Here is a 144,179-nt window from a genome sequence, read left to right as displayed (position 1 = left end):
CCGATCATGGCTTATCTAGGCTGACCCTCCTGTAGCACACTGGTTCATGCCCTTCCATAAGTTCTTCACAAGTTGTTTATGCAGCATGCGAAAAGACGTAACTCACTTTTTCTGTACATTTTTTTTGGGGGGATGAGGCAATTGGGGTTCAGTGACTTGCCCCAGGGTCACACAGCCAGTAAGTGTCAAGCATCTGGTCTGAGGCCAAATTTGAACTCAGGTCCTCCTGACTCCAAGGCAGGTGCTCTATCCACTGTGCCACCTAGCTGCCCCTCTCTGTACATTTTGAGGGCACCATTGGAATACTCTGTATATCCACCTGTCATCCCTTGACTAGGGACTAGATGATCTTCTCTCTCCTTTGATGACATGTTTACTTGTGTTCTTTAGAGTTCCTCATTGGCTACATGTTGTAGTCTACCATATGCTTCTCCATTTACCTCTGTGTGATATTTGTTTTTAATTATTTGGAGGCTTGTGTTCCATATCTTGCTGCTCTACAGCAAAATAGTTAGAATGTTGGTATTAAAGAGACAAGTCTTTGTTTTTGTAGGAAACTAGGAGTGGGTAAACGAGCTTTGTAATTTCTCGAAGGCACTGAAATTCACTTTCCTCTTCTTGTTCAACTCCAGGCCCACTTGTTGCCCAGCTGTGCTGTTAGTCCCAGTACATATTTATAGATATTATAATCTGTGCAGCAGACTTTTTGGACTAATTGAAAAATGGATGGTCAGGTCTGTTCTCTTTGTGGATCAGTCAGGCCAAATGTTTTCAAATGATCACTAAATTACTAAATATTACTCAAAAAAGGAAGGCGCCCCCCCCCCCAGGAGACTCTGCAGTGATTATCAGTGGCTTGATGAAATCGATTCAGTGTCTTCCACAAACAGGAATGTCTGGAGGGAGCTCACCATTCATAGATAGAGTCTGTGCTGGCTCTCTTCTGTAAGTTCAGTGAACATACAGTGAACAACATAAAACAGTGCCTGTTTTATGCTTTACCTGATGGTATTTCTGTTCATTATTTCCAGGAATCTTGAATGGTTTTGAGGTATTGATGGGAGACATCTTGTTGAAGAAGAGCTTCTAATAAGGTGGCATTTTGTTCCACTGAATCAAATACTTTTTTATGATTAACAAATAGCAAGCACAATGGGATCGTCTATGCTCTACTCTCAGTCAGTTTCGAAATGGTTAAGATGTGGTCCATTGTTGGATATCATTCTTCCTAGGGGCAGCAAGGTGGCACAGTGGATAGAGCACCAGCCCTGGATTCAGGAGGACCTGAGTTCAAATCCAGCCTCAGACACATAACACTTACTAGCTGTGTGACCCTGGGCAAGTCACTTAACCCCATTGCCTAGCCAAAAAACCCCCCGCCAAAAACCCCAACCTTCTTCCTAATATCTTTTGTGAGGATACTTTGATTTGTATGTAAGTGCCTCTCACAAAGATTTTGTATAGGTGGAATAGGCTTATAGGTTGGTAGTTTTTGATGTCTTCTTGGTCACTTAAAAAAAAAAAGAGCCCATGTCTTTTTTCCTCCACTGTGCTTCAGTCCCTGTCCAGTTCCTCAGTTCTTTTGGAATGTAAAAGTCTTACTTAAGTCATTCCAAGGACTAGAGTCCTGTCCTGAATACCAGGTCCTAGAGCTGTATCCCAACTACCTGCTCCTGAATTTTTCTGATGTTGAGTGCTTCTCCCCTACTTGACTCTCATTCCAGTATAGTTCTCTTTGGATGTTTCTGACCAAACCCTATTCATCATAGGCTTTGACCTGTTTATTCTCAATTTTATTTTACTTTTTGGATGAGGGAGGGTTTTGCTACAGTATTGAAGGCTTTAAATGATTTTTCTGATTGAATTGAATCATTGAATTTTAGAGTTGGAAGAGACTTCAAGTCAAGTCCAGCACCTTAATTTTAGTCATGAGAAAATGTAGGCCCAGCTAGGGTAAAAAACTTGTCCAGTGCCTCTTAACTAGTTAATGGAAGGACTGGAATTAGAACTCTAGAGTCAGGAAGACCTGAATTCAAATAGAACTTCAGCACTTAGTAGCTGTATGGCCCAGGTCAAATCACTTAACCTCTGTCTGTTTCAGATTGCTCCACTGTAAAATGAGGATTACAATATCATTTGACTCCCCAGGGTTGTTGTGAGGATCAAATGAGACAGTATCTATAAGGGTCTTAGCACAGAACCTAGCACACAGTAGGTGTTTAGTCAATGCTGGTTTCTATGGTTCCAGTTCAGTATTTTATTTCTCTATACCTTGCTTCCTCCCTATTGGTCATATTGATTAGAAATTAGAACTGAGTCAAATGCTTAGCAGGCATAAACATAGATCATAGGATCATACATTTAGAGCTGGGAGGACCTCATACTTCATCCAGTTCAATTGTCTAAATTTACAGAAAAAGAAACTGAGGCCCAGATTGTTTAGGGAACTTTCCCAGGGTTATACATATAATAGTAAATGTCAAAGATAGAATTCAGACCCTGTTCATCTGATTCCACTTTCCAGAGTACCATGATGGCATCCCACATGGTACTCTACTTCATTAGCATCATGGTCAGGAGTAGATATGGGGTAGGGGTAGAAGGAGAAAGAATTTATCTTTGATACATAAATTGGAGGGTGATTTAAATGAAATAGGAACATGTAAGGGCTAGTTTCTCTCCTGGGACTTCCTACTCTGCCCAAACTTCTTTATTACTGCCATCATTTAGTCGTCTCTAGGGGATAGTCTCCTCTTCTAAACTAATGTCACGGGGAACACACAGTCTCACCTCTTTGCTTTACTGCTTCTTTCCTATCAGCTCAAGGTGTTCAGCCTATTTCAGTCAGTTGGTTTCACAGTTGAATTATAGTATATTGTTGAGGGGTTCCAGGTATAAAAATTTAGAAAGTATTTAACACCAAGTCATTTCCCCTTCTTTGAATTTTCAAACACATTAAAGATACACGATGTCCAATAATAATACAAGGTGGTTTGATAATGTTCTGAAATTCAAGGGAGAAGGACAAGGTTGGTGCTGTCTGGAATGATCAAAAATATTCCTTCTAGGATGTAGGTTTTGAGCTAGACCCTAAAGCATAGGTCACATCCTTTAAAAAAGAAGAGAAGAAAAGACATACTAAATAGCAGAATAGAATATACAATTCTTTGTCTTTTGGGAGTATATGAGAAACTTTTTATGGGCAGCTAGGTGGCACAGTAGATAGAGAGACAGAGCTGGAGCCAGGAAGACCTGGGTTCAAGTCTACCGTCAGACACTCACTAGCTCTGTGATCCTGGGTAAGTAACTTAGTCCTATTTGCCTCAGTTTCCTCATCTGTAAAATGAGCTGGAGAAGGAAATAGCAAACCATTTCCAGTATCTTTACCAAGAAAACCCCAAATTCAGTCCTGAAGAATTGGACACAACTGAGCAACGACAAAAAGCAACGTTTATAGGGCGGTCTCCACTTTCGTTTCCTAGAACCATTGGGCTTTAATCTAGTATTTTGGAGAAGCAGCACAACACAGTAGAAAGAGCTTTTAGATTTGAAGTCAGGAAAGATCTGGATTTAATTCCCACCTCCAGGGATGACTAGCTTATGACTATGGACAAGTTCCAACCTCTGACTGACCCTCCATTTATTACCTCAGTTCTGTAATAGAGATAATAACACAGTGTCTCTCTTAGAGCATTGTTGAGAGACTCCAATGGGATGATATATATCAAGTGCCTTATAAGCTTTTTCACGCCTGTTTAAGTGTCTGCTGCTGTTATTCTCTTGCTTGCTCGGGCTGTTGCCTTCTGCTCCTGAGGTTTTGCCTCCTTCCTGGAGGACCATTCTGCTCCCTGGAGCCTTCTTTGCCCCACCTTTGTTTCTCTTTCAATTGTCACTGTCCTCTGGAGGCTCATCAGCCGCATCTGGACTCTTAGAGAAACATCCTACCTTTTTTCCCACCATGGAGTTTTTCAGGTCTCAGGTGCAAGTCATCTTTACCCTTTGTTGCCCATTAGCTTCTGCACCTTGGAAGCAATTCTTGTTCTACTTAGAGCCACAGAATCATAGAATCTTCCAGCTTGCAACCCCTTATTGGAAACAAGAATTCTTACTAACAAATCCCAAACAAATGGTTGTCCAGTTGTAGCTTAAAGACTTCCGGTCTTTAAGACTGTGAAAGATGTGTCTTCCCATTATGTTTTGGGCCAGTTCTAATTATGAAGTTCTTTCTTTTATTGAGCCTAAGTCTATCTCATTGCAACTTCCATTCATTGGTCTTAGATTTCTCATATGTGGGCTACATTCTGCTTTGTGCCCCCTAGCCCTGCCTGGGGCTGTTGAGCTGTGGCAATACTAGGAATCTTGCATAATATTGATGGGGAGCTCTTGAGGTTGTGTTATGTAGTAATGCATAGGAGAGCTACTTGATAGTAAGGGGACTTGCCATGTCAACAAGATTGAACTTCTGGAGATGTTTAGCGTAGAGAAGAAAAGAATTGGAGACAATATAACTGTTAAATACTTGAATTGTCTGTCTTCTATAGGGACTCTGCTCCCTGGTTTCTTCCAAGGATGCATGATCTGGCCCCCAGATGAGAAAAATGGACATTTATTTGATACCATCTTACTTTGCTTAAAAATATTTTTGCAATAAATATATTTTATTTTTCTTTTGAATATTCTTAGGTTTTTAAAAATTCCAAACTTAAAACACCAAGTGAGATGATCATTGCCATATACCAAGTAGAATAGAAAAAGAGGATTGTACACAGTGCTGCAAATCCATATTATAGACAGTTCACTTTTTTAAAGAATGTAATAAATTCAGCATGTTATTTTAAAAGTCTTCCTGAATATTGGTTTGCTACTGACCTTCCTTCTGTTCTCTTTTCTGCATTTAAAATGCTTCAATAATCCTTTATTTCTTTTATTTTTTTTTCTCTTTTTGGTAACCGTATTATTAGCTCTCTTCCATTTTTACCCCTCTAAAATGGAGAGAAAAATAAAACTCTTATATCAAATATACTTAGTCAAGCAAAACAAAACCCCTACATTGACAATATCCAAAAATGTATGCTTCATTCTGAACCTAGAGTTCATCACCAATCTGTTGGGAAGGAATGTTTCATTGTTGGTACTCTAGATCATGGCTGGTCACTGCCATTGATCAGAGTTTTTAAGTCTTTCTTAGTTCTTTTGACCTATGTTGTTGTCATTGTAGGCATCTTCTTCCATTTCTGTTCATTTTACTTTGCGCTAGTTAATACAAGAGTTCTCAGATTTGTCTGAAGCCATCTCAAAGGTACATTTTCTAATTCTTTCAGTTCCTAAGTGTCTCAGTTCCTTGAATCAGGGCCTGTTTCTTTTTTTTTTTCCTTTGAATCCCTGGCAGTGTCCTGCTCATAGTAGGCCCTTAATAAATGCTTGTTGAATTAGTTGTGTAAGAATCCTTATTCAATCCATGTAACCCAGAAAACCTTCTTATATAAGAGTTTTGAATGAGAGAAGAGAGATGAATTGATTCATAAGAGTGAGAGGTAGAAGATGCACACATGTGCATTTAGCACGAAAAGATGTAGGAAAATTGTTTCATTGAATGAGAGGGAAAAAAAGGATGAGTAGGTGATCAGGCTTAATACAATGGACTGGTTTTGAGGTGTTTCCATTGTTCATATTCTAGTGCTATCTCAAAATTCACTAATATCATGAATTTAAACTTTCCTTTGATCCAAAAGGGAATTTTTTACTGACAATCTTTGGTGTAGAGAGATGCAGTATGGCATAGTGGATAGAGAGCCAGCTTCAGAGCCAGGAAGACCTGGATTCAAGTCCTATCTCTGACACATAACAGACTATGTGACTATGGACAAATCAATTTACCTCTTAGTGTTGTAGGCTACTCTTTAAGGCTATAAGTTTCAGAAAAGGTACCAACATGCCCTGGTGGAGAAAGTTCCTTATTGGTCTCTTCCTTCTCCAGTGAAGATCACCACTCCTCTTCCTATCTCTTTGTAGAAGTGAGAACTGACAATCTATGTCTTGAGTTTTGACATAGCAGTGAAGAGACCTCCCTCCCAATAAAAGCAAAGATTATAAATGGAAAGAATTATTAATTCCTTAAAGATTTTATTTATGAGGGGCAGTTTGGTGACACAGTGGATAGAGCAGTGGCCCTGAAGTCAGGAGGACCTGAGTTCAAATTCGGCCTCAGACCAAACACATGACACTTACTAGCTATGTGACCCTGGGCAAGTCACTTAACCCAATTGCCTTAAAAAAAGATTTTATTCATGAGGCAAGGTAAGGCAATGTAACAGGCATTTATTAGGAAACTTAGAAATACAAGGAAAATGAAAGGCAGACCCTGCCCTTAAGGAGCTGACAATATATTGGGGGAAAACTACACACAAAAGCAAAGGGTGGGTAAAGGAAAGGGAGAGGGAAGGTTCTTGGTTTGGGGCATGGTGTTAAAGTCCAGAAAGTCAGAAGCACAGTTGAGAGGAGAATGAAGGTGGGCCAGCCTGGGCCTTCCCACAAAATGGAGGCCACAGGAAGAAGTCACCAGTTGGAGAAGGGAACCAGTATAGCAGAGGGATGTTCCAGGGTGACCAGTTTCCAGGTATCAGGGGCTTATGGATTTTCTAAGGTATAGCAATTATTATAAAAGTACTATAAAAATGCTAAGAATTTGAACTTAAGTATAGAGGCAGTGTGATATATTACATAGTTCATGTAAGCTCTGAGAATCCTTATCTCTATTTGTACCCTCACAGATAAATCTCTCCTTCAAGATTCTAGAGATACCCTAAAAAGTCAGGGGTGGTTCTCTAATGCCATTGACTCAGCCCCTCCCGTGGTGTGCTTTACCCCTAGATTAACATTTGAGAATCAGTTCTGTCAGGTAGCTTTAAGTTGCTTTGAGAAGGGAGCCATAGTAAGAACAGTGGATGCAAAACCTTGCCCTAAAACTCTGTGCTATACTTTCCCACAAGCACCTGGAGGGTCCAAGGAAGGTGGGGCTCGAGCTGAGGGAGCTTATTTGACAAAGGGGTAACTGGCAGCTCCTGGTTGCTGAAATTTGTTTTCTGCCATTTGTAGAGTGCTCAAGAAGTTCCTTTTAAGCATGATGAATATGCATCCAGTTTGTCCTTGGTTCTTAATGTAGATGCTGCCAATCACTTGATCCAGGGATGCTCATGGGAGGATGGGAAGTTCAACATTCTCCAGACCCTTTGAAACATATAAATTTTTTCTCTGTCCCGAAGTCTGTCCAAGGCTGAAGGTGAGAAAGTGAGAAGTCTCTTCCCCACCACTCTCTCTCCTCCCTCTCCCAAAGGCTCTTCCTCAGTGCTTTGCTAGAAAGTGATACTTGTTTCAAAAGTGATTCCCTTCCCAATTCACTTGATAATTTGTAGATAATCCCAAGGGAATTTTATAGATAATACCAAGGAGGTTTCCTTGACCAGTTGGAACTGATTTCCTAAATGGTTTCGTTTCACTTCATCAAATGGCTTTCAGAGACTCTCCCCATTTGGTCTAAAGCCTGTGATTGATTGAGATGTTTCATCTAGTGAAAGTATGAAAGGCTAGAAAGAGAACTGGACAAAGGCAGAAGGCCTGGTTTCCATCCCAGTCTCTGATACATAATGGCTATGTGACCATGGCCAAGTTATATGACCTCTCTGAACCTCCGTTTCTTCATTTGTAAAGTGTGCTGTTGTCTCCTTTACTTTTGTACCTCAAGAACCATCAGACCTTTCCATATGATTTGCAGCTTAAATCTTCATGTGTTGTATGGCCTTAGAATTCGAGCTCCTTGAGAACTTTTTTTTTTGCATCCCCAGTACTTTGCTGTAAAAACAGACATGTTTCCTTCCTTTGTTCCTTCCTTCCTTCTCCTTCTGCCACTTACCTTATATGGTTGGGGTGGGGGAAGTGCTTTATAAACTCTAAGTTACTATAGAACTGTAAGTTGTTCTATGGAGAATGAAACTATAAAATGATGTGCTGTAAAAGGTAAAATATGACAAGATTTTTTGAGCAAGCCTACCAAGAAAACAGTTATAATGGTACATTTTGTTTCAACAAAATGCTTTAAGAAAGGCAGAGAGGCTCATCACTTAAAAATAATTTCATTCTAGGATAAACAAAATCGATTTCTGTATTAAGATAAATTATCATTGATCTTTTAATTGCGTTAATCTCAATATGAGCCAGTGTCATTAATCCACTAAATTTGGCTGATCATTTGAAACAAATCAAAAAACAGTTACATTTTCCTCATGTTTCAAATGCATCTACTGAGTATGGGATTTGGAGACACTGAATTTGTGTTGAGATCTTAGTTCTGCTTCTTCATAGCTGTGTGACCATGGGCAGCTCTGTGAACTGTTTGCTCATCTATTAAGTGGGCATAGCAACTGTAGGACCTCACTCTCAGAATTCTTTTAAGGATTAAATGAGATAATAAAATATGTAAAATGATCTCCAAACATTAAAGTGCTTTAAAGGATAAATGTTATTATATTGTATATTAAAACAATAAAGCATAAATGTCAGTTACTGTTGTTGTCACTTTACCTTTCTAGGTCTCAGTTTTCTTATTTTCAAAATGAGGGGGTTGGCCTAGATGAGGGGTTCTTACATGGGACCCTTTTAGTAGTGTGGTCAAGACTATAGAACCCTTCTCAAAATCATTAAAGAAAATGAATAAGATAGAAAACATAAATTTACAAAGGAAACCAATTATATATTGAATACAGTAATCAAAATGTATAAAAAAACAAGTTTATAAACCCTGGGTTAGGAAACCCTGGTCTTGATGATCTCTACATCCCTTGCAGTTTTAAGTACTATGATCCTATTTCCAGAACTACCATAGCTAGTGATATGTAGTGTGTTCTTATTGTGAAAAAGTATGACAGTATAACTATCTTAAAGCAAAAACCTTGCCACAAGTGTGACACCTATAACCACCTCTTAAGTAAAGATATAAAGCAGGAATTACATCCTGAGGACAAACTTATTTGGAATCAGGGACTCAATATGTTAATTAATTACAGTAATCTAGGGAGGTGATGGGCGGTTAGGTCACTTAGTAAATAGAGTGCTGAAGTCAGGAAGACTCATCTTCCGGAGTTCAAATCCTTCCTCAGACACTTACTAGCTGCATGACCCTGGGCAAGTCACTTAACCCTGTTTGCTTCAGTTTCCTCATGTGTAAAATGAGCTGGAGAAGGAAATGGCAAACCACTACAGTATCTTTGCCAATAAAACCCCAAATGGGGTCACAAAGAGTTGGACACAATTCAAACACTGAATAACAACTGAAAGGTGGTAGAAAAGATAAATATATTTATCTGGAGAGGAAGAAAAGTCACATACTAGCTAATGAACCCCTGAAAATTTGGAAGTTTTATCTCAGAGATATATGAGGACTTAGTTTATTAATACTCAATTTTTTTTAAGGTTTAAATAAAGATTGTAATCTTTTTTATTTTAGGCTGTATTCCAAATATTTGATTTTACTAGGTAATTGGGAAATTATACTCACACAGAAATAGTATTTTAAGATGTAAGTGAGAGATTTAAGATCAGATGATCTATGTTTTGATGCATGTCAACGCCTGTTCTCTTAGGAATTAAATACACAACTGATCAGAAAAATAAACTTAATAGTTTTGTAGAACAGTTTTCTAAACAAAGTTGTGTTTAATGGTTTGGTTTTTTTTGGTAAGGCAATTGGGGTTAAGTGACTCACAGCTAGTAAATGTCAAGTGTCTGAGCTGAGATTTGAACTCAGGTCCTTATGATTCCAAAGCTGGAGCTCTATCCACTGTGCCACCTAACTGCCCCGTTTAATGGTTTTTATCAGTAGTTTCAGAGTCAAGGAGGCAAGATACAGGCAACTTCTGATTATACATAGGCAGATTATGCATATGCATTCTGAGCCATGCCCTGGTACTAAGCTACCGGATTATCAGCCTGTTATCAGATTTTTGGCATCTTTGCCCAGTTTTGACTCATCTAGGTAGAAGGTATCTCTGCCATGATGCCTCATCTCTGTAGGGGTTTTTACTGCCTTGGCCCCAATTTACATTGCTTCCACCCCAGGTGGTCAGAATGGCAGCAGTATCAGGGCAATGGCTTAGCTCTCTGCAGGAAATTGGTGGGTATAGAGAAGGGGGTCAATAAGGAATTCAGTTCTAGGTCATAGGATTTGCTGTTTAACCTCTGGGCCAGAATAAATCTCTGGGATTACATTGAGAAGGCTCTTTTGAGGGAGGGGGCTTTCTTGTAAGTTATTTGTTCTCTTGTAAAGAAAGAGAAAATTGTCAAAATTCTCTAAATCCTCCTGTCAAAAATGTGTGTGTACATGCAGAGACTGCTTGCTACAAGCTAACTCTGAGTACTCTCCTTCCCTGTCCCCACCCCAATCTCCTTCTTCAGAGGATTTCCCCTGAGAACATCATAATATAGCTTGTGTATTGGTCTATGGAAAATGTTGGCAAAAAGGCCTCCATCTTCCATGCAAGCACTCATACTAACATAGCATCAATATAGGACAGGCTTTATTTCACCCGACAGAAAACACAGCCTGTAAAGTACTTGCATCCAAGCTCATGCAAAACACAAAACCCCTTCATGGTAGGTTTCCATCTTACTCAGGGGCCTTTAAAATCCTCCAGATTTCTAGTAGTTTGGTAGTAGTCCTAATCTTGTTGGTATTCTTTTGAAAGGGAAAGAAATTGGGGGAAAGACAGTCTGCCTAGGTCACAGCACTGGTGGCAGGATCTGGATTTGCTTTTCCTTGTCATAGCTCTTCCTGTTGTACTTCCTTACCTTCATCTCCTACTTGGTCCAGGTGTTGTGCAGGAACATCCGTAAAGGAGGCTTGGTCCCCAAATTCTTCCACTTGTTCCGGGAATTCCCCTGTTGCTCATTGTTGCCAAATCTTTGGCTGTGTGGTTTCTTTTTTCTTAGGATCAGGAGGAGCTGTGGTAACTACATAGGCTATCCCTTCTAGGATTATCCTGTATCCTTTTTCCTCTCTACTTCTCTTGGTTTTGTGTATATTTTCCCTTTTTCAAGGCCAGTCTCAGGTGTATGACTAAATACAACTCACTAAGTCATCCTCAAATATGATATTAGTAATGAAGTTTCCCGTGTGTGTGTGTGTGTGTGTGTGTGTGTGTGTATTTATGAGTAATGGGGAAGAATGGAGAATAATGTCTCTGTTCAAATTAAGTTTTCTTGTAACTCAACAAAAACCTGAAATTCTTCCATTAGTAGAAGTATAAATCTCTGGCTACTGGACGAAGGTGACAGGCTCAGGTTTAGTCATGTTCCTCTTGGCCTTCAAAAAGCAGTTGAACTATGAAGTCAGGCAAGAGAAGAGTCATCCATGAAGGAAGAGTGCCTCTTTTGAGGACCTGATTGTCTCTTATATAGTGCAGCAAGTACAGAGGGGATTTCTCTTGTCTCTACTCTCCCTTCTCCTCCTTACTCCCCCTAGTAATGAATCTGGATGCAGAAGCATATAGAAGTGTCCAGTGGAGTGTGGTCCAGCTTCATAGAGTGAGCCTGGTGTTTGGGGCTCTCCCTGGAAGATAGGAGGCTGCCAAATTGAGACTCCAAGGAAGCAAATCAAGGGAAGCTTCTGCTGGTTCCTGGGAAAGGATTCTGGCACCTTTTAGAAAAAAATCATCCCAAAACTCTAGGTCAGGATTTCAGCTGAGTTAGAAGCTGAAGGCAGTAATGACTATCAGTCAAACAGTAACCATTTATTAAGCACCAACTATGTGAGATACTGGGCGCTGGGGATACGATTACAAAGAATAAAACAATCCCTACTCACAATGAGCTTGTATTACAGCAAGTTCAAATATAAGTATGCATACAATAAATATAAAGAGGATAAATACAAATAAATGCAAGGTAATTTGGGAAAGAGGGTAATTTCATTTGGGGGGGATCAAGAAAAACTTCATGTAGAAGATGGTGCTTTAGCTGACCTTGGAGGAAGAGAGGTAGCATGGTAGATGGCCAGTGTAAAGGGTTTAGGAGATAGTGTCATATGCAGAGAACAAAGAAAATGCCAGTTTGTCTGAATCACAGAGCATGGAAGGGGAGGCAGTGTTCAATAATGCTGGGGAAATAGGCTGGGGACAGGTTATAATGGGCTTTAAAATCACATAGAGTTCATATTTGATCTTCCGGGCCATGAGAGTTTATTGGTTAGATGATTAGATCTGTGCTTATGGAAAATCACTTTGGCAGCAGTTTAGAGAATGGATTGGAATAGGGGAAGATGAAGCAGGATACTAATTATGAGGTCGAGGTCAATGCAAATAATCTAGTCTAAAGATGACAAAAGACTGAATTAAAGTGGTGACTGTGAGTAGAGAGAAGGCGTCAGATGTAAGACTGTGGAGGTAAAGATGGAAAATTTGGCAACTGATTGGCTAGGTGGCATGATGTAGAATAAGGAATTAAGGATAACACTGAAATTATAACCTGCAAGACTGAAGAATGGTGGTTCCTTCCATAGAAATAGTAAAGTTTGAAAGAGAGATGGACTTGGGGATAATGTTAATAAGTTCTGTTTTGAGTATGAGATGTCTCTGGGATACCCAGTTTGAAATGTCCGCTAAGTAATTGGTGATGTGTGACTGAAGCTGGGAATTGAGGCCAGAGCTGTAGATCATAAAGATGACAAACCCATGGAAAATGATGAGGTTATTAAGTGAGAATGTATAGAGAAGTGAAGAGGGCCCAGGACAGAACCTTAGGGAGCATCTATATTAGGGGACATGATATTGATGAGTCAGCAAAGGAGATAGAGAAGCAGCAGGGAGACAGGGAGGAGGAGAACCAGGAAGGAATCGCATCATGAAACACCAGAGAGAAGAGAGTAGTTGGCCATCAGCTGTGTCAACTGCAGTAGATGGAAGAGAGGATGAAGTGTGAAGAGAAAGATGAAAACTGAGAAAAGACCATCAGATTAGGCTGTCAAGAAATTTTGAAAGAGCCATTTCAGTTGAGTGATAAAGTTGGAGGCCAGATTGCAAAGGATAGAAGAAAGAGTGAGAGGAGAAGAACTTTTTCCAGGAGTTCAGGTGAGAAGGGGAAAAGATACATAGAATGTTAGTTTGAAGGCATTGCAGGATTTAGTGAAGGTATTTTAAGAATGGGGGAAATTTGGATATGTTTGAATGAAGTAGGGAAGGATTGAGTCAATAGGGTATGGTTGAAATTTTAAGGGAGGGGCGATTGAAGATGTGATCTGCTGGAAAAGATGGGAGGGGTGAGAAAGACTGTCAGAGATTAGAGGAAAGGAGGAGAGAATGAGAGATGATTTCAAGGAGTTTTAAGATGAAGAGAATGACACAAGAGGGATCTCACATTGAATGGCCTCAGTTTTCTCAGGAAAGTAAGAGGTAAAGGCCTTAGCTGAAAGATCAGACAGAAAGGTGTGGGAGGATTACAGAAAGAAGAGCAGGTTTGGAATAGCTTCTGTGGGGGTGAGTTAGAGAATCAATTAGTGAGAAGTAAAAGGATTGCCTTGCTACAATGAGGGCCCAGATGAAGTTGCATAGCATGAATTTATACTGTACATAGTTGGCACGGTTATGTAACTTCCTCCAGCTCTGCCAAGCAGAACGTGAGTAGGAGTGGAGGAGGTAGATGGTGGGAATAATTCAAGGCTGAAATTTAGCAAGAGCAAGTGGTGATAGGACAAGGGGGTAAGGGATTTGAGAGCAGACTATGTGCCCCTGGATTGGCCACATGCAAACAGTGAATCGGCACCTAGTGGAAACTGTGAGGCCGTGGTCAGCAGAAACAGCGTCAAGACATCGAACTGTCCTGTAGCACCAGAAACAGGTATGGGTTGCACCCTCTTTGTACATGCCTTGGACACATGGTTTCCTTCCTTGCATGCCTCTCTGCCTGTGAAGCAAATGGGTTCTCTCTCTCCTCCTGACATGGTATGTATTTGTGGGAACATGTGCGGTAGGTTTATGGAGATTTTCTTTTTTATTTTACTGTTTTTAGTATTCTGTTTTTTAAGCAAATGATCTAATGAGCTAATTGTGTTATCTGCTTGACTAAAGATAAGACAAAACACACCAGTGGGGACTCACAAGTTATAGTTTCAGACATGGAGACTCAAAACTTTAACCTGTGAGAGTCATCCCCAGGAGGCACAGTTGTGGGGGCAGCCTGAGAGTGTTGCATATACTTATGCACAGGGTGTCCTGAAAGTCTGAAGATCTTTGGGACGCTGCTCTTAGGTAGTAATCCCGGTACCAGGATGGTTCTTGCTTGTCTGCCTCCAGCAGCTGAAGAACGTCAACTGGCCAGGCCAGCTCCTCTTCTTAGAAGTCTAGGGTATCTCTAAGCCCATCGGTTTTACCATTCAATATTTTCTAAACCTTTAATGACCACTGATCCTTCAACTCAAGTCACATTGATTTCCGACTTTCCATTGTCCCTGCAGTTTAGATATCCCTGACATATCTATGTCTTTAATTACCTACCACCCTTTTCTGTACCACAACTTTCATAACTAGACTTTTGGTCTGGTTTCCATTGTCACCTCCCTTCTCCCCACCCCCTTTATACCAAGTGACAAGACTATTTTGCAGGGCTTAATTGGAAAGGAAAATGTTCATATTTAGAAATAAATATGCCTGGGCAAGGTAAATGTAATTATAGATAGAAGAAAACTACTCAGTTCTAGCTTGGTGGCAAGAAAGCTTCCTAACAAATCCTTAACTGAAGTACTCTAGGCTTACCTTGGCTTTTGATGAAAGTCCCACCTCTCTTTATCAGGTTCCCTCCCAGCCCTAGAAGAGAACTACCTTCCTTAGATTGATCTTCAAGAATGTTATTGTCCTGTTCTTTAATGGTCATCTTTCTCTTTTATGATTTTAGGCTCACTCTCAGCCACTGGGGCTATCAAAGAATATGTGCTATGATTATGCTCCTGCCATATTCCTCTTGTTATCTAAACTAACTCTGACCCTTCCACATTCCCCAAAGGAGGGGGCACAACTTTGTAATTCAACCAGACACACAGGTGGCCTCCAAAGGTCACAAATGAAAAACCCTTTCCTTAGAGAGTCAAAGCTCTTATCCTTGCTAGATAGTTGTTAATGATATATTCCAGTACTTTCTTTCATGGGTATGGGTGATTTAAAAAATTAGCTAACATTTATACAAGGCTTTATCATATCTGATCCTCCCAACAACCCTGTGAGATAGGTGCTCTTTGTATTATCCTCATTTTGCAGAAGAGGAAACCAGGGGTCACAGAGTTATTAAGTGATTCACTCAGGATCACACAACTAAGGGTCTGAGGTGGGATTTGAATTCAGGTCTTCCTGACTCCAGGACCCATTCTCTATCGACTGTACCACCTAACTGCCCTGAAATATCTAACTCTTTGTGACCCCATTTGGGGTTTTCTTGGCAGTAACACTGGAGTGATTTGCTATTTCTTTCTCCAGTTCATTTTATAGATGAGGAAAGTGAGGTAGACAGGGTTAAGTGGCTTGCGTAGTGCCACACAGCTTTAGTAAGTGTCTCAGGTCAGATTTAAACTCAGGAAGATGAGTCTTCTGACTCCAGGCCCAGCCCTCTATCCACTGCACTCCCCAGCTGCCCCTGATATATAATATACAGATACTGGACTTTGATTATAATGCTGTTCTTTTGAATGGAATTTCAGTATGCTCAGGGTTCTCTTTCAGTCTACATAGAAAAAACAAAGGACCTTGTAGTAAGCTAATTTTAACCTTCAGGATGGCTATATGGCAGGAGTCCCCAGGATAGCACAATATGAAAAATCCTAATTTTTTGGTGTTCATAGAGGTAAGATTTCCTTTCTAGTGAAATAGATCCTACTTAACCTTTCAGAAGGAAGGAAAAAACGTGGAAAGAGATGAGGCAGGAGGAAAAGATATTTTCCTTCAGGTCTTTTTCTAATCCCCAACAATTCCTACCATTTTTGTTAGTTTCCTAAAATATTTTCTTTCTGTTACTAAGTCTCAAAGGTTTTCTCTTAGCTGGTAAATGAAGATCCTAGATTTTATCTTTTGGAGAATAATGAGTAATAGAGTTGTTGACTTAGAGTTTGATACTCACCCAGAGGCTAGTATGAAAAATGCTTATTGTTCACATGGATTTTTAAGGTTTTTAAATTGAATTAATTTTCATCTCAGCCTGTAAATTTAATTTAGTGCATGTTTTAAAACAGTGTGTAGTCTTTCTGATCCATAACATAATTATATTTCCAGAAATTTTTACATCTTAGCAAACCGATTGACTTATAGAACTGAATTTAGTATGTACTCCATTTTTTAAAACAAATTTTATTTTCAGTTCTGAATTTTCTTCCCTCCCTCCATTGCCTCCCCCACCCATTTAGAAGGCAAGGAATATGGTACCCATTATATATATGAGGTCATACTAAACATATTTCCATATTAGTCATGTTGTGAAAGGAAGCAGAGACCAAAAAATAAAAAATCCTCAAAAAAAATAAAGGAAGTGAAAAATGTTGTTCTTCGATCTGCATTCAGATTCCTTCAGTTCTTTTTCTGGAGGTGAATAGCATTTCTCATCATGAGTCCCTTTGGAATTGTCTTAGGTCATGGTATTGCTGAGAATAGGTAAATCATTCATAGTTGATCATCATATAATATTGCTGTTATTGTGTACACTGTTCTCCTGATTCTGCTCACTTTATTTTGCATCAATTCATGTAAATCTTTCCAAGTTTTTCTGAAATCATCCTGCTCGTCATTTCTTATATATGGCACAATAGTATTCCATCACAATCATATACCATGACTTGTTCAGTCTTCCCAACATTTTCCAATTATTGGCTGCCAAAAAAAGAGCTGCTAAATATTTTTGTACAAATAGGTCCTTCCCCTCCTTTTTAAAAAATCTGTTTGGCATACAGATTTAGTAGTGGTAGTGCTGGATCAAAGGGGATGCATAGTTTTATAGCCTTTTGGGTGTAGTTCTAAATTGTTCTCCAGAATAGTTGGATCCATTGACAATTCCACCATCAATGCCCTAGTGTCTCAGTTTTCCCACATCTCTTCCAACATTTATTGTTTTCCTTTTCTGTCATATTGGCCACTCTGATAGGTGTGAAGTGGTGCCTCAGACTTGTTTTAATTTGCATTTCTGTATTAGTGATTTAGAGATAGCTTTGATTTCTTCATCTGAAAACTGCCAGTTAATATCCTTTGACCATTTGTCAACTGGGAAACAATTTGTATTCTTATAAATTTGACTCAGTTCTCTATATATTTGAGAAATACTGTGAAATTTCTGCCCCAGCTTTCTGCTTTCCTTTAATATATGAAAATTAGCCTGCTATTTTTCATCTCATAATGCTTTCTATCTCTTGTTTGGTAATAAATTCTTCCCTTCTCCATAATTCTGAGAGGTAAATTATTCCTTGATTTCCTAATTTGTTTATGGTATCATCCTTTATGTCCAAATCATGTAGCCACATGCTTGTAATTTCTTACAGCACAATAATATTCCATCATAATCATACCACAACTTGTTTGACCGTTCTCCTGCTGATGGCTATCCCTTCAGTTTCCAGTTCTTTTCCACCACAAAAAGAGTTACTAAAATATTTTTTGTACATATTGTTTCTTTTCTTTTCTCTTCGGTCTCTTTGGGGGGTATTGACTAAGTGGTACTATTGCTGGGTCAAAGGATATACATAATTTTGTAGCCTTTTGGGTGTAATTCCAAATTCTTCTCCGAAATGGTTGGACCAGTTCACAAGTCCACCACCAGTACTCTAGTGTCCCAGTTTTCCCACAATGCTTCCAACATTTATCATTTTCCTTTTCTGTCATGTTAGCCAATCTAATGGGTATGAGGTGGTACCTCAGAGCTATTTTAATTTGCATTTCTCTCTAATCAGTAGTGATTTAGAGCATTTTTTCATATGACTATATCCTTTGACCAATTTATCAATTGGCAAATGGCTCTCATATTGTTTATATATGTGTGTCTGTGTGCATGTATGCATGCACTTGTGCATGAATGTATAATAAAAAAAATCTCAGAGAAAGATAAAGAGCTAGCATTTATTGGCATGATCTGGGTTTTAGTCTTACTGCCTGTATGTGACTTAGCTTCTCTATGATTCTGGCTCCTTATTTTTAAGACATCAAATGGAATAATATATGCAAAATGCACTATGACTATAAACTTTTATACTTGGCTGGATCCATGATGTCACAAAGGTGGGCACACCCACCATCCTTACATATTGTGCTTCCTCAGAGTCAGATGGCCAGAATGTGTCAGAGCTGGAGCTTGAACAACTAGAGTTTCCTGATTCTGGATGTCAGAATCAGGGAATAAGCATTCATGGCAGAGGCAGCATGTGACTGAACCTTGAAGGAAAAGGAGGAAAAGGGAGTACATTCTGGGCATGCAGCCTGTGTGAATTCCCAGGGGATATAATGGAGGCAGGGAGACTAGCTATGATGCTTTCACAGTGGTCCAGATGAGAGGTGGCAATGAAAGGATGGATATGAAAGATATTGTCAATATAAAATCAGCAGGACTTGGCAAATGATTTAATGTGAGTGATGAGTGAGAGAGAAAACTCAAATGATGTTTTGAGCCTGAGTGACTGAGAAAAAGAGTGGTGCTATCAACAGAAATAGGGAAATCTGAGGATAAGGCAGTGAAGTGAACTCATTTTTGGAGTTGCTGCGTTTGAGCTACTAGAGGAATTCTACTAGAAGAGGATTTTTCAGGTTTGTAGGGGCAAGAGGGAGTTAAAGAAGGGATAGCACCTCCTCCCCTACTCCCCCCATCCATATTATATAAATAAGTTAGAACTTTACAACTCTTACTTTATGTGTGTGTGTGTGTGTGTGTGTGTGTGTGTTTTCTATAAAGGAGAATGATCCTCAGAATGAGAAAGAGAACAAAAATAGGTAATGGTTAGCTAAAACCTAAGATAACTGAGGTAAGAGAGCATCTAACCTCTTCAATGAGTTCAACTCATCAAAGCCACATTAATTTCCATTTAAAGTACTGAGCAAACTAGTAAATGTAATTGCCAAACTTGTTAGTGACTTGGAAAAGTCATAGAGAACATAAAAGAAAGATGCTTTTGGAAAAAGGCAGCTCTCCTAGTTGAAAAAGAAATGATGTCTTTAAACTTTGTAGGTCAATAAGCTTGATTTTAGTTGTGGCAGTTTATAGAACACATTTTTAAAGAGAAAGGCTGTGAACATTAGAAAGGGAGACAGTAAATCACTAAGCATCTACGTGATTTTAATGAAGACCCATGCCAGATTAAAACTCATTTCCTTTTTTTTTTTATGACAAGATTTTTAGATTGGTAGATCAGGGAAATCCTGTAGATTTCAAGGGTTCAGAGAATCATTTGAAAAAATCTCCTATTTTCTCCTTAGGAACAAGATGGAGATATTTGGGCCAGATGATTAGTTGGATTTGGAACTGGTTAAATGTCTCAATCTAAAGAGTAGTCTTTATTGATGTCAACTTGGTAAAGGTCTCCAGTACAGTGTCCCAGGGAACTAACTGTGCTTGACATTTGTATCAGTGATTTGGATGAAGTGCAGGTGGCACACACATCTATCCATTGTGACAATGACATGAAGTTCAGAGAGTTAACATATATTGAAATGACAGAGTGAGGATCCACAAAGTTTGCAGCCTTAAAATTATGGCTCTTCTCTATATTTATCTGTGTTAAATTCCATTCTATTATATCATTAGTTTTCCCAGTGCTAAGTGAGTGGATGTTGTTTACTCTTTCTAGAATTTAGTGAAGAGACGATTAGATATAGCATAATAGACTGAGGAATTAGCAGAGTCAAATGAATTTTTTTTCAGAATAGAAGCAGCCTGATATTGTTTGTGGGTGGCACAGAAAGAGCAAGAAGAGTGGAACTGACTAAAAAGCTGAAGGTAGTGGAAATGGGCTGCTAGGTGGTGCAGTGGATAGAGTGCTGGGGCTAGAGTCAGGAAGACTCATCTTCCTGAGTTTAGAGCTGGCCTCAGACACTAGCTGTCACTAAACCCTGTTTGCCTCAGTTTCCACATCTGTAAAATGAGCTGGAGAAGGAAATGGCAAACCTGTTTAGTATCTTTGTCAAGAAAACCCCAAAAATGGGGTCATGAAGAGTCAACATAACTGAAATGACTAAACAACAACAGTGAACAGGGAATAATTGATGAAATAAACCCTGAGTATAGAGAAAAGGGTATTTGATCGTAGTATCAGGTACGCTCAGTCTCACTCTCTCTGAGCAAGGCCCACTATACCCTTCAGGCAAAGGAATATTTACTTCAAATATATAGCAAGAACAAGGTATAAACATTTTCCCCAGTATGGGGACTTATTCTCTTCCATACTACTTTGGTTTCTGGAAAGAATAGGCTCAACAACTCATTTATGATATAGTGTGGTCTCAACAAGTTCGTATCCAAAGGCAATCCATCTCCCTGCTAGATGAGTCCTTGTTCTGGGCTAGGGTTTTCAGGCTATTGATGCTAGGCTAACTGCAGCCCTGTATTGTAGAAGGTCAGGATGCTGAGGGAGGCTCCATTCCCTCATGTCTTGGGAGCATTAATGAGGCACTGTCTGCAGACCTGGACCAGAATGCTGGGATGCTGAGGGGCTCTCCAGATCTTTTGAACTCATGGGGTCATAGGATTCACTGGTTACTGTGAGCTCTCCCAAGAACATTGAAGCAAAGAACAAATAGCCAAAAGGGCAGGGCCCAGGCTGAGGCTGATAGGCTATTTTGATTGCCTCCACACCAGAGTCTCATCTTCGACTAATGATTAGCCAGCCAGAGCCAGTCACAGAATGTCTATGCATGCTCCACTCTCTCTCCAAGGTAGTCATCCTGATTTTCCCAGAAGCCAAATCTCTAGCTTCTTCCATATTGAAAGGCACTATCTGAGGCGCTCTGCTTATGTGCTATATCCTCATAACATAAATACAGTAATCAGCCTTGGCACCTCATCTTCTGAGACTGGAAAAAAGGACTTGAGAAAAGGTTTTGAGGAATGGAAGAAGGAGCTCTTGATTTATGGTCCTAATCTGAGCAATGTCATGATATAGTGGAAAGACTACTGGGCTCTGGAGGCAAGAAGACCTGGGTTCATATCCTGCCCTTTGATGTTGGGCATCACTTAACCTCTCTGGCCTTAGAGTCTTCATTTGTAAGATGGAGGACTGGACTAGATGACCTTCTGAAGTCTCTTCTAGCTTTGTCTATGACCCTTTTGATTATTGAAGGTATCTATCACGTACCTTCTCATTTCCATGCTAAACCTTCCCAGTTCCTGTGATCTTCTGACCTGATTTCAAATCCAGGATCTGCCATTTGATATTAATGCTGATTAGTGTGACCTTAGACAAGTCTTCTCACCTCTTTCTGCCTTAGTTACCTCAACTGTAAAATTAGGGTGTCTAGAATCAAGGGTCTTCAAGGTCCTTTTCATTTTTGAATCTATTATTTTAGGATTATCAGTAAAATAGGAGTTAAGGTTGTTTATTGAGGATAGTGGGTGATTGTTGTGTAACTGGGGACTTGAGCAGAAAGGAGGTTGGGAATAGCCACTTTGAGAGTCAATCAGAGATAATTACACTTGTTCTAGAGCTACTATCCCAACTCCCACTTCCGCTGCTGCTGAAATAAGTCAGGTACTCAGAGCAAGGCTGACTTTTGTGTCTCCCCTTAGGGTTGGAGGGGTTACCTCTAAGAGGTTTGGAGGTGGTAGTGTATTTTCTAGTACATAGAGCTCCTGAGTCTCCACTGGTGTGCTTCCTGCCTTGATTCTGGGTTGATTATCAATTAACCAGACCTAATTACCTTTTAGAAAGGGATATTATATCTCTTTCTGAAAGGTAATTAGGTTTGGTTAATTGATAATATTTGGTATATTTGTACAATGTATTTGGTACAACATATCCCCCCAAAAGTTTGTGATAGTGTGATATATGAGGGTAACTCATAACTCCTGGAAATCCTTTTGCTAGTCTTCAAGAGGCTTCCTTTTAGATATGGGGTAGCCTCTCTCTCAGGCTCTTGATAGAGTCTTGAATTTGCATTGTCTGTGCTTGTTTCTTAATTGAAACATTGCTGGAAATTGATCCAGGGATACAGCTAGAAGATGGGAAAATTTTTTGGGACTCAAGTTCATGAGGTCCCCTTCTTGTCAGGGTTGGGGAGGGGGTTGGACAATGAGCCCGAAGCCTGAGGCTCTGTCCTGCCCTCCCCCCACATTCTTTCTTTGGAGTTTAGCCAGAATGTTCCCCTTTGTTCCAATTTCTCCTGGGTTCTGAACTAGCTCCTAATTTTATTCAGGCCCCATATGGAGTTATTGAGCTTCTTCATCAATTAGAAACAGTTTGCACTTAGTCTAGAGCTGATGATTGATTTTTACCTGGTAAAGGTATGAAGGCACAGCATTTTATTACTTCCTTTAGATGAGCTGGGAGTAATTTGAATGCTTTATTTAATTGACATCTAGTCTTATATTAAGATTTGGAAGGCGCCTCAAACCTGGTTAGTCCCCTCCTAGCTTTTCTGACTTTTTGGGCTTCTCTGTTGTGCCTCAGAAGTTGTCTCACCCTGAAACATCACTTAGCCAAGCTGGCCCCCTTCTTCCATTGGGGAATTTCTCCTGAGGGCTCAGTTTGGGGGAGGGGCCCAAGCCAGACAACGTTAATTCTCCTCCTGGCTCTGCTTCTGATTTTCTAGAATCATTGTGCCTCCCTTCCCCTTTCTCCTCTCCACTTCTGCTCCCTTTTGTGTACTGCCTTCCCTCATTAGGATGTAAGCTCCTTAAAGGAGATTGCCTTTTCACTTGTATTCGTATCCCCACTTGGCACTTAGCTCTGTGCTTGGCATATAGTAAGCCTTAATAAATGCTTTCAACTCATACCCAACCAACAGTTCCATATACTATGTTGCTGACAAGGAGCCATTCATTATATACTTTGAGATCTCCTGTAAAGGAGATCCTACTACCCCTAGAGCAGGAGTTCACTTTGATCTCCAGGTCCCCAACAAGTTCATGGATGGATTTCAGAGAAATCTGTGACCTTGGATGGGGAAAAATATGCATCTTTATTTTCATTGTTAATTTAGCATTTCTTTCAATAATTAAATAACATGATTCTGAGAATAGATTCATAGGTTTCACCAGACTGCCCGAAGGGGTGGATGACACAAAAGATGTTAAGAACTTCTGCTGGTCTAGAGGATAGCTTTTGGATAGCTCTATTTAGGAAGTTTTTCTTCACCTCACACCAAAATTACCTCTTTGCAACTTCTATCCATTGCTTTTAGTCATTCTGTCTTGGGTCAAAGAGAACACTTGTCTTTCCTATGTCTTTCTCTTCACATACTCAAAGGCAGCTGTTATGTACCCTCTGTACCTTTCTGTACCTATAGTCCTCTTCTCCATATTAAACTTCCCTCCCTGTTCTTTTTGCTAATCCTTATATGATATGTTTTTTAGTCTTATCCTTATTCTGTTTTCTGTCATGCTCCAGCTTGTCTGTCTCCTTCTTGAAACAGAATGCCCAGAACCCAACACAGTATTCCAGATGTGGTATGACAAGTTTCTCAACCCAGTGTCCTCCCTCCTGTTCAATTAGGGGCCCATAATAAAATACCCTGGTTTTCCATCTGCCTTGTCTGTCTAAGATGCTACTGTTTAGTGGATTATTGGACAATGTTCTCTTCATTGTACTTTTTTTTTTGGTGGGGCAGTTGAGGTTAAGTGACTTGCCCAGGGTCACACAGCTAATTAAGTGTCAAGTGTCTGGTCTGAGACTGGATTTGAACTCAGGTCCTCCTGACTCCAGGGCCAGTGCTCTATCCACTGTCCCTGTTCTCTTCATTGTACCATCTGCTATAAGAATTTTTCTAATATTAATGTATGGAACGTGTGGAAGACATTTTAAAAAATAATTTATTTTGATTTATCAACAATCACTTCCATATGCTTTTGAGTTTAAAATTTTTCTCCCCCTCCTTCCCACCACCCTCCAAAAGACAGGCGCATAATCTGATATAGGCTATATGTATACATTCCTGTTAAACATATTTTCACATTAGTGAGGTTATAAGTAAGAGTTAGAACTGATAGGAGGGACCAACCAGAAAGAGGAAGCAAAACACAACAGAAGAAAAAAAATAGCAAATAGTGTGCTTTGATCTGCATTCAAACTCTTTTTTCCATCACTAGGCCTTTGGAGATGTCTTAGATCCTTGGATTGCTGAGAAGGGTTAAGTCTATCAATATTAATCATTGCACAACATGGCTGTTATTGTGTACAACGTTCTCCTGGTTCTGCTCACTTCACTCAGCCTCAGACCATACAAGTCTGGGACACTTTTAAGGAAAACCTTTAAGGTTGCATTTTGTTCTGTTGAGTCAGTTAAAAAAATCAGCAAATAAACACAGTTGGATATTGTATAAGGTCTTCCATAAGTTTTAGTGTTGGTTTAAGCTGTTAAAGCTTGGGCACTGTGCATAGCCAGTCTGAAGATATCTGTATCTGTCTGTGAAGATGTGGTCTGCTGTAGAGATTGTCTACAAAAGCCTTCTTGCTGAAACTTTTGGTATATCCATAGACCTTCTCATAAGTCTTTACTAAGATGAGAAAGAAGGTAAATGGGTTGGTAGACTTTTTCTACACTGTTTTTCATATGTGAACATAAAACACCAAGTATAATTTGCACAGAACTGGAAGAGATCTTCGTTTAGATTTCATCCCATTTGTGTCTGTATATCTGTATAGGTATTCCACAGATACATATCTCGGGCTTTTTTGTTTTTCTGCACTGATAGTGAATGTAGGTGTAGTGGATAGAGAGAGGGCAGGCTCAGCTGCAGAAGTGCTGGGGTTCAGGGCCCTGTGGATGCATAAAACTGCTTGTGTTTCCTTGGGCAAATCACTAGTCCTCTCAATTCTCTGAAGTTTCGTAGTTGATGCTGATCTGCAATTGTAGATGGAGTTTGAATGAGTTTTTCAAACTGAGAATACTTTTTGATTACTACTAGTTTTTAGTGTTGTCACTGTAAATTCATTCACCTTGCTTCTCCTAATTCAGACCTTTAATATAACTCCTTGTTTAGTCCCTCCAAAATACATTGTTTTGTGAAAGCCAGGTTCTAGGATAACATAGTGAGGAAGGGAGGGAAGAAATTTGTGGTTTCTCCCATAGAGCTCTCCCTTTATTTAATAAGTATAATTAAGCAAAACAAATCCCCACATTATCCAAACCTGAAAATGAAACTCATTCTGTCTAGCTAGTTCACCACCTCTGTGAGAAGTAGGTAGTGATGCTTCATCATCACTTTTCCTGAAGTCATTATTGATTGGATTGCTAAAGTCTTTAAAAAACTTACATTGTTTAATTTCAATTAAGCTCTTATTTTTCTCCCACCTCTCCTTCCTTTCTGCCTCCCCCAAGTCTTTTGATGTTGTTTTCTTTTAAGTTGTTCCTGTCATCATGTAAATTGTTCTCTTGGTTTTACATATTTCCCTCTTAGTTGAGTGAAACTAATTCTTCTCAAGTTATCTCTGAATTGTTCATATTTGTCATTTCCTAACTGTATAATACTATTATAATACTTCCACATGCAACAAATTTATGCATCCATTCCCCAAATTGGTGGGAAATTGCTTGCTTTATTTCTATTTGTTATTATGAACATGCTGCTATTAATATTTTTACATATATAGGACCCTTTGTCTTTGACCTCCTTGGGTACATACATGCCTTGTAGTGCTGTCTCTGGGTCAAGGGCTATGTACAGTTTAGTGATACTTTTTGGTATAATTCCCAATGATTTTCTGAAATAGGCCAATTCACAGCTCAACCAACAGTGCATTAATATGCCTGTCTTTGGACAGCTTTTTCAACATTTACTATTTTTGTCTTTTGTCATCACTACCAATCTAAAGAGTATAAAGTGAAACTTCAGATTTGTTTTATTTTGCATTTTTCATTTTAGTGACTTGGAACATATTTTCATATATTTGATATCTTGTTTATAATATGTTTTTAAAAGTGAATGTTGAATTATTTTTACATGTAATTGGGAAATATTTGACAAAATAAGTAAAAATTTATTAAGAAAAAAAGAAAACTGTTCATATCCTTTGGCCCCTTATCAATTGAGAATGACTCTTGGTCTTACATGTTTGTATCGATTCTCCATGTGTCTTAGATATTGGACCTTTATCAAATATATATGTTGTGAAGTTTTTTCCCCTCACTTAACTGCTTCTCTTCTAATTTTAGCTTTTCAATTTCATGTAATCAGTATTGCCCATTTTGATTTCTGTGATCTCTTCTCTCCATTTAGTGAATAATTCCCCATAGCCATAGTGGAACCAAAGTACTTCCATTTTTCGTTAATTTTTTATAATGTGACTTTTCTTACTTAGATCTATCCATTTGTAGCTTATTGTGCAATGTGGATTAAGATGTTGGTCTGAACCTAATTTGACAGTATGCTTTTCCTCGCAGTTTTTGAGAAGGTTTGTTTAAAGGGAAAATGCGTTAGAGAAATAGTTTAGATTATCTTCTTATTTTGTGGTGTTTGTGCCTTTTTTTTTTTGAATCAGATGTATGGAAATACGCCTCCAGTCTCTATTCCCCTTTAACTGATCTTTGTTCTGCCAGGTATTCCTTATGTATGGATCTAATCATCCTTGGGAAGGAATAAGGATACATTGGAGAGCTTTTAGTAACTAACGGTCAGACTGGACTGCACAATCTGACATCTAATGACCCTTCTCATCTTACTTCATACTATTTCACAGCCCTCACTTTTCTAGTCCTTTACTCTCTTGTTTTTATGTCTTCCTCCAATCTTTTGTCTGTTTTAGCCCCATCTTTAACTTCAGTGCCACCTTCTCTATGAAGACTCCACTGACTGCCTCATACCCACTGTGGTAGATGAAAGTGCTATGTCTCTCTGAAATCTTTCCTAGCAGTTTGCTTGGACCTCCCATTTATCCTTGCCATATTGTTCCTTATGTAATCTATGGCCTAGTTCCACCCATTCTAAACTTATGTGGACTGAATTCATTCTCTGGGGCTGCCTACATAGATCTTTGGCTTCTGCTCTCGCACGGTATCTCCCCTGGCAACCTCAGAATTTGGTTCATTTTGTTTCCACTGTCTCCCTAGGGAACAGCAGCTGCAGCTCTGTAAGGTGTGTGTCCATATGAGTCTGTCTAGATGTAGCTTGCAAGGAGGCCTGAATAGATAGCTTTAGAGTCTCCTCTGCCTACTCGTCTCCAAAGAAGACTGTTCACTGCCAGGCTTAGGAGCAGGAGATTGAGACCTCAAGGCTGGCTACTTTGCTGTTTCCAGAGAGGAAGTACCAGGCTAGAATTATATCTCTTTGACTCCATAAATATTATTAGTCTAGGGGAAATAATGTATAGCGTTAAACCATTCTTCTGATTTGCTCTCCCAACAGGAAAGGAGGGCCTCATGCTAAATCCAAAGGTTTGACTCCCTACCAAATACCAGTTACACAAAGACTATCACACATAATGAATAGAGAATAAACACAGTTATTCAAGCTGATAGCAAATAGAAATCCAGAGAAGCTATGTCCAGATATATCAGATAACATAGTGCATAAGCTTTCCCATCAGGAGCAAGACATCTCAACCAAAACAGAGAGAATTCCCAGTCTCACCCATGGGGAAATTCCCCAAAATCTCTATTGTGGCAAAATGGAAATAGGGACAGCTCTTCCACCTTATCGCTTCTTCCTGGAGTCTCTTTATCTCTCTAGGGACCTCGAAGTCAATAAACATTTATTAAGTACCTATTATGTGCCAGCCACTGGACAGCTAGATGGAACAGTGGACAGAGGGCCTTGAGTCAGGAAGACTACTCTTTCTGGGTTTAAATCTGACTTCAGACACATACTGGCTGTGTGACCCTGGGCAAGTCACTTCACTCTGTTTGCTTCAGTTTCCTCATCTGTCAAATGAACTGGAGAAGGAAATATGCAAACCATGCTAGTATATTTGCCAAGAAAACCCCAAATGAGGTCATGAAGAGCCAGACACAACTGAAAAACAACACTCTTAAGGAGTTTACAATTTGATAGATTTCTCTCTTGAAACTTTGTGTGTTTTTTCTTTTTCTTTTTTTGAGGCAGTAGGGGTTAGGTGACTTAAGTGACTCAGTGTTACACAGCTAGCTAGTAAGTGCCTGAGGTCACATTTGAACTCAGGTCCTCCTGACTCCAGGGCTCTCGAGGGCTAGTGTTCTATCCACTGCACCACTTAGCTGCCCCATGAGTGTTCTCTTTCAAAGGTGAAAACCTGAAGCCCAAAGATCTGTCCTCTTAGCAACTGCCCCTTAGGAAAATGAGGAGTGTTAAATAATTATTCTCCACCAGGGAGATACAAATAGCTCACAGCTCACATCTAGATCTCTACAGAAGTAAAAAGGGCTTGGCTAACAATATATTATTTGATATAGGACAACACTGATTTTACTTCATAGAAAGAATGTAGAAATAGGACCCACAGTAGCCCATAAATAGTTAAGGAAGCTCTCATTCCCCCTTTGGTTCTTCTCACCTTCCTCACAGGAACCACCTATAGACAGTAATCCAGACTCCTAATTAGTATCATATTGTGATTGAGACTCCTTCAGAAGGGAAATGATCTCACTTTGTGCCATGAACCCATATTCCCTTAGAGATCTGTAGAGTTCTTTAAATTGACTGCTACCTGAAGGTTTTCATGACTGTTGTTTTTCACTCCGAGATGTTTGACATTTGATGTTGCTACTATCAGCTCTTATTTCCGCTATACTTATAGAGAACTGCATAGTTCATGATCCTAAGTGCAGGCCATGATTCATGTACCTAGTAGGCACTTAAAAAATGCTTGTTGATTGATTCTTTCCCTTAATGTCTGAGGCCCTTGGTGCTCTCTTGAGCTGTGTTCTTGCCTCTCTTCTCTTTTGGATACATGGAACTTTTACATTGTCCAGAAAATCCCCTCTCCTCTCTTTGACTGGCTGTTCCAGAACCCCATTGCTGCTGTGGGCTGCTTCTGTGTCTAAGGCCATGTGGATCCTCATAGATCCAGGAGCTCCTTTGCCATTTTTCCACTGTTCTCTACTACTGCTGTCTCTGAAGCTGGGATATTCCCTGGGGGCTTCAAACTTTAGGAACCAGAGCATACAGTGTACATTCATTTACTACTGTTTGCTTCCTTCTGTTCTTTGGTTCTCTTCCTTTTATAGACCCAAGTCCAAAGATTCCCCTCATATCTTCAGTGTCTGAAATTCCATTACATATCATAATCCAGTCAATGCCAGAGGAAATCAGGAGGTTTCTTCAAAGGCAGAAGAATAAGCCACCCTTCAACTTTGTCAGATGGACCAAATTCCTTCATCAGGGTGTCCTCAGTCATATAGTGCATAGTGAGAAGCCCTCAGTCACGTTGCCTATCTATATCTTGTATTGTGAGGTGTCTAAGGGCTATCCCTGGTCATGCCATACACATATATAAACATACATGTACATACATACATGTTGGCGTATGTGTTCCTATCCCATGAGATTGCACATTCTTTCACAGCAAGGTGTTTGTCAGTCAATTGATAAATATTTATTAAGTACCTACTATATACCAGGTATTGTGCAAATACAAAGAATGAAACATTTCTACTTAGAGCTAGCTAGAATCATCTAGGTGGTTCAGTAGATAGAGTGAGGGACCTGGAGTCAGGAAGATCTGAGTTCAAATTCTGCTTTAGATGATAGCTGTGTGAATCTGATCAAGTTAGCCTCTATCTTACTCAGTTTCCCCATCTCTAAATTGGGGATAATAACAGGGTAGTTGTGGGGATGAAATGAGATATTTGTAAAGTGCTTTGCAAGCCTTAACATGCTATGTAAATGCTATTAGCTGTTACTTCAATGAACTTACATTCTAATGGAAGAGACGAGTACATATAAAATACATACAGTATAGATGAAATTAATACATATGAACACACAAAGTAGTCAAATACAAGATATAGTGGGAGGAAGGGCACTAGTATTTGGGGTGATTAGGGAAGGCTTCATGCAGAAAATGGTGCCTGAACTGCAAATTAAAAGAAGAGAGAGACTCTGAGGGGGGGGAAGTAAGAAGGGAGTGCCTTACCAGCTAGGGAGGGCAACCAGTGCAGAGGTAGAGGGGCAGGGGGATAGGGTGTTGTGATCAAGGAACAGAGAGAAAAAAGCTAATTTTACCAGATATTAAGAGTGTGGGAAGGGGAAGCAGTCCTCACTGAGGTTAGAAAGATTTGTTAGGGTAAGGTTTTGTAGGATTTTAAATGCTGAACAGAAAAGTTTATATACTTGATCTAGAGAAATAGTAAGTCATTTGGAGCTGAGAAAAAAGAGTATATGGTCAGATTTGGGTTTAAGGAAAAAAATTACTTTTCATATCGAGTTTTGCATCCCTAATCCATAGCCCAACATCTTGCATGCGGTAAATGCTTAATGTTTGTTGGCAGAACATGATTACTTTTAATGACTGAAAATTTTTGTGGGGTTTTCTCTTTTTATCCTAGATTGGGTAAATTTTCTAGTCTCTTCTTTATTGGGTCCAAGTCCATGTATTGGTTTCCTAGTGATGCATTCTTAGGGAATTAGGTGAAATATTATTCTCACTTACTTATGAATCACTGAACACTCACTTATGAATTATAGGAATGCTGTGTGCTGCTGCAGAGTCTCCTTATTTCTGCTTTTCAAAGTTTTAATTTTGACTTTGAAAGTTAAATATGGTTTAGGTTCTATCTGTAATATTTTAGAAATTGTTTCTTTCAAACACCATCAAGGCAATTCTGAAAAGCAGGTGAGCTCTTGGTTTCCAAAAGATTAAGCTTTTCAATATCATTAGTGTAGTTGGAAGACAGTTCCTTTAGTCACATGTTTCAAGTATACATACCTTTGGTGCATGGCACAAAATTTCCTTGTGGTATTGAGCATTTCATTTTCTTTTTTTAAAATAAGTAGTGTTTTATTTTTTTCCAGTTACATGTAAAGATAATTTTCGACATTCATTTTTTATAAGTTCTTGAATTCTAAATTTTTCTCCCTCCCTCCCTGTCCTCGCCCCTCTCCATGACAGCAAGCAGTCTGATACAGGTTATATATATGCAGTTGTGCTAAATATCCACATCAGTCATGTTGTAAAAGAAGAAAAAGAATAAAAGGGAACCCTCCCCCCAAAAAAAACCCCAGAGAAAGTGAAAATAGTATGCTTCTATCTGTATTCAGACTCCATCAGTCCTTTCTCTGGGTGTGCATAGCATTTTCCAACATGAGTCTTTTGGAATTGTCTTAGATCATTGCATTGCTGAGAAGAGCTGTATCTGTCATAGTTGATCATTGCACAATGTTGCTATTACCGAGTATAGTGTTCTGGTTCTGCTCACTTCACTCAGCATCAGTTCATGTGTCTTTGCAATTTTTTTCTGAAATCTACCCAGCATTTCATTTTCAAATTATGTGTGTGTGTGTGTGTGTGTGTGTGTGTATGTATATATATGTATATATGTAACATACAAAAGTTTAATTTTAATGGGAAAATATGAAATGAAGATTTTGAAAAAGCATAATAAGCACTACTAACTTCCAGTTTCTGTGATTTTTCTGTATCATAGGTATAGCACTTGGTATGCTCTTGTAAATACTCCTTTAGTGATGGGCTCATATAAAATTTAAAGTAACTAAATTCAATATTCAGCATTATATGAAAACATTCTTCTTTCTTTGTGGGGAGGGGGGAAACATTTTTCTAGGTTTCCTGATGCCATGTCTGCTTTCAGGATTATGTAAAAGGTATTCATGGGCAAATAGAACTGGACCTTATGTCCTTTGTCCTTTTCAAGTCAAATAGTATATTATTTCCTTTTACTTTTCCAGTCTTGGACTGTGGTAAGGAAGCCTGAGAAGGAGAGAAGTAAAAGAGAGCTTTAAATTACATGCTTAAAAGCCAGCAGCATATGGTAGCTGACTCTAAGATACCTATTCAGATCTTTGAGAAACTCAATTCCAAATGCTTTCTTATCAGAGACTCTCTCACTCTAAATTCAGTGGATTGCTGACTATTACCAACTAAGGATGGTGTCATTTTCTACACTCATTATAATACTGGTTCAACTTTTGCTTAATTTATTTATTTACTTCAAGTAATGAGGTTAGGGGTGGGGAAGGGAACTTTAATGGTGATTGGTGACATTAGGTTTATCAGAACAGAAGTGCAGAAAGTATATCAGTTTCAATAACATGGTATTGAAAGAATTATAAGCTTGAATGCAACCATGGAATAAAATCATCTTTAAAAAGAATCCTGTTGAGAATAGTGCTATGAACTATTAGTAAAGGTCTATTTTGATAATTCAGTTAAATTCATTACACATTTATTAAGCACTTCCTGTGTGCCAGGCACAGTGCTAAATGCTAGGGATGAAAAAAAGAAGCAAAAAACAGTCCTTGCCTTCAAGGAGCTTACAATCTAATGGTGGGTGGTGATGGTGGAACAACAGGCAAACAAATCAAGAAGGCTTTACTCTAGGAAGTGGCATTTTAGTTGGGACTTAAAGGAAGCTAGGGAAGGTGGTAGAGCAGAGGAGAGAGCATTCCAGACACGGGGGATAGCCAGAGATGTAGATCATAGCCAAGAGATGAAGAGTCTTGGTGGTGGAACAGCCCAGGAGGCCAGTGTCCCTGGATTGAAGAGTATACTTTAGAGAAGTAAGGTGTAAGAAGAGTGGAAAGGTAGGAGGGGACTGAGTTATGTAGGGCTCTGATAACAGCTTATAATAAGATTAATAACATTTATATAGGCTTAGGGTTTGCAAAGTTCTTTTACAAAATGTTAGCTCATTTGATCCCCCTAAAGTGAGTACAGTTATACCTCTTTTACAGGTGAGGAAATGGAGGTTGAGAAAAGTGACTTGCCCAGGGTCACACAAGTGGTGCTTATTTTATTAAAAAAAAAAAGGTTCACACTTAAGACCTTAAATCCCAGGTAGAAGGACTTGCTCATTTTTTTTTCCAATATGACTAACCAGCCCAGTATAATTTAATATAAGAAATTTTCAATTTCTACCAAATTACTCTCTAAATTTAATCTATTAGGAAGGCTTATGCATCAGTCTTGCAGCGCCCTTCAAGGATGATTAACTTCATTAAAAACTTCGTGCTCGCCCGGCCTCGAGTCGGGGCGTTCAGTCGCGGGGGCGCTTTGGCACCCGCGATTAGACAGACAATGCTAAGCTTGCAGGCGGGCGAGCGGCCTCCTCGGCCTCTCCTCGCCCGCCCAGCCTTCATTTCCAGCCCCCGGGCTCCTGCTCGGGCCGGGCTGCGGCGCCCTCGCGAGCGCTCCTCTCGCAGAGCACGCCGGAGCCTCGGAAATGGAGCACCACCATTCCGCCGGCATCAGACGGATACCGGGCGCGGAACTCGTGGGGCCTCCGGTTGCCCTAGGCCCGGGGGCGGGCAGGGAGGGGCAGAGGGGGCCCCCGGAGCATTGGTCGTGCCCAGGGGACCTGGTGGCCGCCCCGCCTCCGGCCATGGAGGAGCATGGAGGCTGGAGCTGTAGCCAACCTTGGACGACTAGAAGTGGTGGAAGGCTGTTGAGACGGCCGCCTGAGGATGGGGGAGGCGGAGGAGGCGAGGAGGCGAGGAGGCTGCAGGGGCGGAGGGAGCGGCACCGTCTTGTGACAGACCGAGGGGAAAGCTCCTGCCCCTCCAACAAGCGGGAGTCCAGGCTCTAGGGGAGTCCGTAGCTTCCTCCATTTTGGTTGATGGAGGCGGGGAGGAGCGACTTGATCTCTCACCTCCTTCTCCAGCCCCTCTTGCTTCCTCTAGCCTTTCACCTCCACATGCTCGAGGCAGAGGATGCCCCCATGGTCGAACGACCGGTCCAGGCTGGGGCTTAGCAGGGGGAAGTGGCTTTAGCCCCACTGGGTTTGGTTTTGAATTGGTCCCAAGTTCCCACAGCAGCTTCCGACAAAATGGAGGACGGCGTCTCCTCCTCCTGCAGCCATAACAAGGGGGGGAGGTAAGGGGGGTATTCCCCAGGGGGGTGGGGTGGAGAGAAGAGGGTTAGAGTGAGCGAGCCTCTCCTTCCCTCAAGAGGCTTTAAGAGTTTTACCCCATCCCTGCCCTTTAGCCTGGCACCCCAATGTCACCTCTTGTCCACTTCTTGCCCCTTCTCCGGGGGCGTGAGGGATACTGGAGTGGGGGTGGGGAAGAGGGTTTGGGGGCATCTGGGCTGTTGGTGTCTTTCCCCAGTTATTCCTGTAGGGAGAGTTCTTTAGCTGCTGCAGTTGCTGCACAACATTGAGTGCCCAGGCCTGGGTAAAGAGAGAATGGCCCCTTAGCCCCATTCCCATTTGCTATAGCTTCTACTTTCACCTCCTGTGCCCGTAGGTAGCAACCACTGGCTGGTGGTAGTGGGCAACCAAATTCACATTTGCCATAACCAGAAAGATCCAGCGGGGGGTTGGGGTGGGGAGGGAATGAGGTTGGGGGTGGGGGTTTGGGGGAGAGGGACTGGAGTGGAAGGGGGGCTGTGGGTGTGGCCAAAGTTTGATGGACGACCTTTTAGACCACCCTGCGAAGGCGGGACGGTGAAAGATAATCCTGCTGGCCAATCGACGCGTTCTAAACACCCCCGCCCGTGCCTCCCGGCAGCCAGTCCGCGTTCGAGTAGGCGGAGCCTCGTGGGGCTCGGTTGTGCCGCCGCCGCCTCCTCCTCGCCAGCGCTTAGCCCGGGACTGGACCGAGTGGAGTTGTGCGTGTTACCGAAGGGGGGGTGGGGCGCGGGGGAGGGGAGGTTCGTTCCGGGGAGCCGCAGCCAGAACCGGGTGAGGATTATCCCCCAGTTTCCCCATCTCGGTACGCTGATGGTGGGGGTGGCTGGGGGCAGCACTGCCTCCGGAGGAGGCGACTGGGGAGGCGGAGACGGGTGAGCCACCGAAGGAGCCTCCCACCTCCTCGGGCTTGTTACCCCGTAGTGCGGCGCAGCGGCCGCGCAGGGCCTGGGGGGCTGCCCCGGGCTCCCTCCTTCCCCTCGGGTCCGAGGCCCTTTTCGGCGCAGCACGGCCCGGCTCGACTGGCCGTGAGGTGGAGCAAGGGGCAGGGCCGGGGCGCCGGCGGGGAGACGAGGCCGCGGAGGGGGCAGCCCCGCGGGCTTGGCAGTCGGGGAGTTCGGAGGCCGGGGTATTTTTCTTTTCCGTCTCTGTTTCTGAGGGGGGGAGGCGCCGCTGGGGGAGCTGGAGGGGGGCGGCGGCGGTGAAGATTCGGAGTGCCCCCCCGCCTTGGGCGGGCTATCACCGCCGCTGTTTTTCCCGAGTTATTGGGGGCTGCCCCCTCTGCCCCCGGAGAGCCAGCCCGGTCGTCGGCCCCCCGCCGTCCCAGGCGCTGCCCTGCGACGCTCCTGCGTCTCCCGTATTGTTTGCCTGGGTCTCTAATGGCGGACGGGGAGGCAGCGCTGCCGGCCGCTGACTGCAGGGGGGGGCCAACCCCGGGCCCGGGGCAACTGCTGGGGGCAGATGGGGAGATCGCGGCCCGGCGTTGACGTGATCTGTCCGGGAGTGCGGTGCGGACGTCTGAATTCGTGGAAGAGGAGGCCGGCCGGGCCCCCTTCAGAAGGAACGTCCTGTTCCTCCTGGCGTCGAGGCTCTCTTTTCCCCCTCCCTGAGGAGAGGGCGCGGATGCGTGCTGGCCGACGTCGCCTCTCTAGACACGGTCCTGGTGCAACGCTGTGAGGGGAAGAAATAAGGCCCGATCTCCTCCACCCCCTTCTCCGGGGCTGGGGGACGCGGGCCTGGGACGCGGCCTCATTGGGTCCACTTGATTCTCGTTCAAATCTTTTCTCTATTTTCCTAGGACCAAGAATCCTTTCCAGCCCCATCTGGTGCAGCATTGGCCGAAACTACGGAGGAGAGTCCCCCATTGTGAGTCCTTTTCTCATTATTTGTCTCCTTTAGCGGGCCTAGCCTCGGGGTGAGGGGGGGGGAGTGTTAAACCTCTGGGATTCGCCGCGGGCCTCTGTTGTCTTGAGGAGGAGGAGCCATTGCTCGGGTGGCAGCTGCCCCCGGGGCGAAGACCCAGGGACTGGCTGGGAGGGCGGCGGGGGTGGGCGCTGTGCCGCGGCCGCAGGAGACGCGGCTCCTGCCGCGATCGCAGCCCGAGCTCCCCGACGACGGGCTGCAGCTGCTCACGTTACCGGGGGGGGGGGGGGGGGGGGGGGCGCCGGGAGGGCACTTTGCTGGTGCCCCCTAGAGTCTGCGAGTGGGAGCCCGAGCCGGCCGAAGATGCGATGCGGAGATGTCCGAGGCATCCCTCCCGCCCGCTTCTGGCGGAGGCGGCACGGAGAGACGGGAAAATTGAAAACTATTCTTTTATCTGGTGTCCAGTTTATTTAAAAAATGGATGTCTTATCGTCCAGTGGGTGGTGGGATGCTTCGTAAAGCTTTGAGATTGGGTACCGAGAGCTTAACTGTTGTTTCAGTCCTAGTGCGTTTAAATGCTGAACAGACTAATGACCCTTATTTGCCTTGATTTCCAAAGTCTTCGGGATTTGATGTTAGATATTTTTTTGGTATTGATTCTTAGTTAAATGAGAATTAGAATTTAATGGTTGTAATTTGTCGTTGCAAATGAAACTTTTCTTTTCCTTAAAATTAAGATTTGCAGATTATGAAGTAGTTGAGTGACAAAAGTTAATATTGTACCTCACGATAATGTATTTTGGGAACCCGTGGAATTTTGTTTAATCGGGCTTTATAGGACTCTCGCTAGGGGCGCTGCATCAGTTTTGCAGGTTATTGCATAAATATGCAGTAAACACCAAATGCTCAAGAAAAGTTGATCACATCCAATCCAAAGCCATGGAATTTCATATTAAAGTGTAGTATTTCTGAGAATGGAGGGATGTATAATTGCATTAAAATGGAAAAAACAGGCTTGTTGAAATATAGCTTCCAAAGTCATTTAAGCCATTTTTAAAGAAGGTAAGGCTAATAACTTGTTTGATTTTCTTGTCCTTTCTTTGAAATGAAAAGGCACATAAATACTTCTTAAAATATTAGATTTAATAATAAACTCTTCTCAGTAGGTGAACCTGTTAATATAAAAATTATAGATACAGAACTATGCTTCACACCTTGTTCCTTTTCAGCACCTTTTTTTGATGTAACACTGGATCATAACTACTTCAAAGTGGGTAGTGTTCAGATATTTTCCCCATGTGTTTTTCATCTTATAGTTGCTTAAAAACTTAGGGGAAGGGAAGGACAGATGGACATTATTTGTGACACTGAACACAAATGAATAGCTATCTAGTAGATCTTTGAAAGAGGGATGGAAGTTTATTTTTATTTTAGTGCCTTTTCTATGATCAGCTTTATCTTATTGATGGTGGTGGTGGCATCGATATACAGAAATATTAATTATAGTAACTAACATTTAAGATTTGCGTAGTGCTTTATATAGGGTGTCTCATTTGAACTTCACAAGAACCCTGTGAAATAGGGTTGTTGATATTCCTGTTTTACAGATGAAGAAACTGAGCTTCCGAGGTTGTGACTTGCCCATCAAATAGCTATTTTCTGAAGTGAGATTTAAAACCAGGTCTTCCTGACTCCCAAGTCTCTCTGTCTTGCACTATGCCACCCAGCTCAGTTTCCCAAACTTATTTGGCTTACTGCCTCCTTTTTAAAAAAAAGTTTCTCAACCTCCCTGGAATTCTTCTTTCTTTAACTATTTAACAGTTTTTATTGAAATATATATTTCAAAAAAATTTTTTTAAAAAGATGCATCTTAAATTTAATAATTTATTGTAAATTTGTGGATTTTTTCCTTCATTGAAATTTTGATGACACAATATTGCTTTCTATAGCATCATATTGTAAACAAGTCATTACACACACATATTCCTTCTTACGCATGCTAAACTTACTGACAGTGCCCCTCAGGCTGGCCTGCCAATACTTGCTTGTTAAGATCTGTCAGCCATGGACTTGACCACTGATCAGTTACAAACTTGCATTTTGTGTGGTTTTTTGGAAAATAATGTAATCACTACAAATTCAATTCTGTTACACAACAGATGAAACATATACAAACAGTTTTTCAAAATTTTCTTCTCTTTCCTTAATGCTTTACCTACCCACTTATTTTTATTCCCCCCATTGCATCCATGGCTAATGCCTCCTCCTGAATTGTACCAGTGCCCGCCTATGGAGGACTGTATCACCCATTTTGGGAATCTCTGAGCCTAGCTGTTTATTTGGAATGAATAATTTTTTTTGTAGTAGATTTGCCTTTATGGTTTTACTTATGTCAATATGAAATTTTTATTTCTTCAACCATTTTAAAATTTCAGGTTAATTGCTTTGAATGATCAACAAAATAATTGGCTTTATTATAAAATTGTAATAACTTTTAATAAATGGTTCTTTTTTGTATTTTTTTTTTTTTGCTTGGCAGTTGGGGTTAAGTGACTTGCCCAGGGTCAGACAGCTAGTAGGTGGTTCTGTGTTGTGTGTCTGAGACCAGATATGAACTCAGGTCCTCCTGACTTCAGGGCTGTAGCTCTATCCACTGTGCAACCTAGCTGCCCCTCTTTTTTGTGTTCTTTAGAGAGAGTTGGGAAACATTCTGATTTACATAGAAGAGTGGGTATACACATAAATAACATGAAGTTAGTGAATTTGAGCACAATGAGCAAACAGCAAATGATGTAACTTGGGACTTTGGGGTATTCCTGGTCTGGCTTGCCTTGGTTTGTCCTGCCTGCCCATTCTTAAAGGAATTTTCCCTGATGGGATTAGCTGGAAGTCATTTCTATCTCATTTGATCCTCTAGCTTTTTGCAGTTTTCATTAGGTTACTTTAAAGCATTCGAATTTGTATTAAAATTTTTGGTGTATATTTTTCTTAGAGCCCCTACTAATCAGCACCTTCAGGGCAGAGATTATGTCTCTTGTTGTTCCCTCAAATCATGAGTCATTTAATAAATGTTGAATGTTATCAGAAAGCTAGATAATTTAAACTAATGTACTAATGTAAAGCACTTCAGTTTAAACTAGAATTACTTTATAATTATTGTCTTTAATTTTTACGTTCTTTTACTCAGGTTGATGTGTTTTCTTATAGTCCTATGTGGGCATGGAATCCTAGGAGTTAAGAGCTTCAAGAGACATTTGAGAGTTAGGGTAACCCCCTCTGTTTGCAGAGAAGGAAACAGGCTCAGGTCAGTAAAATAGCACTCATGGACATTTAATTGTAGAGTTGACTAACCTAGATCGCCTGATGATCAGTCCACACCTGTTCTACTAACTGTGCTGGCCCCCATAACAAATGTCTTAATTAATAAAATAAACAGAACCTCTAGTTGTCTCCATGAAATGGCCATTCAGTGAAAATTGAAAGTAAAGCTCTTAAGAATATAGAGATTTGAATTTAAATTTCAATTAATGAAAGGTACAAAAAGAATCTTTGTACTGGAATAGAATGCAATAGAAAGCAAATTCTTAAGACATATGAATGGCTTGATTTTTCCAAGACTGGGTTCATTACTAATGATAGTGGAAGGTTGAGATTGTTGGGAATCTGTTTTTGTGGATTGGTTAAAGTTCCTTATGTGAGTGTTTATGTGAAAATATTCCTAAAAATAATTTTAAGTTATTTAAGCTGTTGGGGTGATCTGTTATATATCAACATACCACCTTATATTTATATACTGAGGTTTCTTTCCCCGAAGATCTGTGAAGGTTTGCCAAAATGTTAAAGAATTTAGTTCATTCCATTTCAGATATTAACTGGAATGACTTTCTTTAGAGCAAGGATTTTTTAACCATTTTTGTATTATTGATTTCTTTGGCAGACTAGTGAAGCCTATAGATTCCTTATAATAGTGAATGCAAATAAAGTAGAAAGATGGGACTACAAAGGAAACTATATTGAAACGTTATAAAAATATTGTTTAAAAAGTTAATGGCCCACAGATTAAGAACCCTTTTTAAGGAGGTCTAGATTTTGTCTTTGTTTCCTTAATTGACTCCAGGTATAAGTTTGTCTGTGAAATTTAAAGTTGTGCTAGTTGAAAAATGTTTATGCTTGAAGTTTTTTGTGTTCCATAAAAATAGGAAATTGTAAAACAAATATTTCAAGTAAGTTCTGCAATAGTGACTGAATGTAAATGAATGCCAATAATATAATCTTACTGGATAGGGTAGGTTGAGTTAATTTAGTTTTTCTCTTTTTAGCAGGTGGAAGAGGTATTAGTATATCCACTAGTCCCAGTGGTTAATAAAGTATTCTCTAATCATATTTGGATTGGTTAGGAAAAATATTTTAAGTATTTGGGTCAGGTACCAGGTATCTTGATTAGAGACCGTGGAGCTACTGATCTAAGATAGATTTTTTTTTCTTTTCTGTGGGCCAGTTAACTTATTAGAGAAAAGTTTAAAGAACTACAAAGTGAGACTGATTTATATGTGTGGCTGTGGAAATTCTTCTCATTATTTTATATCCTCATGAGGCTTCTCTGTCTTGGTTGTCCACTAGCTTATCTTCCTTTAAATGTATTCTGTTCTGTAAGTGGTAGATTCACTGTTGTATTTCTGTCCTTTCATGACAAAATACATGCATTTGTGAGATGCCTGGGCAGAGTGGTAGAGTAGAATAGTTTTCTTTTCATACTCTCAGAGATGGAAGAGGCAGTTAATCTAGTCTGACCACACATTAGCTAATGTATGAACCCCTTCAACATCCATAAGTAGTGGCTTTGTTTCTAGCCTGGAAATATTTAATACTAAGGAACTCTTCCTTAAAGGCTACCTATAATGTTTTCAGATACCTCTTTATCAATTAGGAAAGTCTGAAATTGAGCTCAGAGCTGCTAGTCACTCCTAGAAGTAAAGGGAAATAATCAGTTTGTATTCTTTGTTAGACTGCATCAGGAATATTGTGCTCAATTTGACACCTATATTTTTTAGGAGATAGTAACCTAGAGTACTTCCAGAGGACAGTAGAAATAGGCAAGAAGTTAACAGATTTGGACCTCATAGTGTGATATTGGAGGTGTTAAGGAAAAGGCTGTGTTATACCTAACCACTTGGTGGTGATAAAGGAAGGGATATGCATTTCAGATTGGGCCAGATGGCCTACAAGGTCATTTTAACTCTGGGAGTTTGACCTTTGTAAGGGCTGATCAGTCTTTTAACTGTGCTGCTGAACTTAGGTCTTTACTCAGCCATTTCACAAATAACATTACTTTCTTCTCATTTGGGGATTGGGCAAGTGTCTGTGGCTTAGTTCAACTAGTCACTATTATGTAAAACAACTCTTATGTATTTTTTATTTTAATGTCATCTGGCCCAAAATAGCACATGTATATTGGCCTACTCTCTAGCTCTTTAACATTTATTATCCTTTAGCATTTTTAATGAACATTTTAACTCACTGGTACAGGGGTAGGATGTGTGATTTTAAAAATTAAGATTTCTCTAAAAAAAATTTCATTTGTATCTTTTACATTGCCAAAATTTCTCCTAATATCCCTTCTTTCCCCCTCCCAGAGAACCAACATTCTATATAATATTTTTTTAAAGAAAAGAAGGGAGAAAAAATAAATCAGCAAAATTTATCTATTCATTGAAAAAATCTGAAAACATATATAATATACCACAGCTATGGACCTTCTACCTCTTCAGAGTAGTAGGGCAGGGATATTCTCTCATATCTCTATTTTGGGGAATGCTTCTTTGTAATTTTGAAACATTCCTCAAAATTTAAAAATTTTTATTATTTTTTAACATTTATTTTAAAAATCAAGTTTAGAATTCCCTCCCTCCAACCCTTCCCTCACCCATTATGAAGACAAGAAATGTGTGATTCAATTATACGTGCAACATTCATTTTTGATTTGTGGTAGTTCTTCCTGTTTACATCGATATGTATTACATTGACATTGTGTGTATTGCTTTCTTGGCTCTGCTTATTTCAGTCTGCATCAGTTTTTTCCATGCTTCTCTGTATTCTTCATATTCCTCATTTCATATCTCATAATCATTAAATTCATGTACCATAAATTATTTAGCTATTCCCCAATCGGTATCTGCTTTGCTTCCAATTCTTTGCTACCACAAAAAAAATGTTGCTTAGAAATACTTTGTTGGATGTGATGATTTTGTTCCCAATGACCTCCTTGGCGTTTAAGCTTAGTAGTGGAATCTCAGTCTGTCAGTAAGCATTTATTAAGCTCCTGCTATGTGCCAAGTACTGTGTTAAGTTATGGGTATATGAAGAAAGGCAAAAGAAGATAATCCCAGCTATGAAGAAGCTCACACAATCTGTTGGGGGAGGCAACAAGCATACAGATACTTAAAAACAAGGTATATGCAGAATAAATAGGAAATAATCAACAGAGTGAAGATATTAGAATTAAGGGGTATTAGAAAAGGTTTCCTGTAGAAAATGGGATTTTAGTTGGGTCAAAGAATATAGGCACTTGAGTAACTTTTTGTTATCCAAAAGCTGATTCCCAGTTTCCCCCAACAATGCATTCATGTGCTGTTTTTCTATGATTCTGGCAATAGTGATTATTCCAGTATTTTATCTCTTGGCCAATTTGCTGGGTATGCGATAAAACCTTAGCATTGTTTTGATTAGCATTTTTCTCTTGATTGATTTGGAGCCTTGTTAAGTCATTTGAAATTTCTTTTGAAAACTTCATATTCTTGGGTCATTCATCTATTGGGGAATGTGTTTTGCTAGTAGGTGTACCTTGTCTATAATAGTGTCTCAGACTTTATTTAAAGCTTTATTTTAAGGTTTATTTGCATAAAGCTGCACTAAGACTCATGAGACACATATCTTAGTTCTACCAAAACTGCTCTCTGAGAAATTTGATAACAAAAGAATTTTTTCATATGCTACCTACAAAATTAATATCAATTTTGCTACATGTTCTAAAGAATAATTTTAATTCTATTTAGATGAGAGGAGGAGGTTAGTTGAAACTAATGTCTAAAATGAAGATTTGTTTTAAAATTTTGATTCTGGATACCTGTCAATAATTGAGAGTTGGATATATTAATATTTTGTGTTTTTATTCTCAAGTGGAATGTGTATCATGTCTTGCTATTTTAAGTTATTTCAGACCAGACCTACCTATAACTTAGTTTTTACTATCTTATCAAATGATCTCATCTTCTATCTTGCTAGAAGAGATCGAGGGCATCTGATATGAGTTCCTTCATCTCTGAAACTTTAAAATACATGCCAAACTTCTTCCTTCAGGTTTAAAAATGAAATGATAGATTTTTGCCCCTTTGGGGATCTAATTCCATTACTCATCTCTACTCTTACATTCATTTTTGCACCTAATTTTCCGCACGTACTTGCAAACTTGTACATGTCTACCTTATTTTTAAAAAAAGTTTTCTTTTGATACTTATTCTCTACAGCTGTCATCTCATATTCCCTCTTTTAGTGATAAACTCTGATTTATAAATTGATAAACTGAGAAATTTATAGTTTGTATTTTCTTCCTAATTGTCAAATTACTTCTCAACTACATGCATTCTGGCACTTGTCTTTTACAAAGTGCTTTTGCCAAATCACTAGTAATCTAATAGCTAAATCCCACATTTTCTTATTCTTATCCTTAACCTTTTTTCAGCATTGTGACACTACCACTTTGAAATCCTTACCTTCCGTAGCTTCTAGAGCATGACCTCCTCGCCTGAGTTTCCTTACCCTTTGTGGTTTCTTGGAGAATGTGTTTCCCAAATGCGCTGATCTTGGAACTTTTCTTTATCTTTTCTCCATAGGTGATACTGTCCTATTTATTTATCATTTATCATCATTTATCCTTTAGCCTCATTTATCATCTGTGCAAGTGACTTCTAAAGTAAGTGTCTTTATTCCCAACTTTGCCTCCTGGATAGTTGTAGTACTGAGTGCCCTGGATTTAGAAGACCCAAGTTCATATCTGGGCATTACCTACTGCCTTTTTGACTTTGGGCAAGTCTTTTAAACAAACTCAATGATCTTCAGTTTCTTTTTCTCTGAAATGAGAAGTTTTGGCATTGGATGTCCTTTAAAGTCTCTTCTAACTTTAAATCTATGGTCCTGTAATCTATGCATATGAAATAACTAGAACATACATCTTGACATTACTCCTAAAACTTAGCTAGTGGCAGCTAGGTGGTGCATCAGATGGAGTGCTGGGCCTGAAGTCAGGAAGGCCTTAATTCAAATCCAGCATCAGATAACTGTGTGGTTGTGTGACCCTGGGCAGGTTACTTAACTTGTGTCTGCTTTAATTTCCTCACCTGTAACATGGGGATAATTATAGCACCCACTTCACTTGCTGGTTCCAAGATTAGCATATTACCTGGCATATAGTAGGTGCTTAAAAATGCCTATATGCTTTCCTTTCTTATTTTTCCAGTGGCCTAAGCTTAGTTGTCTTTGATTCTTCCTTCTCCCTTACCCTTCTAATCAGTCATACGATCTAATTAATCAAGTTCTCAGACATTAAACACTTAATTCTTTGCACACAGTTCTGCTAAGGGAGAAAAATTAGATTGCCTAGGAGGCTGAACTAGGAGCAGTGAATAGTTGGAAGGTGTAAAGAGGTAGCAAATTTAGGCTTGATTTATGCCAGAACTTTTTTACCAGCTTAAAGCAATCAAAAAAAAGGTGAATGGGCTGCTTTGTTGAGGTAGTGGATTCTGTTTCACTGGAGCTCTTAAAGCAAACTCAGGATGGATCCTGTGTGGAATTTTGTGAAGTGGATGTTATTTTTCAGAGGATCCTAGATTTATGTTCCTACAGGCAGCCAGGTGACTTCACGTATAGATTGCTAGACCTGGAGTTAGGAAGACCAGAGGTCAAATGTGGCCTCAAACACTGTGTTAACTATAGGCTTGAACGTCACTTGAACATCTCTCTGACTTAGTTACCTGTTCTGTAAAATGGAGTAATCATAGCACTACCCATCAAGATTGTTCTGAGGATCTATTGACGATATTTGTAAACTGCTTTGAAAACCTTATAAGTACTATATAAATGCTAGTTATTAAAATTATTGTTTAGATAGGGAATGCACTGGAAAATTGAAGATTAGAAGTAAAGTGACATATTCAGAGTAAAATAGTGCCTTGCCATATCTGGTGTCTTATGATAATTTTGAGGTTAAAGGCATGAGAAGCAAGGACAGAAGCATTGCCAGGATGGGGTAGAGAGAACAACTTTAGGGGATATGCCATAGTTATTGGTGGTAAATGGCAATGATACGACAAAAACATTCTTTTAACGGCATTTTTTAGTTTTGTTTGAAATATGAGGCTAGGGAGTAGATTATTGCTATTGCTGACTTGTGGTTGTGATTTGGAGTGGTTGTAGTAAGAGTCTGAAAAATGTTCCTCTAATATAAAATTGAGATTAGTAGTTACGTAATGAAATGAGAGTTAAGTCAAGGGAAGATTGTAAGCCAAACTGTTATTTAGATGGTGCAAAATTGTTATGGTCGTAATTTCTACTTAAAGTTAATACCTTTTTAACCTTAATAACATTTTAAAATTACGTAGTTAAATTCTATTTACAAGTATATTTAAATTGATTGTGGAATTTGAACTGCTATTGCTAAGATTTATACTTTGTGTATTAAAGGTTTTCTTGACAAGTTTGTGAAAATGGAATTTTCATAAATCTTATGTTTAAAAAATTCAGAAAGGTTTCATAGCGATTGCTTTGTAAAACAATCTCCTAGTTCATCAGTTTTAAATGTTTCTGGATTTTCGTTTCCATTTAAGCTTTTCAGGGACAAAAAGACATAACTTTCTATCATTCAGCATACATGTTAAATCTTCAAATCAGTGTAATTTACCTTTTCAATTCTGTGTGGTTCCTTAAGTGGTAAAAGTTTGTCATTAATACTGATCCAAATGTTTATAAAACTGAACTTTCATAGTTTATTATTTTAGATTAAATTGAACATTTTAGAAACAAAATTGCCATGCTTTTCTATCAACTTATGAATTTTATCGTAAATCTTGTATGTATTTTAAAGTATTTTTATTAACAGCAATTTCATCCTCCTTTCTCCCCTAAAAGAAGTCCTCCTTTGTACAAATAAGTATAGTTAAGCAAAATAATCAATACTTCGGATGTGCCTGAAAATGTCTTGTCCATCATCCCTTTACCAGTAGATGGGAAGTATGCCTCATCATTAGTCTTTTAAAGTCATGATTGGTAGTTACTTTGATAAGTTCTCATGTCTTACAAAGTTGCATTTCTTTACCTCATTGTGGTCATATATTCTTCTATATCTGAACATTTCTTTCTGCATCAGTTCATATAAATCTTGCTAAATTTCCCCAAGTCTTGTCATATTCAGCATTCCCCAATTGATGGCAAGCCTCTTATTTCTCAATTTTTTTGCTACAACAAAAAGTACTACTATCAGCATCTTTTTGAAGCTTCGGAGTTCTCTGATTTCAATTCTATTATTGTTAGTGATTTGGAGCATTTTTTCCCATATAGTTGTTAATAGCTTGGCTCTTCCAATTCTTTTTTCATTTATCTCCTTAGGAATGGCTCTTGTTCTTGTATTTGTGTCAGTTCCAAATGCATTTAGATACCATATTTTTATAAGAGAAATGTGTTGCAAAAGTTTTTTTCCCCAGTTCATTATTTGCTTTTTAATTATCACTTCATTGACTTTGTGAATGCAAAAGATTTTCAGTTTAATCAGAAATTGCTCATTTTATCTCCAGTGATCATCTATCTCTGTCCTTGATTTAGTCCCATCATAATTAAGAAAGTTCTCTCTTCCCTACTCTTTTAATGTTTAGGGTAATATATCCATTTGAAGTTTGTTGTGGCATAGGATATATGTAATTTGGTCTAAACCTGTTTCCTGTTAGACTGCTTTTCAACTTTCGCAGTATATTTCGTCAAATGAGTCATACAACCAATAGTTGTGTTCTTAGGTTTGTTGAATGCTCTTCCACTACATTTGATTACTTCTGGGTATTGTGTACCTGATTTGTTGTATTGATTCACTTTTCTATTTTTTAACCAGTTCTGAACAATTTTGATAATGATATTGGGTTTTGTAGTATAGTATTAGATCCTAGGACCCTTCCCTTTCCCTTTTGTTTTCAATATGTCCCTTGAGTTTTTTGACCTGTACTTCCTCCAAATGAATTTTATAATTTTGTCTAGGTCCATAAAATAGTTTGGTATGGCATTAATGTGTAGATTAATTTAGCTAGTATTGTAATTTTTATTATGTTGGCAAGGTCACCTATTAGCAATTGACATCTCTCCAATTAAAGACAGTTTCTTCTCTATCTTGTTGGTAATGTTCTGAAAGGCTGATGATTTTCCTGAGTTTATTTTAGATTTTGTTACTTTACTGAATTTATTAATAGTTAATTTTTTAATTCTTTAAATTTCTATAAGCCAATATGTCATCTGTCAATATTGAAAATTTTGCTTCTTTGTGTATTATATCAATTATTTTATTTTTTGTTATTATGGTAGTTACCATTTGTAGAACTATATCAGATAATAGTAGTGAAAAATAAGTTTTACTTAAGTGTAGATCTGACCATATGACTTTATTCCTCAACCAACATCAGTGGCTTCCTAATTCCTGTAGAATAAGATATAAACTCTCTTTAGCTTCCCAACCTATCTTTGAAGGTTCACAGGTCATTACTTCCCCTCCTGAGCTCTTCAGTCTGTACCATTTGGCCTTTTTATTTTCTGCCCTCTATGCCTGGAATGAATTTCACCTTACGTTTTCTTCCTTTAAGATGTGGCTTAGCTACTGTCTTCTTTCTGAACGCTTTACTGATGCTCCCGTCTGTTAGTCTTAGTTCCCTTCTACACTACCCTGTAGTTAATTTCTGTGCTTGTAGATATGTGTATGTATGTATGAGCTTACTGTTAATGATGTGCATATTTTTATATGTACTCGAACATGAGCGTATTTTAAGTAGGAATTACTATTTTCTGCTTGTATCATTAGGGCCTCGTCCTGTGCCTGAAAAAGAAGGAGGAGCTTATAAATACTTGATTGATTGTTTGAAAATGGAATATCCTTGCTTTATTCTTTACAAAAATGATACCTTTTGTTTTTATATAAGTTATTTTTGGAGATACTCTCTTGGTCATGTAACAGAGTTAGAGATTGTGGTAACTTAAGACAGACGCTAAGAAAAATGGCAGTGACAATGTATGCAAAAGCATTTGGAAGTCTGTATTACATGTATTTCAAACTTAAAATTTTTGTTTTGAAATTCTGACTTGAAACATCATAAAAGGGAGCATTTCTGTACAGCAGAACACGAAAAGAAGATTCCCTGTGAAACTAAATCTTCCATTTTTATAATTATATAATAAATTCTACGTGTTGCTTTTAAAATTGTCCTAATTGTCTCTTCTGTCTTCTGAATTTGCTTTGGTTATATTCTGTGCATTTTTAAGTGTAAAAATGACTCTTTTTTCCCCTTTAAACATCATTATTGCTAAGCCCTTGATACTCTCTCACACTATCCCTCCTTTCTCCATTAACTAAGAGAAATGGATGAACAAATCTCCTTGTAATAAATGAGCTTAGTCAAGCAAAATGAATCCATATATATAGTGGCCATGGCCAAAAATGTATGTCTGCCATCTTGGCTGGTCACCTGTTGCATGACGTGTTTCATCATAGGTCTTTCAGGCAATGAATGATTGGTTATTGTCTTGTGTGTGTGGGTAGGTGGGTGAGTGGCAATTGGGGTTGAGTGACTTGCCCAGAATCACACAGCTAGTGAGTGTTACGTGTCTGGGGCCGGATTTGAACTCAGGTCCTCTTGACTTCAGGGCTGATGCTCTATCCATTGCACCACCTAGCTGCCCCTGGTTATTGTCTTGATCAGAGTTCTTAGTCCTTTCTTTTATTTTTCTTTAAAATGTTGTCCTTGTATAAATTTTCTTCTGGTTTTATTTCACTTTGCATTGCTTCATACTACCCAGGATTCTTTTGTCATAATATTCTCTTATGTTTATATACCATATGTTCCCTAATTGACTAAACCACAATCTAAGGCACTTCCTTATATTCTGTCTAGTTATTTGCTTTTTTCCATTTTATCCCTTTTTTTAGTCCCTCTCATCTGAATCAGGAGAGTTGTTTTGCTTGTGACTGCTACCTCCCTGATCTTCCCTCTTAATACCTTCCCCCAGTCTCTCTCTTGCGATGTTGTTTCCCTTTTGAAATGTTATTTCTGTACCAAACTTTGTCGTTTATGTGTTTGTTCATTTCTCCTTTGTCTGTTTTGGGTTCCTCTGGTGTCTATTTTATCCCTCTGTGATCTCCATGTTTGTATATTATCATGTACCCTCAATTGTGGAAAAACCCCCAGCATATTCCATCCTTTTTTTCTCCACTAGTATATTCCTGCTATTTATTCAGTTTCTTTTAGTAAGAACTTAAGGGTTTTACCTTGACCCCAAGGTAGTGGGAATTGTGTGGCTTGACTGTCCTGAGAAGTTAGGTCACCATCTTGCCCAAACTATTTATAACAGCATTCTTTGTAGTATTAAAAGGCTAGAAAAAATGTGGGTGCCCATTTAGTGGGAAAAAGTTACACAAATTATGGCATATTAATGAAGTGGAATATTGTGCTGTAAAGAGCAATAAACAGAACATGGAAAGATACATGAATAAATGCAGAATGAAGTAAGCAAAACAAGTAAAAAAATTAATAGGCATTTAAAAAAATTCATACCAAGAACTATGTTGGTCACTGGGAATATAAAGATAGAGAATGAAAGAATACCTTCTTTCAGGAAACTTACATTCTGTCAGGGGATTGTGTGTGTATGTTATATACTTGGTTGCTTGTGGACACACACCTACAATAATTTAAATGAGGGAAAAAAAGCTTGGAAAGAAAGTAAAATGCTAAATAATGATGATGACCAAATTTTGGACCTGAAGATAAATGCAGCTTTAATCTTTGAAGTAGAAAAATGTTGGGGGGGGGAGGCTAAAGGTGCATAATATTTCATCAAATATGGTCAGATTTTGTTGTATCCATTAATTTTGCAGGGAGCTAGCATAGTAAAGTAGAAAGAATCTTTAACTATTGTAGCTTTATTTCTGGTATTATTTTTAGTGTTTCAGCAATACTTTTTAATGGTGGCATTTTTGCCTCTATTTTTAATACGTTAATTTTTTTGAGTAGGAAATCTTGTGTTGATAAAGTTTTACTTGTTTTGGAAGGTAAGGATAAGGTCTCACGTTTTACACATTGTAGATCAGTTAACAATGAATGAACACATTTTTAATAATAAATTTATTTATTTATTTTTAGTTTTCAACATTCACTTCCATAAGATTTTGTGTTCTAAATTTTCTTCCCATCTCTCCCCACACCCCACCCCAAGACAGCATGTTAATTGATACAGTCTCAACATATATATTCATATTAAACCTATTTTCACATTAGTCATTGAACACATTTTTGGATCTTAACTTTTTATATTAGGGGTAAATATAGTTTTCTTAGATACTTCTTATATTTAGATAATGGAATATGTCTTGCAAAGGATTACTTGAACCATCAAAGGCATCAAATGAAAGATATGTCCCAATAAGCTATTACTGTGTACTTCATAGTTACATAATCCTTATCTAATTTAAACTTTTAAGGTAGGGGGAACCCTGTTCTGTACCTTTAATACTTTATTTATGATCTGTAAACATTTGAGTGTCATGGTCATTCAAGTTTTTTTTGTATTCCTTCTTAAAGTTGATTCACATTTTTGTATGTATGGAATGATCGATTTAGTTTTTTGCTTCCGCTTGAGAAATACTTATGATGTACTAGTATGAACTATTGAGAATTTAATTTGGGGAAGTGAACTAGTATTTAATTAGAATAAACAAACTCCTTGCTTTCAGATATTATTTGAAACTTAAACTTTCTCTTTCTAAATGTTATGTTTTCTTGCTTGAATTTCCTTTTACAGAAATGACAGCTTATACAAATTTTGGCCAGTTTATACATCTGACAAGTGAAGAAACTAAGACACTGATTTTGCCTTAGACTGCTGTTGTGGTGCTAAACAAGATAGGTAGTTTTCCTTGCTTTGGGATTCCAGTGGAGGTCAGAACTCAACATCTAGTATATATTTTATTTATGATTAAAAATGTTTTTTTGGAGGCGGTATTAGGTATGTGGAGGACGGAGAAAGATGTAATTGAGGTGACTGAGTAGTAGGTTGTAAGGAATTTTAAGACCTAATTAATTAGTAACTCCTGGTTTGGCTTTGGGCCACATAAATTATGATTATTTAGACATGATGGTGTTAGGTGATTTGTTGATTTAAAAACCTTCAGAGGTAGAATATTTGTTAAGGTGAGCTTTTGTGACTGAGCAGAATTGACATTTAAAAGCCCTGTGTGTTTTCCTAAATCTGACAGGGCCTAACTGTTGTTGCTTTTTTAGTTCTTGCCCATGGCTATCCATCCGTAATGACTGCCCAAGATACAGGAGGCAATATATAAAGTGCATTGCAAATCGTAAACTGCTATATAAATGCTTGCTATTATTGTTATAATGACTGACAGCAAAATGTGCTTTTCATCAATGTTTTTCTCAACTTTGGGTGGTTAGAATAGTGTCTTTCAAATAACTGTGCATTTAATTGGGGCCTTTTATTGTCCTTGACTTGATACAATTAGTATCATATGCAAATAGGCATTTGAACAATCTTTGTATTCTTATGGAATCTTGGTTTTTAAAGTCTTTGTATCTAAATTGTTTTAGCTTGCGTGGGAGACAGTTTGTGATGAATCTTGAAGAAAAAAAATCACCATCCAATGAACACAACCATATCTTTTTTTTAAATTTTAATTTTGGATCCTAATATAACTATGAACATGTGACTCATGGTAGAAGATTGCAAAAACTGGTTTGTTTCTCTTATTTCCTTATGTGTGTATAGATAACCTTTAAAAATACTTTTTAGTGATGAAAAAAGATGTGATTTCTAGTGTTTCTTTTCAAGTCTTAATTTTGATCCTTTTCATTCTTTTGGAACCTTGGCTTCTATGTCTTCAGCATAGATTCCTCATGAATATATGTGGTCAGGTCCACCAGCTCTTCTGATCTTCATCTTAGGGATCATAGTTACTTTCCATAGTAGTGCATTGGGCCCTGATTCTATGACCCTTTCTTATAAGAATATACCTCTATTGAAGTGGAGGTGTCTTGTTTCACATTTGCTTGTTCTTCCCAGTTTCACTTGCTTTTGCATCTGTCTGACTTATATAGGCCTCAGACCAATCTATTTGCAGGCTTATTTTCCCCTTCTACTTTCTCCCTCCTGTTCAGAAGTGGCATTGCTTTTGAATCTTCTGATCTATGCTTTCATGATTTAAAAAAAAAAGAAAAAGACTTGTATTGGAGATAGATGTTATCTCTGGCTGCTTTCTGAGGTATTTGTTTTGGTCTTAGCTCTGGCAACTTTTTTTGCGTTGTTTAAACTTCTCTCAGAAATGGTGATCTTTTGGAGCAAATACCTTGTTTATTCCAATTAGAGCACTTGTAAAGGTACAGGATATCTTTTCTTTAGACTTCTAATATTTTGACCTTTTCTCTAATTAGTTGATTTGACTATACAGAGGCAGCTGATTCTAAAGTGACTACTATCTTAGTAATCAATTTTCTTGTTGTTATTCACTCTTTGCTGTTTCCAGTGTGTTTTTGAGGCTCTTTTGTAAAAGAACAGGTTGAAGCTTTTGAGGAGACTTAAGGGTTTGGTCTCTTTCATTTCTTGATCATAAACCAATTTCTATATGTAACTGTTTGTTGTGAACCTTGATTCCAAGGTGAGATAACCAAGTATTTAATGATATAATAATATAATATTACTTGTAGTCTTTGTATGATAAAATCAACTCTGATCTCCACTATTCATCCTTTTTTAAGGGTAAACTGAACTGTTATTCCTTTTAACTACAAATTCCTTTTTTGTTTCTAATCTAGAATGAGTGTTGCTATAGATTTTTCACTTGTTATTAACTTGAAGGTTTGACAAAGATTAAACATTTTATTTTCCAGTGGTAAAGTATGTTTATTTTGAATAAAAGTGTTATTTTTTTTCTGCTACTGTAACTGAGGAAGCTGATAGGGGACATATCAGAATGATGGCCATTTCATATTTTTATCAGTTTAATGAATTGATATGACCAAAAAGTTTCACTTAATGGCCAACCTTTGGGTGATGAATCAGACTGTATATTTAGATAAGCTGGTCTTACCTTTTCAAACGTTCTGTCAGGATGTCTTAAAGATTTTCGTGCTTGGTAGATAACTTGAAAGCCTCTGATCACCTGGGGTCACTTTCATGCCATGATGAGACATTTGAACAGGACTTTTGTAAAGGATTGTTATAATAATTAATCATCAGCTTTATTGTTGTTGTTTAAATATGCAACAGTTAAATCAGCAAACTGCTAGATTAGTACCTGTGTGTCAATAGGTGATGTATTTATGCATTTTGATAGACTTTACAGAATGGTACACCTAATTGCTTGGTGATCTTGGAAATCTCACTCTTAAAGTTCTCTGAGACTCATTTCTCTTAATTATTCCTGACATGAGGATTATTAAACTTGCTTTGTTTACTTCACATAAAGAGTTATATACATTTTATTATGTAAGAATGTACAGAACTGGTGGCAAATTTTAAAAATCAGTGTAGTATGACTGATGAATCAGTGGGTGGCAAACTTACTTTCTTAATATCTGGGCAAATGATAGGCAACTAAAACATAATTTGTGAAAACCTAAATTAATTTGCAAGTCAGTAATACCTTTTTTCTTTATGAACGGGTTAATATTGTCTTGCTCTGTCATTTTCATCTATTGAACAGTTTGCATCAGTGCATCAAATAAAGTAGAACTAATATCAAATGATGGCATTTTGTTTCCAGTGGTGAAGCCTGTGAGTATACTAATTGATTCCCAGTGGGTTGATCATGGCTTTTAAAGTAATTATGGTAGTTGTGCAGAACCAATAAGGAAAATTCAGGGTGTTTATACAGTTACAAAACAGCCTAACATGATCAGCTGAAGCGTTTTGGCAATTTGAATTTCAGTTCTGTAAAGGAGGAGTTTCTGTTTTTATGAAATTTATAGTTGATTTCTCAAATATTTTGCAAAAAATAGTATTAAGTACTGACTGAATATGGAATCAGCAAATCTAAAATTATGCAACATTATTTTTATTCTAAACTTGAACACCAAATAGAATTGTATTACATAGTAGGCTAGAAATCAAGAATTAGACATGAAACTGCAATTCTCTTTTTTATAGCTAGTTCTTTTTAAACGTTTAAGATTCACCAATTGTTTTCAAAGCTGTTGTGTTTGGCATTCCTTCTGTTCTCTAAATTTAGTTAAAAAATGTTTTTGGTGTCCCTCTTTGTCTTCTCTCCTCCACATCCCCTCTTTTCCTTTCCTTCCTTTCTTCCATAGTCTTCTCCTTCTTTTCCTCCATCTTCCCCTTGCCCTGGAAAAAAAGAAAACAAAGCCCTGGTAACAAACATAATTAAGCAAAAGGACAGAATTAATAGACAGCTGTGAGTTACTAGCAGGAACTTAAATGATCAATACATAGAAAACAGTAAAGTGGCAGAAGAGGTGTTACAAGTACTGCCAAAGTTTTTACCACTCTTTGATTTTTAGTATTATATCATATCTATTTAAAATGAGCATTAATAAATATCTTCAAGTACGTGAACATTACTTTTGGACTGCTGTTTTTTTATCCATGAACTATGTCTTTTAAACATTGGGTCAGTGTTTAAAAACATGATTTTATATCACGTTGTCTCAGTGAATTAAAAAAGGTGTCATTAAAAGTAACATGAATGCTGCCAAGCACTTTCTAAAGTTGTGGGGAATTGTAAAGTCAAACATGATGATATGGTATTGTTGCTCCAGGAAGCTTAAAAATCATGGTCTTATATCAATTCTGGTAGTAGTTACAATATATGTACAAATAAAATAGATCTAAAATTAGAAAATTATATCTGAGGAGTAATCGAATGAAGTGGTGCTTGGACTTTTTTTGTTTTTTATGTGATAGCTAAATTAGAACTTTGGATGTAAGGAGACCTAGTACTTTCTAGTAAATGTTAACTAGGGAGAGAAGAGAAGACTCAGAATGATACCATATTCGATGTGGATAGGTTAACTTCATAGTGCAAATCACAATTCATTTATTCCTCATCTAGTAGGAACTTACTTATGACCTTTCATAGATTAAGGGCCCAGTATTGTACATCAGCATTTAAAGCATATGTATGCTTGCTGAAAAATCTTCCATGTAGGGGATCCACTCAATATGTTGGGGACCTTCTGGATCTCTTGGCATAGAAACAGCCTACTCACACCCACATATGTATCTATTTTTGCTGTCCTTTAGGTTTTCTGCAACTTCAGTTCTTTGGAGATTGTGGTATTCCAAGGTATGTAGCTATGGTGAATCACTGGAAGATGAGCCTTTGCTTTAGGGAGAATCTTGGTGCTGTATCTTTTTCCCCAAATGAAAATCTAGTCTTCTCTCCTATTCAATTTTGGTCCCATTTAATTGTTCAGTTGAAGTGTCTCTTTAGGTTTTATGTACACTGATGGGCCAGCTCTATGGGCTGTACTCTTTTAGTCTTAACATAAGACCTTCATCTGCTTAATTTTTTTCTAGGTGGATAGGGCACAGTATTATATGTGGTTCTGCAATGTTCTGGGTGCTTGATGCATTCAGCATAATGTCATCTACGGTCAGCAACATCTGGAAGACCCCAGTATTTATGGGGAATCTCTGTCTGGTAGGGCCTTTATACTGGATATCCTGAATGATAGTGGCAAACATCTTTGGCAAGCATATGGCTCTTTGTATTATTACTAGCTTGATACTAATAATAAGAGTATTGTTGAGTTAATGTTAATCTATGATGGAATCTTGTTGTAAAGTTTTTGCCATATATGATTACAATCTTGTTGGAGCGGAACCTTTAAAAGGTGGCATTTTGCTCTACTCCCAGAATGAAATGGTTGTTTTTGTTTGTTTGTTTTGTGTTAGGCAATGGGGTTAAATCACTTAACCTTGGTCACACAGCTAGCAAGTGTCAAGTGTCTGAGACTGGATTTGAACTCAGGTCCTCCTGCCAGGGCCAGTGCTCTATCCTCTACGCCACCTAGCTGCCCCATGAAATGCTTTTTTATAGTTTATCAATTAAACAGTGCTATCTTACATTCCCCACTATAAGATGTCTTCTAAAGCTATTAGCTTGCTGCATACCATTCTCATACTTTCATCAAAGATGTCCTCAAAATATGTGTACAATAATCTCAAAGGGATTTTGTAGACATAGGAAAGTCTTAGTTGCATTTTTTTGAGGGTCAGTAATGAAGGTCAGTGGTTTTTTCCAAACAGTTTAGTACCTTCTCATCTTCATATAGCTTAAAAAGTGTTATAACAAAATTGAATGTTATCAAAATTGTCCCTTTTATATAGACTAATTTTCTGCAGTTGATCTTCCTATCCTCCTTATTTGACACATTGGAGATTGGGAGGGGTGATGACTACCGTGTCCAAGTGCAGTGGTTTAGGTATGTGATGAAGAAATAAGGTTGTTGCAGAAATGTTGATAGCTTTATATTCTTCAATGTGCTTGGCATACTTTCTCTTACTTGGTCCTTTTGCTAAGCTTTCTTCTGTGAACTCACTTTTTCTCTTACTCTTTTTGCTGTTGTATGCCGTGGTGCTATTTAAAATCTTTTTACCCTCTAATCTTTAAGATTTCCTTCCTTCCTCTCTCCTTCCCTTCCTCTCTTCTTTCTTTCAGTGGTTGCCTTATCTCCTTGTCAAGGAAGTCAAGTGTTTGTTGGCTGAATTTTTTAGTCATTGTAGTGATTGATTCAAAACTTACTTTTGTGTGTTCTAACCATTTCCCATTTTTCATTGTCAGGAGTTTATTTAAATACATTAGGTTCCAGCTCTTTTAATTATATACCATAGTTATTTAAAATATTTATTGCTATATTTTTTATCATCTTTATTTCCCATTATCTCTCTCCATGCCCACCCATGCCTTATAACAAAGAATACAAAGGGGAAAAATATTCTCATCAAAATTAAACATGTCAATATCCATAGTGTTCTCACATGTATTATTCCTTCTGCAAAGAACAGAAGGAAGCATCTTCTCATGTTCATATTTTTTCTTGGGGAGAAGGGGTAGTTTGGACACGATCCATTTATGTTGTTGTCATGTATTCACGATATTTTTTCTTAACTTTGTATTCTTGCAAGTCTTTCTATCCTTCTCTGTAGTAATGATATTCAGCATAGTAATTCTCTTACTGTTGTTACATTAATTTTGTTCTGCAAAAGCTTTTCAGTTTCATGTAATTGAAATGATCTTTTTGTTAAAAATTGATGCCAGTCCTCCCTGTTTCATCCATCCCTCATTGTATCCCCCATGCCAAAGCTGTGAAAGGTATATATTAACTGCTTTTTTTCCCTCTTAAAAGAGATAAAGAAGAAAATAACTCGATGAGGGTATTCAATGAGTGCTTCATGACTGGGCAATGCCAAGATAATGAAAATGACAATACTAATGGAAATTAATTTCTACATTTTAGTGCTATACAAACCAAGCGACCAGAGTAATTCTTTTATCAGCTGGACAAAATTTTAAGAGTTTGTTTGGAGAAACAAAAGGTCTAGAACATGTGGCCCTCTAGGTCCTCAAGTGTGGCCCTTTTTACTGAATCCAAACTTCACAGAAAAAAATCACAGATTCCCCCCTCCTGGTCTAGAACATCAGGGGAAATTAGTGAAAATATTTGAGAATGAAGAGCACTGTACACCCTAGTAGTCATCCAGAATATTCGGTAATTTAACTATTTAGATAAAAAAGTAGATCAATTGGATAGACTAGACAAAGAAGAATTAGGGATAATGTAACTCAATCCAGTGTTCAGTAAATGAGAGAATGTAAATTAGGGAGGAAAAAAGCCTATTTGATAAGAATTGCTAGAAAAATTATTAAGCATTCTGGCAGAATTAAGTTCTGACCAATGTCTTCATATACTATTTATGCATTTTATTGAGGTAGTTTTGAGAATTAAAAAGTGAAATTCATTGAACTTTAGTGATCTGAAGGAATGAAGTCTGTTTAGTCCTATCAAGGGACTTTATTGTTGTTAAGTCATTTCAATCACGTCAGACTTTCTGTGACCCCATTTGGGATTTTCTTTGCAAAGATACAGGAGTGGCCTCTCTAGCACATTTTTACAGTTGAGGAGATGGAGGCAAACAGGGTTAAGTGATTTGCCCAAGGTCACACAGCTAGTAAGTGTCTGAGGCCAGATTTGAACCCAGGAAGATGTGTCTTCCTGATGCCAGGTCCAACATAGGATCCACTGTGCCACCTAGCTGCCTCTAGACTTCCCTGATAGGAAATTATTTGTTTGAAGAAGGTGGTATTTTTAAAAGCAGGAAATACATTCCTCATTTTCTTTATTAAAAATTAATTTTTATTCTGATCTTATCAAATCAAATATTCATTTCCATAAAATGTAAAGAAGAAAAAGAGGTTTGAACCTAAAACTCTGAATCTCCCGTAACATACACCTTGCTTTTCTTTTAAAATACAGGATAAATTCAACATACAACTTTCAGAACTGCCCTGCTTGTCTGTGATCCTTTCTGGGTTTCTGTTCTGTTCTTTGTATTTTCAAAACATGATTCATTGTCCTTTTTCTTAATTTTTGGCTACACAGTTGTGAAGGCCAAAACAATGAATGTGTAAGTATATGTATGTGCCTGTCTATATAAGTTTGTGTATGTATGTGTATACACATATCTGATGGGATTTGATGAGTTTGCTAAGAGAGAACATGGAGAAGAGAAGGGGGCAGGACTTTGTACACCCAAAGTATACCCATACACAGTGCAGGATATGATGTGAATGTTGAGAAAGCAAAAGAGACTGAGGATGAATTTGACAGAACTAGGATAGCATTGTGTCAGAAAAGAATCCAGAGAAGAGAGAGAATATCCAGGAAAAGAAGGTAGTCTACAGTATCAAAATGTCGTAAATAAGTTGAGAAGGATTAGGACTGAGAAAAGGCCATTAGATTTGGCAACTAAGAGATCATTCATAACTTTGTAGAGGTAGTTTCAGTTGATTGATGAGGTAGAAAGCCAGATTGAAAAGGATTGTGGTAGTGAGTGAGGGGAGAGGATGTAGAGGCAGCAAGCGTAGACATCTTTTTGAAGGAGTCTGACTGGGAATGGAGAAGAGATAAGAGGAAGTTAACTTGAAGAAATAGTAGGGTCTAGTGAAGTTTTAATTTTTTTTTTTAAAGGGATGGAGGAGGCTTGAGTATATTTGAAAGAAATAGTAGGGAGAGGTTGAAGATTAGGGAGGGAAGATTATTGAAGATCCAGTCTACTGGCAAAGATGAGAGGGGATCGATCATGTTTTTCAAATTGGCCATAGTACACAGAATGAGGTTAGATTAGGGGAAAGAATGGAGAGAATGTGGGAGATGATTTTAAAGGGGTTTTGAGATGAAGAGAAGAGAGAATGAGCTCACTGACATGATGTTTCATTGATTAGTTGTGTCCAACTCTTTGTGACCTGATTGTGATTTTTCTTGGCAGGGATACCATTCCAGAATGGTTTGCCATTTTCTTCATTTCATTTTACAAATGAAGAAATAGAGGCAAACAGACTTGCCCAGGGCAACACAGCTAGTAAATGTCTGAGGCTGGATTTGAACTCAGGTCTTCCTGACACTAGGGCCGACACTCTATCCACTCTGCCACCTAGCTTGAGCTCATGGATATTGAGTGGGTAAACTGCATTTAGCAACGTAGAAGACAAGGTCCTCAACTGAGAGGAGAAGTTGTAAGGGGATTGAGGAGGGAAGAGAAGGTTTTAGAATAAATTTTTGTGGAGAGTGAGGTACGGAGTCAATTACAGAGGAAAAAAGGATTGCCTTGCTGTAGTGTGGCCCAGTGGATGTTTGATTACAGGATTTGTAATGAACCCACTCATCATGATTATAGTGAATAGGAGGAGTCACAGCTGAGGTTTGGTAAGAGAGGAATGGAGATAAAATAAGGGGGCAAGAGATTCAAGAGCAGAGAATGGTGTAGAATTGAAATGGTTAAGTATTAGGTTGAAATTGGAGAGAGAATGGATGTCTCCATGAGGTGGAAGGACAGGTGTAGGAGGGAAGAGTAGAACATAGAGATCAATGGAATGATAGAAAGTTATGTTGAGGTAGAAGAATGTCAGTTTCTAATTAGAGAATTGCTACACTTGTGAGTGATGACCAGATGTAATGAGTTAGAGTGAAAGAATAGGCCTTAGAACTTAAAAGTAGTTAAAGAAGTAGTAAAATAGAGAATTTAATGGAGCATCTGGATGTTTAACATAGATGTAAAAGTCTCTTAGGTCTAGGGGCACAAGGTGGAGAGCAGAAAATGATGGTGAGCCCAGTGCTAAGCTTCTTGAGAAAATGGAGAGTGAACTGAGGAACTTAGTGTACTCCCAACTACCAAAATTTTTATTGGGTGGAAAATGTTAATTGAATGGACTTCAAAGGAGGAAAGGTTACACAGTGAAGAAGGTAAAGGGAGAGTCTGGAAGTGATATGGGGGAGCAAGGAATATTCTGGGGATTGAGATGCTAACTTCCTGATAGCTTATACAGATTTTAATATAAATCTCCCTCTACAGAAAAGAAGCAAAAACCCCAAAAGGCGAAACTTCTTAGATTGGCATTTGATATGCTTTATAGTCAGCTTCCAAACCTAACTTCAGTTTGACCGTCCTGTTCTCCCTTATTAGAACCACATCCTCGAGCTGAGCCAGATTACGTCCTACAAAAGGCCTAGTGTTCCCCTGTCTGTGTGCCTGGAAAACCTTCAGCATAGCACTTAGTTTAAAACACCTATCCAGCCTTCAAGGCCCAGCTACCTCCATGAATCCACAAGCATATACGAAGTCTCTACTGTATACCAGGCAACGTGCTCAGTGTTGGCAATGTAAAGACAAAAAATGACAGAGACAACCTAGATGAGCATATTCAGAATAAAGTATAATTTCTTATCTCCTTGATATTTTTGTCCTCTGAATTTTCATAGCTTGTATCTAAATCTCAACTCCTTTACTACATGGTTAGTTCCTTATAAATTATTCCTACTTCTGCTGCTCCTTTGAACGATGAAAAGTGGCAGTTACAAAAACAAAATTTTACATTGTAATCCCTACCAATATCAGTTTTAAACACTGCTTTGTAAAAATAGGTTTTTATTGATGTTTTTGGATTTTTTGGCTTACATTTCTTTTTATACCCCTATTCTTCATACCCCATCCTTCTCAGAGAGCCACCCCTTATGAGAGAATTTTTTAGAAAAAAAATGAAGAGAAAAAAAATTCAGCAAACTCATCTGTTTGTGGGGGAAAAAATCTGACATATTCTGTGTTCTAAACCCACCTCCACACATAAGTTGGGTGGTGGTAGTGGGGGTATGTTTGTGACTTCTTTTCTTTGGCATTCAAGCTTGATTATTATAATTTGAAAATATTCATTTCCTTTTTAAAAAAAGCATTTTGGTTGATACCTGTTGTTATTACATTAAGGAGCAAAATACATAACTCTCAGCCTGCAAACCTTTTCCCAAAGTGATTGGGCAACTTCATAACAAACAAAGGTAGACTTTTAGCATCAGAAAACCAGGTCATTCTCAACCATCTTATCAGGTACTCTGACACTGTATTCTTCCTCCCCACCTGGAAGTTGTGTACTTCTCAGCCTGTCCTATGAGCTGATTGACCTTTATTGACCAGAAGCCATCCACTCTCTATCAGCTAAGATACAGTTTTGCTAAATTAATTGCAACTAACACTTTTGTATGCATGGCATTGAAAAGTGATTATTATGATTTAGTAAGCTTAGCCAACTATGTATTTCTTCTGTTTGGATTTGTATAACTTTATGAATTACCTTATTCAGCACTGCCAGCCATTAACACCAACACCCAGCATTAGGTTTTTGTTTCAAAAATTTTCCCAATGGGGTATCTGGGGGCAGCTAGGTGGTGCAGTGGATAGAGCACCGGCCCTGGATTCAGGAGGACCTGAGTTCAAATCCGGCCTCAGACATATAACAGTTACTAGCTGTGTGACCCTGGGCAAGTCACTTAATAACCCCATTGCCTAGCCAAAAAAAAAAACAAAACCCAAAACCCAATGGGGTATATGATCAAAAAAGTTTGGAGACTATTTAGATATAGCAGTGGTTCTCATTGAATGTTTTGTGAATCCCCTGGAGGTTCTTGACTATGATCCAAGGAGTTTAGGCTTAAAATATATTAAGACAGCATAAGGAGTTAATAATTGTCCAATCATGTTTAAGATGTTTTTCCTCTGTGATGATAAAATGTGTGCATGTTTGAAGCATTATTGAAGTAAATTTTAATTCTAACCTTTTGGGAGCAGAAGTTATCGTTGTAGGTATTGTAAGCACTTAATAAATCTAAAAGAATATTAGAAGTAGCATATTGAAGCCTGGGGGGATCACAACACATTTTCTTGTTGATATTGAAAGTGGTTTATGGAACAAAAAATGTAGTGATCCTCTCATATAGAGAAGATAGGGAGGGAGCTAGCTCACCTCAGAAGACCTTTGCTTGTGTCGTGCCCCTGATCTGCAGTGGCTGTGGAACTCTGGAGAAACTAAGTCCCAAGCTGTTTTCTAAGGTTCTAGAAATTGCTTATTTGCATTCAGCAGTAAAATCACAGGCCCAAGTTTTTTACTGTTACAAGAAGCTTGATATTTTGTTACAGCAAATATCTCTTTTTCTATCTTAATATAAATTTATTTATTTTTAGTTTTCAACATTTACTTCCACAAGATTATGAATTCCATATTTTCACCCCATCTTGCCCCTCCCCCCACTCCAAGATGGCATGTATTCTGAATACCCTTTCCCCTAGTCTGCCCCTCCCTTCTCTCTCCACCCACCTTTCTCTTATCCCCTTCCCCTTCTGTTTTCCTGTAGGGCAGGATAGATTTCTGTACCTCATTTCCTGTATTTCTTATTTCCCAGTTGCATGTGGAAACTTTTTTTTTAAGCATGTGTTTTTAAAACTTTGGGTTCCAAATTTTCTCCCTTCCTCCCACCCCACCCACCCTCATTGAAAAGGCAGGCAAGTCAATACAGGCCATACATGTGCAGTTATGCAAAACACTTCCATAGTAGACATGTTGTGAAAAACGAACTCTATTTCCCTTAATCCTATCCTGCCCCCCCCCATTTATTCTATTCTTTCTTTTGACCCTGTCCCTCCTCAGAAGTACTTCCTTCTGATTACCCCTTTCCCAATCTGCCCTTCTCTCTATCATCCCCCTGCTCTCTTGTCAACCCTTCCTCTCCCCTATTTTCCTGTAGGGTAAGACAGTTCTCCATACCCAATTGAGTGTGTATGTTATTCCCTCATTTCCTCTCACCTTCCTCTGTTTCCCCTCCACTGTAAGAACCTTTTCTTGTCTGTTTTGTGCAAGATAATGTACCCCATTCTACCTCTCCCTTTCTCCTTCTCCTGGTATTATAATCCTCTCTCACCACTTAATTTTATTCTCCAGATATCACCCTTTCGTCTTCAATTCACCCTGTGCCGTCTGTCTATCTATCTATCTGTCTGTCTGTCTATCTATCTATCTATCTATCTATCTATCTATCTATCTGCCTATCTACTATCTATACATACATACATACATACAACTTTTCCCCTCCCACTACCCTAATACTGACAAAGGTCTCATGAGTTATAAATATCATCTTTCCATGTAGGAATGTAAACAGTTCAGCCTTAATAAGTCTCTTATGATTTCTCTTTCCTGTTTACCTCTTCATGTTCCACTTGAGTCTTGTATTTGAAAGTCAAATTTTCTATTCAGCTCTGGTCTTTTCACCAAGAATGCTTGAAAGTCCTCTATTTCACTGAATGACCATTTTTTCCCCTGAAGGATTATACTCAGTTTTTCTGGGTAGGTGATTCTTAGTTGTAATCCTATCTCCTTTGCTCTCCGGAATATTATATTCCATGCCCTGCGGTCCTTAATAGAAGCTGCTAAATCTTGTGTTATCCTGATTGTGTTTCCACCATACTTGAATTGTTTCTTTCTGGCTGCTTGCAATATTTTCTCCTTGACCTGGAACTCTGGAATTTGGCTACAATATTCCTAGGAGTTTTCCTTTGGGGATCTCTTTCAGAGGGATCAGTGGATTCTTTCAATTTCTATTTTGCCCTCTGGTTCTAAATATCAGGGCAGTTTTCCTTGATAATTTCTTGAAAGATGATGTCTAGGCTCTTTTTTTGATCATGGCTTTCAGATAGTCCAATAATTTTTAAGTTCTGTCTCCTGGATCTATTTTCCAGGTCAGTTGTTTTCCCAATGAGATATTTTACATTATTTTCTAATTTTTCATTCTTTTGGATTTGTTTTACAGTACCTTGATTTCTCATAAAGTCACTGTCTTCCAATTGCTCTATTCTAATTTTTAAGGAAGTATTTTCTTCAGTAAGTTTTGGACTTCCTTTTCCATTTGGCCAATTTTCTTTTTAGGGCATTTTCTCCTCATTGGCTTTTTGGACCTCTTTTGCCATTTGGGTTAGGCTGTTTTAAAGGTATTATTTTCTTCAGTATTTTTTTGGGTCTCCTTTAGCAAGCTGTTGACTTGTTTTTCATGATTTTCTTGCATCACTCTCATTTCTCTTCCCAGTTTTTCCTCTACTTCTCTTACTTGCTTCTCAAAATCCCTTTTGAGCTCTTCCAAGGCCTGGGACTAACTCATGTTTTTCTTGGAGGCTTTGGATGTGGGAGCTTTGACTTTGTTGTCTTTTAGTTTTATGTTTTGATCTTCTTTGTCACCAAAGTAAGATAATATAGTCTGACTCTTTTTGCGAGGTTTGCTCATGATCCCAGCCAACTAGTTGAGTTTTAAACTCTTTTTTAAGGTAGAAGTCTGCTTCCAGTGTGGAGAATATACTGTCCCAAGCTTCAGGGATTTGTATAGCTGTTTTCAGAGATACTTGTAGGGACCTGTAAATTTTCAGTTCTTCCAAGGTGGTATGATAAGGGTCGAGATATTTTACTCTTTTCCTGGCCTGTGCTCTGGTCTGTAAGTGACAGGTCACAAGCAGTCTTTTCTCTCTTGGAACTGTGAGGTGGGTTTCCTCTCCACCGCCACTACAAGCTCCACCACACCAGCGTTCCACCTCACCCCAGGTCCTGTTACCCAGATCCAAGCACAGGCAAAGCAAGAGATTCCTGCCTCAGCACTGGCAAAGAGATCCCTGCAGTCCCCCTCTGATCAGCCATTTGATTCCCCATCAGTCTGTGGGCGGGAAGTTCAGGACGCAGCCACGCCCAGGCACCTGCTCTCTCTGCTCTGGAACTGGTTCTGACCTAGCTCTTCTCTCACTGGAAAAACAGACTTTCCCCACTGACCTTCTAAGTTGTCTTTGGCGTTTGTGGATTGAGGAGTCTGGAAGCCGCCACTGGAGGCCTGCTCCAGGTTCGCTGCAGCCCACGCAGAACTGTACTCCTCTCCCTGCATGGCGCGATATGCCTTTCCGATCAACCATCCAGGCTGTCTTGGGCTGGAAATTTGTTTTACTCTGTCTTTTTGTGGGTTCTGCTGCTTTAGAATTTGTTTAGAGCCTTTTTATTTTATGGGTATTTGGAGGGGTTTGGAGGAGAGCTTTAAGCAAGTCACTGCTTTCATGCTGCCATCGTGGCTCCAACCCCCGCAAATATCTCTTAATAGTTGATGTTTATGTTGAGCTGTATAAGTCACATAATTTATGCACATTCTTGGAAAAAAGTACTTATTTTGTTAAGTGCAATTGTGATTTTTTTTATATAAATACAATATGTTGTTAGACCAGGTTACTTAATAGAAAATTCATTTTTAAAAATTATCACTTTATTTATGTTTCTTTATGACTTCCTAAGATGAATTTATCTTGATACAGTTTTGCCAAATTTTTTATTGTGGAAAGTTACATAAAATTATACTAATAGTGAATTGGTTAACTTCATAGTAAATATCTGTTTATGTCTTTTGGAATCATTGGTTTTTAAGAACACAGGCACTATTTTAATTATATATTGAGTCCATAAATCAAAGGTTTGTTTATTATATGAATGAGTATTTAGAATTTGAAGATGGGAGATATAAATTCAGATGGCCAAAAATTGATATTCAGGGTAAGGAAAAAACATACTGGGAAAGTATTGGGAAAGCAGAAAATACAGTTGAAAAGTATTTGCAGTGCCACAAAAATTGGGGGTTAGTGTCATATATATAGGCCATCTCATCTTCCTGATTACATTAAATAAAAGTAATTGGATGTCTTGATCCTTTATCTTCTAAGATTATTTCATAGCTAATTTTCATTTCTAAGATTTAAAAAACAAAATAAGCCCTTAAACCTCTGTTTTCCTTTTATTTCCATTATCTGGCAAATGTTCTGTCTTATGTTTCCACAAATACATTTCACTCTTTTGGTTCTTAGTACAGTCAGCCACAATTATGTTTTAAGGTGATGGGTGCATGGATATTATTATTCAGTTTGTATTATAGAGAAGTGAACAGGTGAATTTTACATAGAAGAGCCTAAGATAATACTATAGGGAATTTGTGTGAAATATTGGACTGTAACTTCTTTGGATCAACCAAATTGAAGAAAAAACTCAGTTTAGTTCTCATTGTTTGCTTTTGTTTTAAAAAAAAAAGTGGTGCTTTACTGAAGTATACTATCTTTTTCTCCTTCCCTACTCTTTCCAACAGGTCGTCTGGAATGGACACAAGTTCTGTGGGAGGATTAGAATTGACGGAACAGACTCCTGTTTTATTGGGGACGACAGCCATGGCAACTAGTCTCACAAATGTAGGAAATTCATTTGGAGGTCCAACTAATTCTTTAGTTTCTAGATCTAATAAGTTTCAGAACACATCAGTAGAAGATGATGATGATGTTGTTTTTATTGAACCTATACAACCCCCACCAACTGCTGCCCCAGTGGTATCTGATCAAAGAAACATCACTTTTCCATCATCAAAAAATGAAGAGCAACAAGGAAATGATTCTAAACTTTCTTCCTCAAAAGATTTGACTTCTCAAAAGGGAAGTATAAGTGAGACAATTATCATTGATGATGAAGAGGACATTGAAACTAATCAAGGCCAAGAGAAAAATGCTTCCAGTTTTATTGAACGGAGACTTCCTGAGACTAAAAACAGAACCAATGATTTGGATTTCTCAGCTTCCAGTTTTTCAAGAAGTAAGGTAAATGCAGGAATGGGTAGTAGTGGTATCACCACAGAACCAGACTCTGAAATTCAGATTGCTAATGTTACTACATTAGAAACAGGTGTAAGCTCAGTGAATGATGGCCAATTAGAAAATACTGATGGGCGTGATATGAACTTAATGATTACACATGTAACATCACTGCAGAATACCAACTTGGGAGATGTCTCTAACGGACTGCAGTCAAGTAATTTTGGTGTTAATATACAAACATACACCCCATCTTTAACTTCACAGACCAAGACTGGAGTAGGACCTTTTAATCCTGGTAGAATGAATGTGGCAGGAGACGTTTTTCAGAATGGAGAATCTGCAACTCATCATAATCCTGGTAAGTGTTAACTTTAATATGCATTTGTAGTTTCTTATATATAATTATATTATTTGGCTTTCTCCTCTCTTAGTTTTGTACGTTCTTTACTTTTAGATTAATACTGTTTTTGCATTTACCAAAATTAGTGCTTTTTCTTTTCAGAGTATGAAACACATTTGAACTTTTTGGTGACTTTCTTAAAATTCCGTTTTAGTCAACAAGAATAAATACAATATTAGCTGTTCTTCAAAAGTTTTGTCAACTGTGTGTGTCAAAAAACATGTATATCTAAAGTGTTTCACTTTAGAAATTGTAGATATATGTTGATATTTGTCAATATTTTTGTTTTCATGTCCAAATAAAACAATGATTGGATTAGAAATCTTGAAGGAAAAAGTACTTATTTTTGGCTATTGTGTTTATATTTAGCTCTTTGTTTTTACTAATAGACTGAAAATTTAGTTTCTCCTTAATGTTTTATTGTTGCTGCTTTTTGAAAGAGAGCAAATAATTTTTTTTTGAAAGTTTGCTTCCAAATCAAATAGCTCCAAGTTTATATTGGAGGAAAATATAAGAAGAAAACTAATGATCATCTTTTGTAGATTTTAGGAGTGAAAGAAGAGAGTAGTAACTAAGTCAGTGTTGATACTTTTTAGGTATCTTTGGTAGTTTTTATGAATGATTACAATGAGGATTATCAGCATGGATAACAATATTGTATTTAAGATGGTTGGTTAGTATTTTGCTAATTTTTTTGTTTTCCGTTGCTTGAACCTTATTCTTAGCAAAGGCAATATTCAATTATTTTTACTAAGGAAGAATTTAAAGGAAGTGTGCTTAGTTTGGAACTTAGTGTTAACTAAGAGATGGACTGGCCTGCCCTGACCATTGAATATAAATCAGATAAATAAAATGGAAGTGAAATAGGAGGAATTAAACAAGTAGTGAAGTCTGAGTGAAGAATCAGAATAATTGCACCATCTTTCTGAATTTCTAAACCATTGGACATACTCATGTTAACATTAGGATAGAAAATTTCCTTATATTAAAATATAAGTCTCAAATCTGTGTCTCATTAATATGGATAATTGAGGGGGGGAAAGTGGTGTTTTATAAAAATTATCTTGTCCTATGTGAATCTTGGTATAGGAAGATGGTTTCATGTTTGATATTTCACTAACCAAATTTGTGTACTTTAAAGTTGTTATATCATTTCTACTGTAAAAAAGGAAACAACTTAAGAAAACATTTTTATTAAACAGGAGAAGAAATTTTTACTGACAGCTCAATTATATTTTTGAAATGTAGCTACTTTTTTTGGGGTTGAGTGGGTCATTGCTTTATAGTCATACACATTAATTATTGTTATGTGTAAAACTATTTTTTCCCTTTTGGTCAGTTGGTCATGGACAGTAATAAGCAACTTAGCTCCACTTTCTGATGAGATAGAAAGGAAAGTGCAGACTTAATAATTTTCTTTTTTTGTGTTACCTACATTTCCTATTCTGTCCCTTTCCCTGTTCTAGAAGCTCTAACTTATATTGGAGAATGAAAAAGAAGAAAAAAAGTTCCTTAAAAATGACTAACTCATTAGCCAAGTCTTATGTGTAGTATTCCTTTCCCATACTTCCTCTTCAAGGAGCAGAAGGATTCTGAAGTTTCTTTTCTAAGTCACACTTGGTCATAATTTCACAGTATTCAGTTTTGATTCACTTGTTCTTTCCATTTACATTATTGTACTGTTACGTATTGTTTTCCTGGTTCTGTTAACTTTTGCATCATTTCATAAAATAAATGACTATGTTGAATAATTAAAGCATGAAAATACTTTTTTGAAAAGTGCTAATAAAAATAATATCCTGTTAATGATAGAACTGTAAAAAACTTACCCAATTTTCAAGTAAAGCAAAATTTTCAAGTGAAGTAAAGGAGTAGTAATATGAACCTGGATTTATTTATTTTTCATCACGATGAAATACAGAGAATCAACCTCCCATGCAGGAAGACAAGGGTTCAAGCGTTTCCTCTGTCATAAATTGGATGTGTAATCCTGGACTTTCAGGACCCTAAGCAACTCTTCAAGAACAAATTTTGCAGAGAGGTGCTAACTTGTGTTAGTAGAGATGTTTTCTTATTTGAAAATTTATTATCTTGATGAAATCACAGGGCAGCTAGCCATCTTTAAAAAAAGCATAATTTTGTTCAGTTTAAAGAGTAGCAAAATCTATTTTAAGATTTAACCAAGAATTAAATTTTGGTTTTATGAGTTGTTAGCATTATGTATTACTAACATTTTTTTAATATGTTGAGTTTAAATAATATTGTGGGTACCTTTAGGTAATCACTTCTGTAGTGATTGCATGATATTTGCCATGAACCTTTTTTGGGTGCTATAATGTAAAGGTTCTCTGAGACCTTACTGATGAAGAAAGTTATAAGAAGTTCATTTCAGAAGGTATGTTAATATAGGCAGCACTCAAGTAATATATTGAAGTTTTTATGTCTTGAATTGTCCTATGTATACAAAGAAAGAACATATTACACCTTATGCACAGAAAATAGTTTATGGAATCCTAGGTTTTAGGACAAGACCTTGAGGTTACCTTTTCCTTGTGTTACCAGTAGTATTAAAACTAAGCTATATATTAACAGATTTTCATTGCTACTCCTTTCTCCAGAAAGTACAATAAAGAACCATCTCTAGAAAGCCATTGCATTGTTTTAAGATTTTGATTTTCTGAGTCAGTAACATTGCTGCATAGTAGAATGAGTAACTGGAGTCAGCTAGGAGATTTGAGTGTAATCTTATTTTTAATACTTTAAAAAAGCCAACTAGTTAAACAAATCTTTTAAATTTATAGACTCAGGATTAGAGCTGTGAAGAGCCTTGGAAATCATTAAGCATGGGTCCTTCACCTTATAGCTGAGGAAACTCAGCCAAAAAGCTAAATATGCCAAACATCACACAAATATTTTATAGAGTATAAAATTTTGTTTTGGTGAGGCAAATTCTGACCTCAGTTACTCAAAATAGGATATGTACAGAGAATGAGCGGCTGAATTTAGTTGAAAAGAATAAATACTTCTGTTTAGTGTCTGGTATTGTAATTATTTTTATGAATTACTATAAATACATTTTATTAAAAAAGTGAATTCCTAGGAGCTTTTAGATCTTTGTAGCATATTAAATTAGTTACAAACTTTTTCTGAAAGGCTTATCTACTTCTCTTCTCCATAAAACTATAATAACACTTTTAATAGCTTTTTTGTTGTTGAATGAAAAATTATTTTAGTAGTATGGGAAGAATTTAATTTTAATCCTAGATTATATGCTATTTTTACATTACAGATAGTGTTTATAATTTTTGTTCTTGAAGTACTAGTAAATATTTGTCAGTTGTTGATGAGTCAGCTTTCTAGGTCCTTGGACCTCCAGAATGTCCTGGAACTCAGAAGCTACCAACGTTTTCTTTTCCCCTGACCTACTTGGAATCTTCCCTTTCTCCCCTATCCCTCAACCTTGTATGTGACACGTGCACGCATGCATGTGTGTAAAATAAAGAAGCAACTTTTGAGCGCCTATCAGTGATACAACCAAGAAGATGAGAAGGCTGCATCTAAGAAGCTGTGATTAGTCAGTTTGCCTGCTAGAAAGGAGTCTTCTTGTTGGCTGGTGGTAATTGTAAAAAGACAAATCTTTAAAAAAAAAAAGACCAGAAAACCCAAACTTAGATGTACTGGAGAATCTATTGGTGAAAAAAGTGTTGACACCAAATAAGAAGAAGAAGAGGAGGGACACAGTAGTGTTCCTGGCAGACAGGTCATGGATGTATTGGCAGTAACAACAGCCAGTGGTCATTAGATTTAAAGAGGGATGGAGAGAGTAAGCTGCTAGTAAGTCTTAACATTGGTGGGAGCTAATGAGTGAGGTGAAAGATAGAACAATTCTACACTTTAGGGGGGAGCCAAGGCAAGGAGGACACCCACTGTAATGCAGTACTGTAGTCATAGTGCTCCTTGTTGAAGGCACTCTATTATAGTTAAAATGTTTTTTGGTTTGTAACAGTAGAGGGAGCATTTATTGACGCTAGCATGGTCACAGATTAAGTCATTTAATACCGTGTTTCACATTATATACTTTGGTGATAAAACAGAATAACTTTAGAAGTCAGGAAAGTATATTTTCTAAAGATTTTCATGGGGAAGAAACCCCAGAAGATCCCTCTAAGCCCTCATTTCCTAAGTTGTAACATGACGGGTTTGGATTAGATGATTCCTCAGATCTCTTTCAGTTCTGATTTCTATTATTGTTATTATCTTATTGTAGTGTGAACCCTCAGTTAAATACCTAAATCTTGATTATGCACAGAAAGCATTGTTTGAGGATTTATATCATTCTTTATTAACATGCATATATATTCTCAGTTTAAACTATCCAGAAAAGAATAATTTTATGAAATAGAAATTTTTTTCCTTCACCTAAATCTTGCAATTTGGTGAGAGCTTACAAATATTTTTGTGGTATTAGAATTTGATTGAAAATTATTTTAGTTTTTCTTTTATGTGTATTATGTCTTTAAGATTCCTGGATCTCCCAGTCAGCTTCATTTCCCCGAAATCAGAAGCAGCCTGGGGTGGATTCTTTGTCACCAGTGGCCTCACTTCCTAAGCAGATTTTCCAGCCTCCTTCACAACAGCAACCTACTAAACCAGTTAAAGTTACTTGTGCAAACTGCAAAAAACCTTTGCAGAAGGGACAAACTGCCTATCAACGAAAAGGATCTGCTCACCTGTTTTGTTCTACTTCTTGTCTTTCCTCCTTCTCACACAAGCCTGCTCCAAAGAAACTCTGCGTCATGTGCAAAAAGTAAGGGATATCTTTGGTTTTGTATTTTTTTATTGTACATATAGGTGAGTAGGGTATATTTTTTTGGGGGGAGGGGAGCAAGCTATGTTAGAGAAATGAAGTGCATAATTGCATATATGTGTCTATTTGCTGGCCAATTTCTGCCTCCCCAAATCTTTTTTTTAAATTTAATTTAATTTTTTTTGTTACATTTTAAGTTCCAAACTGTCTTCCTCCTTCCTGCCCTACCCTGTGCTAGAGAAGACCATCATTTGGCACAGATGGATATGCTATGCATACTTTTATTTATCAATTCTTTCTCTGGAGGTAGATAACATTTTTCTTCATAGGTCTTTTTGTCATTGATTTGAATATTTATAATACTCAAAATAGCTCAGTTCAGTTATTTTTTGAACAATATTAATGTTACTGTATCTAATGTTCTCTTGGTTCTATTCATTTCACTCTTATTTCATGCAAGTCTTTACATGTTTTTTCTAAAGTCACTGCTCATCATTTCATATAGCACAGTAGTATTCCATCACAATCATATACCATAACTTGTTTAGCCATTCCCCAATTGATGGACATTCCCTCGGTTTTCCAGTTCTTTGCCCCCAGAAAAAGCTGCTATAAATATTTTAGGACATAGGGGTTATTTTTCTTTATTCTTGATCACATTGGGAAACAGACCTGATAGTGGTATTGCTGGGTCAAAGGGTATATAAACAGTTTTGTGACTCTGGACATAATTCCAGATTGCTCTCCAGAATGGTTGTATCAGTTCAAAGTTCCATCTAGAGTATATTACTGTCCCAATTTTTCCACATCCCCTCCAACATTTATCGTTTTCACCTTCTACTATTTTAGCCACCCTGATTGATAGGTGTGAGATGATATCCCAGAGTTGCTTTAATTTGCATTTCTCTGATAAATAATGATTTAGAGCAATTTTTCATGATACATGTAGCTTTCATTTCTTCATTGAAAAACTTCATATGCTTTGATCAGTTATCAATTGGAGAATGATTCATTCTTATAAATTTGACAAAATTCTCTGTATGTTTGAGATATAAGACCTTTATCCGAGAAACTATCTGTAAAAATTTTTTTCCTTATTTTCTGCTTTCTTTCTAATCTTGGCAACATTGGTTTTATATGTACAAAAGCTTTTCATTTAATGTAATCAAAATTACACATTTTGTATCTCACAGTGCTCTCTATCTCTTTTATTGTTGCCAAAAGTCTTGCACAGGGGATGTTTGGAGAGTAATGGTCAGAAAGGCTTCAGGGGAATTTGGTGATTTAAGCTACTTTAAACAGAGAGGTCTTTGGCATTTGGTTAGATGATGGTATGGGTAGCCCTTTTATGATAATTGGAGGTTTCTGTGTTTTTAGTTGAGTGAAGTGAATTCTTAATGGCAAGTGAGATTTTATAGCTTTCTAGGATATACATTTTTATAGATGATAAAATTTTGGTCTGGTATATTTAAAAAACCAGATTAGAGGAATGTACTTAGATATTATTTATTTTTATATTTATATAATATCTTTATAATTTATATATTTATAAATTTATAATAAAATGATATATACATTATATATTTATTTTATATTTTGTTTATTTTAAAACATTAAGCCATATTAATACAATTTAGTTTTCTTTTGAGAACCATTTGCCTTAAATGATCACTTTCTATTCATGTAAGTTTTCTTCTGAGTTGGGATCTATCTTGCCCTGCCATTTTAATTCAACTCAGAAGTTAAATGTAGCTTAGGTAGAAAAGAGTATATAATCAGTCAGGTCAGGGTGGGGATCTTCCTGTCCATTTCGAGATGAGTAGAGTTATTTTTAGCCCTGCATAATTTAGAAAAAATTTGATAGCTGATTTCTGTAAGGATCTATTGATTAATAAATTGTGTTAGAAAGGGGATATGATGTAGCAGAAAGAACATGGTATCTGTTGTTGGAAAATCTGGTTACAGAATCTGCTGGTTACTATCTTTGTGATCTTAGGCAAACCAGCTAACCTGGAGGTTCAATTTCCTCACCTGTAAAATGAGGGAGGTTGGACTCAAAGTTCTCTTCTGGCCATAAATCTCGTAATTTACAGCAGCTTTTGGTTTCATCACAATATGAGGCAGCTAGCTGGTACAAGAGATAGAATGTGCCAGGCTTGGGGTTAGGAAGATCAAATTTGATCTCTAACACTTCATATCTATATTTCCATGGGTAAGTGACTTAATCTTTGTTTGCCTCAGTTTCCTCACCTGTAAAATGGGGATAATAACACCTGTGTCCCAAGGTTATTATGAGGATCAAATGAGATAATAATTGTAAAGCATTTAGCACAGTGCCTGGCACATAGTATGCTTTATATAAATTTTTACTATTATTATTTGCAACTTGAATACTATAATTTTGTATTATTTTGTACCTACAATTGAGGTCAAACGTTAAAATGAATGGTTTTTTGGATATATTCCTATATAATTTTCTGATTCTAGCCAGGGGTTTATTGATTTGTATTTGCTTTTTGGAATTTTTAAACACTTGAACATACTGGCTGTAATTCATAAACTCTTTCTTGTCTTCAATCATATTGTCTTTCAGGACCAGATGTGTTAGCCACCAATAGACATTTCGTTCACATATATTTGTAGTTGACTTAGTCTCTTTTCTTAGTACCATAAACCTCTTAAAGTTGTCTTTTGACTGCATCCTACTGGGACTCCCATCTGGTAGAGTTTAGTTGATTTTGTATGACTATACATTTGAGGTAGTAAGGATTTAATAATTTCTAAAAATAATGATCTGTTATTAAAATGTGATGTACACTTTTTCTTTTAGAGATATAACAACAATGAAAGGTACCATTGTTGCCCAGGTTGATTCAAGTGAATCCTTCCAAGAATTCTGTAGTACTTCATGCTTATCACTCTATGAAGACAAACAGAATCCTTCAAAAGGACTTTTAAATAAATCAAGATGCACTATCTGTGGCAAACTAACGGAGGTTTGTATTCTGTATGTTTAAAATAGTTTTCATGATAAAAATTTTCTAAGCTATATTATTTTTTTAAGCTTTATTTTTTACATCATAATATATTATGTACATTTTGAAAAATTTGGTTAGCAAGGTTCTGTACTAGTAGAGTCTGATGGAAGAATTGCAGATAGATTTATCAATACTGTGTAATTATCTTCTTGGCTGAAATGAGTAACTTTTTTCTAGTTAAATATATGAATTTTACATTTTTTATTTGGGTAATTTTTTTGTAGGGGTGGATTCATTAATATCTATAGTGTTCTTCCTCATGTCTTCACACACTATTCTCCTCTCCCCTCCCCATATATAAGGGTAGACTGAGAAGTGTTTGGCATGGCAGCAGGGTGGGGTCAGAGGGAGATTAAGGAATGATCTTGTTCAGAATTCAGGTAGAAGGGCATTATCAAGCATTTAAACAAAGATGTTTTCATTTCTTAAAAATGTATGGTACACAGCAGTTCACCTTGTTTCTAATTGGATGTTTTTTAAAAAAAATCTTTAAAATATTTATTTTCAGAATTCTTGGTCCATTCCTCTTACCAGATAGGACCGTCATACCCATCAAAGCTAGTCAGTTGTCTGTCAGTTCTGTTTCTGTTTGTGAAAGTCAGTTAGTCCTGTGATTATAGGCATGTTAACTTTATTTGGGGGAGAAGGGCGGATTCAATTTCCTTATCTCTAAAATGGGAAGGTTCAGTTAAATTCAAAAATTCCCTTCTAGGTCTAATCTACTTTGACTTTGTCTAAACATAAGTTCTGCAGAGGAGTCACAGATCTTTTGTTCTTACATAATGATAACTGATTTTCTTTAAGTGTCACCTTAATGCTGTATTGCATTTTTCTTTCAGATTCGCCATGAAGTAAGCTTTAAAAATATGACTCATAAGCTCTGTAGTGACCACTGCTTTAATAGATATAGAATGGCAAATGGCTTAATAATGAATTGCTGTGAACAGTGTGGCGAGTACTTGCCTAGCAAAGGTGCTGGAAACAATATCCTTATCATCGATGGCCAGCAGAAAAGATTTTGCTGCCAAAGCTGTGTCAGCGAATACAAACAGGTAATTGTTCTAATATGAGTAATTTTAATTTGAAAAATTGTGAGATGAAGTGGCATATCTTTTATATCTTCATCAGGCTTATCTTGGAAACACTGTTTGAGACCCCGTTTTTAATTTAGTGTCATTAACTTAGTGTTATTTTCATTATGCCATGTAGTACAGATGTTAGGTAACTATCCAAAGTTGAGTCTGTAACATTTAGGTTTTTAAAATCTTCCAGTTAAGAAACAGTTATGTTTAACAGAACTGAAAGATGCATATATAGAGAATCCAAATCTCAGCGTTAGGAGATTCTCAGTGGCTGTTCCTCAGCAAGAATTCTCTCCATAATACACCAAGTGGACATGTAGTCTTTCCTTAAAGACCTCCAGTGACTTTGTAAGACTAGTAGCCCTTGCCTCCATGTTCTGGGTGAAGACAAAGACCATGTTTTAGGTTTTGAAAAGTATAAAAACCTGATTTCAGCTTAGTGTTTTGACTGCAATTGCTTTAGGCAGGCATCCGTGGAAGAAGGTATTCTCTACTATATATATTTTTTTATTTGGTTGAAAGTCTCTTAGTTCATGAAGGGTTTGTAGATAAAGCTGCTTTAGGAGTAGCCTTAAGCACTGTGAGAGCCTAATAAAGAGAAATTAAGGGACAATCTAATTGAAAATAGTAGGGAAAATGGCTATGAAGAGTTCTAGGCTATTTCAGAGAAGTATCTTTAAGGGTAATATTTGAGCTGTGTTACCGAGATAGTTTTTGTTGAAGAAAAAATAATTGTCAATTCCTTTATGTGCCTTTGCCTTTTCTGTAGTCCTCCATAATACCATAGATCATCAAATGATCTATTGAGATAGTTTGTACATGGTGTGATGGGGTAAGTTAGTACATGTTTATAAAGTTAAATTACAGTTATATAAAGGCAAATTAAATTAGTATAATTTTTTCAAGAACAGAGTTTTGTGTAATACTGTAATTTTGTAATTTATAAGATGAAAGCAAAAAAGCAGGAATGTTGAAATGACTTTTAGATCAAGTTGTAATTAGAAATAATAGACAACAACCAAAGCCTGTTTTCCCCCAACACTGTGTTTTTTAATTAGCTTCGGGTAAAGAAAGGCTCATCTGTAAATTCATATCTTTCACTGTAGATAATTGAGACAAATATAGCACAGTTGAAATAAATAAGAGATTTAACACTAAGCCTTACCCTTTCTGACCTAAGTGGTTGAGATAATTCATAGCTCCTCCCACAGTGCATTTGTTTTTCTGTCTGTTCTTGACTCTTCCCATCTTTCTTCTTTGCCAGTTTGCTGAGTGTGAGACGGAGCCTCACAAGCATCATGTCAGACTCAACATTTACAAATAATTCTGTCCCGCCACACTTCCCAACCAATTCACCCCTTTTTTGTAACTTATTTCTGTTGAGGGTACTGATGGGGTACTTGGCGCTTGTGCTTGGACCCCAATTTCTCCCTGGCCTCAGAAACACTGTCCCTCGAAGTTTCCCTTCAGCCCACCCAAGGACCCGATCTCTGGCAATAATTCATGAGTGGGCCTACTGAGGCAAACTATCTCTCCTTGTTACTAGAACAAGCTGACTTCTGTAGAAATTCCCTTGGATGAACAGGATCATCTTGTATCAGCAGAACTATCAAGTACTGATGCCCACAGTTACCATATACAATCCAGAGATCAAGCTATAGTTGTCAACTCCTGAAACTATCTTGTTATAGACATAACAGACCAAAAACATACCCCTTAGGGAAACCCTTCTCTCTATCCTCGGTTTCCAGTAATGAATGATGTAGTTGTATGTTATCACCTAATTAGCATACTTGCCACATAATCCACTACTTTTCCTATATAAGCTTTAGCATCATTCTTGTTAGGTTGCAAGTTCCCTAAAGAGCTCTGCCGACCATGGTAGGTGCAAAAAATCCTTGAGAATCCTTGCCTGCTGTACAGCATAACAATAAATCTTTGCTACCTTGACTTAAAGAATGCTTGAGTCTGTGAAATCATTCTAGATGACCCCATCCTATACCCTCCAGTCCTTGAGGGGTCCAAACCTCTCAGACAGCAGCAGTACTAACATCCTTGTACTTAAGTAGTTCAGCTTCCTCAGATTCATCTTCAACTTTTCCCTCTGTTACTCCCTCATATCCTACCAATTGCTAAATCTTGAGGATCCTACCTCCTTGATTCTATTACATCTCTTCTCTTTTGTCTAGATAGTTAGACAGCTATCACCCCTGTCGAGTCCCTTATTACCTCATCTGCACTATTCTAGTGCCTTCCTGTTGGGCCTACTTGATTCAGTTCTTTCCCTCTTTCATTTCATCCTCCACAGTTGCAAGTGGGACATTCCAAACTAACATTCTTCCCTTGCTTAACAAGCTCCAGTGTCTCCTTTGCCTCTAGGATAAAATAAAACTCTTTCATTTGGCATTTATACCCCTTCATGATCTGGCACCAACTTTTTTTTTCCTTCATTATATATTGCTTCCATTCACACACTCTGAAGTCCACCCCAAAATGCCTTTTTCCTCTCTTATTTCCTTCCTGCCCTTCCCACCTTCCCTCCCTCCCCCACCCTTGTGCCTTAGCGCAAGCTGTCATTAAATACCTGGAATGTACTTAGTCTTAACTTCTACCTCTTAAAATTTTGTTTCCTTCAAAACTGTAGTACAGTAGCTGTAGTACTACCCACACAAGCAAGAGCTGTCATGATCCCAACAGCTATTTCCTCTTCTTAAAATTACCTTGTCTGTACTTGCTTTTTCCCCATTACAAGATAAAATCTTTGAGGTTACTGTCAGAGCATTTAATTTTTGTCTTTTTGTGCACAGAACTTGGCACCTAATAGATGCTTAATAAACACAAGGCTATCTTATGTAACAGATTGTATCTGTAGACCTGGGATTCAAATCTTACTTTGTGATTATAAATTGTATCTTAGCTACTGCTCTACCTACCTCTTTATTATGTATTGAACTTAAGATGCTTTGGTCAGTCCTCCAGAATCTTGTTTAGTCACTGAGTTGATCAACTTCCTTCAGTATTTCAAAGTTCTTTGTTTTTATATTTTTGTTATTACTGTATTAATTGTCCTTTTGTTTATATTTAATTGCTATGAATTTACAGGGAATAATAGAAATTTCTGATAATTCCAGGTTTTTTTTTTAAATATCAACAAAGTCTTTTTGTCCAACCACTTCTTTTTGTTAAGCTCAAACAAGATCTCATAGGCAGTCATCTGAGACAGCTAGGTGGTTTAGTGTATATATCACTGGGCCTGGAGTCAGGAAGACTTGATTTCAAATCTGCCCTGGGACAACTAGCTGTGTGAACCTGGACAAGTCAATTTTGCCTCAGTTTCCTCAGTTGTAAAATGATAGTAATAACGGCACCTACCTTGCAGTGTTGCTGTGAGAATCAAATGAAATAAATATTTGTTAAGTGCTTAGTATAGTTTCTGACATATAGTAGGTGCTGTATAAACGCTTATTCTTTCTACTCCCTCCTCTTTGATATATACTGTTGCAACAGATTTAGTTTGATAGTCATAATTGGAAGGAATTCTAAGGCTCTCAGTGATTCTAGGTTTTAGAAATCATGTATTAAATTAATATTAGGTTAAATGATGAGACTAGATTGCTACACCCCCACCATGTTTTTCTTGAATGAATGACTAAAACCTGTATTAAACACAGTATGTGCAAAACACTGAGTACACAAATAGAAAAAAAGGTTCTTGCTGCTTTCAAGGTCCTCACATTCTAATGGAAGAGAATACATTTGGAAGGTTTTAGCTGCAAGTCAAATGAAAAAGTCCCATGGTCCTTATGAGGTAGTGCAAAGTAGATGACCATACCTCTTAAATTTGTCGTTTCTACTGATAAAATTTTATCAGTTTCTGATGTTGAACTATTTATGACAATCCTGAGGACTTTGGTGCAAGAACTTTTTTAGTGATTGTTATTATGTTTGTTTGTGTTTTGGCTAGGCCAGTGGGATTAAGTGACTTGCCCAAGGTCACACAGCTAGTAATGGCCGGATTTGAACTCAGGTCCTCCTGAGTGCAGGGCCGGTGCTCTATCCACTGCGCCCCTTCACTGCTCCCAGTGATTGTTGTTATGGATTATGTAAATAGGTAAAACTTATTTTTACTTAAAAATGTTAAAAGAAATTTAGTGTTCTGCTTTACAACCGTAGTGCTTCCTGTTTGTAATGCTAAAAGTCCACAATCTTACTATATGCAACTGAAGAAAATGAAAGATGTAGATTGAATGTTAATTAGAATTAAAATGCAAAATTTTGTTTTTAATTTATATCTTAGTTTAGTTTTCCTCTTGAACATTACCATAATGTGACTTGGTGATGTAAAATGTCATGTTCATAGTTTATGCTTGGAAGGTATTCTATAACAAACTCCAAAGTGTCAGTAAATACTCTAGTAAATGCTTTTCTGCAGTTTAAAACAAATTCTAGTTAGATAGTTGAATGAAGTAAAGTTGTTAGTCCAATGTCTTTTGTAGCTTCAGCAGAAAATTGTTTATTGTTTTGTCCTTGGTAAGTAGTTTTCTGTGTTTAAGGATGTCATTTAGTTTGGAATGCTATTCCTCTGTTCCCTATCTGGAATATTAAGACTTCTGAGCTCTGTCTTTCAAGTCTGGCATCAGTGATTTGTGATGTAAAGCTGATCAGAGAAATCTGAACAGCTTAAAGCAGACTCTTGAACAGAAGTAGGATATTGGTGATATTAGGATATGAAAGTGGTTATATCCCAAGGCTTTGTAAGAGAAGTACACTAGATTTTGACTCAGTAGAAAACTGGGTTCAAACCCCACCATTGATGCTTAGCAAAGTGAGATGTTACTTTGCCCAAAGTGATAATTATTGGTAAAATTGGAAACAGATACTGTCCCTTTCTGAAAAGCCTGTATTAATTTAATTTGTCTATGCTATTATCTTAGATTTTGCTTTAGGATAATACTTGAAATTACTTCATATTCTCTGAATTTGAAAACATCTTATTTTTCTTCCTTCTGCTCTTTGTCCTCTTACTTCACCCCCACCCCACTTCGAATTGGCAGTTGATCTGTACAAGTTACCTTTTCTTCTTCTCTTCTTTGATTTATGGATTATTCTAATATGATTAATTGCTAATTCATTTGTCATAAGTTAAAGCTGGCATCAGAAACGTCTTGTGCCAAATCCTTCTACTATATTTTCCTACTTTAGTATAGCAATATGCGCTGTTAGCCTTACATTGCAGTAATTCTTCATTTTCCATTCTAGCAAAGTGAAGCGATGTCCTAGATCATTCAGTTGACCCAAAAATGACTTCTTTGATTTTATAGAAACCTTATGATTTCCTTGGGCAGGTAGGTGGTGCAGTGGTTAGAGTTCCAGACCTGGAAGAGTCAGAAGAATACTCTTCCTGTGTTCACATCTGGCCTCAGACACTTCCTGGCTGTGCAACCCTGGGCAAGTCACTTAATCCTGTTTGCCTCAGTATCCTCATATATAAAATGAGCTGGAGAAGGAAATAGCAAACCATTCCAGTGGTCACGAAGAGTTGGGCATGACTGAAAATGACTCAACCTGATTTCCTTAGAAAAACATGATAGAATCAGAGTTAGAAGAGACATTGGAAGTCTTTTATTAATCTTAAAGATGAAACTACTCAATTACACTCTGTTTACTTGCAATATTCACAACTATTTAGTGGAAGAAATAGAACCCAGTTCTCCTGATTTGTCATATGTTTTTCTTTTAATATTCTGTGGTGTTGATGATCATTGTTGTAATTATGTTTTCTTTAGGCTAATAATTAAAGTTGGGTTTGTCTGAGAGTGTGTGAGATGTGTTAAGAGAAATTCACAAAGCATAATGTTGAGAGTTACCTGTGTTTCAGCCTGTTTACTTCTAGCTTTATTTCTTTTGTTCCAGCTTTATTTCTTCATTAGTTGGAAAGGATTACCTAAACTTGAATGGTCCAATATTAAATTTTGGCTAAATCTGATTTCTTAATCTTTTTCCAGGTAGGTAGCCATCCCAGCTTCTTGAAGGAGGTTAGAGATCACATGCAGGACTCCTTCCTGATACAGTCAGAGGTAAGAATTTTGCCATTGCTTTTACTGTATGATGTTGTTAGAATTCTTGAAGTTTAAGATGTTTTTAATCTTATTTTTATTATTTCTTCTTGGTTTTATATCATTTGTTAAATTTTTATTAATTTCTTTGTCCAGCAAGCCGTCCATTGTAACAAAGATTTTAAAAGGGTGAAAAAAAAAGCAGCTTAACAAAAATTTCTAACACATCAACCTTGTCTTTTAGCATTTTCAGTGACCTACCTTTGTTATGCCTTACCTCCTCAATGAAAGAAGAGAAATACATTTAGTTTGTCAACTCTTCTTTAACCTCAAACTTAGTCATTACGATTATACATTCTTCGATTTTTTTGGTTGAAATTCCTTCATATTCCATATTAACTAAACATAAACTAAGGGCTTACTCTGTACAGAGCATTGTTTCAGACCTAAAGGGTAGATAGGAAATTTAAATATTTCTGCCTTCTTGGTGCTTACATATACATGTTAAATGATAAGTTGTAACACAGAGTTACTAATAAAGGCGCACAGCAGAAGCTGCATTTATATTCAGGAATTTAGCTGGAAAGGGAGTAGAAAAGAGTACATTTTAAGGCATACTGATAGAAGAAGATTTATAGGGAGTTCTGTACACTGCTTACCTTGGAAATAGAGTGGGGAAATGACAGATTTTAGAAGGGCCTTGACTAAAAAGCAAAGGCATTTCAATGGGTATGCGTTATGGAATCAATGAAGATGCTTAGCAGAGTATGATCTCTATGTAAAAATATTATTTTGTTACATTATAATGAGTGGGTATAGAGAGTAGAGTATGTTAGACTAGTTGTTAAGTTATGACAGGTGTTGATAATGAAGTCCTGTATCTGAGTGGTGGCATTTTGATGATAGAGGAAGGGGTTGGATTTTAGAACTATTTCATAGGTAGATTTTGTAAATGGAATAAAAAATGAGAGGAAAAACAGCCACAGGCTTACCTTTATTGGGGGTAACTAGGTGGTGCAGTGGACAGAGTTCTGGACCTGTAGTCAGGAAGAGTTATCATCCTGAGTTCAAATCTGGCCTCAGACACCTACTAGCTGTGTGACCCTGGGCAAGTCACTTAACCCTGTTAGCCTCAGTTTTCTTATCTCTTCAATGAGTTGGAGAAGGAAATGGCAAACAATTCTAGCATCTTTGCCAAGAAAACCCCAAAAGGGGTCATGAAGTAAAACATGACTGAACAACAACAAAATACCGTAATGGGAGATGTATTGAAAGATTGTGTCAGAGTGAGCCTTGGTTGGGAGAAAAGATACCAAACTTCATGTTGGCATATTGTGATGACAGTGCATGATTCAGGTGGAGAAAGTTATTAAGTGGTTGGTAATGCCAGTCTGATGCTCAAGAATGAGATGAGCTTTAAAAATGAGACTGAGGATAAAGGTTTGCAAATTGTTAGAAACTATAGCGTGAAGAGGTCGACATGAGAATTGCCTATTTTAGAACACGGGGGAAGGAGGTAAAATCAGACACCTTAAGAGCACCTACAATAGGTGTTGGCCGAGTATGAGAATCGAAATAAGGGAAAATTAGAAATTTGGAGAACCAGGAGTGTATGATCTATTTGAAGGTAAAGGAGGCAAAGACCTTTCTTTGGGAGGGAGTATTCAGTAATGTCAAATTGCAGAGGAGTCAATATGAGGACTAAAAGGCCCATTGGATTTGATGATAGTCTTTCAGTGACCTTAGAGCACTTTTAATAGAATGCTAAAGGCAAGCTTGATAGAATGGCAGTAAGAGGTACAGGCAGTTGGTAGTAGTCTATAGACTGCTTTCTAAAATTTAGGAAAGTTTGAAAGTAGGTGAAGGTAGAGAAGTGTTAAAAGATTTTTCATATCTATGCTTATATAAGTGAGCCTATTATTCCCAGAATGAAATTCCTTGTCCAAATAGATGACTGAAGAGAGAGTGCCTAACTCATTACCCTTTACCTACTGTGTATTGTAGGTACCATTTGATATTTTTGTTTGTTGATTGAGTGGTCCTTTCATTTGCCTTCCTAGTTCCATGGTGGAGGTGGTAGGGTGAGATGTTGGATGTATTATTAGTTTTTCTCCAGTTGAATATAAGCTCATTGTGAGTAGGGATTGTTTCATTTTCCTAGCACAGTGTCTTATACAAAGTAAGCTCTTAATATTTATTAATTGTTGGGATGGTTTGCTAAGGAAATTATTAGTGTAATTGAGATTTCACTGGGAATATTTTAAATACTTTCAAATACTTAAATACTTTTAAAAGGTTCCTTAATGAACAGTGCTAATTGTAAATCAGTCTTATCTTTAATTTTACCTAAAGATCCTTTACTAAGGATTTTCAACGTTTAGCCTATTATAATAATTACTAAATTTGCTTTTTGTAAGTTGATTCATTTTCTTGAAAAAAAATCCCTAATTCATTAGTTTCCTGTGTTGTGAATTTAAACTTTTTCCTTTACCATGTAGCATGAAACTGTTTGCCAAAATTATTGCCAGCTACCTGGGTATTATGATTGATCTTAGGTATAATTATTTTGATTTAGTTATCACTCTGCCCTTTGTCCATTTTTAATAATCAAAGCTGCAAAAAGTATCCATTGAATTTTTCCAATGGATTTTTCCAATATATGCTAGTAATAATAGCTTTACATCCCTCACCTTATTTTCATTTAGCAAAAAAATTTTTGAATGAATTAGATTTACTGAACTTAAGCTTTGAGTTTTTAACATTTCTGAAATTGAGGGCATGCAGAAGTTAACCTAGGCATTGGTGTTGTAATAACTTCCAGGGAAATGCATTGTAAATATATTGTATTAACCTTTGAGTTAACATATTTGTTTGTAAATAATGTGGTTAGTTTTAGTAAGTTACTTAAATGAGACTAGAAAGGCCTAATGGATAATTTTAGGAAATTTACCGCAAAATTACAGCACATAAGTATGTAGCCCCACAGTAGTATATTCTCTGGATTGTAAATTCCTTTGGGGTAAGGAGCCTGTTGTTTTTAAATTTTCTGTCTTACAGAGAGTCTAATAATGCAACTTAATAAAATAGAGACTGAAGATAAATTTTTGTTGTTACATGAAAGTGTTTTCTACCATATTTCAGTTATTTCCAAGTTCTCTAAACTTTGCATATTTGTTTCTCCTTAACTTGTCAATTACATTTCATTGAATTCTATTACAACAGAGCTATAATGTTCTCAACCATTTCACCTCCCTGGGCTTCGGTTTTTTCGCTTATAAAGTGAGAGACTAGAAGGCCTCTGAAATTCTTTTCCTCTAAATCTGTGGTCCTATAACATGATATTGTTCTTAAAATCAATGTCTACTTTGGATTTGTTTATTCAGTTCACTGACAAAATCTTTCCATATTTAATATTCACTCTTCATGGTAAGTTTCTAAATTGGTAGGTGTTTGCATTTTTAAACAAGGTGAATGAGTCAGTTATTCTCTAAACATTTATTAAGCATGTACTATTGTGCCATGAGGTGCTAGTGATATAAATATGAAAAAGAAAGACATCCCTGCCCTCCAGACATATACAATGTAGTGGAGAAAGATCTTAGGTTAGCTCAATAGTAATTACTCGTTACTTGTATCTCCCCTCCCATACTCCTCCCCCACCCCGCCCCCAATTTCAGTTACCTATCTCTTAAAAATCAGTCTTGTTTTGGTAGATGTCCTGATGATTCCTTCTGGTATTTACTTTTCAGTTACCAAAGTACTACAAAGGGCTTTTCCTTTTTGTGTTCTACATGCATTCTGTTTTTGACAGTATTCTTCTATATTGCCATAGTTTGTGATTTCTCAAGATGAGATTTTAACTTCACACTGTTTATTGCCATAGTTTGTGATTTCTCAAGATGAGATTTTAACTTCACACTGTTTACTGCACATGATTTATCTGGAGTATGGGAAATCCTCCACTCAGGTTGCCAATATCAGTGTTGTCTAGTTAAAACATTGAAATCACATAATTCAGTTTCAGTTTTTATATACAAGATTCTTGTTACATGTGCAGGGGGAGAAGCCAGAGTGAATAATAATTATTATTTTTTTAAACATAATGCCATGGAAATCTGACACTCTGGTTGATTTCTGTTGTTATTGTGAATGCCCACATATTCGTTCTGTTGTACACACCTCCTTAGCATGGAACATTATAAAATGTATTTATTGTAATAATTAAATGGATTGGAGAGAATAGTCATATGTGTGTATAATGACTGTAAAGGTGATCTTTATTAATTTGGTCACATATCTTTCCCACTTTTCATTTTGATAAGCTGCCAAAATTTGGTATTTTTAATAGAATAAAAAAATTCTGAACAGTCATTCAAAATTTTCTACAGCACAGCTTTTTAATGGGGGTCTATGGACTTCAATGTAGCTGGTTTCCTTTGTAATCCTATGTACTTTCTATGTGTTTTTTATTTTAAATAAAATTTTTTTCTTAAATTGTAAAATTTATGCCGTTTGTGAACAATTTGTTTAAATTTCATACTTTTACTTTTTTAATTTGTTTTCAATCAGTGAAAGTCTACCTTCCCTCCTCAGCATTTCACATTCCCCCCCACCCTAGAGAAAGAAAGGGAGAAAGAAAACCCCAGATATGTTAAAACATGTATGTGAACCAAAACAAATTCCCACATTGTCTATCTTTCCCCTTACCTCCCCTGAAAATATATCTTAAGCTATGCTCTTGTGTCCATTACCTCTTGCCTTGAGTTGTGTAGCAAGCTTTATCATGAGTCCTCTGGGAGTCATAGTTGTTCATTGCATTGATCAGAATTCCTACATTTTTAAAAAAGTTTTGTCTTTATAATACTGTTGTTATTGTATTAACTGTTCTCCTAATTTTGCTCATTCATGAATGTCTTCCTCGTTTTCTCTGAAATTGTCCCCTTATCATGATTTCTTAAAATATGGTGTGTTATATCATATCGTTATATCTTATTCATTAGAGGTAACTAAGTGGCAATTAGGCCTGAGATCAGGAGGACTTAATATCAAATCTGTCCTCAGACACTGTTACGCTGGGCAGGTTGCTTAAATCACCGTGTGCTCCAATTTCATTAATGGCAAAAAGGGGATAATTTGTAGGATCTAACTCCTAGGATCATCTTTTGAATAGCAAATAAAATGAGATTTGTAAAGCACTTAGAATGTTGCTTGGCACCTACTAGGCATTATATAAATTCCATTCATATACCATAACTTATTTAGCCATTCTTGTAAGTTCCGGTCAAAATTCAATAGGAAGCGGTAGAAAAAGAAATTTCATTTAAAATCACTATAGGAAGCATTAAATATTTGCCAAATCCCATATAGAAACTATGTTTGTGGATACGATCACAAAAAGTTATTTACACAAATAAAGACGGATCTAAATAATTTGGAGAAATATTAAATCTTGTATAAAGAGATGTCAATATAAAAATAATGACCATACTACCTAATGTGACTTACTCGTGCCATGCCAATTTAACTACCAAAGTACTACTTTAAAGAGCTAGGAGAGATAATTAAAAAATTCGTCTGGAAGAACATAAGGTCCAGCATTTCAAGGGAGTTAAGAAAAAGTGAAGAAAAGGGGCCTACCATTAACCAATTTTTAAATTATGTCAAAAAGCAGTAATCATCAATACGATTCAGTACTGACTAAGAAATAGGTCAATCTGTGGGACAGATTAGGCACCCAATATAGAGAAGCAAATGAACACAGTAGGGCTAGTGTTTAGTTATACCCAAAGACTTCAGCAATTTTTGTTAAGAATTCAACGTTCGACAAAACTTTTGGCAACCAGTCTGGTAGAGACTTCGTTATAGCCTTGTTTCTTGGAGCATATAAGAACATAAACTCCAAATGGGTACGTGTACATTAGATTTAAAGGGTGTCATCACTAAAAAATGGAAGAACGAGGAAGAAATTACCTTTCAGTTTGAAGGATGGGGGGGGAACAGGTTTATCATCAAATATGCGATAGAAAATTTCACAGAAGATGAAATGGATGATTCCTTATCTATTGGGAAGACATTATGGAAATAGTTAAATGCTATTATCTGAGTTTTAAATCAGCATGTTCTTCAGTTGTTGTATCCATACAGTGTGTCCTCATCAGTCAAATAAACATAAGGATATTTTAGTACTTATTTCATAGGATTATTTATTGTGAGGATCTGTAATGTGCTGTATAAATATCAATTAATCAGTGATCCTGATCTATACTTAACACCTTCTTACAGTATTTGCTTGTTTGGCTATTTTTTGTCTTGGGAATGGGAAGGAGGGGGCAGGTAAGTGGTTTATATATATTAAAGCTTAAATCAGTTTGAATTTTCATTTTATTTGGTAAATCACTTAGAAACATACAGTGGACTTTTGTCAAGTTATGTACGGGGTGAGTTGTACACAGTAACACATACAGAGGAGTGACCCTAAGGATATGATATCTTTTCCCAAAAGGTGGAATATGGTGCTTGCATTTAAGCCTCAGTTGAACCACAAAGATGGATCCTACCCTCTGTCTGCTATATTATTCCCTAATAGAAATTCAATTAATTCATCCTAGATAACGTAGGAGAATAACATTGATTGTCAAGTGGAAGAGACTCCTTAATTACGCAATCCATTCAGCCAGTCTAGTTTCTTTTCTTTAAAAACCTTGGGCGAAGGGTTGTTGATATAAAAGATAAAACAAGGTTTACCACATCTAATATATTGTCTAATTTATCAGCTGTTAGTGGATTTCCCTAACATTCTAATAAAGTGACCGTATTTTCCTTTCTTTCCCCAAACTTTATCTTTAAAGAAACTGTGCTTTCTCTTAATATCTATTGCATATTGAACCACATTAATTTTTCATATTATCCTTTCATGTCTAAGCAAATGAGAGTAAAGGGGACAGGAGATGCTTTTTTGTGTGTTTGTGTTTTTCTGTCACTAAAGTGTCTAGAATCACCATCTTTGATGTATCATACAAGTACATCTTGTATAGTGGGTGGCTATACTTATTTTCTCATCTCTCTAATTTTGAGCATACTTTTCCTCTTGTCTTAATAATAAGCTTTTTCACTTTCTTCTTTACCTATGTTTCTGTGCTTCATCCTTCTTTACCTTTTTTTTGGGGGGGTGAAGCAATTGGGGTTAAGTGACTTGCCCAGAGTCACACAGCTAGTGAGTATTATGTATCTGAGGTCAGATTTGAACTCAGATCCTCCTGACTCCAGGGCTGGTGCTTTATCCACTGTGCCATCTAGTTGCCTCTGCTTTATCCTTCTCAACCCATTCTGCTGGACTCTATACAGCCCCAAAAGGGTCTCCTACTTAAAAAAAAAACCAACCAATTATTTCATGTAGTCTCCCAGGATTTTAACTTTCTTTGATAGTTTAGTACTTATCCTTATATGGATCTTTATGTTCTCCCAACGCCCATGCAACATACTGGAATGGTATTTGTAGAAGTACTCCGTATAGCATTTAAAGTATGTGTGCTATTGTTCTGAGAGAAGAAATACTGGAGGCAGTGAGGCCAGTAAAAGGCCACCTCTGCAGCCTGTAGGAGAATTATTTGGTTAGGCCAGAATTAATGGAAAAAAAAGGGAAAAAATGTGGGAGAGGTATGGATGTAGATTCAACAGGAATTGGCAGCTGTTTGAGTATGGGTAGCAAGTTGGAAGAGTCAAAGATGATTCATAATTTTAAAGTTTAGGGAACTGGAAGTATTGTATTACCCTCAGTACAAATAGGGAAGTTTGGAGAAAAGGGATGTATTTTAGAGGCAAATACGGCAGGAGTAATTTTTGACATATTTAGTTTTTGATTTTGGTGGGACATGTTGTTGGAGATATCTAGTAAGTAGAGGTAGGGGATGAGAGAATATGTGTATTATTCGTAGACGTGAGAATTAAACTTGGGTGTGAGCACATATAGGATGTCCTTGGGTTGGAAAGTAACCTGCTGTTGTTTGTCCTTCATTCTCAAAGAGGTCCATGACATCAGGGAGGTCATGCCATGCCGTGCAAGTGAATTAGATTTAAATGAGGGAGGGCTGGGCCAAGTCACCAGCTTCACTTTCTCCTTTGTAGCCCTTTGGATCTAGTGATAAGATAATAGATCAGGACGACTGGAGTTGGCTCTGGATGTAGTGGGAGACCTTGGCCTTTTTTTTTTTTTTTTGGCTAGGCAGTGGAGCTAAGTGACTTGCCTAGGGTCACACGGGTAGTAAGTTATGTGTCTGAGGCTGGATTTGAACTCAGGTCCTCCTGGATCCAGGACTAGTGCTCTATCCACTGTGCCACCTAGCTGTCCCGACCTTGGCCTTTTTAAGCTAAGATCTTTTCCCAGGTCTGTTTGATTGAGGTAATACCCATTAGGGGATTTAGGCTAAGTAAGAAATGAGGCAGAAAAATGGCTTCTCTTACCTAGTCCCCCACCCAAAAAAAAAAAATCAGTCTGGGAGGGGAAGACCCTGGCCAAAACAGAAACAGTAACTATTTACATTCACTCTGAGCCAGTCAGGACCTAAACAGTGACCAAGTGAGGCTTGGCCTAAGATCTATTGTTGGCCAGTCAGTGAGAGTTTGCGGTGTAATCTAGGGATGTACCTGTGAAGGTAACATTCTGGTCTGAGAACTGCAAAAGCTTGATTAGTCAAGAAGTTAAGGAAGATAGAGGACAGGAGATTTAGTGAGAGGTGTGTAATCTTACGCTTGAGTTCCACTTGTAGTAGTGGAATATGTGGGCAGTCAAGGCAGTCAAGAAATGATGGGCTGGATTATTATGCACTATGTAAACCTTCTAGGAATTTATCAGTGAAGGTGCTATCTAATATAGGACAAAAGTTTGGAAGAAGGTATTGATTTGTTTTTATATAATAGGGGAGTTTTATATCTTTAGGTGGCGGGAAAAGGAATCTTTCTGTAAGAAAAGATAAAGATGAGTGTGATGAGTATCCTAATTTTAAATTCTTGGATCTAGATTACATATCATACTGTATTGAACTTTTTTCTCTTATGGACTTTAAAACAATATGATCACCTCCTTTCACTTCATTTTACCTTAGCAACCAATCAGTTTGGTTCTGCCCAGAAAGCAGCTCCATTTGTCTCTATCTTTACCAGTGCAACAGTCAATCAGTCAACAAGTGTTAAATACCTGGTATGGGCCAGTCTGCCTAGTATGGACTAGACTCTGGGGTTACAGATGCAAAGACTGACACTCCCTTGACACAGATACTTCACATTCTTATTGAGGGAGACAACAAATAACTTATAAATACCTAGCATAAATATAAAATGAATAAATACAACTGCGTAGTTTTGAATACAAGATATTTTGGGAAGTATGTTACCAACAGATGGGGAAATCAGGGAAGGTTTTGTGCTGAAGATGGTGTCTGAAACTGTTCCATCTCAGCTGCCTAAGCTGAGAGAGATTTTTGGGGAGGGGGGTGGGGATGGAGTGTATTCTAATTATGGAGAATAGCCAGTGAAAAGGCATGGAGGGAGGGTATAAAATTTTGTATGGGATGAACTTAGGGAAGTTGGGTTTGACTGGATCACATGCACGGTGTGGGAAAGCTGGTGATGTCCAGAAAGATAACATTGAGGCCATGATGTATAAGAGGGTGTGCATTATAGGTATGGGAGATGGTTCAAAGGAATAGAGAAAGGAGGCCAGTTTGGTTGAATTACAGAGTTTGGAAGGGGGAGGAACATCTAGTGAGGCTGAAAATGAAGGTTGGGGCTAGATTATGTAGGTGTTTTAAAACTAAACAGAGAAATTTGTGTTTTAATTTAGAGACAAAAGGAAGGCACTAGATGTTCACATTCACAGTTATGATTACTGTATATTTTCCACCATCTCTGTTTATCCTTCTCTCTCTCTCTCTCATCCGCTCCCAACCCCCCTCTTTTTACCCTGTCCCTCTGCAGAAGTTATTTGCTTCTGACCACCACCTTTCCCAGTCCGACCTCCCCACCTTTTCTTATCCTCTTCTTCTGCTTCCTTGTAAGGTAAGATAGATTTCTGTACCCAATTGAATGCATATGTTACTTGCTCTATCAATCAGTTCAGTTGGAGTAAGGTTCAAGCATTGTCTGCTACCTCTACCTCTCATCTTTCCCTTTACAGTAAAAACTCTTTCATGCCTCTGTTATGTGAGATAATTTACCCTGTTCTTTTTCTTCTTTCCCCCTTCTCCCAATGCATCTCTCTTTCTCACCCTTTGATTTTACTTTTTTTAAATATCCCATAATATCTGTCCTATAAAATCAACTCATATTCATGGCCTCTGGCCTAGGTATGATCCTTCAAATTGCGCTAATAATAATGAAGTTCTTAGGAGTTACAAGTATCTTTTTCCCGTGTAGGAATGTAAACAGTTTAACCTTATTGTATTCCTTATGTTTCCTCTTCCCTTATATTTTCTCTTTCCTGTTTACCTTTTTATAATTCTCTTGAGTCATGTATTTGAAAATTAGGTTTTCTATTCAGCTCTGCTGTTTTCATCAATAATGCTTGAAAGCCCTCAATTTCATTAAATGCATTTTTTCCCCTGAAGGATTATACTCAGTTTTGCTGGGTAGGGGATTCTTGACTGTAATTCTATCTCCTTTACTCTGGAATATCATATTCCATGCCCTCTGATACTTTAATGTAGAAGCTGCTACATCTTGTGCTATCCTCTCTGTGGGTCCACCATATTTGAATTGTTTTGTTTTTTTCTTTCTGGCTGCTTGCAGCCTTTTCTTCTTCATCTGAGAGCTCTTGAATTTGGCTGTAATATTCCTGGGAGTTTTCATTTTGGGAGCTCTTTCAGGAGATGATTGGAGGATTCTTTCAATGTCTGTTTTACCCTCTGGTTCTAGGATAACAGGGCAGTTTTCTTGAAAATTTCTTGAAATATGATTTCTAGGCTCTTTTTTATTTTATTTTTTATAAAGTCTTGTAAGATAGTCCAGTATTTCTTAAATTATTTTTCCTCAGCCTCAGGTCATTTGTTTTTCCAGTGAGATGTTTCACATTTTTTCTGTTTTTTCATTCTTTTGATTTTGTTTTATTGTTTCTTGATGTCTCATGTAGTCATTAGCTTCTACTTGCCTGATTCTGATTTTTAAGAAATTATTATCTTGAGTGGATTTTTGTGCCTTTTTTACCATTTGGCCAATTTTGTTTTTTAAGATGATACCTTTTTCTGTGTGTGTGTGTGTGTGTGTGTGCGCGCGCGCGTGTGCGTGTGTGTGCGCGGGCCTCTTTTACCAAGCTATTAACACTTTTCCCATGATTTTCTTGCATCACTCTCATTTCTTTTCCCAGTTTTTCTTCTGCCTCTCTTGATTTTTAAAATCCTTTTTGAGTTCTCTCAGAGACCAATTCACATTTCTTTAAGGCTATCGATGTAATTGTTCTGACTTCATTGTTTTCTTCTGAGTTTTGTTCTTCCCTGTCACCACGGTTACTTTCCACGTCAGATTAGGTTTTGTTGTTGTTTTCCCCTTCGTTCGTATTTCCAGGATACTTTTTGACTTCTAACTTCATATTAAAGTGAGGCAGCACAGTCCCAAGCTTCAGGTTTTTCATGGTCCTGTTTTCAGAGCTAGTACTGGAGGTCAGTAAGTTTTCAGTTCTTCCAAAGGAGAGATGTGGTCACTGTTCTCCTGGCCTGTGCTCTGGTCTGTGAGTGACCACAAGCATTCTTTTCTTCTCTAGAACTGTGACCAGGGTCCCTGTGACCTTGGGGCTCTACTGTGCTACAGCACCTCCCTCCAGAATCATTGGTTTATCTAAACAAGTTTTCTTGTAGTTTAATCTTTTGCTACAACATAAAGCTTTTACAGAACCCTGAATGGCTAGCAGGCAAGCAAATGCTATATAGCATTTAAAAAAAAGTATACTAGCTGTGTGACCCTGGGCAAGTCACTTTACCTAATCCTGTTTGCCCCAGTTTCCTCTTCTGTAAAATGAGCTGGAGAAGGAAATGGCAAACCACTCTAGTATCTTTACCAAGAAAACTCCAAATGGGGTCACAAAGAGTTGGATGTGACTGAAAAATGATTAAGCAACTACATAAAAGAAAGAACTATGATTTTAAAGGCATAATTAGTTTTTGTCATAATGGTCTAGGTAAAATTTGTAACAGTCAGTACTAGTGTCTGCCCATATTTCTCTGAAATGTCCCTTTCATTTTTTCCTGTAGTACAGTAATATTCTGTTACGTTCATATAGCATTTGTTCAGCCATTCCCCAATTAATGGTGATTTCTTTAATTTCTGGTTCTTTGACACTACCAAAAAAAAATGCTATAATATTGGTGTACGTATGGTTCCTTTTCCTCTTACTCAGTTTGGGATCTCATTGAAATGTATGTGTGCATAGTTTAGTTAGTTGTAGAGGCATAGTTCCAAGTAAGTTGCTTTGTAGAATGGCTGGAACAAATCACAGCTATATCAGTAGTTGGATTCTTTAAGGTTCTCTCCGGTTCCACAATCTATTATTCTTTGTTCTAGTAAATAATAGCCAGCGTTTATATAGAGCTTACTATGTGCCAGGCACTGTGCTAAGCCTTGCTTTTACAACTAACTTATTTTCCCTCACAACAACCCTGGAAAGTAGTTGCTATTTATTCCTATTTTACAGATGAGGAAACTGAGTCAAGGAAAGGTTAACTGACTTTTTCAGGTTATATAGCTAGTAAGCATCTGAGGCATAAATGGAACTCATGTCTTCCTGACTCTAGGCCCAGTGCTCTGTCCATTGTGCCACATAAGTGCCACTAACTGCTACCTAGCTACAACTTTGTAATGAAAAGTACATAATAATAGTTTCTGGTTTTGGTCTTAATTAATTAATGGTCTTAGATTAACCTGTGTACTTTGCTGTAATTCACCCCTCATTGAAACTCTGAAGGGTGTGAGAACCTTAGATTAGAATTGCTTTAATTTGCATTTTTTATTAGCGATTTTCAGCATTTTTTCACAACATGTTATTGATTAATTGGATTTCTTACATTGAGAACCATCTTTTAATGTCTTTTGAACATACATTAATTTGAAGGGCTTTTATTCCCATAAATTTGAATTAATTCCTTGTACAGCTCGGAATCATTGCAGATCTTATTGCTTCAGTCTTCACAAGTTGCGTTGCAATCTTTTGAATATTCTTGAAAGTGATATTCCTTCAAAAGTTATTTGGAGTTTAATTTAGGGATTGATTTATTGACTTGAATTTGTTTTATGGCAGTTGGCCTTGATTTGCAGTTTTGTATATTTTATGGTTTGTATATGTTGAATTCAAACTCCTACAAACTTATTGTGGTTTCAATTCCTTATTTTTATTAGGCACAATTAATTTCTCTGTCAGTTAATGTAGAAATGTGTATCTTGTCTTCCTTAAATAAGCACAAAGTTGAGGTCTTTGAATTATTGTCTAGTCTTTTATCTGTAATCTAAGATTACATGTGATGTGAATTTTGGTAGAGAAAAAAACTATATTTTAAAAGAGACCTAGGTAATTTTTTTTTGAAGTTAAGATCTTTGTTTAAAATAACCGTAAACTGTTGAAGTTTTAGTAAGCTTGTACCCATAATTTTGAAGAAATTCTTTTAAAAACAAAGTTCATGCCCAAATGTCTGCATAATTATGGACCGATGTTTTTTAGATGAACTGAATTCCTGACTGTGGTTGCTTGTGTTTTGGATATATTTGTTTTTATTTTAAAAAGAGTGTGTGTGTGTGTGTGTGTGTGTGTGTGTGTGTGTGTGTGTGTGTGTTATGTATATATAGCATATATAATTAAACTAGATCATTTTGATTGAATTTATTACTATTTTGTCAATAAGTTGTTTTGGTTCATCCATCTAAATATCTAAGCATCTTACTTACCTTTATAAAAGTTTCCCATCATCATGCGATAATACATAGACTAATTTTTTAAAAATAATTTTTAGTTCAATTGATTTTTAATGTCTTAAGTATACACTGTTTTCTATTTTATGTTTTAGAAATATGGCAAATTGACAGCTTGTACTGGTTGTAGAACTCAATGCCGATTTTTTGATATGACTCAGTGCATAGGTCCTAATGGGTATATGGAACCATACTGTTCAACTGCTTGCATGAACACATACAAGACAAAATATGCAAAATCACCAAGTAAGTTTAAAGTTTTTAAAAATTACCTCCCCCAATACATATGTGTATATATGTACGTGTGTGTGTGTGTGTATGACATTTCCCCCTCCCTTGGATGTCTTTTCTCTAGATTTTGTTATTTTTAAAACTAGCTACATTATTAATTTAGTAAGAAAATATTAATTCCATACCCCACTAAAAAGATCTTTTCTTTAAATGTTCTTGTTGAGGTCTCCTTGGACAGGAGGGCCAATATTCATAGCTTAACCAGCTCAGTAGAACCCATGAGAACTTTCACTTCGGGCCTAGTCTTTGATGCCCCAGATTATTATAATATGGTTCTTCACCATGTTTAGCTGCAGGGTGATGAAATCTTCAGTCACAGCAACCCTTAATTTATCTGCCAAATTATAGAGGACTCTCAGTCTTTTTCAGTGTTAGAGAATTCAGAGTAACCAAACCAATGAAGTTACAAAACCTCAAAAGTAAATTGTATTTTTCATAGCTCTACCAATTCCAGGTTATTAAAATATTGGTAAAATTTTATTCCCTCTTCTTTATCCTCATGGCTGAAATTTTTGCTTCATCTGTATTTCTAAAATATAGGAGAGACTGAACTATTTATACCTTCCCTTGTGCTTTTTAAGTAAAATATAGGACACTAGCCTTACGAATTAATTGTCAGTGTGATATGATATTAAGGATTGAGGACAGGAGAAGGTTGTGTTCAAATCTTTTCTTAATAGCTTCATGACCGTGGTAAAGTCATCCCTTCTCATTTTCCTCATCCATATAAAATGAGGGACTTGAAATAGGTGGATTCCCTTAAGGATTCCATCAGCTCCATAGTCTATTATTTTGTGATCCTATAAAAAATATGCCATACGACAGTTATTGTTTTCTTTTTGTATCACATAATTACCATACTGGATAGCCTCTAAAATTGTTAAGGTGCTTTAGATTTTACTTTATGAGCATCAGTGTAACATCATGGATAGGGAAGGGTGGAATCATCAGACCTGGGTTCAAATTCCCACCCCCAGAGACTTGATAGCTAAAACTCCCTTAACTGTTTGAGTTTCACTTTCTTCATTCTTAAAATGAGGATAATGCTTGTTGTACTACTTACCAGATGATGTTGTTTTGAGCAATGCCATTTGGAAACCTTAAAGCGCTAAATAGAGGAGTTTTTTTTTATTTATTAAAACCAATCACTTCAATTTGCAAGGAAGTCATATGTGGACCTTTTCTCTCTCAGGTGTGGGAATCATTTGTCACTTTTGTAAGCGAAATTCTTTACCTCAGTACCAAGCCACAATGCCTGATGGAAAACTGTACAACTTTTGCAATTCCAGTTGTGTGGCTAAATTTCAGGTTTGACATTTGTTTTATGTAATCTTTATCCATATACATACGTCTTATAGGTTACTTTTGTATGTGCCATCAACTCTTAGACTGTTTAATTCTGCTTTCCTACCTATTCTGATAGGGAAATAATATATGAAAACTCCAAATTGTCTTTTATACTTCTCTTTTACTGGCAGAATACTAACACGAAAGTTCAATTAAAACTGTCCAGTTTTGGAGGAGACATGCCAGAGTGTTTTATAGAAATTACTCTTGGATTATCCTTTATTTTATACTTTTTAAACTACATTCTTTAATTAGACTGGATAATCAAAATTTTACTTTTTGTACAGCAGTTTTATTGATGGTAACACAGAAAAATTTAATGTAGTGCATAAAATCTGAGCCAGAGAAATACAGAATACATTTGTATTATTTTTTCATACCTCTGACATTCGAGAGATGAAATATAACAAATACTTGCATACAAATTATGTATAAGTGAAGTTGATAAACTATTTTATCAAAAATAATTTCATTTGACAGTGGCAATCATATTTTAGTTCATTGTAGAGTTCTGAGGTTGCTGTGGCATGATTTACCCTAAAACTTTGGTCCTACTGTAGCATTTGGCTCCCCAAATCAGTTGGCATCCCTGTTGCAGATATTCTTGGACTGGCATTTGTTGCCCTTAATTTTTTGATATATAGTTAGAACCAAAGTTCATGGCTTGATGAGCTCATAGTTGAGGTGTCACAGACTTGTATTGGTATATTAGGCTCAAACTGCGAGCTGGTCTTGTGCCAAGGCTTGAGTTCAGATCTTCACATTTTTAATTTGGAGATAAGAATGATTAATCATAAAATAAATTCTTTACATTTAACTAATTAATTTAGAGTTTTTAAAATTAAAATGGCCATTTGAAGAAGGATTTTCTGGTTGGAAGGGAAGTAGATGGATTTATTGGTCCTAGTTCTAGCTCTGCTGCTGCTGGTTCAGGTAATTCAGGAAAATTATGTAACTGCTATGTATTTTAGTTTCTGAATGTCATGAGGGAATTGTAGAAATTTCTTATTCAGCTAACTTTAGTTATAAATTACTAATGTTTCTGAATTTAAATATATGAAAACTCTTTTTTATCTTTTTATTATATCTTTTTTAAAGCCAATTGGGGTTAAGTGACTTGCCTAGTAAATGTCAGGTGTTTGGTCAGAGGCTGGATTTGAACTCAGGTTCCCCTGACTTGAAGGTCGGTGCTCTCTCCACTGTGCCACCTAGCTGCCCCTATCATTGGTTTTTAGAAATAAATTTCAAGTTCATATTTTTATGATGTATAAATTTCACATCATTTCAAGAATCATTAAGTTAATAAAATATAAAATTATTTTTATTCCATTTGTGTTTCAGGCTCTTAGTATGCAGTCATCACCAAATGGTCAGTTTGCAGCACCAAGTGATATTCAGTTGAAATGCAGTTACTGCAAAAATTCCTTTTGTTCCAAACCTGAGATACTGGAATGGGAGGCAAGTTGTTCTTTTTTAAAGTTAGCCGTGTCATTTAGAATGAGTAATTTTGCAGGTATATGAAATTATTTTTCTTTGTCAAAATTACTTGGATGTTTGACTGTTATTAATTAAATATAGGTGTACTAACTGTCTTTTATTTAGTTTTCTCAGGTCTTAGTCCAATACTTTAAATATAGTAATGATAATGAATAGCTAACATTTATCTAGTCATTCCAGTGCAATAATATAGCATTTATTAAGTGTTTAATAATAATTTGTTGAATTTTTTTCCCTATTTTGGAACAATTCAGTCAATGGACTAAATATAATCTCTCAAGAAAGTACACATTTTACAGAAACATGGGTTTGGTTAGCTTTGTGTTTTACATCGAGTACTTCTTTGTAGGAAAAAACATTAATTTTAGTTGTTGTAAAAATGTTCTTTCCCCAGAAATTTATACATTTTTTTCTTAGTTATAAATAATTATTTGTATTTGTAACTTTTGCTAACTTTGTCATACCAGGTTTTTATTTTTAAATTATGTCTAAGAGATTAAGTACCTAATTTGTTAAATATTTTGAAAAGTTGTTATTTCATCAGCCTTCTCTCCTTTTCCATTTTGCCTTTTCCTTTTCTTTGATCTTCCCGCATTTATGGTTCTGTTTGTTAATATGTGTCCCAATTAGGGAATTTTTTTTTCTGGTTTTGATTGCCTTTTAAGGCACGTTTTGTACTCAGGTGTGTTGTCTTACATTAGTTCAAATAGTTAAGCTTGTCTTTAGGGCATATATTTAAACTTGTAGTGTAGAATCTAGCTTTTGAGCTAGAACCTATCAATATTTTTTAAATCACTTCTCTGGGTCTTTACTGTTTGCTCAGCCATATTATCGGTATATTGGCTTAGATGATCTTTCTAAGGCCCTTTTTAATACTAAAAATTTATTTGTATTTTTGATTTTTTAACCTTTAGGAAATCACGAAAACTCTTAGTTAAGCCCATGCTTGATGCTAGGGTGTTCTCCAAGATAAATTTATTGTCTCTGTAGTGAGGACACCAGGTTGATTGTGAAGACACTTATTTGATATCTTTGAAGCAAGGAACAGTTAAAATTTGGGAAAGGAGAGAGAAATAAACATTTATATAGTGCTAACTGTATGTCAAGCACTGTGCTAAGCACTTTTTAAAAATATGTCGCTTGCTCTTCACAACAGCACTTGTAGGTAGGTGCTATTATTTATCCCCATTTTATAATTGAGAAAACTGAAGCAGACAGGTTAAGTGACTTGACAATGTTCACACAACTAGTAGTAAGTGTCAGAGGCTATAGTTGTATTTAGATCTTCCTGATTGTAGCCATGGAGCTATGCCACCCAGTTGCTTCTCAATAATAACTAGATTTTTGACATTTAAAAATTTTTGAAGTGCTTTACATGTTTCTCATTTGGTCCTGAAAGGAGCTCTGTGAAGTAGAAGTTTTTGTTATCCTCATTTTACAGGTGAGGAACCTGAGGCTTATAGAGTTTAAATGACTTGCCTGTTGTTGCATAGTTTGTAAATATCTAAGGCAGAATTTAAACTTGGTCTTCCTGTTCCAAATCCAGCATCTCTTCATTGTTTCACGTTAATGCTCCTAACCTGAGGCAGAGTTGGGGTGGAAAAAACCAAGATCTTGGTTAGATTGGTGTTCTAATGCATTGGGAACCAAGAGTCCAGTCTAGCAGAAGATTTAACATTACTTTAGTGGGAGGCATAGTTTAGCCATTGTATCCCATTGGTTAGCAGGGAGAAGGGGAATGTCAATTTCTGGAGGTACTTAAGTGGTTGAAATAGTCTTAGGTAGGTGCTTTTTTATGGCCATGAAGGCTCAACACATTTAAAGTGCTATCAGATTTAGTTCTCAGATTATCATGATATATTAGTACCCTCATTGCTTTTGCAATGTATATTTGGGTGTGTTTGGCACATGGTTCATTCCAATTTGTCTATTTCATCCACTACTCCTTGATTGTCAAGTTTAAGTACTTTTTTTTAAGCTCTTATCAATCCCAATAAAGGGTTAAAAATTATTCACTCCAAGTTCCCACTCTTATGAAGCTATTAGGGTACATATTCAGTTGGTTATTGTACCTAACTCTTGCACATTATTATTTTGGGAGAATAGTACTAGTCATTGCCCAATCTTGCAGGACTAATTCAGCATACTCTTGTTTTACTGTAGTTTTTCAGCTGCTTCCACTATTAGAGTTTCAGCGCTAGAAGCCCTGCTACCATTGATTGGCCTTAATTTTGGTTTAGAAAGGGTATGCTTGTCTTGAATTTGATTTTAATACCTAGTTATTGGGAACCTGAGAGAAGATGAACATTCTGGGTCAACATGGTCAGGAAGGCCAGAGTTCATATCCTGCTTCAGTTATGTACTAGCTTTAAAGATGTAGACCAGTTACTTAACCAGTTATAGTTGCACCAGGCAACTGTACATCAGATGAGATTCTGACATATATCAGTAGTACTACTTGACACACTGGGAGTTCCACGCACTGATGAAATTAATAATGTGGACTCCTAAAATTCTTCAAGTCCTGTTTTGTGAACACAAAAATGAAAAACCCATGATTTACGCTCTCAAGTAACTTAAGTTTCACTGGGGTGGAAAGTATATGCCATGTAAGCAGATAGGTAAATTACAGAGTAATTTAAGGTGAAAGTGTTGCAAGTGGGTGGTTAAGGGTTGGTTTTCATAAGGCAGTTGGTGCCTCTAGTGATAGCTCAGAGGTAGAAAATGGATATATACCTTCTCAGAAATTGTGATCTTCACAGAGAAGAAGCTAGAGGTAGATGGCAGAAATGAAAATGGTCATCAGGAACACTGGAATTAAGATCTCTGTTGCAATCCTGTTTCCAACACTTAGATAGCTGTGTGATATTGAACTAGCCATGTAACCATTCTGAAGCTGCAAGTGATAGTTGGAATACCTGCATTACCTACCTCTCAAGATTACGACTACTCATAAATCTTACAATACTTCATAATTTTGAACTTTTGTTTTGCTCCTACTCCATATTGTTACTAGCAAAGCTGGATTTCTGGCTTGCTTGTTTCTACTTTTTAATTTAAAGGCAGCAGGAGCAAGCATTTTGGAGGACAATACCTGGTATACCAGGGAAGACAGGTAAATTAGGTGCCTGGAATTTATGGTCTGTGGTATATGTATATCTATCTCTGCATTGAGTCTGAAATTTTTTTGTAATGGTTCTGGACCACCCCCCCCCACCCCGGTTAGCTAAATTAACTGCAATCATTGCTATGTTTACTTGGCATTTAAGTTTGTTCTTGCTTTATTGTGTTTAGAACAAAGTATATCAGTTCTGCAGCAAAACATGTTCAGATGACTATAAAAAGTTGCATTGCATTGTTACGTATTGTGAATACTGCCAAGAGGAGAAGACCCTGCATGAAACAGTGAATTTCTCTGGAGTTAAGAGGCCATTCTGTAGTGAAGGTAGATGCTTTTGTAAACTTTCATATTAATTTTTTGGATAATTTTTATGCCAAACCTTTTTTTAAGCAGGCCAGTTGAAAAAATAATTTTGGTCTTTTGCACTAATTGCTTAGTTGGACAGTTTGATAGATTTGGATCAGAGGTTTCTTGTCTGTAAAATGGGAATCGTCATTTGAGCTTTCTATCTTTTCAGGGAAGTTATAAAACTAAAGTCATTTATAAATGCTGGGAAAGTCCTTTGGAATGATAAATGCAGTATGATTATTGTTTTTTGACTTGGGAAGAAAGAATTGAAATGTACTTTTCAGATTATAATAAAAATTGATCAAGTAGCATAGTCCCTTTGGGTAAAAATAGTTGATTTTGATTTCTTTAACATTTACATCTGTCATAACATAATTTCGTTGTCTATTATTGTTCAAGGCACTGTGGATGATATACAGGTAAATATAATTCATGATCTTTTCCCTAAGCTAGTGCTTAGAATGTTAGTGATTAAAAACACATTAACAAGGTTAAATAAGAAAAATATTTATACCAGCAGAAGAAATTGGTAACTAAAAGAAAAAACTTCCTATAGCAGTGTTTTTTTTTCTTTGAGGCAATTGGGGTTAAGTTGACTTGCACAGAGTCATATAGCTAGTGAATGTTATGTGTCTGAGGCCGGATTTGAACTCAGGTCTTTCTGACTCCCAGGCCGGTGCTGTGTCTACTGTGGCATCTAGCTGGCTCTTGGCAGTAATTCTCAACCTTTTTGTGTCATATCCCCTTTTGGCAATCTGATGACACTCATGAACCCTTTCTTAGGATATTTTAAAATGCCTAAAATATAATACTCTAGGATTACAAAGGAAACCAATTATTGTGAAATACAGTTATTGAAAATCGCAAAAAGCAAGTTCATGGACCCTGGGTTAGGAGCTCGCATTATTTGGTAGTTTAGGAAGGAGAGAAATGATTTCACATTGGTGTGATAACATAGGCATTTTGGTGAAATGGTCCAAACAAAATCTCAGAGATAGGAAATGGAAAGGCTTCTTTAGGAGATAATGGAGGAGTTTGCTGTTTATCATTCATCAGGTAATAGAATAGGGAAAGATAAAATTGTAAAGGGCCGCCAAATATGATTCTGTACTACCCTAAGGTCTTACTTGACTCAAGCTAATGATCTATTACTTGCAATTTAATCATTTTATGGAGTCTTAATAATGTACTTTTGATTTTTCAGTCTTATTATCACATCATATTGCAAGTTTCCTAAATTTAGCAGTTTACACATTATTTGAATCCATTCATATAGGTAATATATCACCTTGTGTTTTTGTGGGGATACTACAGATGACTGATTACCTTTTTTTCCCCTCTTTTGAAGAAAATGACCTATAATGGTTATTTCTATATTAAATATTGGTATCTCTTTCAGGCTGCAAACTGCTTTATAAACAAGATTTTGCAAGACGTTTAGGATTGAGATGTGTTACTTGCAACTATTGTTCCCAGCTTTGTAAAAAGGGAGCAACTAAAGAACTTGATGGCGTGGTGAGAGATTTCTGCAGTGAAGAATGCTGTAAAAAATTTCAAGATTGGTACTATAAGGCAAGTAACTCAGAATTTTAGATGGCTTCCTACATTTACTTTAACTGGTCAGTAACAGAGCTACATTTGAATACCTCATTACAAATGTTACAATTCATAGTTGTTTAAAATGCCTGCTGAGTGAGTTTAGAATAGTTTCTGCCACGCAGTCAGTAAAAATACGGTTTTTGTCATTTCAGTTGATGTTTGTAACTTGGAGTAGCATTTTTCTTGTGAAATACTTGTTGTATAGTCTTAAATAATACAATAGATACCTGTTCACCAATTTAACTTTATAAATCAGGTTATTTTTATGCCATTTGTTTTAATTACTAAAAATTATTTCTGATAGCCATTTACAAATATTCAAAAATATTAGCAGGCAGTTATTGCTTTGAACGGTTGAGTGTATTTTAGACGTGTTCTTTTTTTGCCACCTCAGCCTACTCCTAAATTTAATTGTGAATTTTAGAGACTTTGTTTTTTTCAGTGTTTTCGAGGTGAAAGGACTCTCAATGAAAAAGCAGGAGACCAAAGGCATTTCTTTTGAAGCTTTAATCCAATTATTTTACTTTTTAATACTCAGTAAGGTTTAATAATTTCAGTCCGTTTTGCACAGCATTGATTATCTTGTAGGTGGGAGAGAGTGTAAAATTGGACTGAGGTAGTCAAATATTACCCTGGAGAAAGTATTTACTAATTCCTGTGCCAGCAACATGGAAAACCATCTCAATAACTAAAGCTACATTATGGATTCAATTCTAAAGCGTAAGAAGACAGAATTCATCACCACCTTTACAAAATTGTGAGCTACCTCTGAGGAAATAAACAAAAAGAGTTTGAAATGTTGGCGAATATTGTGCATTCAATTTATGAAATTGATTTGCCATTGAAATGAACTACTTCTTGACAACTTGAAGGATATCTTGAAATGACTCCAGAAGATCTGCAGTTAAATATATAGTTACTTATTAATTTTTTTAGGCGAAAAGCAGCACTTAACAATTTTTGAATATGCCATTCTAGAACATTAAGAAATTAATATAATTTTTGAATTGTCAGGTGTGCAGAATTAAGGTTAAAGGTTTTGTTTAAAAGTCATTTAAGAAATTACTGCTTTTTTTTGGTTGATATTAATCTAAATCTTTGAAACTCAGGTCTAAGTTGAAAAGCTAGTCAGGGGAGAAATAAAATATTCTCTACTATGTAGGTTGATGTATGCCTTCTATAATACAACAAGAGTTTGGAATTTTGTTTTTGTTTTTTAATCTGTTCCTTGTATTGTATTCAATTTTTGAGCTTTTGCTCCATCTGAGGATTTGTTTTTGTTGGCTTCAGATAAACACTGAAAGAATTTAGAGGCTGATTTAAAATTTTTAAAAATTACTTTTGCATTCAGGATTTTTTTGAGGGGGTACAAATTAACATTGGCTCAGCTTAGTACTGGAAAAATGATAACTAAGAAACTTGATCCTGCCACTAATTCAATTTTTATCTTACATTTTTATACTAGAGACAGTAATTGTTACCCTGTGATGATTTGTGGTTATTGTGCAGTTTGGTGCCTTATTGTCTTGTTGTGAACCTAAGCCTTCTATATTTTTAGATGGTAAAGATTATCTTACAGAATTTTGTAATGTGTTCACAACTTAATGGATGTCCCTGTCTCTGGTTTATTGCTTTCTTTGAGGATCTTGCCTTGTGTTTATTTTCATACCGTAATCTAAACATAGAAATCTGTTAATTTTTTTTATTGAGAAGCAAATATAAGTAATTTGTCATTAAATATGCAGATTCCACAAGTTGTAATTTGTTCATTTTGCCACTTGTTTAAAGGATAATTGTATTTAATGTTCTCTTTCATGCAATGTCCAGTGTTGGAAATTCAATAAAACAATTTATTTCAAAATATTAAAAAATTAGTGCAATAGCCAGTTAATTATCTAGTCATGTTTAATGCCAGTATTCTATCCATTAAACACATTTTTATTATGTATTCTGTCTTATTTTAAACCCAGAATATTTTTATATATTTGAAAGTATTTTTCTTTCAAGACAGTAATTTTCTTATTCAGGCAAAAACATTTGTATTTACTGATCCAAGGTATTAGAGTAAAGTAGCAAGTTACCTGGCAAGAACCAGCTGAGTAAACCAAAAAAATTGGTATCTTAACACAGTCAGCTTTGTGCTGGTTGATCTAAAGGAGCTAAAGATGATTTATCTTAGGCATCTCAGATGAGGTTGCCAAGAGACAGTAGAAAGAGGGTTTTTTGGTTGTTGTTTTTGCTGAGTTATTTTTTTTAATGGAACAATACGTTTATTTTAATCTCCTTTATTCAGTTTTTTCCAAGGATCTTTTTTTTTAATTGGCAAAATATATTGTTATTTTACTCCAGCTTCTTTATTTAAGGTTTCTGCAGAAATTTCTTACTGAACTCTCTTTAACCATACCCATAGTTTTATCTTAATTCAGTTTGGGAGTTTGGCCTTAATCATATAAATTAATCCAGGGCTATCTCAACCATAAACAAAACTATCATACCTTATCTTATACTTGTACTGTTTGACACAAATGATAGAGTTGTTGGATACTCTTTTGAAATTTTCACACTTATAGTCTCTAAGCTCCTGATCATACTGTACTTTTAGATGATCAAGTTTCATAGTGTATGTTCTCTATTTTCCGTGGTTTATTACAACATAGTAGGAGTTAAAACTGAGGTGACTTGTCCTCTTGTGAAGAGTACATTTTGAATGGAAGGAATCAAATGTATTGGCATTCAGTCAACCAAAACTATTTGAAACAAATTTAGTGACAAATTTTCTCTCACATGCGTGTCTAGATAGTCATTATCTTACAGCTGTTTCCCAAAACAAATATTTCTTGGTGTCTTGGCACAAATTTAATTGTCTGTGTTCTTTTTGCCTTTATCTAGAATTTTTTTCAATTTACTATCTCCCACCATCCCCTTTCTTCCCTTATTCCTCCTTTTCTACACCTGCCAGTTGGAACAACTGGTATAGACTGGTATAAAAGTCTCCATTCTGAATAAGACCTGCTGTTTCTGCAAGATGCCCCTACTCTTTTTCTTGTTCAGGCTGTCAAACTTTTTTATAATAAATCTGGCGTTTTTTTCCCTTTCCACTGGAGCTTTCTCATGGTTTTAAAAAACTTTTATGACCTTTGACCGCATTAAAAATTTATTGAATACATGTCCTTTTAAGCTGCTTTCCTAGAATGTCTGAAATGGCATCTAATTGATCATCATTTCTCCAGAATCTGTTATGTATGTGGTTTTATTTATTACCTATTTTTGAAAGCCATTTTACAAATACACAGTTACTCAACCGCAAATGCTCCATTTTTTTATTGGTACTTAGTAGTGTGCAGATTTATCCACTTGCCTGGTAGCCTCATTTTGACCACCAAGTACGCTTTTTTAGTCAAAAGAATAATTAGAAAATTCCTAACAAAAGATTTGTAAACATCTTTTCACATCTTTTAAGTTTTAACACCTTTCCACCCCATCCCTGGGGATAATTTTAAATTGGGGTTTGATTATTGCTGCAGAATTCAGAGCTGGAACTAGGTTAGACCTAAATATCCTGATATAAGGAATAAGTCAATATGAATTTAGTTAGTATTGTCCAGCTCTGGAAAGGACTACCTCCTGGAGTAGGCTGTTTTCCAGTCATTGGATATGTTCAAGCAGAGGCTGGATCAACAACAATCTAGAGATGTACCTGGAAGGATTCCTACAGTGGATGGGAAGATGGTCTTTCCCTTTTAAAATTATATTCGTTTCTATTCTATCCATGCCTAATCACCAGGGAGGCAAGGTTCACCCAATAACTAAAGAGAAATACATTTCTTTACAATGGAAAATAACAAATTCTTATTCTCCTAGAATGGTGAAAGTCATCAAAATTTGGGGCTGGGGTGGGAATCAGGAGTGAACAGAACAAGTAGTCAAAATTTTTAAAGAACAGTATTACCCAGCCTTAAGTACCTTGCAAAGTGAAAGTAATTTATGTTTAATTCATGAAACACAATTGGTGACCCTTATTCTAAACAAAGGTTTTTGGGTAGTGAGGACACACTAAATTTTTTTTAAAAGTATCTACTACTTTAGAAAACACTTGTCTTTGGAATACAACTGAACTTGAACTAAGTTCTGAGCTTTGGCTCTTTGTTGCATACATTCAATGCTGAACAAATCACTACTCTTTAAAAAAACAAAACAGAAACCCATCCAGTTGAGTGTGTGTGTGTGTGTGTGTGTGTGTGTGTGTGTGTGTGTGTGTGTGTGTGTGTGTGTGTGTGTGTGTGTGTGTATGTGTTTGGAAAGAAGGGATTACAATGGTAATTGCTCTTTGGAGTACTCTGAAAATGCATGTCTGCAGTTGGGTGTTACTTTGGGGTTTTATATATTTTCTTATATTAAATTCTCAGTGTAAATTATGGAAATCAGTAATTATAAAATGAAAGATTATGATTTTCTCAGTGTTCACATCATATAATTAGAACTAGTCAGACTTTGCTTTTTTTTTTATACCTCTGGCCTCTAGGTTGCTAATTTAAACAGTATATGTACTCAGAGCTAGATAGTGACCATACTATCTAATTGTACAAGTAGGTCTGCAATGTATTGAATGAATAAAGATTGCAGAGAATAAAACAGGTGTGAAAATGAGCCTCTACAAGTTAAGAAAAACTTACTCATGGAGATAATCAGATCATTACTAATAATGCAGACAAGAATTTTCTACAACTTTTATTATGTTCTAACCCCTTGTAGATTAGATGAAGTTACCATTTTTCTGTATTTAGTTATTTGTTGAGTGTAATATAGGGCAATTGAAAGTCTTTTGACAACTTAATTTCTAGTTAGATCATATTCAGAAAGTGTTATTTAATCTGTGGTCAGTTTAAAAATATTATGTTCAACTAAATATTAATGTTTTTTGGCTTGTAAGTATGAATAATGACTCCTAGGTAGCATTATATTTTTGGTCTCAGAAATTTGCTGATGAGAAGTGACATTGCCATCACTGGTATTCATAATTGATACTGAGAATCATTTATTCAACCTTTATTTAGCAGGGGAAAAACCTGTCCTGGAGAAAAAAAAAAGATCCTGTGTTCTAATCTTTGGGTATGTCTGTTACTTTAAGAACATAACAGTCAACATTCTTGAACAGGAGTTTTGAAGTTGGAGCTTTTCTAAGATCTCCCTAGCCATAAATTAAATTATTAAATAAATAGAAATCATTTAACAGTTCTTTGATTATTTGGGGTCATCTGGGAAAATCATGGCCAGGATTGCCTTAAGCTACAGAAAAAAATCCTTCATTTTTATTTATTTATTTATTTTTGGTGAGGCGGTCAGAGTTAAGTGACTGGCCCAAGGTCACACAGCTAGTAAGTTTCAAGTGTTTGTTCTGAGGTCGGATTTGAACTCAGGTCCTCCTGACTTCAGGGCTGGTGCTCTATCCACTGCGCCACCTAGCTGCCCCAGAAAAAATTTTAAAGTATATGGGTACAGATGTCTAACAGTTATTCAACCTCACCTGCACTTAGGTGGATGATTTTTTAAAAATTGTATAGCATTTTTTTTAATATTTGCAAGAAATTTAGAAACATTTGACAGGAACTGAATTTGAAATTCAACCTTTATCTCTCCCATGTCTGCCTTCTTGTAGAGATATTAGGGGATAGTAAAAATGGAGAAAGGGTGGAGAAAACAGGCCATGGATAGGCTATAAACTAAATATATATATATATGTACGTATGTATCTATCTATCTATCTCACTGGATAGTTTCCCATTAATGAACTACTGTTTGTATATGTATATTTTTTAATAGCATGATAATTTCCTTGTTTTCATGACAAATTACCCTTTTTTCTTTCTGGAAATATTTGGAATAAGACCTAGCCACATCTTAACTTGAGGGATTAGAGACTGACCTTCTTAAAAATAATTTGTGTATTTTACCTCAAAGCATTAATTGATGCTATTCTAGTTAAATACAAATAGTTGTTTTAGTGTTGCTTGTAATGGTGTATTTCAGGTCAAAGCCTTTTGCAGTGATCTCTGAAGGATTGTTAAAATCGTTATATGTTCTATTTTTATTCAACATCTGTTGAGGTTTGGAAAGGAAATCTTTTATTGTGCAATCAAATTTAATTTTATTGTTAGATTTTTATGGTTTTTGACTGGTGTATTTACATGTGACTTGGCAATTTTTTGTTAGCCTGCAATTTAAGTATATCCAGGTGGACTTAAAACTATACCTCCATTGGACTTGGATATTGACATATTAATTTGGGTTAATAAAATACACAAGTTTGATACTTTATGATTTTGGTCTTTTTGACTCTTGGTAAGTAATAAGAGACTTGAAAATTTGGTGAACCAGTCATTTTTCTCTGGGGAAGAAGAATTTTTTTATACTGTTAATAAAATTTCATGTATATACAGCATAATTTTTTTTTCATCAGATTTATTTGTAAAAATCTCATTTGAATTTGAATTTCAAAATTGATGAGAAAAGTTAATTTTAGAAATCTTTTAATTTGCATATGTATACAGTTTTTCTTTGAAAGACCTCTTATTTAAAATATCTGAAACTTTCCTTTTATATTAAGGCTGCAAGGTGTGACTGTTGTAAATCCCAAGGAACTCTTAAAGAACGCGTACAGTGGCGGGGGGAAATGAAGCATTTCTGTGATCAGCACTGCTTACTGCGTTTTTACTGTCAGCAAAATGAACCTAACATGGCAACCCAAAAAGGACCTGAAAACTTACATTATGGTATGTAACTTCAGGTAGTAACTTGGAAAATTTCTACAAAGTTTTCTGTTTCTCCGTTTTCAAACCATGCAGTATTCCATTTCTTGCAGATTTTGAGGACAAAATTAAATATAGCTTAGAATGAGAGAATCTGAGGTTGGAAGGATCTATTTTTGTCTGCAATCTATTTCCTTTTCTACTTGGAATGCACTTTGAGGCAAGGTTCAAGATTGACATTTTAGAAAGCTTTGTTACCTGAAATTAGGTATCCTTGAATGGCACTTCATGAGGCACTTCATGAAAATAGTGCAAAATGTGTTAATACTTACACCTGTGCAAAATGTGTTAATACTTACACCTGTTTGCAGATGTTATTGACTATGTATAGTTTCATCTACAGCTTTAAATGAAAATGCTGTTTTGCTGAACTTTTTAAGTCTTGTAGATATTTCTGAATTTGTGTGTGGTTAAGTTCTACCTAAGTTTATAGCTTCTGAAGAATTAAATACTATAAAGAAAACATGTCTGACAAATCTCCAAAGCCATGTTAGTAGCCATTCTTATAAATGTTAGTATTAATTTATTTGCCAATAATAAAATGACTAGCATTTATGTAGTGGCTTAAGCTTTACAAAAATTTTACAAATATCTCATTTTATACACAGCCCTGGGAGTTGGGGAAGTTATCCCAATTTTGCAGTTGAGGAAACTGAGGCAAACAGATTCAGTGACTTGCCCAGGGTCACATAGCTAATAAATGTCTGCCACTGAATTTGAATTCAGATTTTCCTGACCTCCAGGTCTAGAAAACAAACAACTTTACCACTTGGCTAGCTGCTTCATTATCTTATATCATCCATGTTTCAACATCTCAGGGCATTTGAAATTAGGGAATTACTACTTCTTTAGAAAGAATGTGAGAGAAAAACTGTTTTTGAAATCTTACTAAAAGGAAGAATGTTGTTTGTTTTGGTGAGGCAATTGGAGTTAAGTGACTTGCCCAGAGTCACACAGCTAGTGAGTGTTATGTGTCTGAGGCCAGATTTGAACTCAGGTCCTCCTGACTCCAGAACCAGCACTCCGTCCAACTGTGCCACCTAGCTGCCCCAAGGAATAATTTTTTTAAAATAGTTTTTTGTATTTACTGTGTTTCTGTGCTTTAAAATATATCTAGAAGGACCTGACATTGAGTCTTGTGTATGGAACACTCATGATGGCATAAAGGAAAATCGATTTTTGCTGAGACAAGCTTATTTTTCCTTTTATAATTCATTCAACAAACCTATTTTATTGCCTAATGGCAGAGATGATATGCCAAATAAGCTCTAGGATATTTTCATTGTAAAACTTTGGCTGATTGACAATAATTTCCATCCTAAGTATACCAGAATTTTGGAATTTGATCTTAAAACGATTATTTTAAAATCCACTGAAGTTTAGTAGAAGTAATATTAATTTAGAGGGACAGTGTGCCATAATGGATTGGATTCAGGAGTAAGAAAGACCTGAGTTCACATCCCCCTTCTGACACTTAATGTTTTGTGTGAGAATGTAAACTTGAGTGTAGTGATTATTGTATTTTTATCCTTATCTCCTCAGTACTGAGCACTGTGCCTTGCCTGTTAACAGTTCCTTAATAAATTTTTCTTGATTGATAAATGATGTCATGATAGATAATCACTTTACTTCTCTGGTTGTCAGGCAACTTTGCATCCTGTAAATTTCAGAAGGGTTGAGATTAATGTTCTGGGAGGCAGTTCATACTAACAATATCATAGGTCTTATTGATACAATGTTTCTTTAAAGGATTTATGGAATGAAATGAAGGTGTCTTATTTTCATTCTCTTTATATTTAGACCAGGGTTGCCAGACTCCTCGGACAAAAGTGACAGTAAGTCTGTTAAATTTGTTATTTTTTTTACTTCATTTTAAATAATTTTTCTTCTTCTGAACACAACGCATACCAAATAGAATGGGAAATGCCATGTACAAAGAAGAGAAAAAGAATATACATGAAACTTCAGGTTTCTATTATGTATGGGTTATTCTTGCTGAGAGAGAGAGAGAGAGAGAGAGAGAGAGAGAGAGAGAGTATGACACATACACAAGATCAGCCTGTCCCTTTCAAATTTATCCTATTTGGCTTTATTCCTGTGGTTTTGTTTGTTCTTATTTGAAAGATGCCTCAATACCCTTCTTACTTGACCCCCCTGTTTCTTTTTTGCTATCATTTTTATCTCCTCCTTTCCCTTGGGAGAAAAATAAAGACAAAGCCTTGCAACAAATATACATATTCAAACATAATAAATTGCCAAATTATCTTTCCTCGTATGATATTTTTGGATATTAAGATTATATTTTACTCTGCTAAAACAGTGAGTGCAGCAAAATTAACTACAGGTTTACCTATACTAAATTAATACCTCTTATGTCCTTGCAAGTTTATTTTAAGAAAGATTTTAATGAAAAGACTTTTATTTCTATTAAGTTCTTTCAATTTTATGTACATTGGGACAGAGGAAATTAGCCGTCAGCTCCATTGCATTTCTTGTATCAGAGATTTATCATACTGCTACAAGGGAATTTAGAACCATTACTTCATGAGAGACAGGGAAGGAAAAGGTAGTTTTGTAAGAGGCAATAGGTCTTTCAAGCCTATTTTTGTTATTCTGTCACTTGTGAAATGTTTCTAGTCTTTTAGCTTCCCATATCGATTAATGTGCCTTGATCCCACTGATGATAGCTTCCTTTCCTGTATTTCTTGAAACTGTACATCAGAGTGGTCTAATGTTAGGTAAAGGTATTTCTCTTTCCTTATTTAAAATTTCTTGCCTTTGTAACTTTGCGCTTATCCAGTAGAGGGAGCTAAAGTGTTCAAGAAGTATTTTTCTTCTAAAAGTATTTTTTGAATTCAAAAATTTTTCTACTGCGTGACAGAAAGTTTTTGTTCAAGTCTGACATTGTACTATTTTATTAAAAACCAGTATTCTGTCTTCACATATGTTTTGACAAAATAAAGTAGCGTTTTATTTCAAAGATGCTGCATGTGGCCTACAATTCTAGGGCATGTACTTTTAAATTTTTTTTAATCTACTGATGGATTTCCAATAGAGAGCTGATTTTCATACATGGTATTTGATTTCCATTACTCATGTATAAAATTTGATTGATTTTTTTACATGCTAGGATAATAAGCATTGATATTTATAGAATCATAACATAACTTAAGATTATAAGCTAACTCCTACTTTTGGATATGCAAAGTGGGTAGCTTAGAAATCAGTTCTTGTATGTTTCTCTCTTAGAGTTCAGTACCACCTCCTTCTCCAACGCCTAACAAAGAGATGAAGAACAAAGCAGTTCTTTGTAAACCTTTGACAATGACAAAAGCCACATATTGTAAACCTCACATGCAAACAAAATCTTGTCAGACAGGTAAGTTGTTTTTGTTTTTTTTGTTTGTTTTGCTTTTTTTGACAATGTGACTTATTGTACATTTCACTCCTGATTTACTTCACTAAGTGGAACAGATCCATTTCAGTTTTCAGAAAAACTGGGAGTTGAATTTGTGTTGTCAGTTCTTGGGAAATACTATCATGCTTCAGTATAACAAACATTTTAAATAATGGAAATGAAAAATAAGAATTTTCTGAGAAAATATACTATAGTCATGACGAAGTATAGAAATTGAAAAAATACTGGTAACTGCTTTTTGTGTTAGAAATGTACAAATGATGGTTTCCCAGTCATTATTTTAAAAATAAAATTTGTGTGATTGTAGACAAATCATTTTTTAAGTCTATTAAAATTTATTTCAGTTTTCCTGTTCTTTAAAATGAATTCAATAAACATGGAAAAAAATTATCTCTTTTAATATAAACTGAGTATTGCAAGCAGTTGTTCCTTATAAAAACCTTAGGTTCATTCACTTTTAACCTATTGACCAGTGGACTGTTTCATTGAATCAAACATTTTCTTTAGGACTTTTAGTACTTTAAAAAGTTAGTTTCTGTGGCCGTTTGTTTGAGGGAGAGGAGTGTTGTGGATGCCTAAATTTCATTTTTGCATATCTCAGGAGAAGTATAACTTCTTCTACATCAGGAACATAAGAGCTTCAAGAGGATCCAATTCTTAATTATTTTTGTAAGCCTTCTTTTTTGCATGGTAGAATTTCTAATTGGTGTTTACTCGTATTTATTTGAATGTTATCATTTTCTGAATTCATTTGACTCTAACCGCTTAACATAAGTAGTATTTAATATCATTGCCTAAACTTACTTATCTTGATTTTTTAGAAGACAGTTGGAAGACTGAATATGTTCCAGTTCCTATACCTGTACCTGTGTATATCCCCGTGCCCATGCATATGTACAGTCAGAACATTCCTGTTCCTACAACTGTTCCCGTTCCAGTAAGTTAAATCTTTGAGATCCATCAGGCTTTTGTAAATAAGATGCTAATTTGATTGAGCACAGTGAGGCTGCTGAAATAGAGGGATGTTCAATTTTTAAAATCTGATGTATATATGTTCCTAAGTCCCTTTTTGCTACTCTAGTGACACATTCCTAATTTGATATGATACTGATAATTCCTCTTCTTTTTAGAATGGTTCATAACTGTCTTTTGACCATTTAATTATTAGAGAAATGGGTCTTAATTGTAAAAACCTCTCATTACCTACCTTGGTCAACGTATCCCTCCACCTCCTAGAGAGCCATCTCTTATAATAAAGGCTAAAAAAGAGGGAAAACATTCATAAAGAATAACAATGTATTGAAAAATAATTTGGGTATATGGTGTTCCATCTGCACAGAAAGTAGTGTGGTGCCATCTCACATCTTACTTCAGTCCAAATTTTTTTCATTATAGCATTGCAACAGTTTTTTGGATTGATTATGTGTTCATTGTTAGTTGTGTATATTGGTCATCTGATTCTACTTACTTCACTTTGTAATCAGTTTGAAGAAGTTAACAAAGCTGATGCTTTATCTAAAGGCTACTCCAGTTTTGATACCTGAATGATAGTATTACAGAATATAAATTACCCTGATGTTTGACTTGACACCTTGCAAATGGTTAAAGGTGACAGAAGATGGGGAATATTTCATTATTAGAGGAGTTGTGGGGAGAACAGTACCCTGGTACATTGCTGGTGGAGCTATGAATCAGTGTAGCGGTTTTGGAAAGCAATTTGGGAAATGATGCATATTACATAACTAAACTGCCTGTACCCCCTTAACCCAGAGTTAGTATTAGGTTTATACCCAAGGTGGCCTTTGATAAGCATTTTTAGCAGTACTTTTTGTGATAGAAAAAGATTGGAAACAAAATAGTTGCTGCTTGGGAAATGACTAAAGAAATTAGGGTGCATGAATGCAAAGGAATATTTTGTGCTTAAGGAAATTACAAATGTGATTAACACAGAGAAGCATGGAGGAGTGATCTTTATGAACTAGTGCAAATTGAAGTAAACAAAACCAGGAAAACAATACATCTGGTAACTACAGCAATGCAAATGGAAAGACTGGCTGTAAAAAAAATAAAAACGAATGTTGCAAAATTACAAATGATTTGAAAGAAGAGATATCCCCATCTCTTTGCAGAGGTAGGAGATCCGTAAACATGGGGCATTGTGCATATTTTCAGAATTTTTCAGTATTTTGATCAGTGTTGCTGATTTTTTAAGACCTCTTTTTGTTTCTTTTTAAAAAAATACTTTTTATTATATGGGAAGGCTTTGAGGGAGGGGAGAAGGATACTGGGGGAAAATATTGATAAGTTAAAAAGAGAGACACCAATAAAAAAAATTTTTAAACTCAATATGGTGAACACAGAGGAACATGGGAAAACATCTTGGTATCTTTAGATCCTTTTGCTTTCTTCCTGATGATACTGTTCATTGCATAAATAGTCTCCATAATTTCAAACCTCAAATTCCATTTTCCCCAGTATTTTAATGATATGTTTTAATATTTATTGTTATATTTGGAATTTATTCTGGTTGTCTTATTATGAGATATGGATCTAAGCTCAGTGTGCTTTTTCTCTACTCCTTTCCCATATTATCTATTTTCCCCAACAGTTTTTTAAATTTAATTCACTTCCCCAACATTTTGTTTTTTTTCACATTTTAGAAATAGATTTTATTGATTTTTTTTTTGTTTTAATGTAGCCTAGATTTCCCCCTGTACCTCTCTCCCCATCCCATTGAGCCATCCCATATAAGATTTTTTTTTAAGAACAGGAGGATGAAAAGAAAAGAAAATTCAGCAAAATAGGTCAGCACCTTGAAAAAAATATGTTATATAGAATGTTTGACTTCTGCAAGCAAGGGGAGTTGTCTTCTCATGTAGTCTTCTTCTTCGGGGCCTAGCTTGTTGTCTCTGGTTGTGCAACATTCAGTTTTGGATATTTTGTAGTCATCATTTTTTTCTTTTTATGTTTGTTGTACTCATTGTGTACATTGTTTTCCTGGCTCTGTTTACTTCACTCTGTCAGTTCCCCTCCATCTTCCTATACTATTTAGGATTTTTCAAATGCTGGAATATTACTTGCCTTTGGTTTTAATTCTGGACTGGATCACAATGCTTTAAACTTCATTATTTCTTTCTGAATCAGTTTTATCTCTTGTTCATTTTGTTGTTGACAGTATTCTGCTGTTCTCTGTCACTGGGTATCTGAATAATTCAGCTTCCAAAAACTCTTTTCTCTGATTTTATGTAGATGCTTGAAAAATGTTTCTATATTTACCTGGAAAATACTAGCAATTAAAAAACAGATGTTCTTTTGAAAATTGCACACATTGTAGCATAATAAAACTATAAATCAGGTATAAAAATCATTTTCACAGTAAAAGATATTTACTAACAGTTTTTAGTTTATAGTAACAGTGGATACTTTGGTTTATTAGGTGCCAGTACCTATATTTTTGCCTACTCCACCAGAGAGTAATGAAAAAATTCCTGTAGTACCTGAAGAGTTAAAAAATAGAGTATGTTCAGATCCCCTTGCTGGTGAGTTGCTTACAATGACAGCAGATATAATGGCTGAGGAAGAAGAAAAAACAGAAGCTACTGACATTAACAGTGAGTACAATAGTAAGAAGTGTGTGTTGTATAAGCCAATTTACTCAAACTTGTTTTTCAGTTGTGTTTGACTCTTTGTAACCCCATTTGGTGTATTCTTGGCCAAGGTACTAGAGTGATTTGCCATTTCCTTCTCCACCTCATTTTACAGATGAGAAAACTGAGGCAAACAGGGTTAAGTAACTTGTAAGTAACTTGCCCAGGGTCACACAGAGCTAGTAAGTTTCTGAGGTTAGATTATTAGATGAATCTTCCTAACTTTAGCCCTGTTACTCTATCCATTGCTCTACCTAGCTATCCTTACTCAACAGATAGATACTCCAAATGGTCCTCATAATTTAAATCCTGTTCCTCTCTCTGTTCTGTCCTTCCTCCCTCCCCCATTTTTTCTTTATCTCAAATTTTTAGTAATCATGTATTTACCAGTGTTCCCTGTTGTTGGTAATGACTTACCTCTTTGAAACAATGTTCACAGTAATGAAATTACATTTACAACATTTAGCATTTTTATTTTAACAGAATTTGTTCTGTATAGAGATACAGCTGCATCATTAGTGATAGTGGAAGGTGAGCAGTGTCACACACCAGTAATTTAGTAATTGACGCTAGAGAATAATGCTTTTTTGACAGTAGATGACCAACATAGTTCTATTTTAAGCAAAGGTAGCACAAATAATTTGGCATTTCCCTTCTTAAATCCTTCATCAGTTCCTCATTGTAGTTCCTTGAAAGCCTATTACTTAGAAAGTTTTGGAGTGCCAGCTTAGCATTTGTTGTCTTAAATTACATCCTAGCTAAATTAGGAGATGCTCATCATCATTCATCATCACAGAATAGGCCACCAGATGCTATTTTTTTGGCCATAGCAACTCCTGAATGCCATTCTTCAGGGCCGAAGACTATTCTGTGTTAGCAAGACACTGTCATACTAATGGGATCGTGGATCTTTTGAATTATTTAATATGCCAACAGGGTAGTAGGATGATGGCCACAGTGATAGAAAGTTTTTTAGACCTATCAATGGATGGACGTGATTTTATAGTTGAAACATTCTTTCCAGTATACCATATTGCCTCTTTTTTGTTGGTTTTTTTTTGGGGGGGGGCCTAGGCAATGGGGTTAAGTGACTTGCCCAGGGTCACACAGCTAGTAAGTGTTATGTATCTGAGGTCAAATTTGAACTCAGGTCCTCCTGAATCCAGGGCCAGTGCTCTATCCATTGTGTCACCAACTGCCCCCAACCATTTTGCCTCTTAATTATAACTCATAAAGACTTAAAATCCTCATTAAAACTTTGTGAGCCTTCAGATTTTGTGTTGGTTTTGCAAGAAATAGTTTTGGTAGCATAATTCAGGAAGAATGTAAAGATTGTATATAGTCCACAAATACACCTGAATTTATGGATTTCTTAAAGCCACTAAATAAAAAGAGCTTTTGAATGCATTTAAATGAAAGATAACTATAAATATAGTGTGTACTGATTTCATGAAGAGTATAAATCTAACTGAAATTGAACTGTTAGTAGAATTGTGCTGAATCACTATCCACAAAGAACTTTAAATCTTCCTTAAGCTATTAGGCTCATAGCTACATTAGAGGTTTTTTTTTTTTCCCTGCTACCTTGAAATACGTTTAGATAACATTAAAGACACGGTATATGTAGAAGATTAGAAAATCTTGATAGTAGTGGAACATGTATGTTCCATGATCATCATCTACATCTGAATTAACTGGATGGAGAGTAGACCAGAAGGTCAAAAATGTTCATTGTTATGGTGGTGTACAGTGGAATTATGGTTGACAAGTTTACCTCAAATCACATTATTACCTATAGTTCTTCACACATTAACCTGTCAGTTGAGAATCAAATATTAATTATAAGCTTGAGGTCATTGAGTTTACATAGAAAAAAAGTAACATACTAAACTCTTCCAGGTAAAAATGAATGACACTACAAACAATAAAAAGTGTGAAAGCTATATTGGAGGCAGTCTAGTACATTGGGCCGGTTATATGCCAATGGTGACGGACAGGAGATGGACCATAAACAATTGATTGGGAGCCTCTGGATTCAATGCTTTAGTTGCGCTGTTTAGATAAAAATGTTAATAATGAATGTAGAGTAATTGATTCTGTTGTTCAGTGAGGGTATTTGTGATTCCCTTGGAATATGAAATAACATTTTAATCTAAAATGTTTTTGAATATTATTCATCAGAACATTTTCAGAATACTCTGCATGTTAAGGCTATATTATTACTTCATTAATGTGAGAAGTTAGGTAGATTGAAGTTACGTACTTTTTAGATTTGACTGTTGTGGTATAATTATTGGTTATGAAAATGTAAATTTTGTAGGTTTAGACAATTGTTTATTTTTATCCTTTCTGGAATTTTCTATGAGAATTTGGCAGATTTGTTCTTTTTCTTTTGATGTTTAGTGTGTTTTGTTAAGTGCTTTCCCTTGATTTTGTGTTTTCTAAAATTGAATGGAGATGGGATTTCATAATTTTGAATATGTTACATGTTTTGTGGCAGTATTTTTCCACATGTAATCTTTCTGAACTTATTTCAGGTGTAATTATTGAAACAGATGTAATAGTAGATACAGATGCCATGAAGAATTCTGACACAGAAACACAAGCAAATATGCCTGATGTTCCATACGAACCAGACCTCGACATCGAAATCGATTTTCCTAGAGGTACTGAAATATCATTATATACTTTTATTATATTTTTGTTTTATTTTTATAATTTTCCAGTCACTTAAAACTGTAGCATCACTGCCTTTGTTGCCTGGTTCCCTTACTCATTACCTGGAATGGTACAGAAATAGCAAAAAGGCCCTATAGTAGATTTGTTTGGTACCAGTAACAATTGACTAACCTGAATGAGCATGTCATATCTAGGAAACACAGTTGTAGGTTTTCACTAGAATCATAGGAGAGTGGTTCTGAAGTAGTGAGGATTGAACAGGTAGTGTCTTGGGAACTTTTTTGAAAATCAAGACACTATATTTATACTAAGGAGGAAAAGATTAGTTTTTATGTATCTGCCTAGGAAGTTGTCCTACCATGTCGCAGAAGTATCAAATTCTTAGGTATTATCCAGGCAAAATAAAAAATGAAATGAAATAACCAGAATATGTATATCAGTGTGAATTCTTTGTCAGAAGTTACTTTTGACTACAAGGCATACATGAAGTTTTGTAATCTAGCAACAGTTCTATTTTGGGCCCTGTTGTAAGCATCTTGTCTTTCAGAGCTCATGAAATTTTTCTTATTCGTTTTAAATAATCATCTATGGATTTCATGCTGGAATTGTCTCTAATTATAGTTTTCATTTGGTTATAAAAGAGCAGATTTGCTACTTTATTCTTTTTGGGGGGGGGGCGCGGCAGTGAGTGATTGACCTCTCTCCTGGGAAGTGCAGAATGAAAACACAGCCTTACCCAGAACCCAGCCAGGGCTCGTTTGATTTGTAGTCCATCTTAGTCCCCATTATTATTGTAGTTCTGGAACTTAAGACACTTTATATTTTTATGGGAAAGTAACTTAATCTACTTTTTAGCTGCTGAGGAGCTTGACATGGAAAATGAATTTCTATTACCACCTGTCTTTGGGGAAGAATATGAGGAGCAGCCACGACCTCGGTCTAAAAAGAAGGTATAAAATTACAGCTGTCTGCTTCATTTGTTGTGTGTGGTCTTTACTATACCCTTAAGATAAGGAGAAAGTGATCTTTTACATTTTTTTCCCTTAAATTTTAAAAAATGTTTTAAGAGGTGTCATACATAGGTTATTTTGAAGTTACAAGGGCCTTTTCTATCTGGTTCATCTGTAACTTTTTAAAAATAAGTTACTTTACTTACTTAATATTTTACTTATTCTCATAATATACTGTCATTAAACAGTTGCTCAAAAAAATAAAAGTCAGTTCTTTGAACAGGGTGGTTTATGAATATAGATGGCTATTAGAACTAGATAGAGGTATACAGAGATTAACCTAATCGATTTGACCAATAATTTTTCCTGCAGGAGTAGTATCATTGAGTATTTATCACCAGGTTTCTAGATTTAGATTTTCTGAGGTATATCACATCCATTATGGGTCATTGAAACACTTAACTTTGGTAGTTTTAAAAATAATAATTGCTTGTAGGGAACCTGATTATGCGTGCCTATCGTCTCAACGGTAGCTTTTGGAATTTCCTTTCTTTTTTGATGCACAATTAGTTTTAGGTTATGTGTTCATTTAAGGATGCTTTCTAAAAAATAATACCCATCCTGCATTAACTTCCATTTGGAAGACAAACATACTTAAACTCATGTTATATTTTCTCAAAAATGGAGTGATTGTAGAAATGTGATATTCCTGAAGTGACATGTTGGTGGTACTTGAAAGTTTTCTTAACATCAGAAATGTTTTTAAATTCGAAGTATGCAGCTTGTTTTAATATGTATTTTATTTCATCTACATTGCTCAGTGTATCCCTTCTCCCTCCTCAGGAGACAATCCCATATTAGAAGGAAGGGAAAAACAGTTTCCAAAGCTAACAAAAATATTGAGTCTTACTTTATATATAGTATTCCATAGTTACCCACTTTTTGTGGGTGGATGGGTGGGGAGGACGTCTTCTTATATCTCTTCTTAGGGGCCAAACAGTCGTAATTTCACTGCATTCAGCAAAATTTGCAACTGTTACAAGCTTTACTTAACAATTTGAAAATTGTTTTTAAGAGTGGTGATTTGTTACATGCAAAAGAATTTAGGTTTAAAAATTTAAAAAAAAAGTTTACACTGTTGTTTCATTAACAGGGAGCAAAGAGAAAAGCTGTATCAGGATACCAGTCCCATGATGATAGTTCTGACAATTCGGAATGCAGCTTTCCTTTCAAATATACATATGGTGTGAATGCATGGAAACACTGGGTCAAAACTAGGCAACTTGATGAAGATCTACTGGTATCAGATGAACTGAAATCCAGTAAGTATTTTGATTTTGTTTCCTTAGAATTTTATCTTTTGAGCTAGGCTTTTGATTGCTATTTTCATATGAGGGGTGGAGAGGTGGGAGAAGAAACCCAACCAAAAAGAAATCTGTATGAATTAGATTGAATCTTAATGTGTTTGTTTGTAATACTCATAAATTAGTTTTAACCGCGTCGCTATATTATTTTTTTTTCTAGCTAAGTCAGTAAAGTTAAAAGAGGATCTGCTATCTCATACTACAGCTGAACTTAATTATGGGTTGGCCCATTTTGTCAATGAAATCCGAAGGCCAAATGGAGAGAACTATGCACCTGACAGCATCTATTATCTTTGCCTTGGCATCCAAGAGGTTAGTAATTTGGTAGCCCCAGGATATGAAGGTAGAATACTGAAAGCTAGCTTTGATGTTGAGCTTTATGGATATTATTGGTGCAGTTTTGTGAGTTGAGTTAAGAAAGCATTTTTTTTAGATACAGCAAGAGTGGAGGGATGGGGTGAGTAGTATAATTTGGACTTATGTAACCAAGGAGAGACAAAGTTCATTTCCAAGTGATATAGTCTAACCCATGACTCATTTAGTTCTGTGCACTATTCAAATGAGGTAACTGACAAGACAACAATTAGTCTAGACTCATGAGATGGACTTTCATTTTCGTTAGCAACCTCCACTCTTAAATTACTCTGTCTTAGTGAAACTCAGTTTCTCAACAAAATGCAAACTTTTATGCCACCAAGATGTGAAATGTGTGTTTTGAATTAAGCTTGTGAAGAGAGGTCTGTAGGTGAGTTAACAGGACCATTATCATCCTGGATGTTTTTCCACACTTTTTATCATTATCACATATTTCCTTTTAAACTTTTTCTGATTCATTTCTGATAATCTGAAATTTAAAACTAGCCATAGAAAGACGATTTTTCAGCCCTTGGTGATTGTTTTAACTTTTAAAAAGAGTACTTCAGTGGTAATTCATGATTAATTTAGAGTCATTAAGTACTGGTCATTTTCTGCCATAAATTACCCAAAGCTAATGGTTTTCTTTTTTGTATGGGGCTGGGAAGAGGGGAGTGGAGGAACAAGTTTTTGTTAAACACCTACTATATTCCAGGTACTGTGTTAGTAGTGAATAAACTGATTTAAAAAAAAATTATTTTATTTTTGCTAATTTTGTTATGGAAGTAAAGCCCTGATAATTTCTTGATACTCCTAACTGGCTATTTTGATTCTAATAGAATTAATTCTTTTTCCCTTTATTTCTTTAAAATTTTAGTACTTGTGTGGTAGTAATCGAAAAGACAACATATTTATTGATCCAGGTTACCAGACATTTGAACAAGAATTGAGTAAAATTCTTAGAAGTTGGCAACCAAGTATACTTCCAGATGGTAATATTCTTTTTGTTATGAATATTTTCCCTAATATTTTGTGTGCTTATTTAAAATAAACAGATATAAGGTATTAAATTGTATCTAGTTTAAGGATAGTATAAAGAAATAAAGATATGTCAGATAAAGGTGTTAATGATTTTTCTGCTCAGAGAAAATCCATAAATTAAAGCAGTTGTAATCATACAACAGAAATGTTTTTCATATTTTAAAAAGTGATTGTTCTGCTCATCCTTTCTGGAATGGAGCCATATTTTGATTCTACTCTCTTTTTAATAAAAAAGTTTGATGTTTAAAAAAAAAAAGTGATGCTATCATTTCCCCATAATTCCCTCTTTATCCCTATGGATTCCTCTGTTGTAATAAAAACAGTGAGATTACCAAACTAACACATCCACCCATGCTGTTACTATATGCCTTATTCTTCACCTATACTACTGAGTGTCTGCTGAGAGAGGGGAGTTATTTCTTGTCAGTCCTCAGGAAATCAGGTTGAAATTGTTCATTGCCTTCTGATGTCTTTTCTCGTTTCTGCTTTTCTCCTCATCAATTTTTACACTTCTTCCTAAGTTTCTTTCAATCCATAGTCATCATTTTATGGTCCAGTAATACCTCAGTATATTAATATACACCACAATTTAGTCATCCATTTTCCAATTGATGGAAAATGTTTCCCTTTTTTGGCTTTCATTCTATTTTAATGAAATGGAGGGGACTAGAGGTTGATGGTCACAGCATAAGAATGGGCCATCTTTTATCTATTTGTGCAGTTCAAAATTAACCTGAAATTTCAGATAGGAATTTTTTTTGGTCAGTGTGATAAAAATCCCTTGAATCTTTTGGTATTTTGTTTGTGATTGGCATATATTAGAAGTATAAAATGGGCTTGGGAGGGGTACATAAGATTGATTAATATTTCTTAAGGTCACTTTTATATCATTTCTCTACCTCTATTGTCTGTTGCCTTTAATACTTAATTCTTTTTTAAGGGTCAATTTTTTCTCGTGTTGAAGAAGATTATCTCTGGAGGATTAAACAGCTAGGATCACACTCTCCAGTAGCTCTTCTGAACACATTGTTCTACTTTAACACTAAATATTTTGGCCTGAAAACAGTGGAGCAACATTTAAGGCTTTCCTTTGGCACCGTATTTAGGCAGTGGAAAAAAAATTCTGTAACAATGGAAAACAAAGCATGTCTTCGATACCAAGTGTCTTCCTTATGTGGAGCTGATAGTGAAGGTAGAGTAGCCAATTTTTGTTTTGGGGCTGTTTATGACAGGGTTGTCCTTACTTTGTCTAACTGAGGGGACCCCATTGATATGCCAGGTATCCAAGGGTTATACTTAATAAAACTTCAGCAGTTCATAGCCCTGCTTTTCTTCAAAAATAATATTTGTAACATGGTGGCTACCAATTTCAGCTACATGGTGGTTGTTGTTTTTAAAACCCATGAGTTTCCATAGATTAAAATTGCCTTTGTAGCTGTCTTTGTTGTAGTTTAGACTGACAAAATAGCTGTTACTGTATGTTAATGAGCTTAGGAAGTTTTTTTTTGTTATTGTTATTTTTTGAAGATAAAATTACTACTGGAAAAAGAAAACATGAAGATGATGAGCCAGTATTTGAACAAATTGAAAATACAGCCAATCCTTCTAGATGTCCTGTGAAAATGTTTGAATGCTATCTATCAAAAAGGTAAATAGTAATGCATAATAGTATATACTGGTGTATATGAAGTCAACTGGCCATGTCTTGAAGAGTGGGATTAGGATTTTACAACTTCAGGAGCTGTTGTATTTTTTCTTATTTTTAGTTATATTTCTTGCCTTTAACTCCTTCCTCTTCAGTTTCCTGATTCACTTATATTATTCTAGACCCTTTAGTAGATCAGTCAAGTGAGAATTTTGGAATCCAAGTAGAACTTTAAGAAGGTTCTCCAAATTATTAGAATGTTCATTAATGCTTGTTATCCTTTCTGCACTTGAACTTCTGTGACACCAGTCTTGCAAAGCTATTTTGAAAAGACAAAAGTGAGAATCAAGCACTAGTAAGATTTTAAGCAGTATTACTTGGAAACAGAAGTGATGAATATAATGGCTAGTTATATCTTTTTTTTTTAAATGACCAGGGTTTTTTCTAGTATCAGATCAGAGAAAAATTGTCTTTTATTCCCTGTTTACTTTTCAATTTAGAACCCTTAGGATGTTTCCCATCTTTTTCTAATGTGGGTACTTCCTATTTTACAGATTCTCTCCTAGAAGTTCATTTTATAGTGTGAATTTTTATAGGAATGATAATACAGATGATGATTAGTAACTAGGCCAACCCCTAAATGTACTATTGAGAAATGTGATCAAACCACATTAATGGTTGGTAGTTTTGTGATGAGGATAGTGGTGGAAATGGACCTGACAACCAGTGCAATAAGAGCAACTCTCTTCAATAGCTATTTGTATGTGTGAGACTTCATTTAAAAATATTTCTCATGATTTTAATGTTGTAACTGTATGGTCTTCTCATGTACTTTGTAAAACAGTGTTAGAGCACTAATTGTCACATTCTGAGATTAATGGGTCTTGGTTAGATTCTCTAATGGGAAAAGAGAATATTGTAGGAAAATATATATTTATCATATGAAAATGATCTCTCTCTCTCTTTCTCTTTGTCTTTCTCTCTCTCTTTTTCTAATAGTCCACAGAATCTTAATCAAAGAACGGATGTTTTTTATTTGCAACCAGAGTGTTCAAGTTCAACAGACAGTCCTGTCTGGTATACTTCTACTTCACTGGACCGAAACACATTGGAAAATATGCTTGTACGGGTTCTTTTAGTAAAAGATATTTATGATAAAGACAATTATGAACTGGATGAAGACACGGATTAAAATAAACTTCGGAAGCAGTTGGGATAAAACAGCATTAGATAGTCATGCTGCTAGATCTTTATTATGGAAAACGTTTCAAGTTTACTCCTTCTGTTTTGAGTTTTGTAGCAGTGTACCCATACTGGGTATTACCATGTAAATAATCTGTGAGTGAAAGTTGCCATTATTCTATGTAGTGGTTTTAGGATACTTAACAAACACATTCAAATTCTTTTTTTTTTTTATTATTTATTTGATTAGGTATGTTTGTAACTTTTTACATTACAAAATATGAATGAGAATGTGCCATGTGTAATTTCTTTTCTTGTAGTAAGAAACATCCATATTGCACAACTCCACTGTCGCCAAGCTTCCTTGGAAGGGGGCTCTTTTACCGGGTTCTTAACCCAGTGGCTGTCTATGGGTTAGCACTACTAAAGTTTAGAACTTGCAGTGTCTTTCAGAATTTTTAAATAAACTGTAAACTAATAGTTTTTTTTTTTTTTACTTTTTAGTTTCTGAAGCCTTACAAGGTTATGTAGAGAGATTCCATCTTATGTACCAAAAATAGACAAAAGAATGCTGTCAATATTGGTGTACTGTAATGTGAATCTATACTGGTGAAAACAACTCTCTTGTTCCCCTCATTAAAACCTTAGTGTCCTTTCCTCATTTGTGACTTTCTGCATCGCCCCAATAAATAAAATAAATATAAAGAATGACTATAAGTTTAAAGCACATACTCATCAAGACATTTACTTTGTAAAAATGTCTGATGAAATTGCTGTAACTGTCTTCTGTTTTCACTAGCCAAGCATAAGTACCCGAATATCCTTAGCATTCTATTGTAGTTTTTTTTTGCCCCATGTAAATGGACCATAATGCAGTATTAGCTGGAATAATCTGAAACTTTCCCAGTCTATCTCTTGAGTTCACTTATCTGCACTCAAAAATAACTGATGAAATATTATATTGAGTAGAGTTGTTTCAAGCAATACAACCCCAGAAGCAGTAGTTAACAAAAGTTGGGCTTATGTAAATAAGATGGTCTCACATTTTCAGAATTACCAGTGTGGTAATTCTGATACTTTGGATGCTTGTTAGTACAACTCATTAATGTCTAGAGTTCAAATATTAATAGAGAACAATGAAAGAAAGGATTAAGGTGTATCTCAGTGGGAATCATATCTGCTGTTAGATTGTCTTTTAAAATTCAAATTACTTCTTATAGAAGATTACATTAAAAGGCTTTGTGCTTCTGCGTAGCAATTTATACTTTAAGACCCTTTCTTTGAAAAGAAAGAAGTTCATTTAAAATTGTACTTTCCCAGGATACTGAGAAAAATGCTAATTGCAGATCATCAGTAAGAACATATGGCTAACTAAGCATATGTGTAGTAATATTTTCTTTATAGTTACTGAAACATCATGATAACTAATGTAGATTATTTTGCTTGCGGGGAAAATCAAGCTTATTCTCCACAGTGCCCAAGAAATTGCTACATATTCCTAGAATATTCTGCCCTCTTTTGTCAGAAAGATATTTAGTATACCTTACAAAAATATTCATCATTTAGAAAAAATTCACAGGTACAGTGATAATATATACTCAGGCAATAATTATTTGAATTGTTTTGGGCTTATGAAACTTACTTTATAATGCTCCATGTCCTTGAGATTTTTAATAAGTCTCGATAACTTTTCTATTCCTTAATGTGTTTTATATTTGTTGATTAAAAAAAATCAGGTTGCCAGTAGCAAATCTTGATAGCACTTTTCTAAAATAGATTGCTACTTTTCTATTTAACTGAGTAAGCAGGTCCCAGTTTATAATGCAAAAAATGACTGTCTCAATCTTTTCCCAATTTTTAGAACATTAATCATAATCAGGCCCTTACAAATACTTACACTTTAGCTACATATTGATGACATTAGAAAATAGTTAATACAAATACCCTTTTATTCCACATAAAATGGTGCTACTAATCTATCAAGGGCAATAATGTTTTTTTTTCCAAATGTCTTCTAACATGCAGTTAACCAAATATAAATAATTGGCATGATATCAGTGAGCAAGAAGGTTCTGCCATACTGCTATTTACATTAACCATTTTTTTCCCCCACAATTTTAATGATGATTCAAAAATATCTATTTTCTTGAATTGGCAATATAATTCAGACCTTGACACAATTCAAGATTTAAATTATAAACTTTATTTTAGCCCAGCAATTGTTTATTTTCCAAAATTAGTTAATTGTAATATGGAAGTTTTACTAGTCTGAGGTTCTTCTTCCAAACCACATTTCCTTTCATTCCTGGGTTGTTGTTTGTGTAGTTATAGATGCCATTGAGGACATGGAGGTTCTCTATTGTTCTTTGGTGATTTTTGAATGTAGCATTTGGTAAACATGACTTTGCATTGTCTTAAATATGCTGGGCTGTGAGAGCTGCTGGATTTTCTTTGGGGTGGGGGCGGGAGCTTGTTCACAGAGTATATTTTGCCATCATTGAGTACAAGTTATCCTCACCACATTAAGTAAAATGATTTTCTTAGATAATTGAGTCTCCATAACTCATTCCTTTAAGTTGTTTTTTTTTTTAACTTTTGTTAGAAGGCAGGCGAAGATACTAAAAGAGTTTGGTTAGGTAAGAAGTTTAATATCTTTATCACTATAATAATACTTGATATTTAAATAGTTTTTTTTATCTGTAAGTTGCAAGAACTGGTTCATGGTTTTCTTTTTATTAAAAAGTTGTTACTAATTTACATGGTGTTACATGGTGAAATTCTGGAATGGGAAGAAGGTGTATATTGTACTATGCATTTGGATGTTTTCAGTATTTTCCTGGCAGTTAACTGGGATTTGATTTTTTTTTTTCAGTTTATTTATAACATTTAAAAAATAAATAGAAGAGCTATCCCCAAATTGAGAAATTTTAGGTTATTTCATTCACCAATGTCCTGGGCCTATTTTTTAAAAGATTTTTTTATTGTCTAAGACTATCATAAGCATTTATTAAGGAACAATTTAATTTTATCTATTACAAATGTCAGTTATTCTTGGTTCCAGTAAGTCAGCATTGCCCCAGTCATCCTTCAGTACACACAAACATTTTGAAAACCTAAATTTTTTTTTTTAGTATTTAAGAATTAATTTCCTTTCCTCAATTACAATTTTAATCCTGGACTTTTCCCTTAATAAGTTCTCTCCTATTTCCTGGATTACTCTTTCTTCCCTTTCACTGTGTTACCTTGCTTTCAACGAAAACCTGTCTGTAGAAGGAATGAGAGGTGAAATTTTATTAGTATTAAAATTTCTCATTTTTCTCATTTAACTCCTAGTGATGACCCTGCTTTTTTCTTAAACTCAAGTCTGCTTGTTCTTCCCACACCGGTAAGCAGCCAGTACACGTAGAGGTGGAATCTTTACCAGCTTTTCTCAGCTTCTTGTTAAGTAATATATGTCCCTTCATATACATAAATATTCAAATGTTGACCACAGCCTAAATATATTAAAATCTACCTCTCAAATTCAGAAACAGACTTTTTATTGGCTGGTTGTAATATCTTAAAGCTGGGGGCAAGAAATAACAGTTCTGGCCATATAAAGTGTGTCCTGAAAATCTCAGTATAAAATCCTTAGTAAACCAAGTTATATTCTAAAGTGATTCATAAAATGAATCTTTGAGGGTAAATTGACCAAAGAAAATGCTTAACATGCAGATGATAAGATAATAATGATAGGGCCAAGGAGAGCTTCAGTATAATAATAATTAGCAGATTTTTGTCCTGAGGAAATAGCCCTGGATTTATATTCAGACAGAGTTCAGTTTCTGCTCATTGTAGGTAATGGAAAGCAGTGTTACATCTTAGACATAGAAGTGACAGTCTAGAAGCACTTTTCTGGTTGAGTTAAATCATTGATTTCAGGGCATTTTTTAAAAATGGTCACTGCTGGTTACTTCCACTGGAAGGCATCAGATATATGACTTAATGCTTTCTATGTGATTTGTGAACCTGTATTTATGATTTTATTCCTGCACGAAAAATAACTTTAATCCTTAAGGTTTCTACATATATTTAGTTTTCTTAGGGACTTAGTTTCCTTAAAGTAGCACAAACGTTTTCATTCTCTCAAATGTGTGTGTGTGTGTGTGTGTGTGTGTGTGTGTGTGTGTGTGTGTGTAGGACCTAATTTTGAAGGACCTATACACAAGTACCCTTAAATACAAATAAATTTAATACATGAAAACTCACTAGCAGTTATATCAGTAAGCATTTATTAAACATGCCTATTCTGTCCCCAGCATCTTATTAGTGTGTGGTGTAATAAAAGAAGCAAATGATGTAGCTTTCTAACATATTTTGGCCTGTATGGTTCAAAAAGGAGTGCCATAGAGAGGTGAAATATTACTGTGGAGCAGGGCTAAGGAAAGATGAAACCTGGAAAGAAGTAGATCTTTTTCTAATATGGGAGCTACATTGCATACTAGAATCGAGCAGGTTTTTCAACCCCACCCCACCCAACAACCCCCAGCTAATAAAAAATGCTATTATGATCTTAATTTCACCTCACAAAAAATAATCTGGTTTTAATAGTGGTACTAACTGGCCTTGGTCTAGTAGGAATAGTTTAAAAAGATGTGGAAGGGGACCCAAAAGAATTCTGACCCAAAGGTCAGGCCAAAAGGTTTGTGACCCAAAGAGGTGGCTCTACAGGTCACAGGGATGTTGTGCTGTTGAAGTATTCCGGAATGAATATGGTAGAGCAATTTTATGCCAATCTAGTGTTGCTAAAACACAAGCCTGACCTAGGCTACAACCCATACATTACCCATACCTTCATTGAATACTTACCTCCCCCCACTTCTTTTTTTCTTTTAAACTACCCTGAACAGTTCAACTGATTCCATAGGGGGATTTGTTTCTATTGGAAATCTTTTTTCAGTATGCAAATGAAAAATTGGGGGCAGGATATCAGTGCAAAAGCCTTGGGCAACTTTTCAGGGTAGCTGTTAAGTAGAAGAATGGCTATTAACAGTGAGGATGAGTGTTCACAGTTCTTTCATCAGAGGATTGTAACCATATGTTTGTAGTACTGCATGGAAGCCAGCAGATGGCAGCAGAGACCAACATGATAACTGGTTCTAAAATTGTGTGATCACTGGATCATCTATTTGGAAGGATTTCAGAGGCTATGTAGTTGAACACCATCTTTCTACAGAAAATGGGCATAGGGAGTTTGATTTGCCTAAGGCCACACAAAAATGAAGAGGCATAGAATTTGGACCTAGGTTCATTGGAGCCAGTGTTCTCTCCATATATTCCCTCAAATGCTTTCGTTTCTGTTGTCATATTAAGTAAGGTCAGCGGATGTCATATTCTAGGTACTGGCATTTAGGAATCATATGAATGTTGGCAGTGATTATGTTTGCCTTCCAAATAAAACTTTTACAGTTTTAGTGTTACCAAATCACCTTAGTTTATGGAGCATCTTGAATGATACACATGCTAGCAAGGCTGCAAAGGCTAATTGGATTGATTGTAATGGAAAAGGATGCTTTTCCTTTGACCTGGGCAATAGTTGTAGATGGGTAACCTGGCTTTGGAGACCTCAGTAACCTGAATCATTAATTGATACTTTATTACATTGTCCCTTGTTGCTAATTGTCAAAATAAAAAGAAACCAGTCAGCTGGAAATTACTACAAATCAAAAATGATTAGTGAAGGTTTTGTGTGTTTTTTCAGTGGTACTTCCAAATATACAAAAAGCTCTTTAGAGAATCTGAAGTCCAAAAGAAACAATTTGCAAGCATGACCTAGGTGTTCCTGTCCTGCTTCATCGATGCTTGGATATCTCAAGTCCTTTTCTTGGGTATATGAAGAAATATTTGTCAATTTCCATGTGGAAGGATAGGGCAAGTATGTTTAATTTTCTTGCCACTGCTGTTTAGCATTCCTGTCTGTTCTTCCAGTCTTCTATTTGTGAGGTTTTGGAAGGTTATGGACTTAAGATTCAGTGCTTGTGGAATTGGGAATTCACAGGTGCAGGGTTACATTCTATAGGTATTCACTCAGCGTAGAACAAAACAGCATGTTCATCTGGCACGGATGTGACTGCATGCATCCTTCTGGAAAAAAAAACTTAAGTTTTTGTTTTTTTAAATATGCTATAAACAGAAGTTAATGTCAGAGATGGAGAACAATCCCAACTAGCACAGCTTCCACTGATCTCCCTCTTCACATCTTTCAATTCTATCTTCACTAAGGGGGAGAAAGGAAAGGAGAGAATCTTGTTAATCTTGTTACCTGAACTTAAGGTGGGTCTGCCATCCCACTTAAGATGCTGTAATTTTATCCTTCTGCACTCCTAACTTTTGTGTGGCTGTTCAAACAGCTTGTGCAAAGTTGCCTGAATAGTAGAGCCTGTATTCTAGTAACAGATTTGGGGCAGAGTGGATGTGAAAATGAGGTAGTTATGGCAGCTGTCCTTTGTTTTTTGTGTGTGATTCAGTTTTGAGTTGATGACAGTTGCACATAATGGAAGAAAACTTAGTAAAGTACCTAACCTACTTACTTCAAAAGTGTTGATGAAAAGACTATTTTTAACTGATACTTTTCTGGGACAGCAAATCAAGGAAAATGCTTATTTTATAAAGGTTCCAGAATAATGTTAAAATAGCTAGCATTTGTTTTAATGGAACTCTTAAATATAGTAGTCCTTATTGGATAGAATTTTGAAAATATGAAAATTGACCAGAAGAAGTTGAATAATTTTTCAAATTAAGGCTAGCTAAAGCTCATAGTAATTAAAGATGGTATTTTTAATCTCTTCTAGGAACTTGTCTAGTTGACTGTTGATAGCATCTTTGTGTAAATAATGGGCTTTGTGAAAGAGACTGAAAGTTGATTATTATGGTTGAAGATCTCTGACCTTTCTCTAGTCATTAAATAGCTACCACTTTGTTCCAGTGAGACTGACCCATCTGGCCTTGAATCCTATAGCCAAATATTTTCTCACTTTCCATAGTGTATGTAGTGTAATCTGCTGTTTCTATGAAGCATTCTGTGACATGGTAAAAGAATAGAAACTCAACCAAACTATATAGCATTTGTACATACTAATACATATTTATCTTGTATTCATCTTGTATATTTGTGATTTCCACTTGTAGTCAACTCAAACTGAATGTGCCTAAAACAACCAACTGGTACCCCCAGCCATCTCTACACACATTTCTCTTCTGGTGCTATTTCCCAACAATGTAAGTTTGAAACCTCAAAGACAGATCTGAATGGCGAAGGTAAGGAGGAAGTCAAGGTCAGGAAAGGCTTCTTGGGGTAATGAGCTCTTCTTTTTGGGTTTTTCGTAGCCAGAAATTAACCTGACAGTGCAGTGAGGGTCTTCCTGGCACAGAGAAAGCAGCTTGAACAAAAGTATGCAGGATAATTTGCCCTAAGCATAAAGTAGGATTACAAGGCTGGTGCCCAGAGCCACCACCTCTCTGATCCTAGGCTCCTCCAGACTCCAGAGCTATTATACAAACCATTACTAAATTGAATTTGCATGAACACTTGCTTTCCTCATTAACCTTCTCAAAAACCTTCCATAGCTCCTTAAACATTATGGCTTTAAATCTAAACTGTTCCTGGATTTCAAAGCTCTCATTCTTAACTCTAGAAGAAGCCTTTTAGAACAAAGGTTGGCAAACTGGCCTACTGTGTGTGAGCTAAGAATGGCTTTCACATTTTAAAATCTTATTGTATTTAAAAGTATTTTAAAAAATCTGAGCTTATGTCCTGGAAGGCTAGGTTTGTCCCTTGGGCCATACTTTGCTAGTCCCTGTTACAGAACATCTAGACTAGACACTCAGTACATGGATGATGCTAAGGCTTCACATTACACAATCACTATATTCCTGACTCTCATTAGTTTTGCCTTTAATTGTCACCCTGGTTTCCTCTGCATGTTGAAATCCATGTTTTTGTGGACCAGCAAATGTCCTGCCTTTGCTTCACCTAATTCCATTCAGAACACCTATGGTATTTATAATATGTGCTACATGACTTTGCACAATTAACTTTTATAATTAGTTACATTTACATTTAGTTGTGTTTTTTTAAAGACTTGTCTTCTGGGGTCAGGAATATGACTGGTGCTTCTCTTTACCCCATAGTATCTATGATGGTTTCTGAGCGGTTATGCCATGCTAACAGTTTAATCTGGGCTAATCTGTAAAGCTCCTCAAAGACAAGAGCCAGATCTATTAATGATGACCAAGTCCGTGACATACCAAATAATGCCACGCAACCCATGCCACTTCAACATTGGATGTTTCAATTAAACTTAAATTTCATGTCAGATGATATAACCACCTCAAAAGCAACAACACAAAGTGTCTTGGTCTAATCAGTAAGAGATATTAATGTGGTGGAAAGAGCCCCAGACAGTTATGAGACCTAGATTCTAGTCCCAGTTCAGTCATTGATTTAGTGTAACCTGTAGCCTGAGGGCACCCCATCAGTGGGCTTCGGACCCCTCATCTTTGAAATGAGGGTTTGAACTAGATTAGGGCTTTACTTTTGTATGTATCTTGGATCCCCTTGGCAGTCTGGAGAAGCCAATGGTTGACTCAGAATGTTTCCAACATTTATAATCGAAGGAAATCTTAAATTTTTGTTTTAGTAAAGAAAATGTAATTTTTTTCCCATCCTAGTTCCTGCACCTCTCAGGTTAACTCATGAACTAGATGGTCTAATGTCCCTTCTAACTCTATGAATCTATTGTACCAAGTGATTTTTTTAGAAAAGTTTTATTGATGTGTTTTATTTTTACATTATGAATATTTTCAAATTCTACTGTGAGGTATTTTATAACAAAAAGTTAAATAAAACTAATATAGAAAACTCATCTGAAAATATAAGCAACATCTCACATGTTTAGCATCTCTCACATTTCTAAAAAAAAAAATCGACTTTTTTCCCCTACCCTCACTTGACTGAAAAAAGCTACATTTCTGATAATATATAAGCAAAACATTCTCATAATGGCTTTATATGTTACATATACATACATGCATATATATTCTATACATATGCATATATACACACACACACACTCATGGTATAAATTGTTCTGGTTCTGCTTGCTTCACTTTAAATCAGTTATCTAAGTCTTTCCATGTCTCTGAAAAAATCATCTATTTCTTATGACACAATGATACTCCATCACATTCATAGGCCAAAAACTAGTCAGCTATTTGTCAATTGATGGGTATCCCCATAATTTCCATGATATTAATGTTTCAGTTTAGTATAGTATTTAGAAATTGTTTTACTCTGAAAGACTATTGTACAAGGGACCATGAGAAATATATGCATATGTATGTGTGTGTATATACACACACACACACACACACATATATATATGTATGCACATGCGCCTTTCAGAAATTTTAAAGTTAATCTCTTCTGAACTCTACCTTAAAAAAATGCATTGACAATGTTATTAAATGCCAAAATACATGGCACGAATTAACATATATTGGAAGAAGTCAGAAAAGACACTAGGTTCCATTGTGGTAGAGAGAGACTTGAGCTACACATAAAACAGTTAAGACTTTTATTTGAGGAGTGCTAGAAAATTAACTAGAGTAATAAAATTCCTTAGTTGGAAAATGGCAAATTTGAGGATCATTGATATTAAAGGGTTAGAACCTATGTCTTATGGAGAAAAAGCCACCTAAGAGGTGGCTTTTCTGAAGTTGGCTGCCATATGCTTTAGCTTAAGGAAGAGTCTTGTTTATTCCTTTAGATAGGAAAATAAAGCTTATTTCAGTTTAAGGACATTGGTAATTCAACCAAGTTCATATAATGATATTTTGTACTTTATATGCATTTGTTATGCATTACATCCACTGTTTCTTCTCTGTGAAGATGAGGATTTGTTTCAAAGTTAAAATTTATGAAATGAGCCTCATCTTTGTCTCATTTTCATCTCGCTGAAAAATGGGAAATATTTCTATTCCAGTGCCTTTACACTGGCTGTTTGAAATGCCCTCTGCTCAATTCTGTCTCTTAGAACCTCTAGTTTCTTCCAACTCTCAGTTCTAGCATCACAAAAGAGTTTTCCTGGACCCTTTGAGCTGCAATGCTGCTCGCTTTCTCACCAAAACCCTTTTTTAATCTATTTATGAATATGTCTCCCACGACAGTAAGCTTCTTCAGTATAGGGACTTTTTTTTTTTGGTAATATTCTCAGGTTTTAGCACATAGATGGGTAAGAAATGCTTGTTGATTTGATTACAGCTGGGGCTCAGGAGACCTAGGTTACGTCTAGGTAGGCTCTGACTGATAAATTCACTGTATGAATTTCAGAAAGCCATCTCACCTTTTTGGTCTTAAATTTCTTCATTTGTTAAATAAATTAGGGGTGGGTAATCTTGAAGGTACCTTCCAGCTTGAAATCTTGTCAGTCAGAAAGATTTAGGTTTATCTTAGAGGAGGAATCAACTCCATTGTGGCTTTTTTACATTGTAAAGGATAACTTGAAGTACTGGGGATGTTAATATTTTTTTTTCAGTTAAGCAATGGAGGCCCACTAATTCAAAGGGTTTTCTTTAAAACGGGAGTCCTATGATGAGAGATAATTGTATGCAGCCTTCATTTCTCCCTTTCCCTCTCCCTCCCCAGATCTGGTGATGCTGACAAGAAAGCTGTTTATCCTATTGTAGTAAGTGTCTGAGACGATCATATGACCTAGCTTCCAGTCAATGCACAACAAAGACCCTATAACCACAGAGTGGGCACAACATACAATGAAATGTTGATGTAACCACTTTTTTGTTAACAGTGAAAAATCAGGAACATCATGCAAAACAAGTTTGAAAGAATTTCATATTGGAGAAAGTAAAATATAATTGATTAATATCAGAGTGAGTTTGAAATGTCCAAATACTTTTTATAAAATTCAAACATTTCGTTAATTTGAGTAATGCAGTTAGAATTTTTAAATCCTACATTGTTGTAATGTACAATGTACATTAATGTACCATCTCCAGACAAAAAAAAAATTGGCAACGACAGTTGCATCCTAAGATCATTGTGGAATAGATTGTTCCTCTGTTGCTTTCATGAAGCTTTGGTGCATGTTCTGAATAGAGTTCTGAATTGATTTAGAGCTGGAAGGGCCCTCATAGGTCAGCTAATCCAATCCCTTAATTTTACAGAAGAGAAAGCTAAGTTTAGAAGGTTAAGTCATTTGCCCAAAAGTGGCTCCGTATTACCCTCCAAGAGATAGCTAGCTAGATGTATGTATGTATGTTTGTGTGTATGTGTGTATTCAGTTGTGGCCAACTCTTTGTGACCCCATGTGGAGGTTTCTTGCCAAAGAAACTATAGTGCCATTTCCATTTCCTTCTCCAGTTCATTTTACAGATGAGGAACTGAGGGAAATAGGATTGACTTGCCCAGGGTCACACAAACTAGTGTCTGAAGCTGGAGTTGAACTCGGGTCTTTCTGACTCCAGACCCAGCACTTTATCCACAGAGCCACCTAACTGCCTCTGTTTTCTTACACATACACACAGGAACCCATGCACCCATGCATATGTGTACAATATAAATATGCACACATGTATGTGTATATTTGTACATACATTTATTATAATGTGTTCCACGAGGTCAGAGACGATTTTTTTGACTGGCACCATACTGCCTCTAGTTTGGTAGCCATGATCTGCCTTACCTCACATGGCTAATCAGTAGAGAGAGCTCTTTTTTCAAACACTGGTTGTATGATTCCCAAAGCCAGGCTTTTTTCTATTCGACTCCTTGTTTTGGGGTGTGTGATATGAAATTAATAAGCAGAGATTCTTTTTTTCCTTTTTAGGCAATTGAATCACACAGCTAGTAAGTGTCAAGTGTTTGGTCTGAGGCCTGATTTGAACTCGGGTCCTCCTGACTTCAGTGCTGGTGCTTTATCTGCTGCGCCACCTAGCTGCCCCTAAAGCAGGGATTCTGAACCTTGGATCTGTGAACATTTTTTATATGGGTTTATTTTCTATCCTGCAGCTTTGCTGAAGTTAATTATTTCAACTAGCTTTTTAGTGGATTCTCTAAGTATATGATCATATCATTAGCAATGAGTGTTAACTTTTGTTTCCTCATTGCCTTTTTTAATACCTTCAATTTCTTTTTCTCATATTTGTTATAGCTGGTATTTCTAGTACAATATTGTATAATGGTGATAATGGGCATCCTTGCTTCACTACTGATGTTATTGGGAAGGCTTCTAGCTTATCTCCACTACAGATAATGCACACTGATTATTTCAGATAGATACTCATTATTTTAAGGAAAGGTCTATTTATTCCTATTCTTTCTAGAGTTTTTAATGGGAGTGACTGCTATTTTGGCAAAAGCTTTTTCTGCATGTGTTGAGATAATCATGACTTTTGTTGGTTTTATTCTTGATACAGTCAATTATGTTTATTATTGATATTCAATTTGTTTTTATAATTGACTATTATTGATAGTCAATCAGTTTTCCTAATGTTGAACCTGCATTCCTGGTATAAAATCCCACCAGGTCATAGTGTATGATTTTTGTGATATTTTGCTGAAATCTCCCAAGTAGTATTTTATTTAAAATTTTTGCATCAGTATTCATCAGGGAAATTGGTCTACAGTTTTCTTCCTCTGTTTTTGCTCTTTCTGGTTTAGGTATCAGTACCATATTTGTGTCATAGAATGAATTTGATAGGACTCCTTCTTTGCCTATTTACTCAAATAGTTTATGTTTTGTGATTTAAAAAAAATTGCTAGCCTTATTTTAATATAGATTTCCTTTGTAATTCTGTGTATTTTATTTTATTCATTTAAATCTGAGAAGGGGCCTATAGTTTTCACTAGACTGTCAGAGGGATCCACAACAAAAAAAGTTGACCCTTGAAGTAGAAGGTTGTCCAATGAGAGAAAGGAACAAATGAACCTAGGGATTGTGAATTTTTAATGAGCTGTGGATCTAATTAGATGATTGGATATCTTTAAGCTAGGCAGCAATGTGGTAGCATCGCACTAAAGGTACCTTAGTAGATTAAAATTTCAAGAACTTATACCCTTCATCCCACTGGTCACCAAGCCTGGTTAATCAGGTAGCTTGCATTAGTAGTTAGCCACAAAGATTAGCCCAGAGAGCTACTAAACAGAAAAGAAGAGATTGAAGTTCTTCCTTCAAACAAGGAATTTTGCAGTGATCCTCAGGGATTGGTAATATTTAATTTTCTACTGGTACTGAGAAACCCCTTTGTTATGCAAAGTCTTCTCCCTATGGAAGAAAAGGAAAATTTAGGCTAAAGGAATACATCTCTACCCACCAGGTAGTTAAGGATAATGAAGTATTTCTTGATAAAAATGGGTTGGGGAAGTGGAGCCTAAGGACAAAAATGAAGGAAAAAAGAAAGTGAAGAAGCAGAGAGAATCCTAACCAGTGCCATTAATTTGAGGAGTGGGGTGGTAGAATATGACATGGAAGAAAGGGAAGAAGAGATTAAGTAATATCTGTTCATCTTTCTCTCATATCTTTCTATAATCTTAGAAGAAAGATCTTTGTACTCCAAGGAATGATGATATGGGTCCCTAGTTGCCATTGGGTGAACGGTTTTCCATTTTTGAGCAAAAGATGACACCAAACAAATGATTCCTTCTTTAGGAGTATGAAGGTAGCTATTTGTATACTAGACAGACAGTGTGAAATCCAAGGGTATGCAGGAGCCAGCTCATACCACCCAGGGTATGTACATGAGAAGAGACTGAGAATAAGCAAGTAATCCCTCTGTTATATAGCTCATGATATAGCTAAGGAAAAGTAATATGGGAGTCTGTAGTATATTCTAGACTCTGAGATAATAGATTTTAAAAGGGTTCAAAGACAGGACTGGTATACACTGTGAAGCAAAGGTATGTTAAATCTGATGACCACTTGTAGTGATTCATATGGGGACAAATAAATGATAGTTCCAGAAAGAGCCTAACAAATATTGCTAAGGATAATCAAGCCCAGGGTGAAAATCTGAAATTTTAAGTGTGTAAGTGGTGTTTTCATTACTCTTCCCTGATGAAGATAGAGGATTCAGAAGAGATAAGTATGTTTAGAAAGTGAAGTATTATTGATCAGGAAGTGTTTGAGAGCAGAATTTGGATATCTGGGCCAAGGCTTGAAAAATAGGAATGATGAACGCTTGACCAAGGATGAATATGCCAAAATAAGGGCCAGTAAAAATGTATTTGAGCCAAAAAAAAAAAAACCCAAAAAATGTATTTGCCTGTAGTCTTGCAAATCTGATCAAGAGAACCTTAAATTGAAAAAAGGAGAAAGTAGAAAAGTGCTCGCATATGTCTGTCAAAGCCTGTTACCATACAGCTGTTTTCCAAACTTATACATCCTTATCAGACAATCACGAAGCATTTATATAAACATTTATCATGTGCTTAAAACATTGAGGATAAGAGAAAAAGAAAAAAGAAGTCCATTCCCTCAAGAAGCTTAACATTTAAATGGGAGGAACAATCAGAACATACAATATAATATGAAATACATGTAAAGTAACTTTGAATAGCAACTTAGTAAAGAAATTTTTGAGCATGTGCCCCTAATATATTTATTTGCTTAGTTATAAATTATACCTATAGAAGTATACTCATAACTCGCATGAAACACAAAACGGACATCTAAAAGGGATAAAGTAAGATTTGACCCCAAAGTCAATAGGAAGCCTTGGAACAGTACATCTTAGACCTGTGCTTTAGAGAGAGTAGAGATTTGAGTTAGGGAGACTAATTAGGCTATTACAACAACTAAGGCACAAGATGATAAGGACCAATTAGAATGAGCTATGTTAGAAAGAAGGGAATGGATAAAAGAGATGACATGGAAATAACAATGACAAGATTTGGTAACTGACTATATGTGGGATAAAGGCAAATGAGAAACCTGCATATCCGCAAAGATGGTGATGTTTTTGACAGAAACAGAAATTAAAGGTGGGTTTGGGGGAGAGCACTATTCTGTTTTGGACATGTTAAGTTTGAGATGTCTGTGGGACACAGGGATCCATATGGGCAGCTGGTGATGTGGGAATTAAGTTCAGGAGACAGACCAGGAACAGATACACAGTTATACTTTCTGTATCGCAGGGTTTAGGGACATGACACCTCCATGTTCTAGAAAATCCATGCAAATTTTTTTGGCTGTCCTTTTGTACTGAGAAGAAGTCTGAGTTATTACGGTATCAAAAGATGAAGTATATTGCAGAGAAAATGGTGACATCCAGGTACATGCAGGCCCCAGCTCATATTACCAGATGGTTAAATTTTCAGCGTTTTGCTGATTTCTGAGGTGCAGATGCTCACGTTGAAACTTAAAAGTATATAGTGTATACAATCCACCACCGCCACCCCCTATCCCAGCAAGACCCACTTGTTAAATATTTAGCAGCATACTCCTGGATATATCTCATCTTCCTACTCTCTGTGTAATTAATTACATTTATCCTGTGGTTTGCCTTTCATCCTCTTAGGATCTGGAGCCCTCACTTCAGAAAATACTGTCATAGGGAGTAACAGTAGATAGAACCAATAATTCACAAGAGATGATTTCTAAGGAAAGAACCAGCCAAAAAAGTCCATTGTCTTGAATGCCAACATACAAAAATGCAAACAGCATGTGTAATAAACAAACCAAAAAACCCCAAAAAACCTAGAGACAAATGCAAGAACGTAAATTTGGTCTCATAGGTTATATGGCAGGATGGGAGGGACCTACCATAATATGACTCTATAAAGGTAGACTTTATCCCAAATATGCCCCCCTCCACTCTTCTCAGAGAGCCATCCCATATGGCAAATAGTATTTTTTAGAGAGGAAAAAAAATCAGCACAATTGATTGATACATTGAAAAAGTCCGAAACAATGTGCAATGCATAATACTTA

The 144,179-nt window shown here is 36.4% G+C and overlaps 1 protein-coding gene across 2 annotated transcripts; it reads left to right on the top strand.

The window, feature by feature from the left end:
* Positions 1 to 36,006: 36,006 nt before the first annotated feature.
* Positions 36,007 to 130,953, top strand: ZMYM2 (zinc finger MYM-type containing 2). 2 transcript variants are annotated; one of them, XM_020968773.2, is made up of 26 exons: positions 36,007 to 36,068; positions 39,253 to 39,369; positions 67,085 to 67,583; positions 67,845 to 67,938; positions 72,502 to 72,787; positions 75,618 to 75,783; positions 76,665 to 76,877; positions 82,913 to 82,984; positions 97,003 to 97,153; positions 98,391 to 98,506; positions 99,887 to 100,003; positions 103,337 to 103,487; positions 104,911 to 105,083; positions 111,715 to 111,880; positions 113,717 to 113,751; positions 115,166 to 115,295; positions 116,156 to 116,271; positions 118,771 to 118,945; positions 121,519 to 121,647; positions 122,516 to 122,610; positions 123,764 to 123,932; positions 124,135 to 124,286; positions 125,206 to 125,320; positions 126,310 to 126,561; positions 126,897 to 127,017; positions 128,014 to 130,953. In XM_020968773.2, exons 2-26 carry the CDS (start codon positions 39,257 to 39,259, stop codon positions 128,204 to 128,206), a joined length of 3,999 nt encoding a protein of 1,332 aa, XP_020824432.1. In that variant the 5' UTR covers positions 36,007 to 36,068; positions 39,253 to 39,256; the 3' UTR covers positions 128,207 to 130,953. The 2 variants fall into 2 exon arrangements, with proteins under 2 accessions (XP_020824432.1, XP_020824431.1); XM_020968772.2 differs by having other exon boundaries at positions 67,085 to 67,938.
* The last annotated feature ends 13,226 nt before the right edge of the window (positions 130,954 to 144,179 follow it).

Source organism: Phascolarctos cinereus, unplaced genomic scaffold (genome assembly GCF_003287225.1).
Source record: "Phascolarctos cinereus isolate Bilbo 61053 unplaced genomic scaffold, phaCin_HiC Scaffold_726;HRSCAF=1367, whole genome shotgun sequence".
NCBI classification, from domain to species: domain Eukaryota; kingdom Metazoa; phylum Chordata; class Mammalia; order Diprotodontia; family Phascolarctidae; genus Phascolarctos; species Phascolarctos cinereus.
This window is presented reverse-complemented; position numbering and strand designations above follow the sequence as displayed.

Bases quoted from the DNA above. Each gene is read 5' to 3' on its own strand.
- ZMYM2 (XM_020968772.2), top strand. From the start codon at position 39,257: ATGTGTTTTCTTATAGTCCTATGTGGGCATGGAATCCTAGGAGTTAAG. The intron at 100,004-103,336 runs GCAAGTTGTTCT...TATTGTGTTTAG, and splicing joins CTGAGATACTGGAATGGGAG to AACAAAGTATATCAGTTCTG. The intron at 122,611-123,763 runs GTATAAAATTAC...TTTCATTAACAG, and splicing joins GACCTCGGTCTAAAAAGAAG to GGAGCAAAGAGAAAAGCTGT.